Consider the following 144,179-nt stretch of genomic DNA (forward strand, 5'->3'; position numbering starts at 1 on the left):
AATGTATTGAATTTAGTATTATTATTATACTGCTGCCGTATTGTAAGCCTGCTAGGGAAAGTTTCCAACTATTTTCGTTCCAGCCGACTCTGACTGATTCCTTTCCTTGTCTTCTCCGACGCCAGCCGTTTCCGGCTAGCGTTGAAGACCGCTGTAACATACAAACGCCCCGTTCGTGCTGCTTAATAGCAGCTGTTTTAGACCCGCTGCAGCGGGCCCCCGGCACATGCTTGCTTCCCCGGCACAGCAGCGTTCCCCCAGGGCTCGGGGCAGCCAACGCAGCCTTTCCATTGTACGCAGAGCCACCCACAAAACACCAGCGGGAGCTCCCGCTCTCCCTGGTTCTTTCCTCAGGGCTCTGGCGTTCGCGTAAGCATTTCTGTTAAGGTATCATAACGTTTTTTTGCGATCGCGAGTGCCAGAGTTTTCCTAATGCAGTCACAATTTCAATTGAACAATTTTGAAAGAAAAAAAAAGCAAATAACAGAAAGAGTTTGATTCCCCACAGCCTGTCTGGGAGGATCATTTCACTGGACTAATTTACAGCTGGGCTGGTGAGAGAAGGTGTTCAATAAGCCCAGAGAAAAGAAAAAAAAAAACAACAAAAAAAAGTAAGAAGGTGCTTTTATATTAACAATGGCAGCACAGTACTCCCCTCAATCAGATCAGGCTTGGTCTGAGTGTGAGGAAGATACTGGTTACATTGATGAAGTGGCAATGGCAAAGAGTCTTCAGAAGGTGCTGGGATCTTCTTTTGAGACCAGCATAAAAAAGGCTGTAACAGATACGCTCCTGCCTATACAACAGCGTCTGGACACCATGGAAGAGCGCATGCGAGAGGCCTCTCCACCGGGTAGGAAAAAGACCCAGAAAAGGAAGCACCTTACAGGGGGATGTAGTCCTGCTTGCAAGAGTAGAAGCTCTCTGACCCTCCCGAGGCAGCCAGAACCTGCCACTGCTGCCGTAACGGATGCCTTCTCCAGGCTGAAAAGAGCCTTTTTGAGCAGGAAGGTAACCCCTTCCCATGATGGACCATCTTACCCCGAGGAGGACAACAGGGGCACTAGACCCTCAAGCCCGGAGGAAGAGAGACAGGGCATGGAAGACGACCAAAGCAGAGGCATGTATGACGCTGATAACTCTCACACCACATCAGATGAGGATATGCAAGTTGTGGGTTCAAAACCCTCAAGCTCGGGGATTGTGGCAGCCCCCATCCCCAAGAAGATAGCAGGGGAACAGTCTCCTTCAAAGGGGATGTTCGCACCCGAGGATCTAATACATCCCAGATCCACTGATTGGGAGCCATCGTCTAGGACAACTAGATACATCTTTTCCAGATTATAGAAGCCCCTCGATAAAGAGGTCAGAGCCAGACTCTGGGCTGAATGCACTCATCCATAAATTCCAGATAAGGTGGCTCTAACCCCGGAGTTAGACTCAAAAATTATTACGTTCTTGGGAAAGAATGTGAAGGACCCTAGAAAAGGCATTGACAATGCCTGGAAGTCTTGTCAGGACAAAGTCCTGGATGTCACTGGTCCTTTGGCTAAGATCTTGGACCTGGCGGAGGCAGCCATCGACACAAGTGACCCAATTGATCCAGTGATTCTCTCGGGTTGGACCCAGCGGGCCATCTGCCTATTAGGAAATGCCGATTGCACTATATCAACAGAGCATCGTAAAGGCATCCTGTTTAAAATCAACGCCAAGTTGGCTGAATTGGCCAACACAGAATTAGGTGCTCCTGCCCAGGGCTTGCTCTTTGGTGATCCTTTCATGAAGGAGATGGCAAAATGTGTCGGTACCTTTACCGCATTGGACTAAGCCCAGACCTCTGACAAGAGAGTCTTTGCTTAAAAAATGTTCTCCAGGTCGCTCTTCCGCCCATTATTCCTTCGATAGAAGACCTCAAAACTCCAGAGACCAGAGCAATACCTGGCAAGAGCACACTGATACCTTCTTCCCTTCAAGAGGACCTGGAGAAGAGCGGCTAAATTTCCAGCCCAGCAACAACCCTCAGGTCAGTGTACTTATAACAGCGGCAGCGCCCCAAGCTCCCATAGGGGGGAGGCTAGCTATCTTTGTGAAAGCTTGGGATACTTTATTAGGAGATGCCTGGGTCAGGGATGCAGCTCGTGGTCTGCGCCTGGAGTTTGTCACGCAACCCTTTCAAGCCTGCTGCCCCAGCCTCCTGTAGTGATGTCCAAGATAGATCTGACAGCATTAGACAACGAGATACACAGCTTATACCAAAAGCAAGCGATTCGTCCCTATTCAAGTCAAGGCGGTTTCTTCAGCCCCATATTTCTGGTATGCAGGAAGGAGAAAGTGTAACCAGTCATAAGTCTAATAGCTCTCAACGATTTCATCATCTACCACCATTTCAAAATGGAGGGGATCCACATGCTCAGGGACATCTTAAAACCAAACGATTGGCTCATGTGCCTAGACCTGAAAGATGCTTACCTCGCAGTGCCCATTCATCAAGCACACGTAAGTTATCTGATATTCTCATGGGGACAATGAGACTGGGAGTTCACGAGTCGACCATTCAGTGTCTCTTCAGCAGCATGGGCCTTTACCAAGCTCCTAAGGCCCGTAGTAGCTCATCTAAGAGAACAAGGCGCCCGGTTTCTAATTTATCTGGACGACATTATCTTCATGGCACAATCTCAGGAGCTAGTACAACGACAGACCAGGCTGGCCATAGACTTGCTGCACAGTCTCAGCGTTCTCATGAACTGGGAAAAGACGATTCTTTGTCCATCCAGGAATATGGAATTTCTGGGATTCGTGGTGGATACCCAAAATTCTCAACTCCGTCTCCCAGCGGCCAAAATACACTCCACCAAGCGGGAGATTCGCAGACTCCTGCAGAGGAGCCTTGTTTCGCTTCGGGAGCTGGCGAGGGTAATAGGTCTACTATCCTCCTCCATCCAAGCAATATTTCCCGGTCCCCTTCATTACCGAGAGTTACAGAGGCTGAAGGGTCAACACTTAAGGCGCAAGCTTTCTTACTCCCAAGGCCTGAAACTTTCTCCTCAGGCGAGGATAGAGCTCAACTAGTGGCTCACTCACATGGAAGCATGAAACGGCAGGGCCATCTTCGGATGCACCCCAGAAATCTTCATCGAGTCAGATGCCAGTCGCTCCGGGTGGGGAGCGAGATGTGGCTCGATAGCCATGGGAGGAACTTGGTCTCCGCAGGAATTGGAGATGCATATAAACTGCCTAGAACTCCTCGCAGGTTCCTTTGCAGTTCGCTCCTTTTCCAGAGACAGAGTGAGTTGCTGTATCTTGCTAAAGATGGACAATGTGTCTGCAGTAAGATACATCAATCATCTGGGTGGTACCAAATCAAGTCTGCTAGCAGAGTTAGCCAAAGACTTTTGGTATTTCTGTCTGGAACACCGGATCTCCGTCACAGCGGAATATCTTCCGGGTCTCAGGAACACGGTAGCAGACTAGCACTCTCGTCGTTAAACTGACTCCCACGACTGGATGCTCAACAGAAACATTTTTCTCTGCATCCAACAAATCTGGGGCCCCATCTCCAAGGATCTGGTTGCCACCTGCCTCAATACTCAACTTCCACTGTTTTACAGCTGGAGACCGGATCCAACGGCCTTGGCGACAGACGCATTCCTGCAGCTTTGGACAGAGGGAATTCTCTATGTATTTCCCCCTTCACCATGATAGCGAGGGCCCTGGCGAAGGCCAGTCGGGAGCGAACAGAACTGGTCCTCATAGCCCCGGTCTGGATTTCTCAGACCAGGTATCCAGTACTTCTGGAACTTTATATGGATTTTCCAATCCTTCTACCCTGCTTTCCAGAGTTTCTATTGGGTCCCCTAGGGCAACATCACATCCTTCTCCTTAGCGGGTCCCTGACCCCAGCAGCTTGGAGGATTTCAGTGAAAGGTTGAGAACTCCAGGCATGTCCCTGAAGGCGATCAGTCTCATCGAGGACAGCTGGGCCCCCGCTACCCTTAGAAGATACTCCAACTCCTAGAGTACCTGGTGCCAGGACCGAGGCTTTCACCCGGTTTCAGCACCTATAGAAGAGATCCTCAATTGTTTGGCCTCCCTAGTGGAAAGAGGCCTTGTCTACAGGACAGTCAACACTTACCGCTCGGCTATTTCAGCAGGCCATATACTCGTTCAAGGGGCACCAGCAGGAGAGCATCACCTGGTATGCAGATTACTTAAGGGTATTAGGCTTACAGTGCCGCCTCCGTCCCTTTATGACAAGCTTTGGGACGTCAATAACGTACTGAATCTATTTCTGTCATGGCCACCTAACGAGGAGTTATCTCGTACGGCTCTCTCCGGCAAGCTTACTACTTTGCTCTGTTTGGTCTCTTGCAGGAGTGTTTCGGACGTCAGAGCCCTAGACCTAGCGGGCAGGACTTTTTCTCCCAACGGTATTGTGTTTCATGTACGCAGAAGAACTAAATGTGATTCAAAAGTGATTTCTTACCCAGCTTTTAGGAAACAACCCAAGCTTTGTCTAGTCAAATGTTTCAAAACCTACAAAGAAGTAACAGCTCCCCTCAGAACCTCTCCTAATGGTCAGCTATTGATAGCTCTCTGCAAATCCCACAGAGCAGTTTCTGCCCCTACTTTAGCATGCTGGGTGTGTTGGACCCTAGCACAAGCAGGGATAGACACTCAACACTTTGGCGCCCACACCGTGAGAGGGGCAATGGCCTCCAAAGCCTTCCAAGTCGGTGTCTGTTTAGAAGACATCGTGAGGATGGCTGATTGGGCAGGTGAATCGATCTTTAAACAGTTCTACCTGAAACCAGTAGAGCAGCCTGCATCGGTTGTGTTAAGTAAGTTTTGAACTAGCATAATGTGAGCCTCTGGTCTTGACATAGAATAAAGCTCTTTCTACGTGTTTTAATAAAGAAAGAGAAGCATAATGCTCACCTCTGTGTCTTTAATAGAATTAAGACTTTCTAATAAGCTATTATGGAAAATCTTTATTGTGTTACTCAGGTGCCCATACCATGCCCCTTTAGGCAGTGACTGAATCTGTCACCATATCGCTCACAGAAGCACAGATAGCACAGTTAAAGATCCTTTTTTCGAGGATTTGCAGCTACCCAGCAATGTCTTTAGTGAGGCCCTACTTAGATTAAACAAAAAACAATTTCACACTGAGTTACATGGACATGTAGTGAAATAATATCTTAAATTCAGTATTATACGGCTGGTCCTACAGGTCAAAATCATTCTATGGCCCTCATTACAACCCTCATTTAGCGCCGGCTAAACCATGAGTCCGCCATGGTGGAATGGGGAAATACCGCCCCATTCCAAGGTTGGCGGGGTGGTATTTCCCCATTTCACCATGGCCCTTCCCCATTCCCATTTTCGCCCCATAGCCCTCTATGGGACTGTGGAAGGCGCTAAGTACGGTACCGCAAATTGCGGTACCGTAATTAGCACCGAGGTCCCTTTGCGGCACCCTACTTTAACGGCTGGTAAAACCAGCCGTTAAGGTCGGGTCCCTCAAAGGGACCTCGTAATCAGGCGTTAAGGGTTTAGCGGCGCCGACACCTTTTACGGCGCCGTTAAACCCTTAACGCCAGGGTCGTAATGACCCCCTATGTCTTTTCTTAGATGACCCTGAATATAAAATCTCATTCGGTCAAGTAGCTACCAAATGTAGCCGTGACTTGTTAGTACTGACTATCACATCGGCTCAGAGAGTAAGTTCTAAAATAACAGAGACCCTGGTGCAACAAGAAAGGATATTTTTTACCAGTACCATTATCACAGAAGCCAAACAAAAACTTGAACAGATGGATAAACAATTTATGGAATTTAAGGCAGCCCCAATTACGAAAAAAAAAAAAAAACTTAAGAAGGACATTTCCCTGTTTAAGAAGGAAGTAGTTTACCCATACCTATCAGACGATTTGAATTATCAATCAATGTGGAAATTGAACCCAGGGAACAATTCAGGCATTGGTAGGAAAAGATGGATGATATTTTCGGACACCTCCTCCAGTAACTCAGGTAATGAGGGAACAAGTAATCAAACAGGCAACAGTTTTCAATAGGGAGGGCAATCTTTTCAAGGAAGGGGCGGCAAACAACAAACACACAACATGCAGATGCAGAATGCTCCCATGCAGGATACCGAATTCTGAGATTTCCAAACACGCAATCGGGCCTACCGGTGGTAAATGAACTCCTACCAATTTTCAACTTATCCACACGTGTAGTTAATGAGGTGGAAATGTCCATACTACAACGTGCTCATTCGTTTGTTCCCACGCAAACTCCTAGTGCTTTACAACTCACTAGTAAAATAAAATTATTTCCTGCGTAAAATAAGACTCACGTTTTTCTTTGCCAACAAGGAGCTCTATCTGGAAGAAAACATTACAGGTCTAGGCACGCGGTCTTCATTCTCCCCAAATGCTTCAGACATTCCAGCTGAAGTGTTAACCTTTGAAAAATGTGGTATTGTTGGAGCATAAGAAAGAAGAAGAAGGACTACAGAGCCCGAAGACCCTTGGCATCTTCAACTCCAGATTCCAGTCTATCAGGTGAGGAGGAGGAGGGAAGTCAGGGACTTTGGGACGTTCACCCTCAAGGGGTTGACAGTTTGCAACGCCCAGATCAAAGGATGGCAACCGCTGAACAATTACAGGAGGTGGTAGCAGCGTCCAGAATCTCTCAGTAGAGGTTATGGAACCTCCCAGTGGAGGTACAAACTTCAAGGACAGAAAATAATGTGCTAAAACAGATGGTTACAGCAGGGGAACACAGACAAGTCGATTTGCCACCCATGGCACTCCCTTCTGGAAAATATGATGGTACTCCAAAGAGATTAAAGGAGTTTTTGGAGGCTTGCAGTATCCATTTCACATTTCGGCCAAATACCTTTACTACAGACCACTCTCGGGTGGGATTTATGATCTCAAACATGTCAGGAAATGCCTTAGCATGGGCAACTCCGCTAGTGACCGGAGTGGATCCGGTACTCCAGGACTACAAGGCTTTTGTCACAAAGCTGAAACAGAATTTCGAAAGGCCCAAGATCACTTTTTCAGCCTGTGAAGAGCTTTTGGATGTACGCCAAGGCCAGGCAGATGTTCTCATTTATATCTCTGCTTTCAAACGATTAGCCACAGAGACAGGGTGGCCGGAACAATCACAATTTGTTATATTTAGCTGAGGCCTCAGGGAAGACATAAAGGATGAGTTGGCTAGATCCCCTCGACCAGCATCTTTCTCTGAGCTATTGGCGACTGCCTTACAGATTGAACATAGGCTTCAAGAAAGAAGACAAGAGAGACGAGTTCGCAATCCTGTTCCACGGCTTTCCCTCCTTCTTCGTCACCTGCTTCGACAAGATCAGAAAAACCCATGCAAATTGGAACTACACGTCCATCCTTAACCCCCGAAGAACGAAAGAGACGGAGAGACTTGGATTTATGCGCCTACTGTGGCTCCGACCAGCATCAGATACGGAATTGCACAGAAATCCCCTCTTGGAGGTCGGGAAACGAGAACCCTCGGTCCTAGGAGGGACGGGAAGCTGAAAGGTTACATCCAGTCCCTATGTTTCATTGTTTGTTGGTCCAACTAATCAGTCGGATGATTCTTGACTCATGGTACTCAAGGTTCTACTTACCATTGATCAACGCAAGTTTGAGGCTTTGACCCTCTTGGATTGTGGCGCAGCAGGTAACTTTATCGACAGAATATGGGCTGACAAGGTAGGCCGATGCAGAATTGATCGCAAGGAAGATCAGAAAGTGGAAGGCGTGGATGGTAGTCCTCTCAATTCTGGACCCATCACGCAGACTACGGAATACCTGAAGCTGTCTATACAACAACATTCCTAAGAGCTCCAGGTTGATATCATCCGAGCAGCACACTTTCCACTTATACTGGGCATAACCTGGTTACACAAGCACAATCCTTGGATCGACTGGTCTACCAACAGTCTAAGTTTTGATTCAGGTTTCTGTAAAAAATCTTGTTTGCAAGTTTTGCTCTACATGGAGGCAAAGGCACACGTCATTCCACCGGTCAGTACCCTTGGGGTACATTCTCTTCCATCTGATGCCTCTGCCTTTGAGACTGTATTTGCAGAAAAGAACCCCCTGGAGCTACCCCCACACAGGCCAGAGGATTGCTCTATAGATCTCCTACCTAATGCCCTGGTTGCTTTTGGTTGGATGTTCTCTTTGTCCCAGGTAGAAAAGAAGGCTCTCTGCTCTTATTTGGATGAAAACCTACAAAATGGGCTTATCCGTCCATCTAAATCCCCAGCCGGGGCACCACTGTTTTTTTATCCCAAAAAGGGATTCCCTTGATCTCCACCCCTGTATTGATTATCGAAGGTTAAACTAAGTTACCATTCGGGATCGCTATCCACTGCCCCTTATCACAGACATCTTAGAGACAGTGCAGGGAGCTACAATCTTCACTAAACTGGATCTTCGCAGCGCTTACCATTTGTTAAGGATCCGTTCAGGTGATGAATGGAAGACCACATTTAGAACTCCTTTTGGCTTGTACGAATATCACATGATGCCATTTGGGCTAGTCGCTGTGTTTCAGCGGTTTATGGACCATGTGTTCTCAGATCTCATGTTTGTGTCAGTGATTGTGTATCTGGATGATATCCTGATATTCTCCAAAGACCAACAACAACATAAATCACATCTTACAGAAGTCCTAAATCGCCTAATGAAACACTGGCTCCTTGACAAAAGAGAGAAATGTCTGTTTGGGGTGAGCTCGGTACCATATTTAGGGTATGTTCTATCACCACAGGTCATCCAAATGGATAAAAGCAAGGCAGATGCAATTCTGAGCTGGCGCTCCCCCACATCCATCAAGGAGGTTCAGAAGTTCCTGGGTGTGGCTAATTTCTATAGAGGCTTCATCCCCTCATTTTCAGAGGTAGTATTGCTGATCACCAGCCTTTTGAAGAAGACCTCTTCTCCTTTTGTCTGGGATACCAGGGCTGATGAGAGTTTTATCCATCTCAAGGAACTGTTTTGCAGTGCTCCCATTTTGCGCCAACCAGACCAAGTAAATCTTTCGAGACTGGCGCCTCGGCGGCAGCTGTGGGAGCAGTGTTACTGCAAGAACAAGATCATGAGGAACACCCCATAGCATATCTGTCACGGACACTCACCCTAAGTCAACAGACTTATTGAGTAATTGAGCGGGAACTCCTTGCTATGAAGCTGGCGTGTGTACAATGGAAACACCTATTACAAGGAAGCAGTTACCCATTTACCATAAGAACAGATCATAAGAATCTGCAAGTACTTCAAACCATGGATTGTGTAAATTCGCACCAAGCTCGTGGGCTCACTTTTTTGCTCAGTACGATTTCCGGATAACTTTTATTCCTGGCAGTCAGAACACGCTGGTGGATGCCCTATCTTGCAAAGGAGTGTCAACGGGTTCCTGTCTCCAACCTCAAGAAAAACGTTTCCCCAGAAACGCGGTGTTTGTCCAAGTTAACGGTTGTACATTCCCACTGATTCTCTCCGTTGTCAAGTATTGACTTGGTGGGGGCGTGGCCAGCGGGCTTAACATGGAGACGTGATCTTGTTGAGCTCCCGGGCCGCCAGCGGAATCCTTCATAATCCTGAAGTAAAACTGCAAAGACGGAGACCAATAACTACATCAATTAAGAGCAGACACCTACCGCCGCAAATTGCCAAGCTCGGGAAGCATTCCAGGAGCTGACTCCCGAGAAATCCACTCAAGAAAGTACAGAGACCGCCGCCGGCGAAAACCCAACATGGCCGCTGAGAGCCATGAAGGATGAACGGCCGCAACAGATTAGCACCCACGAAGGCAAACGGAGCTGAGTTGCGGAAATACTGACGAGCCCAGCAGAGGCAGAGACACACCTTCCTCCGGTGGTGCCTTGCCTCGCCTTTGCTGGGGCAGCCGGTGTTCGCCAGAGGCGGGACCCCCTCTCGCAACCAGTAGCGGCTAACACGTATGAGGCGAGGCAAGGCACCGGTTCCCGACCATGTAACCGTGAGCCCGAGGTGTGAGCGAGCGGGTGGGCTCCGATTCCGCGCTCTACGACTAAGGGGGAACGGCAAAGCTTGGAGCGCTCCCACGGACCAGACTGCAACATCTCGGCCCCTCACCGGCACTCGCAGGCGCTCCGTATTACGCCGAGCGCCCGCTGGCATCCTCCACAAAGAAGCCGGTAAGGAGAGGGGGAGGTGGGGTGCAAGCGCCGGACACAGAACTGAAGGCACCACAGTGCATAGAAGGTGGGGAAAGACCCCCCATCCCCCTCCCCCATCTTGCCCGCTGACCTCGCTGGCCCAACATACAGGTAACACGAACTGTTTGCTGCACTGTGAAGGGAGAACAAAGGTGGATCATTTGAGACCACAGGCAGCAGACAGCCTGAACGATTTTCCAACTGCCAGGAAAGCAGGAGGTAAAGGGAATCCTCCACCCAATTCTAACAGCAGATCAAGACATTCTGAAGTAACATTCAGAACATAGACTGTAACAACCCCCACAACCATTAAAGTGAAGCTGGACTAGCCTGACAGACGGAAGGACCCATTCGGTGTGTAGCGCACTAAAACAAGACCTGCAGAAGACAACAAGGGGAGAATTGACATAACTAAACAAGAAGCCACGCAGGCAAGTGATACGGTCAGGATAATAATCTCCCCACAATATACAAGCTCCACAGAGCGAAGCACCCTCACACGGCGAGCCCCAACAATAAACTCTGCGCTAATCACAGCAACACCAAGCCAACAAACATCTGTTGCAATGGGCAAAGACAAGACACAAAAGGTGGCCAATCAAAGCACAATGGAACAATATACAACTACCACCCTGCCTCCGACAACAGAACCAAGCAGGTCTGAAGACTCACAAAATCCTGAAGAAAACTTCTCCCTAAGATATGTGAGGAAGGCCATCTCCAACTCGCGAACCTCTCTGGAAGTTAAAATGGATGGCATTTCCACAGAAGTCTCCCTGCTGCGCCACGCTCTTCAGAAACTCTCGTCCCGCACCAGAGAGGCTGAGACCCGGATATCTGTTGCAGAGGACGAACTGAGAAATATGGGCCGGCAAATGAACAGAGCACTAGAATGCATTAAGGTATTGGAGAACAGAGTAGAAGAGGGAGAGGGCAGGTCAAGGAGGAACAACATCTGTATTCTTGGCCTGCCTGAAAAGGCTGAAGGGGAGAGTATGGAACTGTTCCTAGAGCAATGGATCGCCGACCTATTTGCTCCCAAGACCCTGTCAAAACTCTTCTCAATAGAAAGAGCATACCGAGTCCCAGCTGGCAGGCCAATACCTGGAGGATAACCGCGAACTGTGGTAGTAAAGATCCTTAATTATAGAGATCGAGATGTGGTGTTGCACATGGCCAGGACAAAGGGTGAGATAACATAACGGCTCCAGGATAGGCTTCTTCCTGGACTTCACTAGGGAAGTGCAGAAAATGAGACAATCCTTTGACCCCCTTAAAAAGTGCCTACAGACAATGAACGTGAAATATGGCCTCCTGTTCCCAGCACAGCTAAAAATATACCACAACGGTACGACGCCACACTTCACTGATCCTAAAGAAGCATGGACCTGGGCAGAGACAAATCTGAAAGGAGACTGGAGCCCACGCAAACGACGAGAAGCGAGAGGAACCAGACTGCAGCTAAATGAACCACCAGAAGAACCACCTCACCAAGACTTGGAAGCTATACCACAAACACAAGATGAATAAATGCAAGGGCAGACGAATGATGAAAATGAACATGGCATAAGATTAAGCGAAAATCGCCTGACAACTATAGCAAATGGAAAATGAATGCTGGCGGCCCGCAACCCAGCACGGCACAACCCCCCACAACACAAAGTGCATACTATGGTATTCCTAATACCAAAGAGACTTTAGCACTTAGTATTAGTTCGATTAAACGTTTTGTTCAATGGGCGACAGATGCTCCAGTTGGGAATGGAGTATGGGGATGGGGAGTTGGGTGTTACACAGGTATTCAATTGGCACTTGGCGCAGCAGGACTACAGCCATCACAGTACACATGAAGATCACAAGGGATGACTATCCTCACATAGAACTAAATCCAAAGACCAATGGCCACAGCTGGAAATAATGTGAAGAAACTTGCCTTCATGACATGGAATGTGAATGGCCTGGGAAACAGTATAAAGCGAAGGCTAGTAATACAATACATAAATCGGCATGATCCAGATATAGTGCTGCTCACTGAAACTCATTTGGCAGGCACCAACTGCCAATTCTTCAAGAGAACCAAGTATAGGACGGCAATCCATGCAGGCTCCTCCATGGGTTCGAGAGGAGTACTAATTTCGATAAACAAAAGAACCCCGATCAACATAGCCAATGTAACCCAAGACCTTGGAGGCAGATTTGTTTTCATGCAAGGCACACTATGGAATCAAACCATAGCCATAATGGTGGTCTACTCGCCCCCGGCACTCATGACAGCCTTACTTGAAGAAATTACTCCGTTAATAACAAATAATCCGGCAGATACACTAGTGGTGGGCGGAGACTTCAATGAGGTGATGAACATTACAGACGATCGCACACATATAAGAGGGAGAAACCCGTCAATACCAACCAAACGTGCCACCTTTACGTCAGCATTAGGCCTGAAAGATGCATGGAGAGACTTTCACCCAGCGGAGAGACAATTCTCGTTTCATTCAGGCGCACACGAGTCAATGTCTAGATTAGACTATTTCTTCCTCCCCGGCGAAAACATACACAAGGTAATGGATGCAACTCTACATCCCCGCGGGATATCAGATCACTCCCCACTCATGATGCTGCTGGAGACAGAGACCCCAGCCACCGCCGAAGTGGCGATTGAACGCATACTATCTGGGATTCCGGAATTAACAGAGAAGATCTGGGAAGCAACTGCAACATATTTCGAACTTAATCAAGACTCAGTGTGTGACAAGGGGATAGTATGGGCAGCATACAAGGCGAGTCTAAGAGGCGAAATACTGAGCTGGACAACTGCACACAAAAAAGCACATAAGAAAGATGTTGACGATGCAGAAGCAGAGGTGAAACGCGCCGAGGTGAAATACACAAGCACGGGAGCAGAGGAAGACAACACATCCCTGCAAATGGCACAAAAGAAACTACACAACGTTGCGCTGACATGTGCGAAACAGGTACACATGTGCACCAGACTTTACGAGACAGGAGATAAGGCCAGCAGGATGCTGGCCTGGTTGGAAAGGAGAGAGGAGGAGCACCTTCAAGTGCGCCGCATAAGTACCACAAACACCGAATGGGCCTCAAATGACACAGACATTGCAGAGGCCTTCGCAACTTACTATGAAACACTATATGCCCCGCCTACGATGCCAACGAATCCCAGTATACTGGACTCGCTAACCATCCCAACGCTAAACGAAACACAGAGAATGCAACTCGAAGCCGAAATAACTGAAGAAGAACTGACGACAGCCATTTCGCAGCTCCAAAATGGGAAAACCCCAGGGCCCAATGGTTTCCCAGAGGAAGTATGGAAGAAAATTGGCACCGGAGAGGTGGCACCTCATATGCTAAGAATGTTCTTGTACGCAAAAGAAAAAGGAATCCTCCCGCCAGACTTAAGGAAGGCCAGTATAGTGGTAATACACAAGGAAGGCAAACCACCAGACACATGCAGCTCCTACTGACCGATCTCTCTCATAAACACAGAAGCCAAAATACTGGCAAAAATACTGGCCAACAGGCTACAGACAGTGATACCCTCCCTGGTCCATCCGGACCAATGTGGCTTCATGCCACAGAGATCCACGCGAATGAACATTCATAGACTCCAAGCTGCCATTGAAAAAGCACCATCCCTACAGGATCCACTGGCACTCCTCACTATTGACTTTGAGAAAGCCTTTGATTCAGTCCACTGGGAGGCCCTATGGCACATAATGGGTAAAATGGGATTTGTAGTCCACTTCACAAACTGGGTCAAACTCCTATACAATGCACCGACTGCAGAAATCAGAGTAAATGGCTGGTCCTCACGCAGTATAACGCTTGGGAAGGGAATCAGACAGGGATGCCACCTTTCTGCGATATTATTCGCACTGGCAATTGAACAACTAGCGATAATGCTGAGAGAGTCACGGGCTTGGAGGGGATTTCACTGGGCACAGAACTGGGAGGACAAAGTGTCCCTATATGCGGACGACCTTCTGATCTACCTAAGCGACCCAGCAGTTTCATGCCCCATTGTCACAAATATATTAAATACCTATGGGACCATTAGCGGGTTAAGAGTCCACTATACTCAATCCTTATTGTTCCCGATCAAGGGACTTGAAGTAGCGGCTCTAGACAACTGCCCATATAAAACTGTGCAAGAGCAGTTCAGATATCTTGGGATACAGATCACGACAGACCTAACGCAATATGTAGAGAAAAACCTGCATCCAATAAGAGATAGATTTGTTAATGATGTGAAGCACTGGATGATCCTCCCGCTCACCCTGCTAGGAAGGGCTGCCCTGTTCAAAATGTTGGCCCTACCCAGGTTCCTATACATCCTGCAGAATGCACCCTTGTATATACCAAAAATAGAATTCCGTAAATTAGATGAGACACTCAGGAAACTGTTGTGGAGTGGAGGGCATCCTCGAATCGCACTAGAACACTACAGTGCTCAGTATGGGAGGGAGGGATTAGTCTCCCACACCTACAAACATACTATTGGGCAGCCCAAATGTCAGTAGTAAATGACATCCTACATAACGACCCAACACTACCGCACAACAGAGCAGACACTCAAGCAGAGCAGGGGATCACCCCAATAGAAGGTCTTTATCAAAAGAAAACCCGCCCATTCCCACCTACAATAGCTGCACAGAGAACACGGATCTGGATAGATGTACACAGATACCTGGGTTGGGAAGGGAAGGTTACACTGAAACAACCCTGTGGCGTAACAAGCATCTTCCAGAACTTAGAGAGCTCCCCAAATGGGCGGCCTGGGAAGAAGCTGGGATAGGAAGGCTAGAAGACTTGATATGGAATGGAGAAATAAAGACTTTCCAAGCCCTAAGGGACGAATTTGAACTTCCCGCCACAGAACACTTTCACTACAGGCAAATGAGACATGCACTCGCCACAAGTGAGGTGGACTTCCCCAACGTGCCAGAGTGCACCCCGGTTGAGAGAAACATAGTGATGGAGCGAATTGACCACAAAATAACCTCTACAATGTACAATGCAATCAGCTCATTTGCTACAACAGAACTCACAGGGCTTAAAGAGAAATGGGAAAGAGACATGGGCGCAATCCAACCAGAGGAATGGACTACAGCCCTCATGTATCCCAGGGAAACCGCAATCTCAGCTAGAATCAGATTGATCCAACTGAAAATCCTGCATAGGATATATTATCCCAGAGAGGCCTTGCACCAATGGGGAAGAGCGACGGACCCCAACTGTCTACGATGTCACCAAACGAGAGGGACCTTCTTCCACATCCTCTGGGAATGCCCACAAATACAAGTATTTTGTCAAAAATGCTGCGAAAGGCTATCAACAGTGATTGGCTGGGAGATACCAATGGACACCAAACTGCTAATACTGGGGATATATGAAGATATTGCGTTCTCCCGATTCGAAAAGCTATGTTCGCAACACCCACAGGCCTTGCAAAGAGGAATATAGCTCAAATGTGGGGCTCGGCCTCACCCCCACAATGCAAGAAGTGGGTAACAGATGTAGACATGTGCGTACCAATGGAAAGGAGAGTGTATACAAGAAGGGGGTGCCCAGAGAAGGCAACCAAGCTATGGCAAAGATGGGAGGATAACTGAAGGCATGTAGCAAAGAACCGCAAGCCTGCTGGATTGCTGAAAATAACTAATCCAGGCGATCGAGATGAGCCTAAAGATCTGCGAAGCGCAACAATTTTCACAGCATGTGCGAAGAAGAGCCAAAGCCAAGAAGAAATGTATACCTGTATGTTTGAAAGTATTGATTAAGTGTTAATGTGTTTCTGTTTTGTCTTGTTGTTACCTATAAAATAATACAATATTATATCAAAAAAGTATTGACTTGGTGTCATGATTACAAGACTGCTGGACATCAGGGTCAATCAGGCACTTTTGACCTGATGCGAAGATCTTTCTACTGGCCCGGACTTTGATCTGATGTTAGGAAATATGTGCAGTCCTGTAAGGTATGCAACAGCAGTAAATACCGCACCACCAAGCCCTTGGGCTTGCTTGAACAAGGTTCACTACCACTACGTCCTTGGAGCCATATCTCCATGGACTTAATTGTAGACCTTCCGGAATCTCAAGCCTGTTAATGTGTCATGGTGACTATAGATACCCTGTCCAAGTTGGCACATTTTTCCCCTCTTCACGGGCTTCCGACAGCTGCTGAAATGGCAGAGGTTTTCATAAAAGATATATTCCATTTACATGGCCTCCCTGATAAGATCACCTCCGATAGAGGCAGCCAATACATCTCAAAATTCTGGTCAGCCATGTGTCGTAGCTTGGGCATTGAACGAGCTTTATCTTCTGGATTTCACCCCCAGACTAATGGGCAGACTGAACGACTAAATGGCACACTCGAACAGTATCTACACAGCTATATCAATCAAGAACAGGACAATTGGGTATCTCTTCTTCTGACATATTCGCTTATAACAATTCCCGACACTCGGCATCCAGTCTCACGCCATGCTTCTGTACATATGGGTTTCATCCCCGTTCCATTCTAACCACTGTCTCAGGTACCTCACATATGCCAGCAGTGGAAAATACATTGGCCAAGATTCAGGAGCCCCACAGAATGGCCAAACAATGCCTTTTGGAGAGTCAAATGGCTTACAAAGCTCATGCTGATCGCCACCATTTGGACATACAAGAGTGGAAGGTGGGCACCAGGATATGGCTCTCCACGAAGGTTTCTACCTTGTTGGACGCATCCATCCAAACTATCCCGTCGCTATATTGGTCCCTAGCCCATTGTGGCAAAGATGAACCCAGTGGCATTTCGTCTTGAATTGCCTCCTAGCCTGCAATGGGTACACCCGGTTTTTCATTCCCCTTTACTTCGGGAGGCCATACAGGGTTCAACTCCCAAACCTTTTCCACTACGGCCCCCACCAGAGTTGGAAGAGGAATATGAGGTGTCCCAAATATGTGACTCCCGCTATAAGCAGGGCCGTTTTGAATACCTGGTACATAGGAAGCGGTACTCCAGAGCCGAAGATTCATGGGAACCATCCTCACACATTAAGGCCCCTATTCTGCTTAGGAAGTTCCATAGGGCTCACCCCGGCAAACCGGGGGGTTCTCGGACTGGGGGGGCATACTGTCATGCGCCGCCTACCATGAACCATCTGGTCCCGAATACTGCGATCGCGCCGCCATTAGGGACTCCACCACGTTTTTTCGCATTGCGTGAGTGGCAGTCTTGTGTTGCGGCTGCAGTGACCAGGGAGGCTTATTAGCCATGCATTCCCTGGACACTGCGTTGCAACCTGGTTCGTTCAGCCTTGCGGCTGTTGCTGCTGCTTTCCCCTGTTGCCACAACTCTGTTTTTTCCTTTCCTTTCTTTTGCCCCCTTCCGCAGGGAACAATCATTTCCTCTTGTTCTTTCCGAGCGGTGCGCCTCCGTGTTCGCCGCTTACCTGTTTCTCGCTCCGCTCTGGCAGTTTCCTCTGTCTCCACTCAGCCTTCCATCGTGGGGTTCTGGTTCCTCCCTTCAGATCTGTGCTACTTCATTTTTTGCCATTCATTCTTTCTCCCTTTCTCTCGCTTCAGGCTTACCTTTGTCTGTGTTCACTCTCGATGCGGACCTATGCTGTGCTTCACTCCAATCACTTGTTGCTGTACTTGGTTACATTACTTGGGGTTATCACTTACCTTCGTCTCCGTGAAGCCTGCGAGCCCATTTTCCACTCTACATCTAAACGGCCGGATTCCTGAATCTGCTCTTCGGCTGTTGGGGTTTTTTCTGCCTGTTAGGCTTTTTCCTCATATTATCCCTCTCGGGAGAGAGGTCACAGGTTGTGCTGCTTAATAGCATTTCACTGTGGTTTCCTTCTGGGAGAGAGACGCTTGCTCTGAAAAAAAAGAAAGAAAGAAGGACTACAGAGCCCGAAGACCCTGGCATCTTCAACTCCAGATTCCAGTCTGTCAGGTGAGGAGGAGGAGGAGGGAAGTCAGGGACTTTCGGAAGTTCAGCCTCAAGGGGTTGACATTACGATAGGGGCAGACCTTTGGCCTGACATGCCTCTAACAACTGGATTGGTCAGGAGTTACTGTTACCGCCTTCCTGTCAACCGGTTGGACTTCAGCGACATGACATCAGTTTGAAGAGGTTTGCTTACAAAGCCCCTGCTCTCCCACAGTTATTTTTGCCAACAATCAGTTATAACATAAATTGCACATTTTTACAGTTGTGGCACTTTTGCAAATCACACAGGCAAATTACATATCTCATACAGAGCATGGCAGTCCAACTCCCCAGTTTGTACGGTGTCATTATTATTACTTATTATCACAAAGCATGTTTGCATACATTTTTTACGTTCCACCATGTGTACTTTTCCCATAATTTACATTTTGAAGGGATTGTGTCCTCCCACAAATTCCTCATCTTAGATATATGTGGCAGCTTGCTGCTTCTTTCTTCGGCAAAACTTTTTTCACCACAGGGCGCTGTGCTCGAGGTCGCGTAGAAGTAGTCGACGCCATCTGTCGTATGAAGGGATCGAGCCGTGTCTGTTGGTCTCAGTTCTGTTTTTCCAAGCTTCTGCTTCGTGTTTCCAAATGGCGCGTCAGTTCTTTCATTGAAAAATGTCTTCATCCTCAACTCTTACCACACCCAAGACGGGTTATAAAAAGTGTCTGAAGTGCGGAAGGAAGATGTCCATTACGGATCCTCACTGCAACTGCCTTTGGTGCCTCAGCCCTGATCATCGGGTCGACGAGTGCGGTTCGTGTCAGGCAATGTCGAATAAGGCTCTTAAGGAACGCCAAGGTAAGCTAGCGGTGGGAGTGGAGTCTTAAGTCTGCAAAAAGACAAAAAGACTCAGGAGAGTTAAGTAGAAAATCTTGTCACGAGTCGAGGCGGTCGAGGTCAAAGAGTCGCTCGAGGAAATCTTCCTCCTCTTCATCTAAAAAATCGAAGAAGCAACATCACAAAACTTCTTCCTCCTCACCTGACAGAAGGTACATTTCTTGTCCTTCTAAGCATGATTCCCTAAAAAAATGGGAGGCCTTTAAGGGTTCAATGCTAAAGATTTTTGAGAAGGCCGCCCGACCCCCTCAAAAAAGTCACGTGAAGAGCATGCCCCTGTCCACTCCAAGAGTGACAGAGAGAAATCTAAAACTGTACACACAAAATCCGACAAAAAGTTGAGGGCGTTCTCGGAGGATGATTCTCCAGCGCCTCATGAATCAAGACAAAAACCTTTGGTGCAAAAATCGAGGTTAATAGAGGACAAAATGGCCTTCTCGTCGTCGAAGTCAGGCATTGACTCGACACGTCCTTCGACGACTTCGTCGAAGCCAAAGATGGTGTTGATACCTTCGACCAGTGTCAAAGCCTTTCGACGATGTCAAAGCCTTCCTCGATGACCTCGAAGGATCCCTTCGAGCAGATGGAAGCCAGCATCTATTCCATCGACGCCTTTGACACCTTTGTCAGGGAAATCTTTAATACCGATACCCAAAACGACGATGATGGCTAAACTTAGGTCAATGCCGCCACCTTTACCAGAAAAAATCTTTCATCCTCAGTGTTAGGGAGAATTCTCTCTTTAGGCTGAATTTCCTAACCTAGTGAATCCCCCAGCAACTTTGCTGGATTTCTGGAGTTTGTTTTTTTTCTCCTGCCAAGAGTGAGACTCTTTTTTTCCCACTCTTGGACACGATTTATGGTGTTCCTTTGACAGTTTATGTGTTTTATGGGCTATGGGGTCCTTTACTCCATAGGGTCTCATGTGTTTTTACTATGTGTGTTATACAGCACCCTCCGTGCAGTGACACAGGGGTGTCATAGTGACACCCCACCATAGACTCCATACCCTGGGACTGACTACTGTCTCCAAGGGCATGTAAAGTCACCATTGGCTTTACTAGTCCCAAATTATTCACAGAAACCGGTACAAACCATGATATTGTGGACGTACTGGTCGGGGCAATTCGATTGCCCCGTGGTCTGTTAGTCGAGGGGGCACGTCTCCATACCTCCTGATCAAGTTTTGGCTGGTGGCAGTGGATACTACTTTTTATATTCGACCGCGAATATATCCCTATGGGATTTTCCCATTGTTCGAGGCTACCAACTTTAATTATTTAATTCTCATAGCCTTGAACATACCGCCGGTTTATTTATTTAATATTAATTCGCCGGTTGGTATTTTTTGCCAGGACTCGATTCTAAAATGGCGTTTGTGTTCTCTTCTGTGACTCCAACCCAAGTCGAGCCCTTTGTTCCACTTTTTGGCGGGCTTCTCCACAGAAGCCTCCAAAAGTGGTGCCACTCTGTCTGGGTACCCCAGGGGGTATGGGAGGGGGTTTAGGCACCCTGGACTGAGTTACCTTGGTAACTCAATTCGCACTCTCATGTGATTGGCCCAAGTGGTGAGCCGGGGGGTGAATGGGGGTCTGCTGCATAAAATCAGGGCTTTGGGGACTGGAACTTCAGAAGTGCCACAGGACCTGAGAATCCGGGAAGGGAGAAGCTGAGCCGACCTGCCACGACGACACCACCGATGGAGCCCTGCGGAACCGACTCACCACTTCCCGACGACAGAGAAGATCTTGCGGCTGGAGAGGCTTCTTCCCCTGACTGGTGGGCACAACCAGTTTACCTTCTTTTCCTCGCATCCCAGGACGTCTTGTGGTCGAATTGCCCATGCCAAGCACCCCGGCAACCGGATAGCCACTTACCACTGAATCGCGAATAAAAGGACCGCTCCTTTTACCTTAGAACTCCGCGGTTGGTTTCTTCCCTGGCAGTGCAACGGACTTCTGTCTTCCTCCCCGACGAGATCCTCTCTTCCACCGGACGAAGCACCGACTTGCATCCGCTGCCAGGAACAACTGCCCCCGCTGGAGTATTCTCACCACTTTAAGGTACCGTGTCCGCCAGGCCTCCCTTTCTACAGATTGCTACAAGGTAATAATAATCCCTTAACCTTCTTGACTGGGCTGGCCGCCTTGACCTTCTAACTGGTCCCTTTCTTTTGGTCCAGCTCTTTCTGAACCTTTGCATGACTCTTGTGCACTTCAACCGTGTGACCTTGGACACATTTCGTTCTGATCCTCATAAAGTGGATCCGGCCTTCTGAACTCTAACTTCACGGTTTTACTTGCCTTCCTCTCTTGTTGTGTTCTTGTGAAAGTGTTGGGATCTGTTTCAAATTATTCTCTGCTTTTCTCTCCCTTTTAAAACAAATTATTAGAGTGCCATCTGCGTTAAGCGCTCACCGCTGTCTGAAAATAAGTGGGACTTTACTTAAGTCTTGTATAATATTCTTCTAAGGGAGTGTATATCTTTAAGTGACCGTGTTTTTAACTGCTTAACATTAGTGCCTGTGTGTTTTTTTAGATGTGGTTTTAAATAAATAATTATATCTCTTTTACACCAAGCTCTGGTCAGTGTTTACTTGTTCTACTGTGTTCTTTTGACCTATTGTGAATACTCTGTATACTGCCTAACTCTTCTTGAGGGAAGTCTGACTGCTCAGCCACAGCTACCAAGTGAATCTGTGTAGTACAGACTGCTACCAAGTGGGTTTACTGCCAAACACCTGTAGTCTTAAATCTTTTGCAGTGGTCCCAGAGGGAACTGCACAGGTTTCTGCCTAACACTGGTGTACAGCGGTGGGATTTGTATACACTTTAGAGTGCTTTTTGAACACTCTAGGACAACTAACCACAGAGCTTAGCACTAAAAAGCTGATTTTCTAACTATGTCTGCTATGGAGAGTTATACCCTAGAATCATTGTCTGCCAAAACTACTGATTGCTTAAAAGTATTGTGTAGACATAAGAATCTCTCTGAGAAGGGCAAGAAAATGGAATTTATAGAAAGATTGTTAGAAAACCAAAGTCTGGGTGGTACAGAGGAATCTACCCCCTCAGCAAATGTAGAAAACAGTGATGGTATTGATCTGAATCAAAGTCTTGATAATGAGTCAGAAGAGGAAAGTGAACCTAATGAAGTTAGCCACTCTGAGCCTCTGTCTGCCTTACCTACTGTACCTATACCAGGTCCCACATGTAACCCTGCTTATTTTGAACTTGAAAAAATAAATGAAGCTTGAATTAGAGTACAAACGTTTTATTACTCAATCTGAAAAAAACCAAGAGCTAGAGTTCAGAAGAATGAATGCCCAGGCTGAGCAGAAGCAAGCTGAGTTAAGACTCAGAGAAATAGAACTTAATCATGAACTAGAAATGAAGAAGTTGTCTGTGGAAAATGCTTCTCTCTCCTCTGGTTCCTCTAGGAGTTCCAGTCCCAAAAGACCCCAGATGCCTAAGGAATTAGTGGGTATGTATGAACCTAAGTTGGATGTGTTGGATTGGTTAAAAATGTTTGAGTATAATCATGGGCTCCAGGACTTCACAGGGAATGAGTTACTTCCCTGGTTGTTCTCTAGGCTTCCCCCTGTTGCAACTGATGTGGTAATGGAATTGGGGGAGGTGGATAAGAAGGATTATGAATGTGTGAAACTAGCTTTGATAGCTAGATTTGGGAAGACCCCTTCCCAGTACCATAAGAGGTATAGGACCCTCAAAAAGCATGATGGTACCCCTTGGGCTACCTGGGTGAGTGAAAGTTTGAAAAACTTAGAGGGATGGATTAAGGGTTACAGAGTTAACACTTATGAAGGAATGAAGAATCTTGTAATGTTGGAGTCAATTTATGATGCCTGCTCTCCTGAGCTCAGACAGCACTTGGCTGATTCAAAGGAATTAGATTCCAGGAAGTTAGCTAAGGCTGCTGACTTGTGGGTTGCCAACAGGGCCACTCACAAGGATTCTGGGGCTACTCAGAAAAAGGATGAGGGAAAACAGCCAAAAAAGGACTCCAAAGAGAATTCTAATAATTCCAATTCCAAAGAGGGCCCCAAACAAAACCAAAAGGGTAAGCCACAAGGGAAACCAAATCAGACTAGTGTACCTCCTGGTGCCAAACCAGAAGGTGGTCAGAACAAGCCACCATTCCAGAAAGCATTTGGTAAATGCTTTGTTTGTGGCTCTACTGACCAGGTGAAAGGAGATCCCAGATGTAAGGGTAAACCTTCAGGGGTCCAGCTTGTCTCCTTAGCCTTCGCTCCAGAGGATGAAGTACAATTGGCAAGTGGAAACTTTCTATTACTGGCTGATGAACCCATTGGAGTCTCAGCCAGTGTTTCTTTAGTGTCTCTGGGTTTGTGGGAACAACAGAACTTAGATGTCTATAATTCTATCCCAGATAATACTAAAGAGTATTATAAGGACAGTATCCAGGTGAATGGTCAGGAGACTCCTGCCATTAGGGACACTGGGGCCAGCATAACTGTGGTGGTCAAATAGTTTTTTCAGGCTGAGGATGTTGCTAAGGCACCCAAACGCCTCACCAAGTTAGCTGGAGGGCCTGTGCAGATGCTTCCCCAATTACCAGTTCTCAGCCAGTGTAATGACATGACTGTGAAGATACCTCTCAGCATACAAAGTGAGGTGCCAGGAAGGGTTCTGCTGGGAAATGACTTAAAAACTCTTGGAGTAGTGTCACATACACCCAGACCTCCTAGTAAAAGGTTACAGGAGCTCACCAGACCTGCAAGGGAGAGAACCATGAGAGGTGCTCCCAAGGGGATGATGAAGAAAGAGATCACTCCTACTCCACTGGAGATGTCAGCTGCTCTCTCTAAGAAACTAGAAGGAAAAGGGAAACCTAAAACATCTAAAAAGAACCTCACAGCCAGCACTCCAGTGAAGCCAACAAGGACTTCCCCTAGGTTGTCCAAAGTTACACCAGTAACTCCCCCTCCAGCTGAGGCTGAGAGGGAGGTACAACCCTGTGTGGTTGAACTAGACTCTGAAGAAGAGCTAGTGGAAGGCCAGGAACTCAATGGAGATCTGGATCCTGTTGACCATCCTGAGCTGCAGTCTTTACTGGCAGAAGGTGGACCCAACAGGGCAGACTTCAGTAAGGGACAGAGAGAATGTCCAAATCTGGAAGGTCTTCGCCACCAGGCAGATAATCAGGCTGAAGGGCAAGAGCCTGGGAAATATAGGTTACACTGGGAAGATGGCCTCTTCTACAGTGAACCAACAGAGTCTGCACCTGGGGACAACAAACAACTTGTAGTACCCCAAAAGAACAGACCACAGTTCTTGCAGTTAGACCATGAGATTCCTTTGGCTGGTCACTTGAGTTTCAAGAAGACTAAGGAAAGGTTCTCACTCTACCTTTATTGGCCAAAGATGGGGGCTGAAGTAGATAAGTACCGCAGGAGCTACCACACCTGCCAGACTTCTGGTAAGGTTGGCTCCAAGAATGTGGCACCTTTAGTGCCTCTCCCTGTAGTGGGAGTCCCATTTGAGAGAGTAGGGATTGACATTGTTGGTTCCCCTTGATCCTCCAACTTCCTAAGGCAACAGGTTTATACTTGTTGTAGTAGACCATGCTACTAGGTACCCTGAGGCAATTCCTATGAGGACTGTTACAGCTCCGGCTGTGGCTAAGGCTCTCCTTGGTATTTTTACCAGGGTTTGGGTTTCCTAAGGAAGTAATCTCTGACAGGGGGTCGAATTTTATGTCCCACTACATGAAAGCCATGTGGAAAACCTGCAGAGTTACTTACAAGTTCTCAACCGCATACCACCCTCAGACAAATGGACTGGTTGAAAGGTTCAACAGAACCACGAAGAGCATGATAGGTGCTTTAGAGGAACCCCTTAAAAGAAAGTGGGACCTTCTACTGCCATGCCTTCTCTTTTCTTATAGAGAAGTGCCTCAGGAGGGAGTAGGTTATTCTCCCTTTGAAATTCTTTATGGTCATCCGGTCAGAGGTCCATTGGCCCTGATCAAGGAAGGGTTGGAGAGTGCTCCTTCCCCCAAGCCAGTCAGAGTGACTGACTATGTGATAGGTCTCCGAAGGAGAATGTCACAAATGATGGCAGAAGCAAATGATAACTTGAAAGCTGGACAAGCATTGGTCAAGCACTGGCATGACCAAAAGGCTAACATGGTCGAGTTTACTCAGGACCAGCTAGTTCTCGTTATGATTCCAACAAGGCAGAGGGCCTTGCAAGACAAATGGATGGGACCCTTCAAAGTTGTGGGTAAACTTGGAGAGGTCAACTATCTGGTGGACTTGGGCAATCCCAAGGAGGCTCCAACAGTCTTCCACACCAACAGACTAAAAGCGTATGTCTCCAGACCTGATGTAGGAGCCTTGCATCTAGCATTATCAGAGGAAGAAGAAGAGAGTGAAGCTCTTCCTGATCTCCTCAGAGGCTTACCTTTAGACGAAAAAATTGAAGGAGTAAATCTCTCTTCAAATCTGACACCTGAGCAACAGGAAGTGTGCAAATCTATGTTGAATCAGTTTGCCTCCCTGTTCTCACTTTCACCATGTGGGATGTTTTACCCATGCAACCAAGCCCTACCACAGAAACTGTGCATTACTGGCATTGAGAACATCATGATGGCCAGAACTCCCCAGAAAATGCACAGGGAAAACATGAAGAATAGCCTGCCACCCATTTTTGCCTATGTTGTGAGCACAGGAGGGCACTGCCTAAAACCACCATTGGGCTACACACACAGTAGCCTGAAACCATTGGGAATGGCAAGGCTGATTGCCAAAAGCAACCCAGAGCTGTTGGGATTTCATTTTCTTGATGTCAAAAAGTTGCTAAAAAAATGGGTGCAGTCCCAGCTTTGTCCACAAACCGGTGCTAACGGTCTAAACTCTGACAGGAGAACTGCTACTTCAGAAGCTAATCAGCCTCCTGAGACAGCTGGAAACTTCAAAGCCTTTTTGGTTAATTAAGAATTTAAACACCTGCTGTTCCCTGAAGACAGGCTGATTCAATTAACATTGCAAGAGGCTGGGAAACCTTCTCACCTCAGAGACCCACACAACAGCCCAGGAAATCACAGGTTTCTGTTAATCAAATGCAGAGTGGCCCCCCTGGTCTGTTGACCTCAGCCTGCCGGACACAACCATTAGACTCTTTCCCTTGAATGGGGTATGTTGATTTTCAGTGTGGACTGTAAACAGAGCCCTGCCTGGGAGAGGAGAGACATGTGGTACACCCAAGTTTCTGGGGGTGGACTCAGACACTTTTGTGGAATCATATTGCAGCAAATATATGTTTAAGTTAAATGCTTCTAAAATATTGTATTAAGCTCACAAAAATTTGCAATTTGGAGAACCTTAATCTAAGAAATGTACCCACAATTCAAGACTTGATTCAACTTTGTACCATGTTCTGAGGCAAAACCCCGCTATTTATTGATACTACAGACACTATGTTTATGCTGGAGACCTAGTAAATTAAGGGAATATGGGTAGAAAGATGGTGTATATGTGCGCCATTTTTGGTAAACGTCCGATATTGGTAAATCAACTAAAAATTTAAAAAAGTTGCCATTTGTGAATGCAAGCCCCCAGGAAGATCAGAGTTGGGCCAGAATGTACCTTAAGTAATCAGTAATATGTACATGTAATGTCAAACAACTGTGTATCTGGGAAATATGTGTAGTTATGAAAAATGATTTATAAGGTAAAAGCAAAGGGGCGTTTCTTCAATAGATTGTAAATGGCTGACATCACTCTGACACACTATCCTTTCTCAAATCAGGGACCAAAGAATCCTTTGGCCTATAAAATCTTGAGAGGGTTGGGCATGCAGAATTAGCCGACCCACCCACTTTCTAAACACATAAAAAGAGCCACTGGAAGCCAGATAGGACTTTTCTTTTTCACTTTCTGCGGAGCATTTTGACAGACAACTTCACATCCAGACTTCAGACTTCACATCCAGAGATCCAGACTTCAGACTTCACATCCAGAGATCCAGACTTCAAATCCATCAATCTCCAGAGACCAGAAATTAACTCCAGAATTTGTAGCAGAGAGGCCTGAATCCGCAAGCTGAATCCTTTTTCAGCAGGCCTCCAAATCATTTGCAAACTATTCAACAGCCGGGCGAGCTTTTGCCAAGAACTTTTTGCCAGAACCAGAGACACAGAAGGCAGAATTATCCGGAGAGACCAGACCCAGACTAGACCGCAGTGCAATGCCGCTAGCAGAGCTGACCCAGATCGCTGTGAGCAGAACCAGGCAGAGACCATCCGTGGCGAGGGAACCGCAGTCCAATCCTGACCCGATCCATGGCGAAGTCGCATTCCTGTCCAAAACATAGTGTGAGTACCGCCAGAACTGTGCAAAACCCAATCTCTTAAATTAAAATAATCTAATTCGAACTATTTTAACCTATTGAGAACTGCATCCTAGAAATCTTGAGTTCCTTCTGTGATCTTTAAACCGTTTGTGCGAGGAGCGAGTTTTAACTGTCACCTTAAAGCTAAGATTCTAAGCTTTCCAACAAGCCTGAAACCGACTTGCTACTCCTTATAGTGCCTCCGTAATCGCGCCCGACGCACTCGGAAAATTTGCTGCGATTTGACATTTTGCTTCATTTTAGCCACGTGTAAAAATATTTGTCTTTTCTTGCATCCCTGAAATCCGTTTCCAACCTAATCATCCATCATTAATCATTGTAGCGCGGACCTGAACTCATTCCAAGTATCTATCACCTACCCTGAACCTCATATAGGGAATTAAAAGCAATTTTAGCACATTTCTCACTTCATTGTCATCACATTCAAAGCATTTTGGGCCTGTGTTTAAAACTTCTACCTGTTTTCCTCTAAGCTTGCTAGGGGAGAACTGAATTATATTTGATTGCATTCCTGAGAACTGTGTGGTTTCCTTCCATCTCTTTACCTTGCATAGAGGGGAGGGGGGTGAACTGTCAAAGAAAAGTGATTACATTGTCTTTTGTTGAAGTCATATCAAGTTTATTTTCTGTACTGCATTTTCATTCATCATTGCATTGTCCTTGAAGCCATAAAAGCATTCTCAGCTACTTTATGCTCTCTATATCACTTCTAAGCCATTAAAAAGAGTGTACCACTATAACATTATCCATTTTTGATCAACATCATATTCTCAAGTGTGATATCAAATATTAATTTATTATAAAAGTGTGATATATATATATTGTTTAATTTTCAAATAAACCTTTTAATTTGCAAACCTACTTCTTGGCTCAGCGGGGTCAGGGGGATTCTGAGAGAGGGGTGTTATATAAGGGTTGTCATCCAGAGTAAACGAACTGGACATAAAAATATATCAATAAGGGTTTACCTCAGCATCCCAGACTAGGCATTGACATAGCTGTAGTGTTGAATTGAGTTTGATCAGAAGCGCCAGAAAGCTGGTGCCTTTCAAAGGCGAAGGGAAGACCTGGCGGCACAGATGCAGACTCTTAGTCAGGAAAGGGACACCTTAGGCCAGGAAGTCTGCCATTTAAAAAGAAAAACTGAAGAAAATCACTTGGCCCTCCTGGGGCTGGGTGACCTCCAAAAAGAGCATCAGAACTTGTTAGAGCACACCAGGAGGGTGGAAGAGGCTCTGGCAAGAAAGGAACAGGCCAGTAGGGATGGGACTCAGGAGGTAACCCTCCTGCAGCAAAGACTGGCCCAGTACTCCAGGACCAATCAGGAGGCACAGAGAGAGAATGAGACTCTCTGCCAGCACAATGATAGGCTCCAGCAACAGGTAGCCATGCAGGAGAGACTGATAGAGTCTAGTAAGGCCTTAACTGGGGAATTGAAAGCGCAGGCTCTTGCATTGCAACAGGGAGCAGGGGCTGATAGAGATGAGGTTCGCTGGGAAAGGGAAACGCCTGAGCATAACCTCAGGAGCCCTAGTACCAGAGGCCTTCATCTCTCCCAGTCCCTGGACTCTGCCATCCCCATGTCCCCTGGTGCACATTAGCACAGGGCCACAGGGATGGGAGATTACTATCCAGCCAAAAGTATGGGGCTCATAGGCCAGTACCACACAGGAATGGATGGGCGGGCATCCGGGTATGGGCACCTAAGTACAGTGCAATTTAGTGGGGAACCCCAGGAGAGTAGGCCCACTAAGGGCATCCTGAAAACCTCTGCCCAGTTAGGTCAGTGTGGGGGGTGGGGTACCCATCAAACCCTGGTAGCAAGGAGGGATCTGAAGACTCCTCTGAGCATCACAGGACACAGGAGACCAGGTCCCCACATTCTGCCAGCTATTCCCAGGCTCGCAGAATCTGGGAAAACATGGAAGATCAGACAGGCACCTCTGGGAGCAGTGCTTCTGAATTAGAGGATGAATGCACCAGGGTTACCCGAACCAAAAAGGCCAATAGGTGAAAAGGGCCTTGCTTAAGGACCCAGTAAAACAAATTAAGGCAATCAGGAGTGTCATCACGCCTTATCATAAGAACGCCAAGTATTCTGTTTGGGAACACTTGGAGCTCTATGAGCAAATGATGGAGACTTTCCATTTGAAGGACAACAGTAGCTGCATCCAGTACGTCAAATGGACATTCTCCCCTGAATACTCCAGTTTCTTTGCGGGGCTGGAGGACCAAAACCATTCAAGATGGTCCACATATAGGGCGGCCATCTTGAAACATTTTTCTGTACATAGAAATCCCCAAGAGGCTCGCAAGGCAGCCTACTATTTGCAATGTGGGGAGGATCAGGCCCCACAAGAATTCGTGCAAGAATTGAAGCGTGCCTTTGCTTAGACCACCAGAAGGGTGCGCACGGACAGCAGAGAATTCATCAACACATTTTTCCATGTACATAATGACCCAGCTCATGAGAGATTTTCACGAGAAAAGATCTTTAGACTGGGTCATTGAGCAAGCCACCCGGATCTATGAGGTGCAGAAGCCCATAGAAAATAAAAGTAATGCGCAGAAAAACCCCAAAACCAACAGCACCCCTGCTGCTTCCAAGGTGGCGAGGTAAAGGTTGCCCCCGTTTTAGATTTGGAGATGGGGGGGCCTAAAAACCTGCCTGCACAGAATAATTCACAGCCCAGGAGGCCCTCGGGCCAGTCACAGACAGGGAGTCAAGGAAGTAGTCCCACAAATGGGCTCCCTCGCTCCCCTGATTATTTAAGTCCCCGCTGCAAGGGAAACCGACCCATCCTGGGTTATGTGTGGACTCCTCCAGCCCAAGGGGGGGATCCAGCCAAGCGCCTAACCCGGGGAACTTCCCTCCTAACTCCCCCCAGGAGGGCAGAAATTCACCAAACCCCGGGCCAAACTTTTTCCCCAGGTATCCGGAAGGTTTCCAGCCCCAAACTCATCCATCCTTCTTTCCCCAATTCCCTGAGCCCAGACAACCTAATCCGGGAGAGGGGAGGCCAAGGGTGGAGGGGTACCCAAATCTTCCCAACCCGGGGTATTACCAGAGAAGGGATAGCTACCCTTAAAGGGATCAGCCCAAGGGAGAAAATAGAGCCTGAGCGGGTTTGACAACTTGAGCGCCAGGTCCAAAACATGGCACGGGATCTGGGTCACATGCTGAGGGCGCAACAGAACCCTCAGATGGGCATGCCGAAACAGAACGCCCCAAACTCTGGACCTGGTGCTCCAGAACAATGACGGGGGCAGCACCCCGACAACCCACCGGTTCCCCGGGAGGAGGCACAAGGGGAAGGAGGTGTAAAGCCTTGGAGGAAGCTTCCTTCCCCACTTGTAAACAGCCCCTGGAAACCCAGGAACCGGAAACAAAATCTCCTACCCCTGAAAGTCTGCCACCCAAGGAGCAGAGAGGGGGTAGGAGAAACAAAGGACCCAAACAGACCCACTTTGTGGAGGAGGTACAGGTCTCCCAATTTGAGGGAGAGGGATCCTCAGAGGATGCTGGGAAAAGGATCTTCTCCTTCAGAGATGGGGGAACTCCTCCCAGGGAAAAATGGGTCCCAAGAGATTCCAATCCACACTGGGTAGATGTGGGGATTGAGCTGTCGCCGCCCATCATCCTATCCCAGAACCAACAAAACCAAACTTACCTGGTTCAAACCCATCCGGGTGACTGCCTCCAAAGAGCGGGGGCGGCCCAGAACCATAACCAGGGGAACCTAAAACGGAATCAATAGACTGGATAGATGTGGGGATTGAGCTGCCGCCGCCCATCATTCTATCCCAGAACCAACAAAACCAAACTTCCCTGGTTCAAACCCATCCGGGTGACTGCCTCCAAAGAGCGGGGGGCGGCCCAGAACCAGAACCAGGGGAACCTAAAACCGAATCAATAGACTGGGTAGATGTGGGGATTGAGCTGTCGCCGCCCATCATCCTATCCCAGAACCAACAATACCAAAATCCCATGGGTCAAACCCATCCTGATGACTGCCTCCAAAAAGGGGGGGCGGCCCAAAACCCAAAACCATTTCCAGTTGCCAACTTTTTTTTTCAGATTCCCCAGGCTCTTCACAGAATTCTGCCCAAATCTCTTCTCTCTCAATGTCCAAAACCAGACAGTTAGCCCACCAGTTGTCCAAAAATGTGCATTATCTGTGCCCCCTTGAGGAGAAGGAGGGAAGATACTATGCCCCGGTACAAGTACAGGGGCAGGGTACAATGTTGGCGCTGGTGGACACTGGATCTCTAGCTACCCTTCTGTCCAGAAGGGCCTTTGATGAACTGAATTCAGGTAGGGGGGAGAAGTACCAAATTCCCCTCACCTCTCTTCCTGGACAACTGCAGAACTTTGACGGGAAGGAAATTCCCGTCGCGGGGACTGCAGACTTGGACATTAAAATTGGGCGACACAAGGTGAAACACCCGGTCATAGTAGTGACTCCAGAGGGCACCCCTTGTTTACTAGGGAATGACCTCCTGAGAAGGTTGTCACCCCTAATAGATTGTGTAAACAAGGTCCTCTGGACCGAGACTAGCCGACCAATAAAATGAAAGCAGAGTGTCAACCATGTTAGTTTAAACGGCACGTGCCACATGGTTGAACAAAAATCTGACCAAGTAGAATTTTACTTCCAGGACAACTAAATTCCAAATGTGACAGTAATAGCAGTAGGACAACAGACTGGTGATGGGGGGTCCTCTCTATTTCTGAAAATCAACCTTCCTTCCAGTTTAAGGTGGTATTCCACACTGGAAGGAAATACTCTGAAATTCTTTACAAATTCACAATCAGACATTGCCACTCCAACAGTCCAGAAAAATGTGAAATCAGCTCTGTTCAGTTAAATGATGGGAAGGACTCAGTTCTCGGCCGAGTGTGTGTGAACAACGGTCAGAGCTTCATCAGCGAAGCCATGTTCCGCCAACTCCCAAAAGATCCAGCCAATCCCACATTCAAACTGATAGACAAATGGGAAATGGAAACACCCAATTCGAAACATCTCCTGCCTGTATGCTCAAAATCTCCATTGACAACAAGAGCATAGTCCATAATTGTTGGGTCGTGCGAGACGTCACTGCCGCCTTTTACTTAGGCAGTGACATTCTCAATCGCTTTGCCATTAGTTTGGACCTAATAAACTTCAAAGCTTGGTCCCGATTAGCGGATAATCCCATGGGCTTTGATGATCCAGAAAAAGCATTTAGGCCAGCTCAATTGCTACCTTATGCAGTCGAAATTCGGATTAAAGAGGAAGTCACCATCCCAGAAAGGACCCGACAATTCTCCCTGGAAGTGAAAGTTAAAAGAGGACAAAAATTGAAAAACCCTGATGCTTATATTCATCTAAATGCTTCTCTCCAACAGCAAGGGTTAGGGGTAAACCCAACACCATTAGTCAACATAGAACATGACACCAATCCAATAGAGGTGGATAACAGCGACTTACAGAGTATTACTCTAGCCGCAGGCACCATTATTGGAATGGCGGTTGATGACCGACATTTCTCCATTGATTTAGGAAATGAACTGTTAGGACCAATCCCCAAGGACTGTTTTGACAGTGACAGTGATGACAATACAACACCAGACAGGATCATTACCCGGCATGGGGGGGAACTTCCTGGTAAACACTTCTTGCCCTTATGGTAAGGAAGATGTGACTTGTGACTTCAGAGGGGATGAGGTGATTTTCCAGGTCCATGAGGGCTGCCTCTGCCACTTGAAGCCTCCGGTCCAAATCAGCACTCTGACCAGGGACTTCTCCACCCAGCTGGAGGATGCCGCTGATATAGCCAAACCAGAAGTCTTTCCAGGCTTCAGGCAGATGGTGGAAGAGAGAGTCAACCTAGCTGATGCCTGTGTGACTCTGGAACAGACGCAAAAGTTGAAACAGGTTTTCTTGGATTTCCAAGATCTCTTTGCGGTAGACTCATATGACTGTGGTTGCACCGACATCCACACAACAACAATTCCCACAGACCCTGGCATGACTCCAGTGTTTGTGAAGCAATATCGCTTGCCTCTCGCGTCCATGGAGTCCCTTACTGAAATAATTAAGAACCTTACGTCCCGGGGAATAACCCGTCCAGTCCACAGCACTTTCAATAATCCGGTGCTGGGAATATTGAAGCCAAACGGCCAGTGGAGACTCTCCGCCGACCTTAGGGAGCTCAACAAATGGGTCCATACTTCCCGATGGCCTCTGCCCTACATTGACCAAGGGCTGGCCCAGATCCAGGGGTCACAGGTATTCAATGCAATAGACCTGACCAATGGATACTGGACCGTGCCTGTCAGTAGGGAGGACCAATACAAACTGGCTTTTACCTTTGGGGGCCAGCAGTACACATGGACCCCCCTTCGGATACCTCAACTCCGGCAATGAATTCAACATTTTCCTACATAAGGCCATGCCCGACCTGGGTTTGAGGAGTAACCTGGCTTATGTAGATGATGTCCTCATCAAAAGTTCATCTGTGGAAGAACACATAGCGGAGATCCGTTATGTTCTGACACAGTTGAGGGCCGCCGGAGCAAAACTTTCCTTTCAGAAAGCACAGTGGTGTAGAACCCGTGTTAATTTCTTGGGGCATGAGATTACTCCTCAGGGTCTCTGTCCCCAAGAAAAGAAAGTGGAAGCACTCCAGAAACTGAAGGATCCCACAACTCTGCGGGAACTAAGGAGCCTCCTTGGACTGACTAATTACAGCAGAAAGTTCATTGAGGGCTACGCAGAGATCACCAGACCCCTGATTCATCTTTTGAAGGGGGGGGGGTCAAGTGGGAATGGGGTCCAGAACAATCCGAGGCAGTAAGACAACTCAAACGAAGCCTCTCACAAGCGCCTTGCCTAGCTTACCCTGTCAGAAACAAGGAGTCCTTCTTTTTGGAGATGGGTTCTCTAATACGTGCTTGGCGGCAGTATTATACCAAAAGCATGACAAGGTCAATAAAGTAATCTCCTATGCGAGTAAACTTTATCCTCTGTGGAGGAAAAATTCAACAATTGTGAGAAGGCACTCCTGGCAACGGTGTGGGCATTGAAGAATTAACGCCCGTTTATCCAGGGGGAACACATCATAGTGGAGACTCCACACCAGCCTCTGCAATATCTCCAAAGTGACAGAATCCAGGCCGGAAATGTGATTAATTCCCGAATTACTTCCTGGATTATCTCAATACAAGGCTTTCCTGTGGAGGTCAGATATGGACAAAACAAGAAGAGTCCCCTTGCGCAAGGTCTGGCTGACTTGCATGATTGTGCCAGAGAAAACTGTCTCGAGGACGAAAGTCTAAAAATCAAGGACAACATGTAGGCATACCTTAATTCCCCACACAAAGTCTTTGAAGAAGACAAGTGTGAGGGAATGCCCACTGTCTATGTGGATGGATGCTCTTACCATGTTGACAACAACGGGGAAAAAGAACTTGTGGCCGGCATAGGGAACTCATGGGTGAATGAGTCCCCAGAACCCTCCGCTGGATACAAAATTGGTCCCCGAAGTAGTCAGGTGGCAGAATTGATGGCTGTGCATCAAGCCATCCTCACTGCTGTCCAACATCAACTCCACGAACTCGTCATAATCACAGATTCAGATTATGTACGGAACGGGTTCGTGGAGCACCTGGTTAACTGGAAAACCAGAGGCATGCTATGTGCTAATAACAAACCTTTGAAACATGGGAAGTTAATTCAAAACATTGATGATCTGGTCACCTCGAATGGGATGACCATCTACTGGAAGAAGATCAAGGGTCATTCCAAAGTAGAGGGACCAGACAAAACTGGAAATGACTTAGCTGATCAGCTGGCCAAAACCGGGGCCATCCAAGGGGATCTAATAGAAATAGAGTCCCTGTTGGGGAAATCCAGGTCACTGCTATCACTAGGTCCCAGACAAATGCTCACAATGATCTTTCAACTGCACAATGGAGTAAGGAGACCCCTGATGCTGATTTGATTACAGCTCAGAAGGGGGATCCAATAATTGGTAAATTTTACCAACACATTGAGGACCCTGAGAACTTTCCCCTGACGGATACCGATTACATTGGGAAGGAGGAACTTAGAGTGTTGATGAAATGTCCAACGATGTTCCGAATCCCAGACGGTTTGTTGGTAAGGAAATCCCAAGCTGGCCATGATGAGTGGGTGGTCCCTACCTCATTCCGAAGCCTGATGTTAAGTCACGCCCATGATGCGGCCACCGCGGTCATAGGGGGTTTCACACAACACTGGAAATCTTAAGAGAGGTTGCATACTGGCCACACATGGGGCATGACCTCGACCAATACTTGAAGGGGTGTCTTGTGTGTGCACAATTTCAGCCAACATCCCTCACACACCGGGCGCCTCTCCAAAAGAGGGGGGTGACACTACCATGGTCAGATTTGCAAATCGACTTCGTAGGCCCTGTGATTCGCTCGTCTAGAGGAAACAAGTACATGTTGACCGTCACATGCTTGTTTACCAAGTGGGTGGAATGTCTCCCAACCCCAATCTGCAAGGCAGAAACAGAAGCTGCCCTGATGATTAACCACATCTTTTCCCGTTTTGGTCTACCTCAAAGGATTAAGTCAGACAGAGGTAGCCACTTCACCAGTGAAGTAATGACAAAGATGTGGGAGATACTGGGGGTTAAAAGGAAGCTACACATTGCTTACAGGCTAGCTTCTTCTGGAGCAGTGTAGAGATACAACCAAACCATTGTGAGCATCTTAAAAAAGTTTGTGGCAGATTCTGGGCCAAGTTGGGATATCCGATTACCTCTGGTCCTAATGGCCATCAGATCTACCCCGTCATCTGCAACTAAAATGTCACCATTTGAGCTGATGACTGGACGCAAGATGGTGCTTCCCCAGCATTTGCTCTACAGGACCCAAGAGCAGACATTGATAAATGCCTCCACAACACAAGTATGTGGAGAATTTAAGGAAACACCTTCAACATGCTTTTGCCTATGCTCTGCGGATCTAGAAAGATCAGCTGATAGGATGAAGACCCATTACGATTTGAAAACTTCCAGGAAAGTATATAATGTGGGAGACCAGGTCTATCTATACAATTTGCAAAGGAACCAGGCCAAACAGTGAAAATGTTTGCCTACATGGAAGGGACCGTTTGAAATTATAGACAAGATCTCCCCAGTAGCTTATAAAATCCACATCCCCAAAGGTAGTCTGGCGGAAGGGGAAGACAAGTGGGTCCATATAAATCAGCTAAAGTGTTGCCATCCCAGGCACACTCTGCAGCAACTGGAGGAGTCCTCTGCAATACCAGAGGGGACCGCTCCACATTAATTCAGTTCCAACCCTAAAATATCCCACATATAGTCTCTAAAATATTATGATTCTTGTATACAACTGTCTTTGAATTATATCTTGTTTTTCAAAATAAGAATGCTATGTCTCTTGATTTATAAAATGTACATGCCGCCCCGCTATATCAATAGTGGGGGAGAAATGTCTAAGAATAGGTATTGCCGCTTTTGCTTTATCCTCCTAGGAGAGATGAAACCATGGAGACTGACCAAGGAGAACGATCCGGGGACAGGGAGCAGAGATCCGAGGGGCCCGGGGCACCGCTCAATATTCCCATCAGGACCGGCAAGGAGAACCGATCGATCCACCTGATAGAGGAAAAGATACAGAACTGTGCCATCTACCGGAAGAAGATGAGGCGAACATCCCAGATCTTGCGAGTTCCATCAGTGAAAGATCAGAATGGCCATCGCAAGAGGGGGGGCGTTTTACCCATGCAAACGAGCCCTACCACAAAAACTGTGCATTACTGGCATTGAAAACATCATGATGGCCAGAACTCCCCAGAAAATGCACAGGGAAAACATGAAGAATAGGCTGCCACCCATTTTTGCCTATGTTGTGAGCACACGAGGGCACTGCCTAAAACCACCATTGGGCTACACACACAGTAGCCTGAAACCATTGGGAATGGCAAGGCTGATTGCCAAAAGCAACCCAGAGCTGTTGGGAATTCATTTTCTTGATGTCAAAAAGTTGCTAAAAAAATGGGTGCAGCACCAACTTTGTCCACAAACCGGCGCTAGCGATCTAAACTCTGACAGGAGAACTGCTACTTCAGAAACTAATCAGCCTCCTGAGACAGCTGGAAACTTCAAAGCCTTTTTGGTTAATTAAGAATTTTAACACCTGCTGTTCCCTGAAGACAGGCTGATTCAATTAACATTGCAAGAGGCCGGGAAACCTTCTCACCTCAGAGACCCACACAACAGCCCAGGAAATCACAGGTTTCTGTTAATCAAATGCAGAGTGGCCCCACTGATCTGTTGACCTCAGCCTGCCGGACACAACACAATAGACTCTTTCCCTTGAATGGGGTATGTTGATTTTCAGTGTGGACTGTAAACAGAGCCCTGCCTGGGAGAGGAGAGACATGTGGTACTCCCAAGTTTCTGGGGATGAACTCAGACACTTTTGTGGAATCATATTGCAGCAAATATATGTTTAAGTTAAATGCTTCTAAAATATTGTATTAAGCTCACAAAAATGTGCAATTTGGAGAACCTTCATCTAAGAAATGTACCCACAATTCAAGACTTGATTCAACTTTGTACCATGTTCTGAGGCAAAACCCAGCTATTTATTGATACTACAGACACTATGTTTATGCTGGAGACCTAGTAAATTAAGGGAATATGGGTAGAAAGGCGGTGTACTTGTGTGCCATTTTTTGCAAACGTCCGATATTGGTAAATCAACTAAAAATGAAAATAAGTTGCCATTTGTGAATGCAAGCCCCCAGGAAGATCAGAGTTGGGCCAGAATGTACCTTAAGTAATCAGTAATATGTACATGTAATGTCAAACAACTGGGTATCTGGGAAATATGTGTAGTTATGAAAAATGATTTATAAGGTAAAAGCAAAGGGGTGTTTCTTCAATAGATCGTAAATGGCTGACATCACTCTGACACACTATCCTTTCTCAAATCAGGGACCAAAGAATCCTTTGACCTATCAAATCTTGAGAGGGTTGGGCATGCATAATTAGCCGACCCACCCACTTTCTAAACACATAAAAAGAGCCACTGGAAGCCAGATAGGACTTTTCTTCTTCACTTTCTGCAGAGCATTTTGACAGACAACTTCACATCCAGACTTCAGACTTCACATCCAGAGATCCAGACTTCAGACTTCACATCCAGAGATCCAGACTTCAAATCCATCAATCTCCAGAGACCAGAAATGAACTCCAGAATTTGTAGCAGAGAGGCCTGAATCCACAAGCTGAATCCTTTTTCAGCAGGCTTCCAAATCATTTGCAAACTATTCAACAGCCGGGCGAGCTGTTTGAAGAACTTTTTGCCAGAACCAGAGACCCAGAAGGCAGAATTATCCGGAGAGACCAGACCCAGACCAGACCGCTGTGCAGTGCCTCTAGCAGAGCTGACCCAGATCGCTGTGAGCAGAACCAGGCAGAGACCGTCCGTGGCGAGGGAACCGCAGTCCAATCCTGACCCGATCTGTGGCAAAGTCGCATTCCTGTCCAAAACATAGTGTGAGTACCGCCAGAACTGTGCAAAACCCAATCTCTTAAGTTCAAATAATCTAATTCAAACTATTTTAACCTATTGAGAACTGCATCCTAGAAATCTTGTGTTCCTTCATTGATCTTTAAAGCTGAAAACTGTCATCTGTCATTCTGAAACTGTGATTTAATTTCTGAAAAACTACCTTCACAAAATCGTCCGTATCTCCGGAACCGTTTGTGCTAGGAGCGAGTTTTAACTGTCATCTTAAAGCTAAGATTCTAAGCTTTCCGACAAGCCTGAAACCGACTTGCTTACAGAGCTACCGTAATCGCGCCCGACACACTCGGAAAATTTGCTGCGATTTGACATTTTGCTTCATTTTAGCCACGTGTAAAAATATTTGTCTTTTCTTGCATCCCTGAAATCCATTTCCAATCTAATCATCCCTCATTAATCATTGTAGTGCGGACCTGAACTCATTCCAAGTATCTATCACCTACCCTGAACCTCCTATAGGGAATTAAAAGCAATTTTAGCACATTTCTCACTTCACTGTCATCACATTCAAAGCATTTTGGGCCTGTGTTTAAAACTTATACATGTTTTCCTCTAAGCTTGCTAGGGGGGAACTGAATTATATTTGATTGCATTCATGAGAACTGTGTGCTTTCCTTCCATCTCTTTACCTTGCATAGGGGGGGGTGAATTGTCAAAGAAAAGTGATTACATTGTCTTTTGTTGAAGTCATATCAAGTTTATTTTCTGTACTGCATTTTCATTCATCATTGCATTTTCATTGAAGCCATAAAAGCATTCTCAGCTACTTTATCCTCTCTATATCACTTCTAAGCCATTAAAAAGAGTGTACCACTATAACATTATCCATTGTTGATCAACATCATATTCTCAAGTGTGATATCAAATATTAATTTATTATAAAAGTGTGATATATATATATTGTTTAATTTTCAAATCAACCTTTTAATTTGCAAAACCTACTTCTTGGCTCAGAGGGGTCAGGGGGATTCTGAGAGAGGGGTGTTATATAAGGGTTGTCATCCAGAGTAAACAAACTGGACATAAAAATATATCAATAAGGGTTTCCCTCAGCATCCCAGACTAGGCATCGACTTAGCTGTAGTGTTGAATTGAATCAGCTTACAACCAGGCTTGACCCCATGGGGACAGCATGACATACTCAATGGTGACTGTCTGCCAGTCAAAAGCAGAGGATATCGAATGTCAGAGAATGTAAGAACCCACATCAAAGGTGAGGTCAACAAGATGCTTGATCTCGGGGTAATAGAGCCCTCTACTAGTCCATGGTCTAGCCCAGTTGTGTTAGTACCAAAGGCAGGATCTAAAGAACTTAGATTCTGTGTGGATTACAGAGCTCTTAATGCAGTCACTAAGACTGATGCCCACCCTTTGCCAAGGACAGATGAGTTGGTGGATAGACTTGGTGCAGCCAAGTTCCTCAGCACATTTGACTTGCCGTCAGGCTATTGGCAAATAGCCCTGACAGACCATGCCAAGGAGAAAACTGCATTTTCTACCCCAGTTGGCTTATACCAGTTTAAGGTTATGCCTTTTGGATTGAAAAATGCACCTGCTACATTTCAAAGGATGATAAACCAGGTTCTGAATGGGATGGAGGACTTCTGCATGGCATACTTGCATGACATAGCAGTGTTCAGCAATTTGTGGGAAGAACATGTGGTCCACCTGAGATATGTCTTGCAGGCTCTTAGAAAGTCCAATCTGACCATAAAGGCGAGTAAATGCCAGATTGGACAGAGTAAAGTGGTCTACCTTGGACATGAGGTAGGAGGTGGAGAAATAAGGCCTTTGCCCAGTAAGATTGAAGCTGTGCAAAATTGGACAACACCTACTACTCAGACTCAGGTGAGAGCCTTCTTAGGCCTCACTGGGTATTACAGGAATTTCATTGAGAACTATGGGTCCATAGCTTCTCCACTGAATGTCATCCCCTCTCCTAAATTCCCTAAAAAGGTTAGGTGGAACAAGGAATGCAATCAGGCCTTTGAAACCCTGAAAAAGGCTCTTTGCCAAGCCCCAGTACTCAGAGCTCCTGACTACCACCAAACTTTCATTGTGCAAACAGATGCTTCAAATGTAGGAATAGGTGCAGTCCACAGTCAACTGGATGGGAAAGGTAGGGAGCACCTCATTTGCTTCATCAGTAGAAAACTGAAGGATCCTGAAACAAGGTGGGCAACCATTGAACAAGAGTGTTTTGCTATTGTGTGGGCTCTGAAGAAGTTTAGGCCATACTTGTATGGTTCTACTTTTGTCATTCAGACTGGCAACCAACCCTTGAGATGGTTAATACAAATGAAAGGGGAAAACCCAAAACTATTGAGATGGTCAATCTGCCTGCAAGGGTTTGATTTCACCATTGAGCACAGGTCAGGGTGTCACCACCAAAATGCTGATGGTCTCTCTAGGATGTATGTCATCGACTAGAGGTATGAGATTCATCCAGGAGTGGATTAAATCCTCCTGTCCCTTAGTCTGGGGGGGGGGGAGGGTGGCGAGTGTTAGGGAGAATTCTCTCTTTAGGCTGAATTTCCTAACCTAGTGAGTCCCACGGCAACTTTGCTGGATTTCTGGAGTTTGTTTTTTACTGCTGCCAAGAGTGAGACTCTTTTTTTTCCCACTCTTGGACACGATGTATGGTGTTCCTTTGACTGTTTATGTGTTTTATGGGCTATGGGGTCCTTTACTCCATAGGGTCTCATGTGTTTTTACTATGTGTGTTACACAGCACCCTCCGTGCAGTGACACAGGAGTGTCATAGTGACACCCCACCATAGACTCCATACCCTGGGACTGACTACTCTCTCCCAGGGCATGTAAAGTCACCATTGGCTTTACTAGTCCCAAATTATTAACAAAAACCGGTACAAACCATCATATTGTGGATGTACTGGTCGGGGCAATTCGATTGCCCCGGGGTCTGTTAGTCGAGGGGGCACGTCTCCCTCCCCCTGATGGAGTTTTGGCTGGTGGCAGTGGGTACTACTTTTTATATTCGACCGCGAATATATCCCTATGGGATTTTCCCATTGTTCGAGGCTACCAACTTTAATTATTTAATTCTCATAGCCTCAAACATACCACCGATTTATTTATTTAATATTAATTCGCCGGTTGGTATTTTTTTGCCAGGACTCGATTCTAAAATGGCGTTTGTGTTCTCTTCTGTGACTCCAACCCAAGTCGAGCTCTTTGTTCCATTTTTCGGTGGGCTTCTCCACAGAAGCCTCCAAAAATGGTGCCACTCTGTCTGGGTACCACAGGGGGTGTGGGAAGGGGTTTAGGCACCCTGGACTGAGTTACCTTGGTAACTCAAGTCGCACTCTCATGTGATTGGCCCAAGTGGTGAGCCGGCCGGCTCACCACGTAGCATGTTTGATTGACAGCTAGGCTGAGTGAATGGGGGTGTGCTGCATAAAAGCAGGGCTTTGGGGACTGGAACTTCAGAAGTCGCCACAGGACCTGAGAATCTGACGAGGGAGAAGCTGAGCCGACCTACCACAACAACACCACCGTTGGAGCCCTGCGGAACCGACTCACCACTTCCCGACGACAGAGAAGATCTCCCGGCTGGAGAGGCCTCTCCCCCTGACTGGTGGACACAACCAGTTTACCTTCTTTTCCTCGCATCCCAGGACGTCTTGTGGTCGAATTGCCCATGCCAAGCAACCCGGCAACCGGATAGCCACTTACCACTGAACCGCGAATAAAAGGACCGCTCCTTTTACCTGAGAACTCCGCGGCTGGTTTCTTCCCTGGCAGTGCAACGGACTTCTGTCTTCCTCCCCGACGAGATCCTCTCTTCCACCGGACGAAGCACCGACTTGCATCCGCTGCCAGGAACAACTGCCCCCGCTGGAGTATTCTCACCACTTTAAGGTACCGTGTCCGCCAGGGCTCCCTTTATAAAGATTGCTACAAGGTAATAATAATCCCTTAACCTTCTGGACTGGGCTGGCCACCTTGACCTTCTAACTGGTCCCTTTATTTTGGTCGAACTCTTTCTGAACCTTTGCAAGACTCTTGTGCACTTCAACCGTGTGACCTTGGACACATTTAATTCTGATCCTCTTAAAGTGGATCCGGCCTTCTGAACTCTAACTTCACGGTTTTACTTGCCTTCCTCTCTTGTTGTGTTCTTGTGAAAGTGTTGGGATGTTTCAAATTATACTCTGCTTTTCTCTCCCTTTTAAAACAAATTATTAGAGTGCCATCTGCATTAAGCGCTCACCGCTGTCTGAAAATAAGTGGGGCTTTACTTAAGACTTGTCTAATATTCTTCTAAGGGAGTGTATATCTTTTAGTGACCGTGTTTTTAACTGCTTAACATTAGTGCCTGCATGTTTTTCTAGATGTGGTTTTAAATAAATAATTATATCTCTTTTACACCAAGCTCTGGTCAGTGTGTACTTGTTCTACTGTGTTCTTTTGACCTATTGTGAATACTCTGTATACTGCCTAACTCTTCTTGAGGGAAGTCTGACTGCTCAGCCACAGCTACCAAGTGAATCTGTGTGGTACATACTGCTACCAAGTGGGTTTACTGCCAAACACCTGTAGTCTTAAATCTTTTGCAGTGGTCCCAGAGGGAACTGCACAGGTTTCTGCCTAACACTCAGCACAGGCAGGATTTTTTTTAATCCATGTCTTCTCTTTTTGAAGAACAATCCTCTGATGAAGAAATTACATCAACTGGTGTTACATTTGGGACAAGGGAAGTTCCTGAAAAATTAATAGACCCAAATACCAAAATGGCCGACCTTCATGACTGCCTACAATCGCCCAGTGGTCTAGATACCTCACTTGAGGTAGAATTTGAAAGACCAGACCCTACTGACCACGCAGAATCTGGGTATAGGAACTTCATGGGGTGGAAGACAGTGTCCCCGAGTTACGACCAGGATGACATGACAGATATTATTGATGAAGGACCTCAGAAGGATCCGATCCTTCCTTTCCACAAAGCTCTACAAAAGAGAGTTATGGCAAATTGGGAAATCCCAGAATCTTTACCAGCTGTAAATAAAAAATGTGTAGGAAAGCACAGACCTTCAGATCCAGAGTATCTGTCTAAGCATCCTTCACCGGAGAACTTGTGATCTAAGCTGCGACGGCAAATAAGCAATTAGCTTATCCCTCCATCCCCCCTGACAGGGACGATAAAAAGATTGATGCTTGGGCGAGGAAAGTGTTCACTTCGGGCAGTATGGCCCTTAAATCTATTAATGTGACTTGTACATTAGCTAGATTAACATACACCCTGTGCGATTGCTTGAATGCAGCGGCTGATCACATCCCAGAGGGTGAGCAACGGGATGGTTTCCTGGCGATAGTAAGAGATGGAAAGGAGACTATGGGGGAGTGCCTCAAGTCAGGACTGGACACTGCTGATAGTGTGAGCAAGTCCATGGCGGCTAGCACGGTTTTACGCAGATTTTCTTGGCTGAGACAACCTGTATTTGCATCTGATGTACAGTTCAGGTTACTCAATATGCCTTTTGACGGCTTGAGGCTGTTCGGCAGCAAAGCGGACGAGAGAAGCTGCAGACCTCAAAAGTGGCAGCAAAATCACTCAGTGCCGCTATAATGCAGCCTCAACAACACTCTTATGCAGGCTCATCTTCCTGGAAGAGTCGCCCCTTTCGCTTCTATTCCTCCTTTGGAAAGGGGGGGGCAGGCCAGTCAGAGAGGCCAACAGAGAAAACCCTTCCGTGGTGGGAAAGTAAGAGGTGCTAGATCAGCCACAGCAGCGGCTTTTACCTCTTCAGCCACTGCTGCAGCCGCTGCAAAGCCACCTTGAGGTCTTAACAAAACCCTGGTGGGTGGCAGAATCACTTGGTATCTTGACAAATGGTGGGGCATTACATCAGATGCCTGGGAACTAGAGATAGTAGCCCATGGTTACTGCCTTCCTTTTCATCAGAGACCTCAAGATCATCCACCGGGAGACAATTCTGTAAAAATTCCAGACCCGCTGCTTGTGCAGGAGATTTTAACCCTGCTAGAGAAAGGTGCAATAGAACATGTACCTGTAGCAGAGAGGAACAAGGGTTGGTACTCCCCTTATTTTCTCATCCCCAAAAAAGACGGAGGGTTGAGACCCATCTTGGATTTAAGAAACTTGAACAAGTTCCTCAGGAAGGACAAGTTCAAGATGGTGACCCTTTCTCAAATCCTTCAGGCTCTTCAGCTTCAGGACTGGCTGGTTTCATTGGACCTTCAAGATGCTTACTTTCATGTGCCAATTCATCTCAAGCACAGAAAGTACCTGAGGTTTGCAATTGGCGAATCTCATTATCAGTTCCGAGTTCTACCATTTGGGCTGACCTCCGCCCCAAGGGTTTTCACCAAACTGATGGCAGCGAGTATCAGAAAAAGGGGGATTCAATTCTACCCTTATTTGGACAATTGGCTAATCAGGGCGAGTTCACCCGAACAAGCCCGGGAACATCTGGCCTTGACCTGCCACTCCCTCAATTACAAGAAGTCACAAATGATTCCAAGCCAAATACTCCAATTCAGCAGAGCAGTCCTGGATACTACCTCAGGGAAAGCCTCACCTCCCGAGGAAAGAGCTCCCAGGTCACATTCTGCAGATGGTAATGAAATTTCAAAATGCCCAACATCTACCGGCTATCAACTTTCTAAGGTTGCTAGGCCTCATGGCATCCTGCATTTTTCTGGTGCCAGAGGCTCGACTGAGGATGAGATCCCTTCAATAGGCCCTCAGGACTCAATGGTCCCAGTTTTCGGGGGAGATGTCAGATCTTCTGCAAGTCTCAGCCAAGGTAGCTCAAATCTTCTATGGTGGGCTTGCAAGGAGAATATACTCAAGGGGGAACAGTTTTGGCAAACATGGCCGGAGATAACGGTAGTGACAGATGCCTCACTCACGGGGTGGGGAGCCCACACCAATGATTTGACAAACAGTGGTCATTGGTCTCCATCGGAGTCCAAACTACACATCAACCTTTTGGAGATGAGGGCAATCAGACTAGTGCTGAAGGCTTTTCTGCCCTCTGTATGGTGAAAGAATGTTCTGATAATGATGGACAACACAGTGGCTATGTACTACCTGAACAAAAGAGGAGGCGTGGGATCACTCCCGCTGTGCATGGAGGCAATGCAGCTCTGGTTTTGGGCAATGCAAGAAGGAATCTCTCTATCGACAGTTCACCTAGCCGGAGAGAAAAACACGGCGGCAGATGCTCTGAGCAGGCAGAGCACAGTCTCCCACGAATGGGAACTAGCTCAGGAAGTCCTTCAAGAGATCTTCGCCCTTTGGGAACCCCTCAAGTGGATCTGTTCATAACGGTACCAACCGAAAGTGCGAACTGTACTGCTCAAGCGAATTTCCCCCGAGAGGAGCTGTAGGGGACGCATTTGTGGTGGACTAGATATTTCCACTCCTATATGCGTTCCCTTCAGTCCCCGTGATTCCTCAAGTAATCAGGAGGTTGAGAAAGTTCAGGAAAACCATGCTCATAATTGCCTCGGAATGGGCCAGGAGAGCGTGGTACCAGGACCTTCTGGACATGTCCATCTGCCCTCCAATACGTCTTCCACAAAGAGAGGATCACCTCTCGCAGAGGGATCACCTCTCGCAGAGGGAAGGTCAAGTTCTCCATCCAGAGGTCAAAGCTCTCAGCCTTCACACTTGGCTTCTGAGAGGCTGAGGTATAAGGATTGGACAACGTTATGGAAAGAAGGCCAGCAACACAATCCTTGTACCGGTGTCATTGAAAGAAATTCAGTAACTGGTGCAGGGATAAGAATGTGGATCCTTGTCAATGTAGCACTCCCATGGTGCTTTCCTTTCTTTTACATTTGGCCAACTCTGGGCTCCAAGTTGGTACTATTAAAGGATATTTAGCAGCGTTATCTATCTTCAAGCAATCCTCAGAAGAAGTTTCGTATTTTAAAATGCCTTTAGTTGTCCAATTTCTTAAAGGGTTAACAAATGTGTTCCCTCCTACACCTTTTCAAGTTGCCATTTGGGACCTACATTTAGTTTTAAAATTTCTTATGTGTGCCCATTTTGAGCCTTTATATTCTTGCCTTTTAAGGCTCCTAACTTTTAAAACTGTTTTACTAGTGGCTTTAACTTCAGCCCGCGGGGTGAGTGAGTTGCAGGTGCTTTCTTGTAAGCCTCCTCACACTATTTTCAACAAGGATAAGGTTATTTTGAAGGTTAAACCTTTTTTCTTACCTAAAATAGTTTCAGATTTCCACCTGCCACAATAAATTACTTTACCTTCCTTTTACCCTCCTCCACACGCTAGTAAAGAGGAGGAAAGGTTCCACAGGCTGAACCCTAAAAGGGCTCTCAGTTTCTATATCTCTAGATTTGAAAGATTTAGACAAACTGATCAGTTATTTGTCAGTTACATTGGACACAAATTGGGCCTTGGTGTGTCCAAACAAACCTTATCCAGATGGATAATCCTAGCAATATCTGAATGTTATAGGTTGGCTGGGAAAGAGCCTCCAGATGGATTAAGGGCTCATTCAACCAGGGGCATAGCAACTTCCACGGCTCTTCAGAGGGGAGTTCCGGTGCAGGACATTTGTGTGGCGGCCTCGTGCACAGCGCCCTCTGGCGAAAAGATTTTTTCTGGAGAAAGAAGCAGCAAGCTGGCAGATCTAAGATGAGGAATACGTGGGAGGAACATCCAATCGAAAGAACATTACAGTTGGTAATTAACTTGTTCTTTCCTGCCGTTTGCGTTCCCTACATACTAGGGACAACTACTATGTCTTGTTTTAATGACACCAAAATTACATTTAAACTGTCAAACCTTTGCATTCCTGCGTGGTCCGGTTGTAGAAATAAAAGTCTTAAAGTTTATTTAATAAAATACTCTTTTGTGCCAGGTGGGCTGGATTTTGTCTTCCAAATATGGTAATTCCTTTCCAGGCCACAGCCAAAGCTCAGTTCAGCCCAGTGTTGATATGAAGTTTGCCTTTGAAGCTCTCCAGTTGGAGTGGAGGAGAGGTGCTGCTCAAGAGTCACACTTATGTGTCCCAGAAATCCATTGTGGCAGGCTGCAGCGCTGCCACAGAGTCTGATGGGGGCGCAAGGTCTTCCCCTTGACCCATCCATAGTTTCCAGATGCTGGTCCCTTTGGGGGAAATCAGGTCCTGTTCCCAGGAAGCAAATGTCCTTTGAAGTCAGGGCCTGGAAAAACTTGTCCTGCTGGTTGCACAGTAAATGCATGTATTTATTTATTTATTTTCTAAACCAGAAGCAAGTCTATTTGAATAAAACATCCTATATTTGTTTTCAAACAAAACCACAATCACATTCTATGCAAAGACAGGGTCTTGATTCAACCTTTCACTTTTAAACAGATATTTTTCTTGTTTGTACAAGCACCATTTCACACGTGGTCAATTTTCCTTGGCTGTCACTTGACAATGCGGCCTTTTCACCATCATTTTCTGACTCTTTCCAAAGCCCCAGTCATGTTTCTAATGCACAGGCATCTGTCCAGATAAAGATCCCTTGAAACTGACATGAGCTAGGAGAGGGAGAGGGCTTTTTTTTAATAAAGAATTTAGCCATGATATTTTGTTACAAAGTAAAGCGTTTTTATGTAGGGCTTGGAATGAAGTCCTTTGTGATTTCGCAGATCTTGCCTGACACAGCCTGTCATTCAGTGAGAAATGCCCCCTTTTTTGCTGAAGCACCACTTGAATATTGGTGGACATAACTGGGTCTCACTGGATCAGAACTGTGTACTGTTGAATAGATGAAAAAGAGCATCAGCGCGCAGTCATTTTAAAAGCCAAAATAATTTCTTTTTCAGTGAAGTTTTGGGCTGGCAGCCTAGCAGCGCTGCCTTTTAATTATTTTCTTTTTGGTGCACATGAACTTTTTCTCTGGTGCCACTGAAGAAAATACTGGCAGCAATTCTCGGGGTATTTGGTGTTTCATCTCGCCCATGTGTGGCTGGTCAGACAGCACAGCCATTATCTTGGTGACTGCAAAATGCAGTTTTTAAGGCAAGGCAATACTGCTCAACAGCGCCAGCTCAGCCATTCTGCTGGTGACTGCTGATATGTGATTTGGTGATGTAGGGAGTTCTGCTGGGTGGTAGATGCATCCCACAGACCACATAACGCCAGGTGATACACATCACCTTTGGAGCACACTGCGATGTCCCTGTGCCCACACAGTTTGCCCATCAGGGGTCAGCTCCTATACCATACACACTGAGTCCCCACAGGCTCCCACCTTTGTGTAATTGTTTCACAATCTTCCATTATTTTTGGCGTCTTACCGCCCAGTATTCCTGCGGTGTGGAGCACTTCAGACCTTTGTGCAGCAATACGACTTGCTTTACATAGGTAAGCATTCTAGTGGCGATGAGGGGAAGGTATTTCCGGTGCCCACAGATTTTGCAGTGCACATGACCGCCGCATATCTACTCAAGTAGAATGTCACGTATCACATGATCACTGCACGTCTGCTTAAGTAGGATGGCGGTGAGTCACTGCATTAGGATTCATGTCGTGTTGCTGCCATACGCTCACCGAGCTTTTACAAGACAATTGACAGGTAAATGCACTGAGATATGCCCCACATTAGATTGCCCCATTCTTTTTCTTAAGATATATGCAGGGTCACAAGTTCCAAGTTCCAAAGCTGTCCATCAGGCGCAGGTACTCTAACCGTGTAGGTGGCCCAAAATCTACAGCACCCGCAGTAGATCTTGCGTCTCACAGAATGTTGATATATGGTGATAATGCAATGTGAATTTTTTCTCCACACCTTTTAACTCATTTTTGTAGCGACCCCTCAAAATGATGTATCGTAGCTGCGACCCCGCTAACCCACCAACCCCCATTTTCAAGGTCAGTTGTGGACAGGACCGTGCAAGTGTTTCAATGCCTGTTAACTATGGCTTTTAGATATTGATAGCTTCCATTGTTTCAATAAATTGGGGCAAAATCTCCTCTTTTTTGTTTTATCGAGGAGCCTGTAAAACAATACCTTGCCTAACTTTCTCTACAGTCTTGCTTTCCAAAGGACTGGATTTTACAAACCAGATCGTTATTAAGTTATAGTTACTGTACCACACGTGTCCCCCCAATAGCAGTGAGACACAGCACAACACACCCACCTGACATTTCTATGCCCTGTTGCCATGACTACTGCATTCATCCAATCATCTTTTTAGGACAAGTAACGAGGCCCTGTACACAGCACGCATGCGTGTAACTCGTGAACGAAGCAGAGGCCGCCAGACTGACGATGAGCAGATAACTTGTAAGTAAGCTGCCTCTCTCCTTTTTTACTCTTTTACTCTCAAATACTAAACAGCTCTCACATTATAGAGCACAGATCACAGGTCTCATAGGTGCTATTATACGATCAGCCCAGCCCGTTCTGACAAAACACGAAAGCAGTTGCTTAGCAACACGGGTGCTCAGTGAAGACGCTGGCATCACGTTAGTTATCAGCCATTTAGAGGCGCAGCTTCTTCTTTTTAAGATGCCGCCTGCTTGTAGTTACAACAGCATGATTGTAGAACATGACACACTTTTGCTAGCATATAAAAATACAGTGGTATTCACTATGTTACCCTACGTAGCAGCTAGCGAGACACAGGTTTTCATTTTTTGTTGAGACTTACCAAAGGACGTGTTTAACGTCGCCACTAAGAATCATGTAGCAACCACGAAGATTCAAATCATTGTACTGGTGTACAGAAGACACCCATATAAGAAATATTAGCCCAATACATCAGAAGCCAAAGTGCATGTATGAGCAACACTCCCTTTTAGTGTATACTAAACAAAACGTACACAGATACTCCATTTTATTGAATGTCATAATGTTTTATTATTTGTAGCACAAACACATCTAGGGGGTCCTTCCTTTAATTCTGAATAAGAAGATAACCCCCTCCTTAACAAAGTCCAGTCCTGAGGAAAGCATAAGAGATACATCAACAGCTGTTCACTCTCATCTTATGCTGGAAACACCAACAGTGTCGACTTGCAATATGTTTTGAAAAATAACAACACATAAACCTAAAAATGCAAGGTGATTTCAAGTACCTGTGGGTTCTCACGGCATTACCCCTGTATTACATTGTAGTAAGTGATCCGATTACCATATTGGTTCTAATCACCATGGGCCCTCATTACGACCCTGGCGGAAAGTGACTGACCGGACCGCAACAGCGTAAATAGCGTTTCCGCCATTGCACGAAGGAGCAAAGTGCGGCTAATTACGACCCATCGGGCACGAGCATTACGCCATGGCGGAATTCGAAAGGCTGCGATGGCGGAAATGACCCCAAAACGGCCCTTACCGCCGCCGTACGCTGCACCAGGTGCAATACCGCCACCCATCTTAGCGGTCACCGTAATGAGCGGTCACCGTAATGAGCGGGCACCGCAAATTACGGGCACCGTAAATATACGGAAACGGAAGTAAAAGCATGTGGCCGGAACGGGAAACAGCACGCCGCACAACTATAAAATCCGAATCCCAACACAACCATTAAAAATCCGACCCTGACACACATCCCAACCCGTTAGCAACCCCAGTTAAAAAAATAAATATGGGAAAGGTAGCCAAGAAAGCGTGTGATCGCAAGCGGCAGGTCCACTTCTCCCGAGAGGAACTGACCGTGCTCACCGAGACCCTCCAGGAAAATGCCGCCGTCGTCTTCTCCAGTCAAATGACCAGGACGGCCCTTGCCAACAAGAAGGCCATATGGGCCCTGGTGGCACAGCGCGTAAGTGCGGTGGGGACAACACCCCGCACGCCACAGCAATGTCGCAAGCGGTGGGACGACCTGCGGATCCGCGTACGCAGCATACTTTCTGCGAACAGGAACATCGCCACAGCTACCGGGGGGGGATCAGAGTCGCCCATCAAGTTGACCCCCTGGGAGGATATCTGCGCCTCCACCATAGGAATGGAGAGCATAGAGGGAGTCGGAGGGATGGAGAAAGGAGTGCCGACATCCGGAGAATCAGGTAGGTTGGCCAAGAGAAACAATGCGAAATCCACAAAGCACGAACATGTGCAGTACCATGTGACCCCATAGTGCAATACATACTTTGCCCTGACAGCGCCCTCTAAAAGTCAGAATGAATAAACAAATTAATCAAGATGCCATAAACAACCCCTACATGTGCAGCATGCACCCCCTAACTGCAGGCAGCCAAATGAATGCATCCTCAATCCACACGAAAATGAGACCACCTCCAAGGCCCAGTCCCAAATCACCCTCATGTACCACCCCAATGCATTTGATACGTTGCCATTCCAAATCCCACAGACCCATAACTAACGCTCGCCCCTCTTTACTCCACCACAGGGTCCGATACCAACGACGAGCTGCAGGACACCCCTACCAGCACGCCTGCAAAGAGGGCCAGGACCAACGTCCCAAGAGCCTCCACCTCAGGTGCAAGGATCAAGACACGGCAGCAGCAGGAATCAAGTGGCAGCACACTGGAGGGGACTGCAACAGGCACCCCAGCAGCCAGCAAGTCCACAACCCCAGCACCACAGGTCCCCCCAAAGAACGTATCTGATGGCACTGCCTCTGGTGGTAGCAGCACCATAGGTGACACAGCTGTCATGCCAGCATGCTCCGACACGGAAAACAGTGCTGGCGACGTAGGTACCATCCATGACCTTTCCCAATCCCCCTGCATGTTACATCCCCTACACCATGACGAAACCACGCAGGGGCACCCTGAAGACGACGACTGGCCAACCCCCACAAGTCCTGTGCCAAGGCAACATGTGTTGAGCAGCCCCCCTGTCACACCACCGCAAATGTCCATGGCCCAGCAGAGGCAACAGTCCCTCGACCTGCTGATCGAGCAACAGCAGGAAGTGTCCACGCTACTCAAGGACCATGCAAATGAATGCGGGGGTTCCAGGGCAGCCATGGAAACATCCACCGAGACACTCAGGGCACAAATAGAGAAAAGTAGTGAGAGCCTCAGGGGAGAAATGGAGAGAAGCACCGAGAGCCTGAGAGCACAAATGGAGAAAAGCACCGAGAGCCTGAGAGCACAAATGGAGAAAAGCACCGAGAGCCTGAGGGGGGAACTGCATGCGACGTCCAAAGACGTTTGTGCTGAACTTGCTGCTGTGCGCCGTGTGCTCTCGGAGCTCTCACAAACCCTCAGAGACATGCATGGACGCGAGCAGGCAGAGACATCATCCGTGGCAAGTTCCGTCCAGGGCAGCCCCCAACGCAGATCTGGCAGGAACCTGCGCTCCACGGGCAGGGGTGCCCCTGATACCCGTAGAGGGGGCTTGCAATAGCGTCTACCCACGGACAGCATGCATATTTGGACACTGGTGTTCGGGGGGGAGGTAGTAGGGTGGAGGGGGTGTGTTGGGCTTCACTGGGTGGCGGGTCCATGGGTGTATAAATCCAATCACATTAACAATACAGTACTTCATTATCATCCAATGACATGTGTGGACATTGATATTTGCGTACGAGGCCTTCATAGGCGTACAGTCCACAATGTGCCTGTACTACACACACACAGTGCCACAGGTCCCCTTTCCATGTAATAGGCACCATGCGTGGTTGCTAGAAGCATGCATCTATGATGCTCTGTCGGATTGCACGTGCATCCTGTGCCTCATGGACTCCTTGAGGTGCCTCCACATCCCCACCCTCATCATCATCATCTTCAGGTGCATGCAGTACAGCGTCAGGGGGCATGGGCACATTCCTACGTATGCACATGTTGTGCAGCATGACACATGCCATGACCATCTTAGAAACCTTCTCATGGCTGTACATGAGTGCCCCGCCAGACCTGCTGAGGCAGCGGAAACGAGCCTTCAGTAGGCCGAATGCCTGTTCAATGACCACACGGGTACGTGAGTGGGCATGGTTGTAGTCCTCCTCATGCTGGTTCTGTGGGTTCCGGATTGGTGTAAGGAGCCATCTCTTCAGTGGATACCCGGCATCACCTGTATGAGACGAATAAAGGGTGTCAGTGGAATGATAGTGCTAAGTAGCCCCCCCCCCTTCCTGCAAGGTCATTGACGCATCAAATGGGCCACGATGTCATGCATGGAATGAGACTCACCGAGTAGCCAGGATCTGTGCCCTGCGTGTCGCTCCATGTAGCGTGGTATTCTTGTGTTCCTCAGGACCATAGAATCATGGGTAGATCCTGGAAATCTGGCACAACAATGCGTAAAGATCTTGTTGGAGTCACACACCATTTGCACATTGATTGAATGAAATTGTTTCCGGTTGCGGTACTGGACCTCCATGGCATGTGGGACAACCAATTCAACATGGGTGCAGTCGATGGCACCAATGCAACCCGGGATGCCGCCAAGTGCATGGAATCCCACTTTTGCGTTGGTAATCTCCAGGTACGTGCGTGGTAGTGTGATGTGGTCGTCGGCGTGCTTCAGGAGGGCATCGTGCACTTGGAAGAGTGTCCGTGAGAACAGTGGCTGTGAAATGCCATGCAACTGTCCGACTGTGTGCTGGTAGGTGCCTGTGGCCAGGAAGTGGAGTACAGACACCACCTTCAGTAGGGGTGGGATGGCGGTTGGGCTATCTATCATGCTCACGAGGTCAGCATGTGTCATGTCCACAATGGCGATTATGGTGTCCCGGTCCAAACGGTAGAGGGTGTGGATCTGCTCAGCAGTGAGGTTGAACGGATCAGCTCGGAGGCGTGGGATTGCGGGCCGCCTGCGTGGTGGTAGTGGCAGTGCTTGTGGGCCTTGCTGACCCTGCCTTGCCCTCCTCCTCCTCCTTCTCCTCCGTCTCCCCTGTGCGCCCGGTTGTTGTACCTGTTGTTGTTCGTCGTCTTCTTGTAGTTGTAGCACTTGCAGTGCTATCTGGTCCCCCAGGCCCAACATCGCTAGTCCTGCCGGTAGCATTTTGGAGTGGGAGTGGTTGTGGGAGGGGTTTGGGTCTGCTATATATGTGCTGTCGGCCTGTATGGCCTCCACCTGTGCTGATTGAATGAATCTGTGGCAGATGCAATCCCTTCTGGCCGAGCACGTCCCGCACGTAAGGCTGCATTTGGCCGCATGGCATCTTGGGATTGGAATCATGTATCAAATCCCGATGGCAGTGTGATGTACTTTGACTGATTTTCATGCTATGCTCCCATTGTTACACATGCTATAATTGCAGCCGCTTACATACCTGTGAAGAGTCAGTGGTATGTAGGGCTCGATCGATGGCCGACCCTCATGCAGCACAGTAACGTACTTCACCGACGGGCGTGGCGTCCCATTTGTGATTGTAGCCAGTTAGCATTATGACACACAGCCGCACTACATTGATGTAATTGTGAATGCAAGCGTTCACAGAAGCCTTTTCGACGTAATGTTGCAAGTGAGGAATTCGAAGGCCAGCTTTTTTGGTTTCGAAGTAGCGGTGAGGAGACGCCCACAGGTCTGCCTGGAAATGTAACGTTCTATTGTTGAATGTCCTTGGGACAGGGCCCATGACGAGCAAGCAATGAATGACATGAATTGAATGGGATGCGCAATAGCGTAGTGGACGATAAGGCAGGACGTTCCCAAATCCATCTTGCTTCACAACACTACAGATCCGGCCAGGAGCACAGTGGTTTTTGCAGACTGCATTACGCACAGACGCGATGGAAGTTTCAAATATTATGTGAGTGAATATTCATGCGTTTTCATTGCGGGATGAGGGAATGATGAATGGATGCATGGACAGATGATTCCATTTAGGGTCTGCCATGTACATGGGTTTTTTGAATCAATCCCCTTCCCCTGCGCTATGTGATGCAAGGCTGCCATAGTGGGACTTACGTCTATCTGCCCTTGTCGGATCCTCCCTGTCTCGACGCGCCTTCATACACTTGTGTCTAGGCACGTTACTAATCCCATGTCATGGGTTCTATCTTGACGGACGCATGCACAGTAACCGACGTTGCCAATGGTGTATTTAGCTCGATTGATTTCGTTATGAATCGATACTGATTTAGGGGTGTGTATATTCCTTTGGAGTGGGCTAGCATGCATATGGGTGTGGATTTGGTGTGTTGAATGAAGATTGTAATGCATCATGAGTCCCGTAATGGAATCGGTTAATTTGTGTTTCATTTGGGTGACAGGTATCTCCTGCCCTATTGCAGATGCCATCTGTACGCCACTCCTCCAGATGGGTTTTACTCTCGACACCTGCAGCTTCGGGTGAATCAGTGGAGCACCATTACGATCTTATGGGACGATCGCCAATGGGCCACATGCCCTTACGCTGTACTGGTGGCTAGGTGCAACATTTCGGCCTTTCAGCTGGACTAGTGCCTGCCTCATGGGACGGACCTGCGGTTCTTGCCGCTTCCATGTTGCCTTTTGGAACGTTGATGTAGGCCCTGTGTGCCATGATGGTACAGGGCGTCACACAAGTGGAAGCTGGTCAATTATTGCAGATGCAGCCCTCGGTGATGATGGATGTTTTGGTGTTATTTTGCAAATTGCTGTGAGGCCTTTGTCATTTGGATGTGCATTTAAATTTAATTCCGATTTTTGGCGTGTTGCGTTATTCTTTGCAGGTGATGTGGCGATTTTCGATTTGTGGCGGTATGTATTGCGAGATGATCTGCATTGTGTTCCGCCTTCTGAGTTGAGTTGTGTGGTACTGTACTGGCCGCGTTTGCCTACGTAGCACAGTATGGTCACGGATAGGGGCTGCCATTGTGACTGTTTACATGATGTGCTGTTCAGGGGCGGGGGATTGGCTTTTGGCCGACTGGTGCCTGTCAGCCAGGTCGATTGGTGGAATGATGGGATGTTCAGAATGTGGCTGGTCACAGGTGCCTGTGTTTCCGTGCGTTTGTTGGAGGGGGACTGGGGTCATGTCCATTGGAATAGCTTCTGTATTCATGCCATCTGTGCCCTGCAGCTCCCATCGGCCCCTCTTGGGATGAGCCTGGCTGCTCAGTCACTCTGCCAACTTGTGTGGTACATGCTTCTGCTGATGGTTGGTTTGTTTACTGGCAAGAGTACAGGGCTGGTGCAATCCCCCTCAGGATGCTGTTTTGGATGTTGCCTTGCGCTGGTGGCATGCGATGGGGGACTACTGTTGTTTTGTGTCATGTGTTCTTGATTTTCATTTTGATGTATTGTACCTTCACATGCCTGTGCTGCATCAGTACGGCTATGGTGACATGCCGTACATGGATGCCCACTCACGGGGCGCTTTGGGCCCCTGCATGCATTTCTACGTTGGCATGCATGGGTGATTTGTAGATTTCACTGGTTGCATAGTGTGAGTACATTGCGCCTGCCAGGAGTTGTGCAATGTGGCCAGGGAGTGGAGTACAGGCACTCAGTGGGCCATTTACGGTTGGTTCACGATGCCGTATTTCTCGCCATGGCGGAATGGTACTTTCCGACGTGCTTGATGGCGTTCAGTACATGTCCGCTAGGGTCAGAATTCGCGTACCGTTGCGCCATGGCGGTGATTCCGGTTTTGCAAGGCGCGCGTGCGCGTACTTGGTGCAGTTAGCGTTGCCGTTCACTGCGGTGTCGCTAATGGCATCGTACTTTACGGTGACGGGTCATAATCGCAACGAGCGGTGTTCGATGGCGGTATTGCATTTCCGCCATCATTTTTCCATTTCCGCCAGGGTCGTAATGAGGCCCCATATGTTTCTTCCAACTGGTCCACAGGTCATCAGTTTAGATGCAACATTGCTGCCCCATCATTTTCCGCCGCGTATGAAGCAAGCACCCAGCAGATTAGGTAGTGTTATGTTCTCCTTCCCAAAGCACTGATTGGTGTCAGTCTCTTCACCCAGCACGGGTTGGTTTCGGCCTCTACTCCCCCGGTGTGAGCACTCCACTGCTGAGGGCACGGTTTTCTCCTCCCACCTGGCACCTGAGTTCTCAAGGCATCGCATAGTTCTAATGTGGCAATAAAACAGTGTGGTCCAGAGGCCTATGTGAACAGCCAGCGCTAATGCTCAATTTTAAGAATGTGAAAAAGGCAGCGTTCAACTTGAGATTTTGAGGGTGCCAGGACCAAGAACCCTCAGTAAGAGATAAGTTAAGTGTAATCAGTGAACTGCGCCAATTAACAATAATACAATAACAGTTGAGTTATATTTTTAATTCCATTCCACAGCCTGACATGTGTTTCAAGCAAAGCTCTTTTTCAAAGGCTGTACATAGTTGCAAATATACAATCAATAGCATGTTCATTATTGTATATACATCATATCAATTGGGCAAACACCAAGGGTTACGAAGGGAAATTGGCCAAAAATAAAATACAATAATGAACATAGGCCTCTGGACCACACTGTTTTATTGCTAACTTTCTGGTCTTGAACCCAGCAGCTTTTGCACTGTACTTCTTTCTATCTAATGGCTGAAGCAGCAGAATATATCCTCACTAGAGATGCGGATATTAAAGCATTATTTGCACCTCGTGGTTCTACTTTGAACCCGTTTAAGCGGTTACCTAACATTACTGAGGATCTCAGATCAAAATTCATTAAGCTTGAGAGGTTGAGTATTAGAGAAATCAATAAATTTTGGGAGATGACCACGCTTAAGCATTATATTCAAGAACGCAAAATACCAAGAGGCCTTCGTATACTTATTTTGCCGGACTTTGAAGATCCTCAGGATAATGATCTGGCAGTGGAATGGGAAACCAACCTGACCAATAGCTCTAATAAAATGCTATTATTACTTATTGAACATGCAGAAAGAGCACATTCTCGTATTGTTAAACAGATTGATGAACTTAAACAAGAAATTCAATTGTTTGATGCACCTGCTGCAACTATTGAAAAAAAATTCAAAACAATGTACAATATATTGAGAAGGCATCAGGATGAGGTCAAAATGAGAAAATGTAGAAAATTCTCTAGAGACGATAGGGATTATCGAGATAACCGGGTCTTGACTTATCAACCCAAGTTTGATGAAGTGTCTAGATCGCGTAATAGTAGTCATGCCTCATCCCCTGTTAGTTCTGATGTAGAAAGTGATTCAGACCGACCTGGGAACAAAAATGCCTCAGGGAATGCACCCCTTGATGATGAGGTGCCGGATGAAGAGGATGTTGACTCTGTTGAATTGCCTGAACAACTTATTTCGGCTCCGGCACCTTTTTTGGAACAGATGAGAAGATTCAAAAAGGGCAACAGACAAGAGGCTATCAGAAAACAGGTCAGGTTCCGCTTACCATCCGCTGCGAATATCGCAACGCTCGGTCCCAAACAAGGGGCGGCCAACATAGGCGGCGCCAACGCCGCTCCATTAGGCCAACGGCTAACCAGAGCCTCTTATCAGAAATCGATGCAGAATCAAACCGATCAGAATCAGTTCAGATAAATTTAATTCATAATTTAAGTCAATATCAGCTCTCTCCAGAAGAACACTCACTTTTAAACAAAGGGTTATCATTTGCTCCATCCTGTATCAATGACTGTGTGCTGGTACAGATCGATCTATTTAAATTTATCAGAAAGCTTAAGCTAAAGAAGTTTTTTGCCACACAAGTCAAACAATACTCCCCTATGACACCTGTCGCCGAACTATCAGAACTTTCATTGCAAACAATGATGAGCACACACATACTTATGTCTATTGATGAGTCAATGTCTGACATTGAGTCTAATCTTCTTGATACTATGAAAGAATTAGATATTCAGCATCGTAATTTGACAATTAAAGAATTTGCAAACAAATCTAAATTTACTCCTATTCTTTCAGATGATAATGTCATAGATACTTTTCATCGGGTTGTGACTAATGATATCCACACATTGGTTGATCGTTGTTCTTCTCGTTCTCATCATACATATTCTAATCTATCAGTAGCACAGCGTTCCGCCCTTCATAAATTAGCATCTAATGACTCGCTGGTGATTAAGGAGGCGGATAAAGGTGGAAACGTTGTAATTATGGATAAAGTAGACTATATCTCTATGGCACTCGACCATTTGAATTCTCCAGGTTGCTATGCCATTTTGAAAAACAATCCTATCGCACATATACGTAATAAAGTTCACTCTTTAATCGACAAATGGTATAAACTAGGCATTATTACAGATGTGGAAAAATGTTTTTTGTTCTCTGATCAACCTACAATGCCAACTGCCTATTTTCTGCCTAAGATTCACAAGTCGTTTGATAAGAGACCTGAAGGTAGACCCATTATCAGTGGCCAGGGTGGAATTTTGGAACCTATATCAGTTTATGTTAATGAATGTATTGCACCACTGGTCCACTCCACACCCACATACATACGAGATGCTATGCATAGTCTTGATATTCTTGCACAATTGCCTTGTACTTCTGAAGTATTATTGGTCACACTTGATGTTAAATAATTATATACTTCTATTGATCACCATAAAGCAATTGCCAGCATTACCTATATTTTCCGACACAAATCAGCATCATACCATCTTCATATTGAAATGATCAAAGAATTTCTTCTTTGTGCTTTGCAAAATAATGTTTTTCTTTTCAATGATACTTATTACCAACAATTGATTGGGATTTCAATGGGAGCTAGCTTTGCTCCTTGTGTGGCGAATATATTTATGCACCAATTTGAAGAACAATATGTGTTTCAGAACAAAGTTTTTTCACACCTGATATATCTTTGGAAAAGATACATTGATGATGTTTTTATGATTTGGACTGGCAATGTGGCGGAACTAAGTGAGTTTGTAAATTTTCTAAATGCTAATAATTGGGGTTTGCAATTTGTACATCATTATTGTAATGATTCTGTGGATTTTCTTGACTTGAATATCTCGATGTCCCCTACGGGTTTTATCACTAAAACTTTTCGCAAACCTACCTCGGTTAATGCAGTTTTACACTCATCTAGTTCTCACAAACGTTCTGTTATCAACAATATTCTGAAAGGTGAATACATTAGAGCTAAACGGAATTGTTCCCTTAATGCTGATTTTGATGCGGAAAAACTGTTTATACATGACCAATTTGTACAACGTGGGTACCAACCAAATATTCTCGCTAAGGTTGAACGTGAAGTGTCTAGTATGAAGAGGGCTGATTTACTTAAACCCAAAACTAGAACAAATTCAGCTAACACGCGTTTTAATAAAATCAGATTGATTACTCGATAAAACAGTGATAGTAATGAGATGTATGCTATACTAAAACGTCATTGGCACTTACTCCACCTTGACAAGGATCTTACCAATTTATTGGAACCAAACCCATCAATAGTATTTAGTAGAGCTCCTACTCTTAAAAATCTTTTATGTCCGTCCTTTATGGCACCAGCACTCACTGCCAAAACATGGTTAGATCAAGGGCGCTTGAATGGGTTTCACAAATGTGGGAGTTGCAACATGTGTTCACATACATTCGAATCCGAGGCTCTTGATTTTGGCACAACAGGCAAGCATGTAATCAACTCATTTATTAATTGTAACACTAAGTTTGTAGTGTACTGCATTATATGTGTTTGTGGCTCATTCTATGTTGGGAGCACCATCAGGCCACTCAAAATTCGGATTCGTGAGCATTTGGCCTCTTTGAACAAACAGGATGCTAAATATCCATTGGCATTACATTGGCAGACTCTACACCAGTTGGATGACTTCAAGGACTTAAAATTTATTGGGTTGGCTCAAGTACGTCCTTCAAAAAGAGGTGGCAATATGGAACTTAGACTCAGACAATTAGAAGCAAGACTTATTTGTAAACATAGATTGGTTAATTGTGGACTTAATTCCGATCATGAATTTCATGTTTTCTTGTGATTAAGTTCTTATTTAAGTTTGGTTACTTGTGCCATTGACATTTAGGCAGCTACACTTGACTACCGTGCTCTTTATGCTATTTATTTTTATTTTATTTTCTGATCGAAAAGGGAGCTAATCTGATTGTGAGTATGCCCCGTGATGAATTAATGGGTGTGTGCGGTTGATCACACAACCTATGATGACATATCTTTTTAGACCGCTAAGATTTATTCTTCTTATCACCACAATAATATATGTAATTGCGCCAGATGATTCGGATCATTTTTTCAATTAAATTGTAGTCTCAAGTGGTAATTCAGGCTTAGCAGCACCAATGGGTGTGTGTGTTGAGCACATAACCTGGACTCACTACTTCCAGTGCGTTAATTTTAATTTTATTTCGTATCAACACCTAAATTATGCATGTAAAAGCACTAACATAACCGTTTCAATCTTATAATCAATTGGTGGTTCCCAGTGTTTAATTATGGCTCAGGAGCATGTCACTTGACTGCAGCCGGTCCTCTCCCTCACCCAATATGGCCGCCGCTGGATGCTCTGTCATGTTGATGTCTACGCGATCTAGTTTTCTTCCTTAACTACACGAGCAGCACCACGCGCGCGCGCTCTCCCTTGGATACTGTTGTTGCCGGAAGGCTGGTAAGCGGTCTGCTTGTTCTTTTGATACGGTCCCTGTGTTTCAATCAGGCGCTTTCACCTAATTCCGAGCTTGTTTCCCCTTTTTCTCTCTTGTTAACTGTTCAATCATCTACTGACAATGGATACGTGGTTCATCCTGAATTGGTTGATTATTGCATTCTTACGGGCAACAATTCCCTTTCGTACGTGGATTACTGCAGAATTCCTCTAATTGTTATTGCAATTGCAAGTAATATCAAGGTAATTACTTTTCATATTAAATGTCGTGGAATTTTGGTTGGCTATGGACGTAACAGCTATGGCAATCGATAATCTTTGTGAATTTTTGTTGTACAGATTCTTCTTGGACAAGGTTCATCAGTAAATATATTTAGCCAGTTTTGACCAATTTAGTTGATTCGGTATATTAATTCATCTATAGTTGTTTGATCACCGCACGCACTTATTTTCTTACCATGTTGTTTTGTCATCCCTTTTATTGGTTTTGGAACCGGATGGATCCTTTTATCAAACGGTAATTGACTGTATGAATTTGAAAAATGTTTCACTATCATTTAATGTCATTTGTTGTCATGTAATACACATTTATTTTTGGCCAATTTCCCTTCGTAACCCCTTGGTGTTTGCCCAATTGATATGATGTATATACAATAATGAACATGCTATTGATTGTATATTTGCAACTATGTACAGCCTTTGAAAAAGAGCTTTGCTCGAAACACGTGTCAGGCTGTGGAATGGAATTAAAAATATAACTCAACTGTTATTGTATTATTGTTAATTGGCGCAGTTCACTGATTACACTTAACATAGTTCTAATGTGGTTGTCCTGGCACGTGAGGATTGTTAATTGGGAGTCACACTTGTCCATGTGCATGAACAGTTAGTTGTCTAAACCGGCCCTTTGCATGTCCACATGTTGTGTATCACACATGATTTTTATATATATGTATACATTTTTGTAGAGTGTAATTAGACATGGTGAAACTACACCTATACGTCCAAACCGGTAGGTCTTGAAATAGCTTTGGTGATGTGATTATGTTCTATGCAACTACTATCAAGATTCACTCCAAAAAAGACAACATACATATAACTTTTTGAACATTGTGTATTAATTGACGTTGTCAGTAAATGTAACCTTTGAGATGCGTGAAAGTATGATTGGAGAAATATGGTTGTTGAATGAGTGAGTGAGGACTGTTTTGTGGAAATGATTGATGTCATTCGAACTTTTATAGATGTGTTTTAGCCTGCAATTTAATTGCTATCCTTGTCCTTGATTTATTCATGATTGATTTTCATTAATCATTTTTGTATCATCCTAAATTAATATTTTTGATACAGATTCATAAAAGTATGTCCCCTGGATCTCCTTTCAGCTCATATTGATGTGGTAATTCCCTGCTCAGAAGAGTGAGGACCTTCTGCTCTTCAGCACAATAATTCATGTAGCATTCACCTTATACATTGATCATGTTAGTGTTCTTCATTTCTGTGGATGCAATGTTAAGGTTCTTCATGTATACATTCATATATTACCTATTGTACATGTTCTTCATGTGGAGTGCATGACTGCTTCATCGAATACATGTTCTTGTTACTTTTACATGGTCAGCTTGAGTGCTTTTGACATCTACTGCTCATACTGTCTCAACGTCCTTCATTACCTGCATGGAATAAGGGTGATACTGTTGTCTCAGTGAGTAATGTCTCTCAGCTTTGCAGTATTGGTATGGGGGAGGGGCACACGCTAAGAATTGCATATTCATCTGTGTCCCAACACCTCCTGCGAAATTTAGATGTAGAGGGCATGTGAGATGCATTTGTGCACACTCGTCTATGGGTTGTTCTATTGTATATGATGATTGCACCATCTCCAGTTAGCAGCTGAGAATGACACGTGTGGTCATGGCAATTTAGTGCATTTGACTATCCACATCAACATTGGGTCCTGTCAGTCCACTGAATGAGGTGGAATACATGGTATGTGATCATGACATTTGCTTGTGTTGGAAGCAGGAGCATTGCTGACTGAATCATGTACGGGTTGCCTACTTTCATGTTGGACTGTCAGTGGTGCATGTTGGTAGATGTGGTTGGATGGGGGATGTGCCTTTAGTGCTATGGACACATGTGTTCTGGTGCCCTTTCCATGGTCCTGCCTGCAGGATACACTTGGGTCACTGCTTTGAACCAGAAGGCCCTTAAAGACGAGGTAACACTCTGCGGGGTGGATGCATAAATTATTCAAACATCAATAATAAAACTGACTCAGGAAGTTGGCAAAACACTTGGGGCCTCATCATGAGATAGGTGGTAACGCCAGTGGTATTACCGCTGGTGCAATTAGCCCTACCGCCAACCCCCCGGCACTATTAGTGACGGATCACAGGTTTGGCGGAACGGTTAGTGCCCATTCCCCATTGAGCCCATTCGGGAATTCCTCATTCCCCATTGGGCCCGATGGGGAAAATGTGCGCTATTACCGCCGACGGTAATAGCGCCAAAAATCGCCAATTTTGATGCAGATTTCCCCCAGCTCGGAGCTGGGGGGAAATCCGCCAAGGCCATGATAATAGCGCTACTGCCGCATTTAAGGGTTACCGCCAGACTCGTGATGAGGCCCTTGGTCTGTTTTAATAACAATTATCTAAAACATGGAGTACAACGGACATCTTTGGATGTCTGACAGTAAGATCTCAACATATTTCATAAAAAACACTAATATACTAATTACTCGTCATTATTGACATCATACTCCGTAGCAAACTAAGAAAACTTATGTGGGACTGTGATTGGGTAACAGGTAACATCTAGATATACTTTCTATGGCTGTTGGTGTTGTGATTGGATCTCTACTGTCAGGTGGACAACTCTGCCCACCCCTAGTGCAAGTCATTGTGCATGTCATCAAATACACAACATCTCATTGCATCTCTAAACTATAGGGCTCTTTGATACATGGCACTTTATAATTGGTTGGCACTTGTACCCTTCTGGAAGATTCCACTCGTTAGCAGCATGCAAGCTGGTACCCCATGTGCTGGTGGGTCGGACTTCACCATGCCTCCCCACCCAATTGGGCCATCATCCATCATCACTCAAGCTGTCTGCCATGAAAATAGTCTTTGAACTCGGCCTTGCAAAGTAACACTGCTCCTGGGAATAAAAGGGAGCGGGAGCATGACTTTATCTTCTGGTCTCGGTGTAGCTTGCTCAAGGTCTATTTTCATCTGACCATGTGACTGCAGACCACGTTATGAGCTCCTTTGCTGTAGTTAATAAGACTTAATGAATTAAACTTGACACTCATTGTTCTTCTGCCACACCTTAACAGGAGCTCAGCTCTGGCCTTCTCGTTCATTGTAACTTTCCCTTTCTCGGCTGCCCCATCCTTGACACTGTGACAGGCAGGCCTTCTCGATTCTACTTCCATGTCCAGCCAAGCTGATTCTGTTGCGCCACACCTTTCAGCTTGCTAAAATATGATGTGGAACTTCCAGATTCCTATACATATATATACCTTGGCGGCATCACCTGCACTATTCACTACATATGGCCAGCCTTATGATTGCTTTGTCTACTTGCTTTACTGCATCTCTACAATTATAAAATGGTTTTCAGTTTCTTCCATGATCTTCACACGTGCGATCTTCATTCCGCATATAAATGTTTACTTGATTCTTACTTCATCATTAGATTCTATGTATTCTATTCATCTTCTTTCTTGTCATCTCTTCTGAGGTGTATCACTTTCTTTCACTTTCTTCATGTGACGTCACCAGTCTCTTCTTTCACCCATCTTCAACCAGTCTCTTCTTTCATCCGTCTTCACATGCTCTTCAGGGATTTTTCCCAAGAGCCAGCGTTTCGTGGATACATAAAGAACGATTTTCCTAATGGATACCTTGCTTCTAAGGCCTCTTGTGCTATAGGCATTATTACAGGTGTCGCATTTGTCGCCATTTCAGGTTCCCAACAGATAGGCAATTTAAGGGTGGGACTTCCGGTGGAGGCTTTTGGCTCCTCCTCTACAGTCCCCAATATGGTTGATTCATCGACCACCCCTTCACCAGTCTCTGCATCTAGTCATTCTCTCTTGAAGAAGTACTTTTTCAGAGTCCAGATCTGCATCACACCTTTCTAAGCTCCTGCTGACTTTACATGTTTGTCAACACTCCAGGTCATGTGGCTGCACTGTCCACTCAGACTGCAGTAGATCCATCTTCCCACATACTTCTTGTGGTCTCTTGGATATATAAACTTTGTTCCTTCAGGTACATGGATGGTAGCTTTCATACAGTCTTTGATTTCTTCATAAGTCAGCACCTTAGGTTCAAATCCAGATTCAACATCAATCATGATCTCAATCACACAGAATCCAAACATTATCATCAGCAGTAATGCTCCAAGGAACTTGAAGATATTTTCCACTCATTGTGGTACCCGTGAGAAGATTGATGCAAACCAACTGTCATCTGCAATATCTTCCATCTTGGTATGCAAAGTTGTCAGCAGCTTATTGGCCTCTGTCAAGGTCCCATTCTCTTCGCCGTGAGCAGGTATGAATGTGCAACACAATTCCCTGATTTTGGCACAAACACCCCCATCCAGGGCTGTAATCATGTCCATGACATATCTATTCTGGAGTGTCATCAATCTTATGGCTCTCAGCTCTTCTTTGATAGCATTGAATCCCTTGATAGCAGTGTTGATTATCTGCAGGAGCACCCATCTGGTTATATGTAACCACTTGGCATTCATCATCACCTGGATCCTCGGCATGAAGATTGTTGTGACTATTGCTGAAGTCTGGCTGAACAATTGGTGTTTATATGGAATGGCATCGAAAGCTTCTATTGATTTAGCTGAGAAATAGTTCTCTTTCTTCATTCTTTTGAGAAACTCAGGTGATCTCTTCTTGCTTAGGTGAGCATCAGCCTTTGGAAATTCTCCAATGTTCAAGTCACTTTTCGGAATCACTAATGCTAGAACGTCAATAATCACTATGGAACAGAGTCCTCCCCAGTCTCTGGGTTGCTTCATATAAGCTCTGGATCCACAAGCCCAGTAGTGGTCGATTATCACTAATGTCCCATCCTTCGTTCCTGGTACATCAAAGATTTGTCCACAATGATGGTTTTCTCCAACTTTTCTTGTGCCATTGTTTCTGAAGCATAGCTCTGCGCTTGCCAGAGGCACTATCTGTACTGGGCCTCCTTTATCTTCAACCCATGTCAGCAGTTTGGCAAGCTTCAGCCAGAGAGGTTTAAATCCCTTCTCCACATGATCAATACCTGGTTTGTGATATCATCTTACTGCTACTGCTCTGCATGCGACTATGCTTTCTTCCCAGCCGTCTGGTGAAAGTACTGTTCCCCAAATTTGCATCTGGCCTCTCCCCTTGCATCTCCGTATTTCTTCATCAGTCCTTCCTTGGCAATTGAGCTTTCTGTTTATCTCTCATCGGATCCCTGCTCTTTTCATTCCAGGCTGTTTGTATCTTATCACATGATCTCTGGTGTGTGGTCTTGCACTTGTTTTCAAATCTTGAACATAATCATCTTTTTCTGGTGCTGACCATTCTGTCACCCATACCAAGGGTGTTGTTCGACCTTGAAATTGACCTCTCGTATGGCAGAGTGCAAGGTGTGTCAGGCAATGAGCTGTCTGGACATCTATTTCTATAGCAATTAATATCTTAGAATTCCCCAATGCATAGGGTAGGAGAGCACAAATATAGCAGCTCTCCTCAGAGGTTCTCTTTCCTACTTCTTTCATGTGCTGATACCACATGTTGTTCCCTAAGTGTGCTGTACTGTCTAGATTATTATTTAACGCATAATCATCTTCTCTCACACTTCTCTTGGGTCTCTTTCTTGCCAGAAGAATACATGCAAAATGTTCTTGGGGTACATCAGTGTACATTCATCCTACGGGGGGAATCATAGGAACACTTGTCAGTGAAATAGGTGACCTTACATGTGTTGCTGGTGTAGGAATAATCACATATGGTCTTGGTTTCCTTGAAATGTCTAACTCTGCATGGCTCATTGGTGTGGGAAGAATCAGGGAGACTGCTGCTTTCTTTCGACCAGCAAGATAAGCAGCATGCATGAGCACAAACAGGAAAACAATAAAAGATGCTGTGCAGACAAATATTAGGCGCCAATACATTAGACACCTCCACGGTATCACTTTCAGGATTCCAAATTATGCCTGTGTACTACTTTTTAAGGAACGAAAAAAACCTTTTTAATCAGGCAACCTTGTTAAATGCTCAGGTAGCTGCAAGATTTGCTCGTTTATTACATCAAGTAGCTGACTAATTGCAGGACAATTTATAGTGTTTCGTTGAAATACATAAGTGTTAGTGTTACGCCAAATGAGATAAGGATGAACTCGAATTATATACATAAAGACCATAATAAGTAGCCTGTGAGCTTCGACGTCAGATAGGAACATTTGGGTGTCCAAAGAGAAATGCAGTAAGGAATGAGTCAGGATACTGCTCCCTCTTCCAATTCTTAACCAAATGTGTTGTTGTCAGATCTATGGTCTAACAAGTCTGACTCTTCTTGTTCGTCACTGAATATAACTTCCCCCTCCTCCTCACCTGTGTCTTCAGAAGATGATTAGTGCAAGCGTCTTGGTCTCCTTCGTTCCTTTTGCCTTTTTTTGTAGAGATACGATCTCCCCCAGATAGAAGCCACTCTGCTGCCTTGAAATGACAAAGGAGGCAGAGGAACCCTCCCCGAGAGCGCCCATCAGAGGAAAAAGCCAAAGCTGAAAAACCCTCTGTGGATTCCTGATCAAGTCCGTTAGAAAAGCGGATGTTGGTTTGTGGTAATCCAAGGTATAAAGAAGGAGTCCAAGAAATGTGGAACAACTCACTCGGTCTAAGGATTGCGGAAAATCCCACTCGATCCGAGGAAACAGGATCTGGCGCCCAATGGATGGTAAGTTTAAGTAGAGGGGATGTGGAATTGCCCGTTCCTGATGGCAAGGGTGCAGCAATGGAGGAGCAGAGCAGCAGAGAGAGAGGTACACGGCAAAGAGGGTAAGAGAGAAAGAGGAGCAGTGTAGGACGCTGAGGGGAAGCACCGGGGCAGACCCAGAAGAGCAAGGGAGCCGCGGCACGGGGAAGAAAGAAGCAAAGAGGAGAGTCAGAAGGTAAGACAGAGGAAAAAGAGGAAGAAAGCAGTAGGCAGATACTTGATTGACTCCAAGAGTCTAAGGAGAAAACTAGCGTGTAAACCCAAAAGCACCAAAGCGGAAAGGGTTGCAACGTGAAGACGCTAAGGGTGGAAGCGTTGTTAAAGGAGCATTAGACACAGAAGACGGACAAGGAACAAAACATAAAGACTAGACTGTAACTCAAGTATGCAATGGGAGACAGACAAAGAAGGACCACAAAGTGGATAAACCCGCAAACCAGGAAGAGGACAGGATAGAGAACATAGAAAAGGGACAAAAAGAAAATAAACCCATTAATCAAGAAGAAAGCAGTACAGAGGAGGGAAGCCAACCTGGAGGTGATCCTAATGACGGCGGAAACGCCATGTACTCCACAGCCTCCAAGCAGGAAGGTGCATGACAGTATGCCTCCTCCTCAGGGGCGGTCCACCCGGTTTACCCGGATGACTCCGGTGAAAGCGTTGAACCAGAATGGGGGCATGGAGATGTGATATGGGTTCCCAGGAGTCCTCAGAACGAGAATACCCTTTCCAATCGACTAAGTATTCCAATTGTCCTCTTCTGTATCGGGGGTCTATGATCTTGGCTACCTCATATTCCTTGGGTGTTTCATCCGCCATAGTATGGGTTCTGAGTCTGGGACGACCATAAGGATCAGCATGATACACCTTGAGTAGGGAGGAGTGAAACACAGGATGTATGCGATTCATTTGTTTGGGCAATTGAAGGTGGTACGCCACAGGGTTGATGCGTTCCAGCACTGTGAAGGGACATAAATATCTAGGTGATAGCTTAGTGGGTCGTAACCATCGTGGAATATACTTGGTAGAAAGCCAAACTTTGGTACCTTTAGTCCACATCAGTGACGGCTGATGATGATGGTTGCTCTGTGTGCAGTACCTGAGTTGGCTGTCTTGCAAACCTTCTCTGGCAGTCTTGTGTGCTTCAGAGATGTTAGAAAGGATGCCATCTACTGAAGGTACGAGGGAAGCATGACTGTTCTTTGACAGTAAAAAACAAGGATGGTAACCGTAGGAACAAAAAAAAAAGGACTGAGCTTGGTAGCGCTGTATTTGGAGTTGTTATAAGAGAACTCAGCCAGGGGAAGCAAAGCTACCCAGTTATCTTGTTGTTGGTTAACATAATAATGGATATATTGCTCTAGAGAAGAGTTCAGACGTTATGTCTGTCAGTTGGTCTGAGGGTGAAAACCCGAAGACATGGCTTGTTCAATTCCTACCTTGTCACAGAATGCTCCCCAGAAACGTGAGGTGTATTGGCTGCCCAGGTCAGAGTTAATCTTCTCAGGTATCCCATGAAGGCGAAAAATGTCCTTAGCGAAGACAGAGGCCATCTCGGCTGCAGAGGGAACTCCTGGGAGGGGAGAAAAGTGTGCCATTTTGGTGGAGGTATCCACAGTAACCACTATACAAATTCAAGTACATCCCTCAGAACGTGGTAGTTCCACTATGAAATCAGTGCTGAGGACACTCCAGGGTCTTGTTGGCAGTTTATCTTGCTGTAATAAACCCACTGGGCGTTGGGTGTTATATTTGGCCTGATTACACACTGGGCAAGATCTAACGTATTGAGTAACGTCTGTCCATTGATTCGGCTACCAGAATTGTCTTTTGAGCAATTCCAGGGTGTTTTGCACCCCTCCATGACCGGCCAGTCGGTCATCATGACACCATTTTAGAGCCCGCCGTCTTGTGGCAGCATCAGGCAGGAACAAACAATGGTTTATGAACAGCAGCCCGTTTCGTCTGTAGACGATGTCTCTAGTATTGGTCTTGTAGGTATTGTTTGACATAACAGTGGCGTCTTTAACCTCTTGAAGGAAGGTGGACAATTGACTCACAATCCTGTTTCATGGAAAAAGCAGTTCTGGTGAATGTTCGGAGGACATCCCAGGAATGGGAATCCGGGAAAGGGCGTCTGCCAGTATGTTCTTGGAACCCGGGTATGTATGTAACAGTGAAATCGTATTGAGCAAAAAAATGTGCCCACCTAGCCTGACGTGAATTTATGCATTCCATCTTTTGGATGACCATCAGATTTTTATGGATGGTCCGCAGAATTAAAGGATGTGTAGCTCCTTCTAGGAGATGACGCCATTCTTCACAGACGGCTTTTATGGCCAGCAACTCCTTTCCCATGACCTAGTAGTTGGCCTGACTGGGTGCAAGTGTTTTCGATACATAGGCTATAGGGTGTTTTGTCCCATCAAATTCTTGGAGATGGGCTGCTCCTATAGCGGCGGCCGAAGCATCGGCCTCCGCGATAAAAGGTTGTGTCTGATCAGGTTGACGTAACACCGGGGCTGAAAAGAACAGCTGTTTCAAACGTAGGAAGCCCTTGTCTGTGCGGCTTTCTGCAGTAATGATGTCATAGGAAGCACAGTATCAGAAAAACCACTGATGAACTTGCAGCAGAAGTTGGCTAGGCCTAAGAACCTCTGGACTTCCTTTACTGAGGTGGGAGAAGGCCATTCAAGGATGGCTTTGACCTTCCGTGGATCCATTTCAATACCGGCTTTGGTCAGGATGAATCCCAAATAGGGAACAGTGGATGTGTGAAACACGCATTTCTCTGGATTAACCAGCAGGTGGTGGTCCTTCAGTCGTTGTAGCACTTGGCGGAGAGGTTGTTGATCTGTTTTGTGTGAGGATGAGTAGGCCAGGATATCATCGAGATAGATGATGGTACAATTATACAGGAGATGCGAGAATATACAGTCCATGAACCTTTGAAAGTTGGATGGAGCATTGACCAGCCCAAAGGGCATAACTCTGTATTCAAAGTGTCCGTATGGGGTGCGGAAGGCAGTCTTCCATGCATCCCCCGCACGGACACATAACAAGTGATATGCCCTCCTCAGGTCCAATTTAGTGAATACCACTGCTTCTTGTACCGCCTCAAGTATATCCTTTATGAGCGTCATAGGATACCTATCCTGGATGGTCATTTCGTTCAGCCCTCGGTAGTCGATACACGTTCTGAGTTCCTGGGTGTCCCTTTTTGGGACAAAAAACAGTGAGGCCGCAGCAGGAGAACGTGAGCGTTGAATCAGACCGTTGAATAGATTGGAGTCTAGATATTTCCTAAGCACTTCTTTTTCCTTCAATGAGAGCGAAATCATGTGACCAAAAGGAACAAGGGCATCCGGTAGTAAATCAATGGCACAATCCTCTGGACGATGTGGTGGTAGGTCTTGAGGATCCTTGTCCAAAAACACTTTGCTGAACTCAAACAATTCGGTCGGAACATTATGAATCCCCAATGTGGTCCGAGGAATGGAAAAATCTGTTAGGGCCTTTACAGTAGAATAATGGACCTTTGAGAGGCATGACTTACGGCAATGTTCGGAGGTGAAGGCCATCTGATTATTTGTCCAGTCTATGGATGGATTGTGCTTTCTTAACCAGGACACCCCAAGGATGACTGGAAAATGGGATGTCCTGATTAAGTCAAACTGGATTACTTCAGTGTGCTGTAGCACTGTCAGGGTAAGTGCTACTGTGGTGTGGGTTATAGGTCCAGAACTCAAGGGTCTACCGTCAACCCCCTCAACCTTCTGGTCCTTGTCCTTTTCCATGAGGACTATTCCGCTCCTATTGGCCCACACAGTATCCATAAAACACCCTGCTGCTCCGCAGTCAACCAGGACCAAAACGTCTATCGGTTGTGGTTCCTTGTGTAGCTGTACAGCAACTACCATTAACCGATTATCATCAGTTGACAATGAGGAGGAGACCAACATTGTTGTGTATGGACTGGAAGGATGGCCTCGGAAACTTGTCCCTGTTAGTTCCGAGGTCTGTCGTTTCCGGGACGGCGAGGAGGGACTTCTGGATAGTCTCTAAGTAGGTGTTTCTCCGATCCACAATACATACAGAGACTGTTCTCTTTGTGTCTTTTACGTTCTTCAGATGTCAAAGGTCCTCGGGTGGTCCCGATTTGCATAGGTTCGTCTTTGGGTGGCCGAGGTGAAGGAGGGATGGGAAGAGCAGAGTCTGGATGGAACAATGTGGTTCAACCCTTTCTCCTTTCGGAAAGCCTCTCAGAGAGACGGAAATCAATCTGCAATGTCGATAATAGCAATTCGGCTAACGTGGAGGGCCTTGGACAATGGGCCAATTCGCCCTTCAGTTCTTCTCTAAGACCCCGTCTAAAGCTGGTGTATTGTGCGGTTTCGGGCCAACCAGTTTCGGCAGCCACTTGTTTGAACTGAGAGATGTAACACAAGTCTGTGGTAACCCTGATGTATGTCAAGTAGTTCCTCACTAGCTACTTGAGCTGACTTCTGCCTTTCAAAGGTTTCCTTGAATTGCGCAGTGAAGGCTGCATAATCCTGAAGAAGGGGACTAGTTCCGGTAACCAAAGGGGTAGCCCAAGCTAGCGCATTCCCGGTCAGGTTGGAAACCAAAAACCCTATGCGAGCTTGATCGGATGCATATGTTTGAAGCCGAAAGGTGAAATGGATGATACAGGCCTCCATGAATTCTTTGAACTTCCTAGGAGAACCATCAAATTTGCCCGAAGCCAGGGCCATTGGAGTAAGTTTGGTGCGCTGTTGCTCCCTGTTGGTCATCATCTGACGAAGTGTGGCGTTTTCTGTTTTAAGGGTTTGTGCTTCCTGAGTGAGACCCTGGACAGCATTAACCAACTCTTGTAGCTGTTCAGCAGTGGCCATTGTAATAATCAGGCGTTGCAATCTGTCAGGTCTATGGTCTAACAAGTCTGACTCTTCTTGTTCGTCACTGAATATAACGTCCCCCCTCCTCCTCACCTGTGTCTTCAGAAGATGACTAGCGCAAGCGTCTTGGTCTCCTTCGTTCCTTTTGCCATTTTTTGTAGAGACACGGCCTCCCCCGGATAGAAGCCACTCTGCTGCCTTGAAATAACAAGGGAGGCAGAGGACCCTTTCCCGAGAGCGCCTATCAGAGGAAAAAGCCAAAGCTGAAAAAGCCTCTGTGGATTCCTGATCAAGTCCTTTAGAAAAGCGATGTTGGTTTGTGGTAATCCAAGGTATAAAGAAGGAGTCCAAGAAATGTGGAACAACTCACTTGGTCCGAGGATTACGGAAAATCCCACTCGATACGAGGAAACAGGATCTGGTGCCCAATGGATGGTAAGTTTAAGCAGAGGGGATGTGGAAATGTCCGTTCCCGATGGCCAGGGTGAGGCAATGGAGGAGCAGGGAAGCCGAGAGAGGTACACGGCAAAGAGGGTAAGAGAGAAAGAGGAGCAGCCTAGGACGCTGAGGGGAAGCACGGGGCCAGACCCGGAAGAACGAGGGAGCAGCGGCGCAGGGAAGAAAGAAGCAAACAGGAGGGTCAGAAGGTAAGTCAGACAGAGGAAAAAGCGGAAGAAAGCAGTAGGCAGATACTTGATTGACTCCAAGAGTCTAAGGAGAAAACTAGCGTGTAAACCCGAAAGCACTGAAGCGGAAAGGGTTGCAACACGAAGACGCTAAGGTTGGAAGCATTGTTAAAGGAACATTAGACATAGAAGACGGACAAGGAACAAAACATAAAGACTAGACCGTAACTTAAGTATGCAATGGGAGACAGACAAAGAAGAAGGACCACAAAGTGGATAAACTCGCAAACCAGGAAGAGGATAGGATAGAGAACATAGAAAAGGGACAAAAAGAAAATAAGCCTGTTAATCAAGAAGAAAGCAGTACAGAGGAGGGAAGCCAACCTGGAGGTAATCCTAATGATGGCGGAAACACCATGTACTCCACAGCCTCCAAGCAGGAAGGTGCATGACAGTTGTTTAGGCATAATCATGATATATCAACAACTTTCTAAAGTTCATTTTCAAAAGGATCCCTGTGGCTCAAGTAACGAGTTTGCATGCCTGCTATCTATAAGGAATGTCCCATGGGTGCCACAGTCCAAATGCACATTTGGATTCATTCAACCAGCAGTTTCGGGATTCTTCTTCTTTGTCTTCGATCGAGTTTGCACGTGCTGAACTACTTCGTGTTGACTTGCTTCTGAATTAACGGGTGGGGGTGTTCTGGTCACATCAGCATACAGTTTGACGTTCAGGTGAATCCATGCATGTCATTCTTTACTGCTGAGGGAGTATATATAATGTCCACTAAAGCGGGGATCATGCCACTTCCTAGTGAAGTTGTGTATCAACATGGCGTCTCTGTCAATGAGTTTATGTACTGACAGAAGTTCTTCAGGTCTGGTTGCTGAATGGTCTTCTTCTGTGTCTTGAGACCGACACCCCTTGCGCTTGAATTGATCTGAAATGACAGATACTAGCGGTCATACATGTCAAATACACAAGTAACTAATTTCCTAACATTTCTGCTGTCTTCTGGGCATCACTTCTAATCCTCGATGGAGGAGTCAGAGGCATTCTCATTTGCCTCCCTATTACTAGTTCATGGGGTGTGAGGTGGTGGACCGACCCGGGCTGATTCCTTAATGCATATAATGCTAAGGGCAGGCAATAGAGCCATCCTTTCTTCAGTGACAATTTCAATTTAGCAATTCTCTCTTTGAGAAGAAATTAAATGAAAATTAAATGATATTTTATTTATATTGCGCTCGTACACCGGTGTTTCAGAGCGCGACCAGGCAAAAGGGAGGGGATCAAGGGAGAACAAAAAAAACAGTAATCTTACTAGGTGCAGTGAAATAAAGAAATGAAAAAAGGGAAAAGGTGAAATGTGCATGGAGGAAAAGGGGGAAAGTGCAAAGACTCAAGACAATTGAGTCTCTCACATATTCCGTTTGCTTGCAGATGATAAGCAGAAGAAAATGTGTGTTTTATGTTCAATAACAAGCTAATCTGTTTGACTAATTAATTTACAAAATGTGGGCCATTGTCGGATCTCATGTGAAATCAACTGGCATATGTACAACACTTCTTCTTGACACTACTGTAACTTTTCTTTGTCCACTTTATATCCTTTATCTGCTAGGATAATCATTAATTGAATCGAGTCTTGCATGCACTCATCTTCTGTCATGCTACAAACCAAAATATCATCTACGTACTGCAGCACAATACTTTTCAAATTAACATTGCCCAGGTCCATTTGAAGGACCCTATTAAAGACTGATGGAGACTCACAGTACCCTTGACGTAAACAAGTCTGATGAAAAGTAATTGATGTCATATCTTGGTAGTCCTGATGCAACAGGATTGAGAAAAAGCATTTTTTAAGTCAATCAGCATGAGATATCATGCCTCAACTGGGATACTGCATAATATTGTCGCAGGATTTGGAACTAGCGGAAACTCTGCCTCTACAATCTGGTTAACTGACCTGATGTCCTGAATTAAACGCCATGACCCCCGCTTTGATTTTTTCACAGGATACACAGCGGTATTGCACGGTGACTCTGATGTCACTAAGATACCTTGTACCATTAGTGCAGAAATAGTTTTAAAAATACCCTCATCTACCTCTCGAGACATGGGATACTGTCTGGCTTGAGGTAAAATTGCTCCTGGTTTCGGTTTAATCTTGACTTCTCCTACCCCCTTCAATAGGCCTACGTCATAGTGAACTGTAGTCCATAGCGAGGTCGGCACTTTATCTAAGTCCTCGTCAAAAATTCCTGGGCGCTGTCGCACTATCATCATTCGCCGTGAGACATCTCTTTTCTCAATTTTGATCCAATAAGGGATGTTGATTTCAAATATTACTTCATCGTCTGCTGGATCATCTTTAAACATATCCTCATCTGTGACGTCAGTCAGTCTATACCCTTTCCCAATAGCAATCACTGTTCTCCATGGCCTGCCTTCATCAAATCCTCGGAGCATGGCCAATTCCCCTCGTGCTATTGGCTGCAACTAGCTCTAGAGGAATCGTTTGTTCCCCCTCTTCATCCATAGGTATCTGTGGACTGAATAAAAACTCATCAGGTATACTCATAGTCTTTCCCACTAAGCCAGGTAACCATGTTAACAGAATGCGTACCCCATAATGGAAGACTTCAGGTTGCATTTGCACTCCCTGAAGGGCCATGTGCTCTGTAAATGCCATAATAAATTCACCCGCATTTAAATAGTGTATCCCTAGAGTAGAACACACTATGCCATCATCATTGAAAGAAATCGTCATATTAAGCTTCGTCATTAAATCACGGCCCAGAATATTACCTGGTGTCTGCCGTGAATATAATAATGGAACAGACATTTCATATTCTCCCATTGAGACTCGTAATTCATCAGTAAAAGGAACTCTACTTGTAGCTCCAGAGAAGCTTTGAACATTCATGGTATTTCCCGATAACAGAACGTTTCCTTCTCGTATACATGAGCGAGTTTCACCTGTGTCTACTAATAAAGAAAACGATTTGCCTCCTATCGTCACATCAACCCTTGGTTCCGGTTGGGGGTCTGGGGCCACTAATAGTACTGAACACATCAAGTTGCCCTGTGAGCTGTCCCATTGAGGATATATGCTCATATATGCTCATCCCTGTACCTGTGAAAGGACTTCCTCCCACCACAGAAACACCTCCTATTCCTATTCTAGAAGTCAATAAATGACCTGTGTTTGCGTTCTCTTGTATCTGCATGGGTGTATGCTGCGACTGTCCTTGCAGTGGATTTAATGGTGCTTGTTGTGGCTGTTGTGCTTGCTGCATGTGTGGCGCTTGTGCTTGATATACTGTTTGATCTTGTGCAAACACATTCCTAGCATGTGGGCTATATGCAGGAGGGTAAACTGTCCCCCCTCCTGAAAATTGGCCATTCTGTACATACCCTTGGCTTCCACATATGCGCACAACATGTCCTATCATACCACATGTCCAACCTAAAAGAGGTGTCTTCTAACTTGCCCTCGTTGCATATTCTGATTATCATTCTGCATATTCGAAAGCCCACTCTGATTATTCTGAAAATGACCTCTCTCTCTGGAACCCATTCCTCGGCCTCTCGGCATGAAACCATTTCCTCCTTGGTCCATTTGGCGTATCTATGATGTACCCATTGCTTGTTGCTGTATTCCGAGCCCTTCTCCACTTGTCAATACTGCACCTTCTGTGGTGTATTTTGACAATTTCTTCCTCAAACTTTCTAGCCTCTTCCTTCTTGATTTTCTCCTGCAGTAGTCGACAGTGGTGCATTATGGTGAACTGTATCTCTGGCCAAGGCCTTGCTTCCCTTCCCACTAATTTCTTGAGCTGTCTATGCACTTGCTCCGGTAGTCCCTGACATAAAATGTGGTAAATTACTGCCACTGATTTCCCCCACAGCTTTCGAGTTTCCAAAGTACACTGTTCCTGAATATTTTAAATGTGAGCAAGCGGATCTTCGCCTTCTTGCATCTTACTTGCCGTAACTGCACCCATATCTAACGTGTCAGAATACTGTACCCCAAGAGATCTCCACACATCTGCTCTACAATTATTAAATGGCGCTCCATCATGAGCTGTATTCTGTGCCGTGATATTTGAGTAGCCTGCTCAGGTCCAAATGTCATCAGCTCTTTCTCCAAGAATAGCTGCTAGGAGACCTTTAATGTCCCCTATGGCTAGGGCGATTCCTCCTGTTATTTTCTCTAGTTCATAAATCCATTTTCCCCGCACTCGCCATTAAACTAGGAAGTTTACATCTTAAATTGTCCTTATCCATCTGTGGCTAAGAGATATAACGTGGCATAGCTCCTCCCTTCTCCAATAACAGGAATTGTGTGCACCCACATTTGCAATCGGCTCCCATTGGTTGCCTATCTAAAGCAGGGAGAATAGTTCTTCATTGCCTTCTACCTGGCAATGACCTTAAAGGATAGTTCCGGGACTTTTTTTTTATTGTCCCTACGGTTCGGCCATGCGTTTTTAAGCATAAATCGGTAGATCGTAGAAAACTTTCCTATGGACCTTAACCGACTTTTCGTCCATTAACGCACTCGAAATCAGCCGCCATTTTGTGATAATCCTATCATTTCCCCCCATCGCCCTGGCTCACCTGCGTTTGCGGCACTAAATCAAATCCCCCGCCCCTGAAACAGACATCAGCAGACGCGTACCGCCCATTTCCCAACGCCAAAGCACGTTTCGTGTCAACAATCGATGCGCCTCAGCTAATGATGTGTCACCATGGAAATGGCAGGACGCCTCTTTCCTCAATAAGTATAAACACACCGTTTCACAACACACAGCAGCAGATTTTCGATTCCATTCCTCTCTGTTTTACTTTGAGTATTCTGTGACTCGTTTCAGTGCTCTGGTCAGCTACCTTCGCCGCTTCTAGGCCTTGTGAACACCTGTACCATCTCGGTAAATTATTTTACTTTCTTTACCACACAATGGCTACAATAATGCCGTATATGTACGAGCCCGAGTACACCGAGGAGGAACTACTGGAAAGGCAAGCACGCAAAAACGATGGGGATTCGGACGGCAGTTGGGAGGACCAGTCAACGGATGAAGAGCCTGGACCATGTCGCATGGACGGCGTCTCCACCTGGTGCACGTGCAATCGGTGCGAGCTAATGCCAACTGAGGAGGAGAACTGCTGCAGCCGTGAAAATTCCGGGTGCTTGGCCCACATTTTGGAAGGCGAGCCAAGTCCGCAATGCATCACCGAGCTGCCAGAGTTCAGGGAAGCCTGCCTCTCACGGACCGTGTTGAGGATGATGATGGTGCTTATGCACGAACTTCGCGGCACTGTTCGTCTGCGTAATCCCAGTAACGAGTAAGTATACTCTGGTTGTGATGTCAATGATGCCACTACTATTTCATGGTCGTCTCCCACATATAAAATTACATCTACATATCATTCGAACGCATGTAAATTGGTTCCATATTGTGCATTTTCTAGATAGAATTTCTTTCAAAGCAGAATGACATTTTTTACCTGAATCGACATTGATAAGAAAGTTTTGTCATTTTAATACAGTTTGCTTCTTTCTTTTTCACAGGTGGTACAGGCTGGTGGCCTATCGTTGCTTCACTTGGTGGCTTCACTGGAGGCTCGGACACCGCGTTCGGAGAGTAATACCTGCCTGTGCGGTACTTGCCATTAGACAACATTTCCCCAGCGACAGTGGACAATACCGCGGATTTTCCCTGGATGTGCTGCAACCGGAACTTTACAATGTGTAATGTTTATTATTTATGTTCAATAAAACCCAACATATATTTTAACAATGGTTGTCTTCCTGTGTCTTGTCTGCACGACCACCGCCCCAATCCACCCCCCGCCCTATCAAAGGCAGTTCGCACCGGGGTACTTGAACTGGCAAACGGATCTGTCAGGGAGCGATAAAGGCCAAGAGGTGCCAAAGACCATGTACACTTCAAAGGGGTCTATAGAGCATGGGTTGTTGTTCCCATGTCTTCCTCCAGACCCCGTGTCTCCTGCCAAGCATCCTCCCTCACGCTGGCCGCCCACCTTCAATCCACATAAGTGTGTCTCCATTCACGAGTCTTCCTGTGTCTTGTCTGCACGACCACCGCCCCAATCCACCCCCCGCCCTATCAAAGGCAGTTCGCACCGGGGTACTTGAACTGGCAAACGGATCTGTCAGGGAGCGATAAAGGCCAAGAGGTGCCAAAGACCATGTACACTTCAAAGGGGTCTATAGAGCATGGGTTGTTGTTCCCATGTCTACCTCCAGACCCCGTGTCTCCTGCCAAGCATCCCCCCTCACGCTGGACGCCCCCCTGCAAACCGCATAATGCCACGACATATACACGTCATTCATTCACAAACACACCCCTGTTTCGAATTCTTTATAACCCACTTCATATTTCTAATGAGAACTTCTTTGCGCTTTGCTAGTCAACCCGTGAAGGTGCTGGTTATCTGCTCCTCGTTTCTGTGAACTTCCGTGACCACTTCGAGCAAACTCGTCAGTTTGCAACCTGTGAACTGCTCCCTGTTCTACGACAAGAAACTACTCTGATCCCTGCATCTAACTGTTTGTTCGTCAAGGTAAGGCCATGTAGTTCCAAGAACCAAAACGAACCTTGCATTGGACCTTTTATGTGTCATTTAATTTTTTAACACATTGGTATTCATTGAGAATTGTTGATCTTTACTTTCCAGAACTTTCCACAATGCCTGCCTGTTCCGTTGGCGGTTGCCCTTCGAAGACCCATAATAAATCTGAAGGTACTATAATGCATGTTTTCCCTAAGACAATAGATCAGATAAGAGAATGGGTCCGATATTGCGGATATCCACCGTCTGAGCTTGAAAGTAGAGTCCTAGAAGTCTTTGCGGACAAGAGGGGTGATCGATACCCTATCTGCAGCAGGCACTTTAGCTCAGACATGTACTCCACATCATTGCTAATAACGAAGAACACAACGCGAGCGAAGCGAAAATTGCTCTCAACCGCTATTCCGACTCTATTCGTCCACATCCCTCCACTGGTGAGTCAAGTTTACGGATTTAGCTCTCGGCCTAGCGGTAGTGTGTAGCATTAGCTAACAATAATTTACCCATTTATGTATCCACTCAATATGAAGGCGGAAGATTCTCCATCCGTGTCGTTATTGCAGTCATCAGCCACTTCAAGCGTCTATCGGGTAATCTTACTTAGCTATTCTGCCACTGACTTGTTTTAGGCATGTAAATCAATAGTTTTAATTTATCGTGTAATTATTTTACCTAATGGTACAGCCTAGTACTCGTCCTCTAGTCTTTGTTTTCAGTTATAATTATTGTTATCCAAAATAAAGCAAGTACTGTCTTTCAGGGAGATGCTGAGGAGTCCAACGCATTGACGACAACCGTTGATGTCACTCAGATGCTCGAGGTACGTTTCCGGACAGTTCCATCGATGGAGATCATCAGATCTTGCATTCTTGTAGCGTGATTGTTACACACAATGTTTCTTTCGTTTTTAGCCATTGATATGTCCTTCTGTCGTCGCCCTCCTATGTGTCTTCTTTTTTCAATATTGTGTTCATTACTAATGAAAGTCCTATGTTTCAGGGAGTCGATGGAGCATTAGTCCAAGAAGAAGGGGGAGCATGCAGTTACGGGTCGGCGCAACAGCTTGCAGAAGTGTGCAGCGCAGTTACAGCGTCCCTTGATGTTCTTATGCATTTCGAGGTATGGATACTGACAGTTCGATCGAGCGAGATCATATGACGTGATTACATCCGCTATACTTCCTTCTTTATTAACAAAAGTACTATGTTTCAGGGAGATGACGGAGCTTCTTCTACAAGAACATCACCCCTAGTAGTTGATGCAGATCTCTGGGTGGTGACACTTCCAACGATCGAGCAAATCGAATCATATTTAGATATCCATTATTTATTTTAGACAACCAATCATTTGTGCAGGTCTATTTAGATGAGCCGTTGACGCCTGCACAAAGTTTATGTTCTTTTTAACAAAATAGAAAACCATACTAATGCAATTACTGTGTTTCAGGGAGTTGCTGAAGCGTCATCTTCAATAATATCATCAATGGAAGTCTATGCGGAGCCCGAGGTATGGATCTTGACAGTTCCATCTAACTAGATCAACAATGCGTGAATAATTGTCGTTTGAATGTTCTACACAATGCATTCATTCGCGTTTTGCTATTGAGATGTACGTGGGTATTGGTCCCCAAGTACATTTTGTGTTTTCAATATTATTATACATAGTAATGAAAGTTCTATGTTTCAGGGAGTTGATGGAGCGTCAGTGCGTGATGGATGTGCTTATCATGAAAATATAGTCGTTGCAGCGCAAGAGGAAGTGGAGACATGCACACACGAGTCGCAGCAACAGCATCCAGATGTTGAAGTTCGAGGCAAGAAAGTTTCAAAGAAAAGAAAGCAAAAGAAGGTTAGTGTCCTGGTCACTATATTATGTTGTTTTTCACTATTAATAGTTCAATACTGTAAGTTGTGTTTAAACTGAACATCCCTTTTCCAATCTGTCCTCTAGTTGCGAGTGGGTGTACGAACTAGATCTACACAGACAGTGAAGCGAACGAGAGATGTTGCTTGTCAAACCTTTTGGCAGGGACTTGAGACTGGAGATGCATCGTGCCAATGGGAAGAATATGAAGTGATTGACAACGGAGCTATACCACCACCAGCCATTGATAGTGAATGTCCTCCTGGTAGTTCGGATGCAGTCGGAGATCAATTCACAGAATCCACACTCGCAAAAAATAAGAACGCGAGAAAGTTGAAGAAATTGTTTTATTCTCCCATCGCCGGAGAAGGAACAGATGTTGCAATTGAAGAGAATGAAATGGACGACAATGAAACACCATCAATATCACTGAACATAGCGGAAGACGATATCAGAGATTGTACCTTTAATGTGAGTGACATGTCCTCAACGTTACAGGCCGAACCAGCTGGGATGCAGAGTGACAGTATAAGGAAAGAGGCCAAATTCATTGTATTCGATAGTTGTTTGATTGATATTATTGTTATGATGAAATGTGGGCATTCGGCTGGTGGGGAAGTATGTGGGGAGCCATTGATTAATGTGACTCGTGCCATTCGAGGCACTAACCTTAAAATACATGCCACCTGTACACAATATCATCCGTTCTCATGGTCTGCACAACCCATGCTGGGGTAACTGCCAGCAGGCAATCTACTTTGTGCAGCGGCCGCACTTTTTAGTGGTTCAAGTTTTAAAAAGTTAGAGTATTTCTTTCAGTTTGTGGGAATCCATTTCATTGCGAAAACTCAGTTCTACAAATACCAAACCGATTATCTATTTCCAGCCATTAGCGAAGCTTGGAGAATGGAAAAAATGTCTATTGAAAGTACATTCGCGGGCAAACGGTTCAGGCTAGCCGGTGATGGACAGTGCGACAGCCAAGGATTTTCAGCCAAGTACTGCACCTACCACTTTCAGGACATGGAAAGTAGGAAAATTGTGAGTTCAGTGGTGGTGCAGGTGTCACAAAGTACATCCTCAGTGGCCATGGAGAAAGTTGGCTTTGTAGCATCATTGCAAGAACTACAATCGCAGGGAATGGTGATCGACCTGATAGCCACGGACAGACACGTTTCAATTGCCAAGACAATGAGAGAAGAGTACAAAAATATAAATCACCAATTTGACGTATGGCATCTTGCAAAAACAATCAATAAAAAAATGTCGGCTGCAGGTAAAAAAAAAGATATGCAAGGTATTTCACAGTGGTCCAAGTCAATCAGCAACCATCTTTGGTGGAGCTCAAAAACATGTGAAGGGTCGTTGGAAATTCTACTGGAAAAATGGCGGTCAGTAATGCTACACTGTAGCAACGTTCACCGCTGGACCACAAACCAACATTTCCACAATTGTGAACATGGCCATTTGTCCACAGAGGAGGCACGGAAGAAGAAGTGGTTGATTCCTTCATCACCCACTCACAAAGCCATTGAAAAGATTGTATTTGATAAAACTATAACAAGAGATTTGAGGGGACTCACGGAATTCTGCCACACAGGAGATTTGGAGGTGTTCCACAATATGTGCCTAAAGTACAGGCCAAAACGATTGCATTTTGGCATGGAGGGCATGATAAATCGGACTCTTCTAGCGGTCTTGGCACATAACCATAATGTTGGCCGTCAACAAAGTAGGACGACCGGAACTTTAGGGACGCTTCGCTACAATAAGGCCTTCACTAAAAGAAGTAAACCATGGGTGATCAAACCAGTGTTTGAGGATATGCAATATGAGTTTATTGAGAGACTTATTGTTGATGTCCTAGATAGGCACATACATGGAGTTGTGAACGAACCTGTGCAGGGGACAACTGCATTGCCACCCAACATTGCCTCTGTTCCATGTCCACCTAAAGCAGAGCTCATTGAGAAAGACACATCACGGTTTAAATGATTGTAATTTGATTGTCTGTTCTCTCCAGTCTCCTCATGTCGCAGGCCCATCGAATATGTTTAGCTATGTATTGTGTAAATAAAAGTGATTGCTCAGTGTACATGCAATGTGTCTTTCCACCCTTGCCCCTCCCTTCACCGTGCAGTAGTGCGAACCACCCGGGTGTCACCTGTGACTTAGCTCTCGAGTCTCCTCATGTCGCAGGCCCATTGAATATGTGTAGCTATGTATTGTGTAAATAAAAGTGATTGCTCAATGTACATGCAATGTGTCTATCCAACCTTGTTCATTTGCGCATTAAATTAAACCAAACAGTAATATAAATCATTTTTCAAAAAATATAGAATGTCTCCGTATTTATGGTTCTCTGGGGCTCCAAAGCACGCAGACAAAATGCAAAGATGGAGTGTAAATTTCAAGTCCTGTGAGATGGCCTTACACTGAATGTGTGCTCGTTCAAAGTGAAGGTCAGCTGCTTTGATTTTTTGCTCGGGTGCCGGAATGGCCCACGACTCAGTATAAGGTTCTATTGTTATTTGACCTTGACAGGCCGGGACCATCCCGAAAGACTTCTTTTTGGGGGTGTGGTGCAATAACGTAAGAAACGATAATGAATAAAATTTCAGAAACGAAAGCCATTTAATGTTCGTTCATTCGAAGAAATAACGTCGGCATAGAAGGAGTGGTATTTCGGGGCTGCCCTACGCACAGACACAATGGAAAATGCAAATATAATGTAAGTAACTCTTTAGATGAGTTTATACCGCAATTTAATTACTATACAGTAGCTTTAATGACGGGTTAAGTTGTACTTGTTCGTTCTATGTGGCATATTGTTTTGTACCGCGCACTATCTTGAGGAGAACCATCTCCTTTTACGGAAGCACCTCAAAACCTTCCTCTTTTCTTCTGCTTTCTCTCTCCCTCTCCCCTGCTACAACTGGTCCACTGTCTGCGACCTCGGTCCTGGGCCCTCCCACTCTCCACCTGCACTGCCTCCCTGTCAACCCCTGCACTGGGGAACTGTCTCAGTATCCTACAGCCCCCCCTTCCCAGCACTTGTTCTGCACTTACCTTGCACTCGCCACCAGCTAGCCCTGCAAATGCCATATTATATCATATCAGTGACGAAGTGGTCCACTGGCGATCAGGCGGGTCTGAAAAAGGCGGAGGAGAGGGGGTGGGTTACTGGAAATGACGTATAATACCCAGTTGCACTGTCCTAGCTATGAAATAATTTCCCGACCTAATATATAAAATGAATAATTTTAATAAAGATCTGATGGTGAGACTAATTTCATTTTTTATGTTTTTAAAACAGGTACATCCTTCATTATTGACTGTGTCACGAGTACCAGACATCGGCGGATGGCTTTTACAGCCGCCAGTTGCTTCTCCGCGTGAACAACGTTACCACCCTGACCATTTTATGGGACGATCGCCAGGTACAAGTATGCCCTTACGCGGTACTAATGGCTAGATGCAACATACATACCGTTGTGGTGGCCTAGTGCCTCGTTGTTGGAACAGCGATGCGATTATCAGTGTGACCGAAGAGCTTATTTTATCGTAAACCAACACCCTGTGTACCGCACACGAACATCGCTTGCCTCAAGACGAACTATTTTGGATCGAGAGCAAAGAAAAATGCAAATCGCTGAATATTCTCTAAACATTTGATGTCCAATAAATGTACTTTACCAAATGTACTGTATTGCTGTTTGATTTTAAAGTACAGTTTCATATTCCGAATTGTGGCGCGCTGTGTTGTGAGCTGATCTGTGTTGGTTTCCGGGTTCTGTGTGGAGTCGCGTAGAAGACGCCTGGGCGCGTTTGCCTACGCAGCACAGAAACGTCACGGAGAGAGGCGGGGAATATGAATGTTTTGATAAAGTCTGTTACAGGGGCGGGGGATTTGATTTAGTGCCGCAAACGCAGGTGAGCCAGGGCGATGGGGGGAAATGATAGGATTATCACAAAATGGCGGCTGATTTCGAGTGCGTTAATGGACGAAAAGTCGGGTAAGGTCCATAGGAAAGTTTTCTATGATCTACCGATTTATGCTTAAAAACGCATGGCCGAACCGTAGGGACAATGAAAAAAAAGTCCCGGAACTATCCTTTAACTTGCTCACATATGGTGATGATTCTCCTTTCTCACTATGTGATTGTCCTTTAGGGTGCTTGGGATATGGTATGGGATTTGACGTCCTATCCTTAGGTTGTTCCAGATCAGACCATCTTACTTCCTTGTCTGACAACATGCATCCTTCAGGACCGCATGCGCTTTCTCCCTCCTCCCCGCGGAAGGTGTCTCTCTCTTCGTCTGACATATCTAATCCCCAACAAGTATGGCTCTCTTTCATCTCCATTCAAAGTCAGCCTGCCCAAAGGCATGGCTCTGTGCTCGAGACTAAACATGCTTCCTTCTTTGCCTCCCAACTGGGCAACTGTAGATCAATCTTCTTTTCCCTTGCTTCCCGATTCATCTTTTGCCCTCATCACCTGATAAGCTTTATTGATCCCATCTCCAATGCTTCCATCTCAAAATTCTCATCTAGAAGTCTGGGCGTTGCTCCTTGTGACGGGAGAAACTCCTCTATGTCGCGCCATTGGAACCAATAGGTGGTCATGGTTTCAATAACCCCTTTCGAATAAGTTCAATGTTGCATTCCCTCTGTCTCCTTTTTCGCTCAATTTCTTTGCTAATTCCATTCTTTTCTTTGCTTCCCATCGAACCCTTACCTCTTCTTGTCTATTTTCTTCACGTCATTCATATGCCCTACTCACCTCCTCTTCTTCTTGTCTTTGCATTCTTTTATCTCGTCATTTCTAAGCATCTTCCTCTTCTCTCTTCTTTTTAAACCTGTCTTGTTCTTCGAGTGCTCTCTGCCTGTTGTCATACTTTCTTTGCTCCTCTGCCCTTTCTTGCTTTCTTTGTTGTTCCTCCTGATACATTTGTTCTCGTCTTTGTCTATCCTTTCTCTTATTCTCATCTTCCTTTAGTCTCCGTTCTCATTCCCTGTCTTTTTTATCTTGCTTATCTTGGTCTTCCCTTTGCCTAACCTCCTCAAGGCTTTTCCCATCAAGCTTTAATATCTGTCCACCCATCCATTTGTTCTGCACCAGCGTAATCCCGTCAGCTTTGTCCTTATCTCCTTTCCATCTTTTATTCTCTCGTTCTATGTCTAAAGACACATTTGGTTGTTCATTTTTCTCTTCCTTGCCCTGCAAGACCTTAAAAATCTTTTACTTTCTTTTAGTCTCTTCTTGGCTATCATCTCTACCATAAGCGGGCATTTCATATATCGGGTTACCATACCATGTCGCAGCTTGCAGTTCCTTTAACGGATATAGTCCTGCATCTTCTGCACTATCGCCATTTACTTCCGGCGGAGTAAGGGGAGCACAAGGCTCAGCACCTTCCTCCCTGCTCTCATCCATTCTTCAGGGGGTGATCTTCTCGCTCCTCCTGGTACATTTTTCCAAACCTCTAAAATAGCTAACCCTTTCTCCAATTTCTTTCCCGTATATGCTGCATACAAGTATGTGGCCATGGCATGAACATCTTATCTTATCTGCTGTGCCTTTTACCCATTCTGCATTGAAATGTTTGATCTTGGGCATATGTTTCAGTAGTGTTTTGAACCTGTGCTTCAGTTGTGTAACTTCTCCCACTATGACAAGTTTCAATTGACTGTCTATACTTACCAGTGATTTTACACAGAATATTATTCAGAAAAACAACAAATATGAGCGCGCACCAACAATCGTTGCTCAAAGCCTCTACTTCTCAATTATCTCAATCTACCCTATGGTCGGCACCGACAATAACTTAGGCTACATAATGACCTTTTTCTCTTTGCAACACAACCTATCTTTGTCGTTATTTGACACTTTTATACTACATAAAATACAAAAACAAACAACTATCAACTCTCTACAGACACACCATGGTATGTAATTTTTTTCTCTTAGACTCTAAACTACTCCCTTAGGAGTGTGAATTGTCTCCTCTCACAGATCTATCTGTGGGCAACTTAGTTTACCCACTTGGGATTTGAGACAACTTCTTCTAGAATTCTTTGAATTAGGACTCTGGGCTTCTTATGGAATGCTCCTCGTCCAAAACACTTATTCCCCTCGACGCTCCCCGTCTCATATCAGCCAATCTCCCATTACTTATTTATGTGTTACCACAAACCCTGTTCCCACAGTTTGCCAGTTTCCTCAATCTACTCACCATTCGGCTTTTGGCTCCGGACTCTCAGGATCGCCTCCTCCTCCAATTGGCCACCATCACCTTCGGTCCGCTCAGAGCCTGTGGAAACCAGGAAGGATTTCGTCAAAGGGGGGCCCCTCCCACCAGTATCTTCTTTGCTTGCAAGTTGTCCTTGCTGACCGTTCCCCACAGGAAACCTTTCGTTCCTCGGGTTGGATGGCAGAGGGTGTCCGATGTTCTGACTACCCAAAGACCTATTTATCGATGGGCCTTTTTTAAACCATCCCATTTCTGCTACCAAGTGAACCCAAAGGTCCTTTAAGATGAGGTAACACTCTACAGGGTGGATGGGGATGCAGACATTATTCAAACATCAATAATAAAACTGACTTAGGAAGTTGGCAAAAGACTTGGTCTGTTTTAATAACAATTATCTAAAACATGGAGTACAACAGACATCATCGGATGTCTGACAGTAAGATCTCAACATATTTCACAAAAAACACACTTCTATCCTGAAAACACATCATTATTGATGCATTCTACATGGTAAACTAAGAAAACTTATGTGGGACTGTGATTGGATAACGTATAACATCTAGATATACTTTCTATGGGGGTTGGTGTTGTGATTGGGTCTCCACTGTCAGGTGGACAACTCTGCCCACCCCTAGTGAAAGTCATTGTGCGTGTCATCAAATACACAACGTCTCATTAGATCTCTAAACTATAGGGCTCTTTGATATGTGGCCCTTTATAATGGGTTGGCACGCTTGTACGGTTCTGGAATATCGCACTCGTTAGAAGCATGCAAGCTGGTACCACAGGTGCTCTTGGGTAGGACTTGACCATGCCTCCTCCCCGCCCAATTAGCCCATCATCACTCAACTGTCTGCCATGAGAATAGTCTTTGAACTCGGCCTTGCAAAGTATCACTACTCCTGGGTATAAAAGGGAGTGAGAGCATGACTTTATCTTCTGGTCTTGGTGTAGCTTGCCCAAAGTCTATTTTTATCTGACCATGTGACTGCAGACCACGATCTGAGCTCCTTCATTGTAGTTAATACAATTTAATGAATAAAACTTGGCACTCATAGTCCTTCCGCCGCCCCTTAACAGGAGCTCAGCTCTCGCCTTCTCATTCATTGTATCTTTCCGTTTCTTGGCTGCCCCATCCTTGACACTGAGCAAGCAGGCCATCTCGATTCTCCTTCCATCTCCAGCTAGGCTTGTTCTGCTTCGCCACACTTTTCAGCTTGTTAAAATACAATGTGGAACTTCCAGATTCCTATACATATATATACACATCTTGACGTCACCGCCTACACTGTGCACTACCTATAGCCAGCCTTATGATTGCTTCGTCTAATTGCATTACTCCATCTGTACAATAAAATGGTTTTCATTTTCTTCTGTACTCTTCACACGTGCGATCTTCATCCTGCATATGAAAGTTTACTTGATTCTTACTTTTTTTCCTTAGATTCTATATAGTCGATTCATCTTCATTCTTCTCATCTCTTCTGAGGTGTGTCACTGTCTTCATGTGACATCACCAGTCTCTTCTTTCATCCGTCTTCACATGCTGTTCAGGGATTTTTCCCAAGAGGCTGCCAGCTTTTCGTGGATACATTAAGAACCATTTTCTTAAAGGATACCATTCTTCTAGGGCTGCTCGTGTTATAGGCATTATTGCAGGCATCGCCGTTGTCGCTATTTCCGGTTCCCAGCAGATAGGCAATTTAGGGGCGGGACTTCCAGTGGAGGCTTTTGGCTTCTCCTCTACACCTTCATTGTGGTTGTGATGTGTAATGATTTTTTGTCATGTGTCTGTGGCCAGACATAAATGTGCTATGTTCACATGTGCATGTCTCATGATTCTGACTTGTCATTTTGCGTTCATTTGTGAGACTGGATTATTTCTTATTTCTGTGCATGGTCCTTTGTGTGTGTGTGTGTGTGTGTGTGTGTGTGAGGCAGTTGTTTGTTGACTAATGCTGACATCATTCTACTGATACAATTGGGGAGAGTACACATGCATTGGCAATTATGAATGATTCCTATGTTCCTTGCAGTGGCTGTAGAAGAGGGTATGACCTGTGCTGTGGAGCTGCACCTCATGAGCAAGGCATCTAGAAGCAGGTGCAGACCCCGGGCATGCCCAGTTATATCCATGTCCTCTAAGGGTGATGTGCCTGGGGGAGCATCGCATTCAGATGTCAATGTTTCTGAGGAGGAATCACAGAATCCCATAGTCATGGTGGGCAACTCAGCAGCAGAGGGACAGGGTGGTGGTGGGGACATTAACACACACGGGCCATAAAGCATGGATACCGCATTGGAGGGGTCTGGGTTTCTGTAGAAGAAAAAGTAGGAGGAGACCATTGCAGGCTTGCTCACAGTGTTAGGTGGGGTTACTGAGGGGGGGTGTGCAGGCTGCACCCCTGGCCCTGGGACAGGAGCTGTGCTGTCCACCGTGGAGGGGTCAGTACAACCACCTGCCCTAGGGCCATCTGCTGCAGCACTACCCAACTTCACTGATGCCTCCACCCAGGCAGAGTCTGCACTTCCAGCTGATGTGGTATCCGGGATGCAGTTCTGACACTGCTGATTGGTGACTTGAAGTGTGCAATCAAACTATGAGCTGCTTGTAGAGCTTCAAGGGCAGATGGGTCACCTCTAGTCCCAACACACTGCTTCCTGGTGGTTTCCCTGGATAGGCCACTGCAATGGCCCTCTCCTCCTCCCCATTATCTGTGCCCCAGTCAACCTCCACTGAGGCCTCCAGGCCAGCTACGACCATGGCCTCCTGTCCCCCTTTCCTGCCATTGGCACCCTGGATGTGGCTGTGTCCCTGGTGGAGGTGGAAATCTATACCATGCTAGATGAGCTGGTCACTGAGCCTGCACTGGAACCTACAGGGGAACAGGTTGTAGAGGAACACAGGCCCTTGATGTATTGCAGGTGCTCTACTCCCCCAACGAGGGAGTACCTGCAAGACAGATACATTGCCAGGTAGCAGGAGATGTTGTCACTTAGGAGGCAAATCCCGTATGGCAATGCGAGCAGGAGACACCAAGGAGGTGCACGCATGGTGCAAGACAGAAGCACAACGGCACCTGAAGACACTGGTATTTTCATACATGCTATTTGTAAGGCAGCAGGATAAAGAGAGGCAGTGGGCACATGAGACAACAATTTCCAGGGCAAGGCTGAGGTTGAGGAGAGGTTGGCATGGATGCGGGCTGCCATCCTGGAGGATTCTTGCAGAGCAGCGGAGGAGATTGAGTCTAGGATGAGGGAAGCCCTGTAAGCACTCCAGGAAACAACAGAGGCCTGCCTGCAAGAGGCAGATGCAAATGGGGAATCAGCCTTGGCTGAGGCATTGTCCGAGATTGGCATGGACTAACCCACTGACTCTTGTATATAGTTCACTAGTTTTAGGTTTCCTTTTGCTTTATCAATTTATTCAAGGACCATTATTCTGTTTCCATCATTGTACATAGTTTTGCATTAATACATTTATATTTTAATGTTTATCACCACCGTTTGCCATCTCTTTGTGCCTGGTGCAGCATGTGTGGGCTTGCTGGGGTATTCATGCCTTTGTGCTTCTTTGTCCATGTGCATGTTGTACACAATCTCCAAATGAGTATGTCATATGACTGTCATTTGTATTTAGGTCACACTCTGTGGGTCATATTAGTACTGCCTATTTGCTTGGGACATGTGTGCATGCTTCATGTTAGTGTGATGTTTAGTTTGATGCCTTCATGGCCAATGTACATATGTGGACAATGGTAGATGTGGAGAGATTACATGTTTGGAGTTGCATGTGTTGCACATCTTTGTCATTCTTTTGCTGTACAGGCACGTTGGCCATTAATGAACATGGTGTGGTTGGGTGTGTCAAATATGTATTCTGTGGTTGGCATGGCACTTCCTTTGTACATGTGCTCATGGGTGTTGAATATTGGGGGTTGTTTTAGGTAGGCATGGTGGCATTACTTGGATTGACTCACCCAAATGGCCATGTGGACATGTATTTCATAAGTAGGCAAGGGAGGGGTAGCAAGGGATGGTTGCCTGATGTCATTCCTTATGCAGGGGCGTTGCATGTTTGCTGTCAATTTATCAGTGTTGGTTGATTATGCTTTGTATTGTTGGTCTAATGGTGGCGATGTGGGGCGATATTTTGAGATGGGAGGTATATTTCATGATGAAGTTTAGTGTCTCTTACTATGGATGGGTACTCATTTGTTTAGGTGTCTGGCTATATGTTCCACAGAGCAGGTATATTTGAGGTATCTGTTGACAGCTCTTTCCCCTCTGCCCATTCACTTTTCAAGATTTCAGTTTCTTGGACGTTGTGCACCTTATGCTACCACAGCTGTTTCGGAGGGCTTTTGGCACTTGCTTGTCCATGTGGATGTGCTCATGCTTCAAAAACAGGTATTGATTGTTGGCATTGGTAATGGTGAGAAGGGATATGGTCACACTGTGATTCACTGGGCTACAGACCTCACATCTGGACTATGTCACCTGAACATCAAGGGACCAAAGTGTAGCTGTAGTACCAACATGGCTGGCTGTTACGGTGCAGTTGAGTATGATCCAAGGGGAAGCCATGGAAGAGGTGACTTTCCTGGATTCCCCAGGACTGCTTCCAAGTGATCATGTTGGAAGAGGATCTCTGTCAGCTGTAATTCATGGGAGACACAGGCCAGTGGGGCTGAGGTAGGTATGTGCTCTACAGTGTACTGGACCATGGGTGTTCAAGGTGCATAGCTGGCAAGTGTTGTTGTTACAACGATTGTAAGGCTAACACCACCATCATAAAGAACAAGGCCTGCAAGCGTTTTTGTCGCCTTGTAAGGACAGTGAAAGGGTGTTGGTATCCACTACTGTTGGGTATGTGACTGTACCATTTCCCAACAAATCATGAGTGTGTGCCAGCATACTGTTTTCTCTGCTCAGCAGGCAACATGATTTGTACATCTGTGGCAGCCTGAGATTGTTGTGTCCCTACATGCAGAGTTAGTGGGGGGGACATCCAGTGAGCTGTTGTCAGGCAACTATTGCAGGCACATTACATTGGAATGTATGTGGTCTACTTAGGTGGACTGGTGAGTCATCATGGACCTCTGCAAGCAAGATGGTCAGTCAGACAGTTGACATTTCATCCAACTGGTGTCAGTACTGAGCACTCAAAGAGTAAGGGCCTCATTACAACTGAGGTGGGAAGGGGTTAACAGCGCTGGTAAAGGTGCCGGCGGCGTTAACCCCATACGGCATCATCACGAGGTTCACTCGTGGGACCCGCTCTGGATGTCTGGTCAGACCAGACGTCCTTTGCGGGTCCGGTGAGGGGACTAGTATGCTAACAACGGGACCCTCATTAACAGGCCCGTTGTTAGCATGCTCCCCATTCTCATTGAGCCCTAGGGGGGCTCAAATGGGAATGGGGATTGTCCGGGTTCCCTGAATGGGGAAATACCAGGCCCTCCAAAGTCGGAATGGCTCGGTATTTCCCGATTCAGGGACCACAGACCCGGACCCGAGTTTGAAGGCAGCCATGCCCTTATTAAGGGCATGGCTGGCTCCAAACTTGTAATGAGGCCCTAAGAGTGAGAATGAGGGTGATCTATTTGGGATGCATTATTGTGATGTGGCACCTTGTTGGGGCAAGTACTGTTTGGCAGAGGAGTGGGTATAGAGTGATGTGGATTTGGGGGCTCAGATTGTTGGGGGTACTGGGATGAGGGCGGTCTTGTAGATGCTGCCTTAGCAGATTAGTGAGGGTACTGGGATGAGAGAAGACTTGTGGTTGCTGTCTTAATGTAGGGGTTCTGGGACACAGATTAGTGGGGGTGCTGGGACAAGGGGGAACTTGTGAGTGCTGCCTTGGTGTAGGGAGTTGGGGCACTGATTAATTGGGTACAGGGATGAGGGTGGGCTTGTGGATGCTGCCTTAATGTAGGGTTTTGGGGGGCAGATAAGTGGGGGTACTGGGACAAGGGTGGACTTTTGGGTACTACCTTAATCTAGGGGGCTGGGTCACAGATTAGTTGGTGAAAAGGGTCAAGGACTTGTCAGTTGCAGGAGAGGAGTGGAAGAAATGGTGATTGCTGGCAAGTAATCCTTGATTACTTATTGCCCATGGTTCTGGCGCAAAATGTGTTGCACAGCGAAATATTCTGTTTGTCATGGGGGTGTGTTGTGGACGTGCTGGGCGCAACTAATTTTTCACTGCGCTGCAAGTTTCTTGGCACTTTTCATTCCATGAACCCACGCACAGTGCAGCACTTTTTTTCTGTGCAATGTTGTTGCTCATGCTAGCTACACAGCCTTAGCGCTTTCTTTGTTTCTTAGGTCCATTTCCTCAGTTAATGATGCAAGTGGGCTATCTAGTTATTGATTTATCAAACTTAGCCTCAACCATCAAACTACGCATTCTAGTTTCTCAGACTTAATGTTATATAACACTTTAATGTCCAAATACAAAAATGAGAATTGGCACTAGTAGCAACAATAATGCCAATCAACATGGACTAAGGTTAAGGTCATGCAGAGCGGTAACCAGTAGCTTATTTCTAGCTGCACCATAATTGAGCCAAAAAGACAAAGTATAAATTAGATTTCCTCCACAAAATATGCCCCCCCATAGGGCTGTATCTGAGTTAAGCTCCATACAATTGAAATGCAACCTGGGATAGCCAGCTAGTTCTTAATTAAAGTTGAGTAATGCCGATAAGGAAGTGGGCTAACAGCACTGCTAACAATCACATGGAATCTCTTCCATAACCTATTCAACTCTGTATCTTCCCTTTGTACCAAGTGACTAGCAAAGCACCCTTCGTAGATTAAAAGGCTGTGTTATTAAGAATGGCCAAATACTCAGGTACTTGAGCTCAAATGGTAATGTTGGCTAGCAACTTTTTTTACATGACAAATCTGTGGAATATACTGAGTACACTTGTCATTAAAATATTCTAAAATAAAAAAAAGTATTGGGGTTAGAAATTGTCTTTAATTGAATAAAATACACAGATGACACGTGAAATATATCCTCAAATATTTTAAACACAATTTCTAGTGGAAAGACTAATTCAGAGCAGTTTGCGGGAGTCTGAAAAGTCGTTTTTTAATTTCTTAGCAATTTTGTTTGCATAACACCTCATGCTAGTTGTTTAAAATGCTTAAATGTTAAATTGATAAAACACATATTTAATTGAATAATTTTTAATAGCACATTTTAAAATACAACAATAATTTGCCAAACCACTAAAACTGAATTTGCATTGTTATACAACATTGATAAAATTAGTAAAGGTTCAAAACATAGCAACATTTTAAAACAAATTTGGCTTTAAGACGTCTAAAATTATTTACTAACCGTTATGGTCTGAAATAGTATCATGGCTATTATTCATGAAATATGCTTGCCTCTCATCTGTCTCCTCCAAAAAGCACCACTCTTTAATCGAGTCCAGATTATGTACAAAACATCCAAAACAACACATTTGTAAATCATGTAAATTATTGCACTCAATATGCAAGTGCCAGAGAGATTCAATACAGTGACAGTCCTTTCAGATATGACATACATGAAGGTGATGTGGGACCTTATTCCAAACCCTCGACACCTTGTTATTTGGTAATACATTTAGTCAAAATCTAATAAGGATTCACGCATATCCTTTTTTTGGGAAATTTAAAAAAAACTCATTTGAATCTCTTTATAACTAGGAAAGACCATTCTGTATTCTAGCAGAGTCTGTTTATTGCCAAGTTCATAATTCCTTGACCAAACACAGAGCCATTGTGGTGATCCAAGCTTTCTTAAATAACACAATATTAGCATATTCTAAATCATCAAACTCATTAGATTTCCTAAAACCTTGATATTCAATAAAACAGCATGTGCTCTTACGTTTTGAATTATAGGCATATATTTAGAGGACTGAAATATTAGTATTATTTTTCTCATATTTAATTTGTGCATGAAACATCAACCTCTGTTTCATCTCACAGGCAAACAGGCAACTTAAAGCAAGCTCCATCCTAAACATATATAACAGAGTACAAGCTGGTATGCTCCACACAAATCTCAACATGTAACCTTCTTTCGTATTTAACCAGTGCCAATTTAGAACTATATCAATTTCTAAACCATATGTCACTGCTGTGTTTTCTGTTTATGTATGCATACATACTCTGCATTGTCCACAAGGCATTCTGGGGCCTGGGTCCAAAATACCTTCAGCTATCCCTCCGCAAATACCTCCCCTCTCGAGCTCTTCACTCCTCTAACTCCCTCAGGGTCAGTCGTTTTTCAAAGAAATGAGCTGGGGGTAGATCTCGGTCTTCGGCTGGGGCATCCCTCTGGAACAGCCTCCCTGGCACTCTAAAACTTGAGGAGAACCATCTCGGGTTCCGGAAGCACCACAAGACCTACCTCTTTGCTTCTGCCTTCTCTCCCCCTCTCCCCTGCTGATCTGTTCTCTCTTGGCACTGTGTACCTGGCCACCCTCTGCCCTCCGGGCACAGATACCTGCTCACCCTGCCACCCTTCCACACTGCCTCCGGGTCACCCCTTGTACTGGGTCTGTATCTGTACCCATTTAGCCCCTCCCCCTTTTTTTTCCTGCACTTATCAGACCTACCCTGTCTGCTGCCTTAAAACCAGCACTTGCCACTTGCTGGCTGCACTACCACTGTTTGTTGCCTTTATTATTTATTTATTTATCTGTTTCTCCTTTGCTTCACACTTTCCATTCCCCCCCGTCCATGCACTTTTCCCCTCTCCCTTGCACTTGCGCTTTCTCAATGTCACTGGGTCTAGTAAGATCGCTGGTTCTCCCCTGTTCCCCTCCCTTTCCGCGCTCTGAAACACTTGTGTACTAGCGTGATCGAAATAAAATATCAATATCAATACACCTCAAAAACAAAGGTGACCACGAAAACTCTATAATCTATCAATTTTTTTAATCCTCACTGAAGATGGGCAAAGTGTATTCTTTGAGCGAAAATAGGGATCATTGTCTGAGATTCTACTACACATTGAAAAATCCAAGAGGACAAATTCATGTACATTGCTGACTTTAGGCATCAGTGTTCCCACCTCACCTCTTTCCCAATTAGAATGGCAAACTTGCGCCTAATGTCTTTTTATGCAGATGATTTGATCGTTTTTGACCAGCCACCAATAAGGTTACACAGAAAATGCACAGCTTTTCACAGATATGCAGAAGTTAAGAACTTTGCAATCAATTTAAGAAATCTAAGATCTTTATATTCTCAAAGAATACAAAATTGAAAAATCTGTCAATGAGACAATAGAAATAGTAGAAGACTTGTCTTGTTTGGGTTTTGCACTCAATAGCACGTAATCCAAGAAACATTTTAAAATAAGATACAGGTGAACAGCAACCACTTTATTGAGCAAACTAAAGCGGATTTCATATAATCTTTACACATTTTCCCTTCTTCCACTTTTAAAATACTATAATTTGAAAACAGTCCCAATTCTCTTGAATGGAAAGACATTTTTAAATGAGGATTTGTGATCCTTCTTGAAGATCTCTGAAGGCATAACGTGGATGAAAAGTTTTAAATTTGCAGATGACGGTACCCTGCAGTCTTATTAGATGTGAGCTTGGACTAATTTCGATTGAAGCGATTCAGACTTGAAAAAGACTTCAACTGTATTCAAAAATATGTGATGCAGTTAATAAGTCTATATATGACATCCTAAGAACTATTTGGACAAAGTCTTGTCAGAATTAAATACATTCTGTGAAACAAATTAACAAACTTTACTAGACTTAAATAGGATGCAGTTAGTCTCTCAACTAATCCAATGCCAAGGCATGATTTAGTTTTTAAAAATTGTATTAGCAGGTTTTGCTATTAAACATTTTCTTGGTTAGCAACCAAACATATTTGATTAGCAATTTTGTACCAATATTTTGAATGTTGCCAGAAGTTATTTGTATCCAAGACATAAAATGAGCAAAAATACAGCAGTTTTGTGTACTGCTGAAATAAAACATTAGCAAGATGAGTGTCTGTAAAATGTAATGTTTAGCTGCATGAATGGACATGATAAAAAGGCTCTGAAAGTGTTTTCAGTGCAAGGCTATATGCATTTGGGTCCAGTCGGTGTTGCACAGGGAAGTGTTGGGTATATTGTATGATCCACATGCTTGACCCATCATTTGCCCTTCAAGGAGAAGTTCAGATGTTTCATAAATCAAAAAGTTCATAATGTTAAAGGAAAGTCATAGCCGGAGACTAAGTAGGGTGTTGCAGAAGGCAGGGCCATTGTCAACTTCAGGCGAACAAGATGGCCCTTGCCTGTCATTGTTATGATTTTCAATATAGCATTAAATAGTACTTTTGGGGCAAGACAGGGCTGCTAATAACCTCAACCCCAATCCAGGTAGGCCAAAACACATAATTCCACCCATGTACACCAATGAAAGTTATATTTATCAATATTAGTACTCAGAGCAACTATATGTGGTACTGGAACTTTGAGGCTTTAGCACTTTTTTCTATTTTTTTTTAAATTTAATTTTATTACAAATCAAAGTACCAACAATAAGAATATAGGTGAGAGAAAATAACCAGAATAGTCATTAGTAACCTGCATCCTGAACAAAATGTGCACCCAATTCATAAAGAATAAACAGTGACAAGACCCAATCTACAAGCTACAAGCAACCGTTAGCAACCTGCTTGTCCCATGTTTTCCATTATTTCTAAAGACAACCCCAGATCTACATACCCGCTCCTCCATTAGCATGAAGTGATCCCGTTACTCCATTGGCATGGAGTTACCCATATCTGTTTCCCATTTGGATAGTGTGGGGTGTTTGTGTGTGCTCCTCATAACATTGCAACATTGCACTTTGCCTGGGTTCATGCAACAGACAGAAGTTGTGGTAACAAGTGTGATCAGAATACCTCCAAATACCAAACAGAGACATTCAGAACAATGGCCAGTTCCTGCCTCAATATCATTGACAAATGATTAAAAACAGCACACCAGAAGTTTTGCATTAAAGGGCATTGCCAAATAACATGGCAAAAAGTGCCTCTGAAGGCTTGCTGCGTAAGTAGTCCGGCGGCATGGCTCAACCATATTTTAAGAGGAAATTGCATGCATAGTAAACCCTATGACATTTTTCAACTGGGGACATCAAGGCTTCCTGCCAATCTTCTAGTTCCAGTGCACCCACATCTTCCCATTTCTGCTTAGGTTTTAAGAAGGTATGAGGCTGGAAGTTGAGAATAACATGATAGAGTGACAAGATTGCCATCTTAGGGATCAGCTCATTGTTGATGTTGGCCTCTTTCTGGGACTGTGTGGGGAGATCATACCCACCCCAGAATTGCAAGACCATAGCATGTTTGAACTGAGTATTCAAGAAATAAATCATATGTTGATAGTGAAAACCGTTGTTGGAGCGCTTCCAAGAACATTACGCCTTTCTCAAAAATCATAGTTCAGCAAACAAATATGCTTGAGTGGCCATCATCTAGCAAAGCTCATCTTACGAATTTTGGGGAGATCTTTATTGCTCCATAGGGGGACTCAAAGTTACCACTACTGGCCATTCTAGAACCCCAACGGCAGGTCTGGGCTTTGGCACTTTTAAGAGTGGAGGAGATTATTACTGGTGCACTCTTTGTCCATTAGCTCTTTGAACTTGCAGTGAACAGGGAAAGGTGGGTGGAGAGACCCCTGAGGGTAAGAGAGGAATGCAGGGTAAGCTGTGCTTTCATTGAACCGGGTAATTTAAATAGCAAGTTGTGCTACACAATTGTCATTTTAATTAGCAAACCTTCAGAAGTGCATAGCAAATTGCTATGAAATTTCAAAAAAGATAACACGCGCTCCTCTCCAGAAAGAACATGGCATGATAACCTGTCCTTAGATGAGAGTTTGCAACACACATTTTTTTGCTCACTGTACCTTTAACAGATGGGAAATATCCATTTGCATATCAGTCTTTGTCCCGCCCACATGGGCAGTCCAGCACCGAAATGCTATGGCAATTCCTCTCTGAACAAGAGTACCAAAAGCAACCCCATACACATGTTTCAGCCTTGTTGGGCCTCATCAGTGAGGTGTAGCTTTGTCTCTCTGAGCACAGTGAGCAGGGAGTCCACGTCTGGTTGCCCCCAGGTAACTCAGGGTGACAAACCCCAAGTTCCTTTCAAATATTTCAAAAAATGTAGCAGGCGCTCCTCTCCAGAAAGAACATGGCATGATAACCTGTTCTGAGATGAGAGTTTGCAGCACACGCTTTGCTATGAAACACTGCTTATTTTATGCCTTGCAATGCACACGGTTGATTCCCTAATTAACTAACTTATCTTTGTTTAAAGAGCTTTTGTTAACAGAACAAATGATAAAGATGGATTTAAACCATCTCATCAGGTTTCCTTCCCGCAGATTTTGTTATTGATATGTGCTTTACGATCAATCTAGCTCCAACTCACGAAGTTATGATGAAGTTATGATGCCACACTTCCAAATCCCTAAAGCACTGCGTTTATGAAGACTTTGCAGAAACATGAATTGACTGGAGACTCTTAAACATTCATCTATAGAATGTACAACTCAGGACTTATGTGTAGTGCATTTTGCAAAATATATAACCATCTATTCAGATCTGTTCATCAATGAATTGTGGGTTTGTTTAATGGCAGGCTGACATTAAGACTTCATTTTAAACCTATGTAGATAGTTTTTAAGAATTATTGGATAGTATTGATATTCTTAGCCTTTCATGGGTACGTACAACATTTTATAAAATGTTTATTGTAAAGTTGTTCTCACTTTTTACTTTGTAATGTATTTTCTGATTAGTCGTATATAGATGTAATTGGTTTAATGCGCTTGATTGAAATTTGCATGTAATTGCTCGTGAAAGGTTTTTGAATAAACCAATAACAAAATCCAAAAACGTCTTTAAAAAAAAATCTTGTACTGAATCAATCGCTGTTCCACCTACAGCCCAAATGCACATTCTTTTTCTACACCTATTTTAGCCAATGTCCATAATCTTAGTCTTTTCCAGATTTAATTATAGGAAACATTCAACAGAATACTTGTTTGCAAAACGTAAGCCTTGTTATAAAACCATCTGTTTTTTATGTAAGATATTAACATTGTTGGCATAAGCCAGCCAGATGAGCGAAACTGACCCCAATTACGGAGGGTAATTATCAACCTAGTTGAATGCTCTTTCTAAGTCACATAAATATACAAGCTTCTTCCTGTCGTAATAAGAGCTGAAAAGTCACCCTACACATTTAAATACAATGGCCCTCATTACGACCCTGGCGGATTTTTTCCGCCATCGACGGACTTTCCGGCCATGGCGTAAAGTCCGTTTACGCCATGGCGGATGGTGGACTTACCGCCCCATTCCGAGGTCGGCGGGGCGGTAAGTCCCCATTGACCCATTTACCCTTCCCCATTCCCATTTCGGCCCCATAGGGTATAATGGGAGTGGGGAAGGAGTTAATTACGCCACCGTAAATTACGGTGGCGTAATTAACACCAAGGTCCCATAGCGCCATGGATTTTTACGCCCGCAAAAAGCGGGCGGAAAAATGACCATGGCGCTATGGGAACTCGTAGTTGGCGGTAAGGGGTCGGCGCAGCTAACGCTGGCGCAAACCCCTTACCGCCAGGGTCCTAATGAGGCCCAATGTATACAATTGTAGTAGCATTTAAATCTTCAGTTGACCTTGTGGAATATTTCTTTTCTCCTATTTCCACTACAAACGATTTCATTCAACCATACCAAAAGCAGATTTATATCTAGAAAGGCCACATATCAAGTTGTTTTATTAACACATATTGTATGCTTAAAAAAGTTTAAACTAAAACCACACATCTGTGAGACTAGCCCGCATCTGCTTAAAATTCAAGATCTGGTGTACATTTGTCCACTTTTGAAGCCTAGATAAAAGTAATGATGAAAATACTTTCCTAGGAAATCCAAAAGAGCTATTGGATGGTAGCTTATTGGCTAATCAACCGAGCTTAAATAATGGTATAATAATAGATATAGACTATGATGAAGGGATAATCGATTTTCTAGTAAAATTCTGAAATAAAAAAGGCATAATACCCGCTCATGCCTCAGGAAGCTCTTTGAATCTTTTTAAATGGCAAATCCATATAATATACTGAGAGCATTTTTCAATATTTAATTTTATAAAAATGGTTGTGGTTAGAAACTGTTGAACAAAATTCACAGGTGTCACATGAGTCTGAAAGGTCTGTTGCAGGAGTTTTGCAATCTTTTAAATCATACACTGTTAAAGCAACAGAACAACCATTAGCATTACAGATTTTCTTTGAACCTCTGATTGTGCTTTGATAAGGGACTGTTCATGGTAGCTTCTGTGTGCTTTTGGTGCCTAACACAGGAAAGCAAGAATATATCTGCATGCTATCGCTTATTTTAAATCATGAAACCGTTTTTAAATGCATTTTATTGAAGTACTTTAACTACTTTTCTGCAACACATTACAGGCTGCATATTAGCGTTTTACCCTTTGGCCTTGTTCCTCTCTTTGATCATGAAACGTCTTGATGACTTCCAATATCCTTGTAAGGTTTTTTAGAGAGTATTCATCTTATTAAGAGTGTAACTATACATCGGTAGCTCAGAAAGTAAGAACAATCAGAGTAGTACTGGTTAACAATGTTAGCAGTGGGTTTTTGGGTGGTTATCTCCGCATTTGCAGAGTTTGGGTTACATTTAGTCAATTGGGAAGGGTTAGAGTATTGTACCCTTTGGACCACACAGGGCCCAGCTAGGTTTAGTTCACACCCTTAATTGAAACCTGTAAGGAAGAAATAAATAACTCACACACCAGTTGGTGTTGTAAAAAAACTGCATTGTATGTGGAGGTGCTCTACCCACTGTATTATTTAGCTTGTCCCCTGCAGTAGACTGTAGCGGGAACCCTTTTTATAGGGGATGCCAGATATGTTGGTAGCAACAGTCAATAGACTACAGCCCCCCTTCATTCGGGACTCGGATGGGATAAACCATACATTACTGGCTGTGGATGGTTGAGAAAATATGAGGAAGAGAGAAAGTACAACGCCTATGGGGCCTGCCACCTCAGCCAGGCCACTGAGGCTGCTGGGTTCAAACATTGTGGGCGGTTGCAGACCTTTGCCAGGAAGGTCCCAAATGCAGGAAAAAGAGCATGCAGATTCTTTACATAGGGATGGCCAGGCATCTACTGAAAATCCCAGGTCTCATGAGCAGGGTAGCCCTGGGAGGAAGCAGCAAGATTCTGATGGAGAGGATGGGCACCACGTACCACACAGGCAAGTCCTAGCCATGATACTACGCGGGTCAAGATCTCTAACTGTTCCCAGTTGTATAAAAAAACATAGGCTATGACCCAATTCCATGTATTGAAACCTACCCATAATATGGGTACAATATCAAGTGAGAACGATTTTTTCAAACTGCCTTTACCTTCCGAAATCTGTTCGATCATTTGGTTCATTAAGTGTTGTATCTGAGAAGAAAAAGATCTAATTGGGGATCATTACGAGGTTGGAAGTAAGTACCGGTCATTACCGGCATGGAGCAAATACCATGTCCGTGCTGGTAATAGACCGCTAAAAGCGGCCTATTACGACTTGGCGGGCACGAGCTTTGCGCCATGCCGGTAACGACCTTACTGCCATGCCGGTAAAGGGCGAAAAATCGCCCTTACCAGCATTGCGCGAATCGTAGATAGCTCCACCGCCATTCTAGCCATCTGTATTAGCAGTCACCGCTATTAGCGGTGACCGCTAATAAGCGGAACCGGAACTAGCGTCATCGCACATGAACGGGAAAGAGCAAGGTGGCCATCTTTAAAAACACAATCCATTGCCATCCTCTGTAACCAGGATCACAATCCCGACCACACCTCTTCCTCACCTGTACTATAACCTGCTGCATATAAGAATGTCAAAATCTCTCAAAAAAAGCGCAGATCGCCTGCGCAAATAGCGCTTCTCACAGGAGGAGCTAAACATGCTTGCGGAGACGCTGCAGGAACATGCAGAGGTGGTTTTCTCTACCAACATGTCCCGACCCGCATTGCTGCGCAAGAAGGCCATATGGGCGGAGGTGGCGCAGAAAGTGAGTGCTGTTGGCACCCCCCCGTGCACATCAAAAGACGTCCAGAAGTGCTGGGACGGCCGGCGCTTATGCAACATCCTCACGGTCAACCGGAAACAGGGGATGGCTACCAGTGGTGTTGCGGACTCCGCCATCAAGTTGCAACCGTGGGAGGAGATCTGTGTGAGCACAAGAGGGATGGAGGCCATAGAAGGAGTGGGGGACATGGAGCGAGGAGCCCCGTCTTCGGGAGATGCAGGCAGGTGTCACAAAATAAACACTTTAAAGTAATAAACAATGATGTCCCCCTGAACTGACAGTGCAATGATGGAAGGCAGGGTCCACCAGACACATTTTTGCAAGACTGCCTACAGGCAGTGCACAGCACCAACTCGTCCACATGCATGATGCACCCCATATATGTCTCTTCCCAGACACATCCCTTCATTACCCACCCAAAAACCAAGCAACCCGTATGTCACTACCCCATTGGCAATCTCCTGCCATTCCATAGAGAAACAGCAAACCCAATGCATGCCTGATGCACGTTGACCCATCACTAATGTCCACCCTCTCTTGCTTCCCAACAGGCACACATTCAGACACTGATGAGCAGGACACTAGGGAGGATGCCACAACCCCCCACAAGAAGGCCAGGGGCATGGAGGGACCAAACTGCGCCTCTACATCAAGGGGATGGTTGTAACACTGCATCATTTTCATGGTAGGGCAGCCTACGTCTTGCATTTTGGGGTCAGGTGTCAGGTCCAGTCTGGCCTGCTTTGGGGTATGAGCATGGTCCATTCTCTCAGGCACTCTCAGCCAGGTGAAGTATGCTTCTCCCCCCCCAATCTCAGCCAGGTGAAGTATGCTTCTCCCCCCCCATCTCAGCCAGGTGAAGTATGCTTCCCTCCCCCTCCCCATCTCAGCGAGGTGAAGTATGCATCTCTCCCCCCAATCACCTACCCACATCGCATTTCCATGAGCCTAACATGCAACTCACCGAGAAGCCAGGATCTCTGCTCTGCATGTCGCTCCATGTAGCGTGGTATTGTGGAGTTCCGCATGACCATTGAATTATGGGTTGATCCGGGGAATCGGCACAATAATGTGTGATGATCTTGTTTGAGTCACATACCATTTGTACGTTGATGGAGTGGTATAACTTACGGTTGCGGTACACTACCTCCATAGCATGTGGGACCACCTATTCCACATGGGTGCAGTCGATGGCGCCAATACAACCAGGGATGCCGGCCAGTGAATGGAAACCAACTTTGGTGTTGGAGATCTCCTGGGCTGTCCGTGGTAGGTAAATGTGGTCGCCTGTGTGCTTCAGGAGGGCATCAAGCACTTGGTTCAGCGTATGTGAGAATGGTTGTGATATGCCATACATGTTCCCCACTGTGTGCTGGTAGGTGCCTGTGGCCAGGAAGTGGAGCACAGGCACTACCTTCAGTAGGGATGGGATGGCGGTGCGTATTTCAATCAGGCTGACAATGTCGTCATGTATCATGTCCACAATGGTGGTGGTGGTGTCCCGGTCCAGACGGTACAGGGTGTGGATCTGCTCAGGGGTTAGGTTGAATGGACTGGCTCTGATGCGATGGATTGGGGGCTGCCTGCGTGGTACCACTTGCTGCACTGGTGGGGCATACTGGGCCTGCCTCACCCTCCTTCTCCTCCTGCGTCTCCTCTGTACTGCCTGTTGTTGTTGTTGTTCAGCAGTTCCAGTGAAACATGTCCTCCAGCCCGAGCATTGCTAGTAGTATTGGAATCATTTTGGTGTGTGACTGGGTGTGGGAAGGGGTGGGGTTTGCTCCTTTTGTGCTGGCACAGTCTATATTGCCTCCACCTGTGCTGACTGTGTGCACCTGTGGCAGTTGGGAACACGGCACATGGCCGTTTACGGGTTGTACGCGATGCCGGTATTTGCTCCATGCCGGTAAGGTACTTTTCGGGCTTCAGTAGGCCGTTAATTGCATGTCCGCCTGATTTGTGATGTTCTCCTGTTTACGCCATGCGGGTATTGCCAGCATAAATGGTCGCGTGCCCGCGCCCCTGCCGCTATTAGCTGAACTGTTAATTACGGTGCTGCTAATAGCGGGTTGACGTGTCATAATCGTGCGGAGCAGTAAGCGATGCCGGTAATTCATTACCGGCATCGTTTTCCCATTACCTCCAACCTCGTAATGACCCCCATTGTGTTTACAATGAAAAATATGAGTAAATAAATAAAAGTGCAGTGATATTCAATTAATAATCTTTAAAATATGCTAGAACAGCATATGTTATGCCGGGTAAACCTGGTAAGGTTAGAAAACTGTTACATTTATAGAGAGTGTATTAATGCGCTTCTCAGATTATGGGGCATAAAGCCATCCAAGCTTATGTTATTTGTTTGCTTGAGAAAAAAGCATTGTCCCATGATTTCAGTTTGAGTACTTACTTCAAGCCCACTAACAGACACAGGAGGTTAATGCCATCTATGTCAACGGAATGGGCCACAAGAACACGCATGTGGTGAAGCTGTGGCATGGGCTTGGGGAAGTGACATTGGCTGGATCGAGTCATTCCTCAGCAACAGATCCATATGTGTCTTCTCCACTTTTGCTGCCGCCGACCCCATCCCCATCACATGCAGAGTCCCACAGGGCTCTTGCATCTCCCCTACACTGTACAACGTGTTCATGAAGCCCTTGTTTGATGATCTAGATGGCCTGGGTATCACCTACAATAACTATGCCGATGATACACAGATCCTCATCCCGTTGACGGGAGATTACAACCACGATTTGGCCTTGGTGAACAGGGTGTACCTCATCATCCAGGCATGGATGGCTTCGCACAGGCTTCGCACAGTCAGTACCAAAGTTCTATATTCTGCCCAAAATTCACAAAACCTTAGTAAATCCCCCAGGCAGACCAATAGTCTCAGGGGCAGGCTCCCTTTTGGAACCTCTATCCAAATATGCTGACCGGGACTTGAGCCCCTATGTTAAACTAATGACATCATATATACAGGACACCACTGAAGTCATTAGATTAGTAGAAGGTTTTAAGATTGAAGCACTCGATTCGCTAGTAAGTTTAGATGTGGTTTCCCTCTACACCAAAATTCCTCAAATCAAAACTCTAAATATGATTGAAGAGAAACTGTTAATATCTAGACACACTGGTAAAGTTCATAATTCCTTTATTTTGTGTTGTACCGAAATGGCTCTGTGTGAAAACTATTTCGTTTTCAATGGTAAATTCTACAAACAGACACACGGGACAGCAATGGGGTCGGCAGTGGCCCCAACTTTAGCTAACCTGTACGTCGAAATGATTGAGACTAATGTGATATTAAACCATATGAACCCCTACCTACAATATATCAAACTATGGAAGAGGTATATCAATGATATCCTCATGGTGTGGTCCGGAGATGATGTTACTTATGACCTATTTATTGCATGGCTGAATGTACAAAATCCATTCCTTAATTTTACTAATACTAGAAGTAACGATAAAATCAACTTTCTAGATTTGACCATCTATATAAACAAAACTGAAGCAGTATTGGAAGTAAAACCTTATCATAAGGAAACTGACAAAAACTCCTTACTGTTATTCTCTAGCTTCCACCCTAAACATACCAGACAAAATCTACCGTTTGGTCAATTCCTGAGATTGAAGAGGAATAGCAGTAATAAGGAAGGTTTTGTACATGAAGCGAATCAACTACAAGATAACCTAATTAAAAGAGGCTATCCTAAGAAAGTTGTAAAGACCTCCAGAAAAAGAGCCATTAATAACAACAGAGAGTCACTGATGGAGTACAGACAAAAAAATGCCCCGGATGACGGCCTTGTCTTTGTGAGTACATTTAACCCATTGTCGAATGAAATTTCTAAAATTATCAAAAGTAACTGGCACATTCTAGAAGAAGGTGATTATCCACTTCCACAACCTAAGTGTGCACTTAAGAGGAGTAAAAACCTTAAGGAACTTACAACAAGAAATGACATCTTTATTAAGGCGCATCAAACCACACTCACTGAACAATGGGGTCTACCTAACCCAACTGGACACAGTCCGTGCGGCACATGCAGTTGCTGTGCACAAACTAAAAGGACCAAACTGATAGATTTAGGTCTACCTAAATTATGGGAACAGAGGTCCTTCAGCAACTGTAATACCAGTGTGGTTTTATATGCAATCTGGTGCCCCTGCGATAGATTGTATATTGGTAAAACGGAAAGAAAAATAAAGGTTAGAATCGGCGAACATAAAAGTTGAATACTTTAGAACCAACACATTAAATGCACCCCTAGTAGGACATTTTAATAGTGTTGGTCATAAACCAGAAGATTTAAGATGGACTGTTATAATGAGAATTGGTGACTCAGATAACGTAAAGAACTGTAAACACAAACTCAGTGTACAAGAACAAAAAATGATTTTCCTCACTAAGAGCCATGTGTCAAGTCTAAATGAAAATATTGATTGGAGTGTGTTCTTGACCCATTAATGAGCAATAATACCTTGACATAACTTCTAGGCTCCTGAGGTATTATATGGAACACTTTGCACCACAATACGACACATTGTTGTTTCCTATTTTCTTCACCGAGTCATTGTAGGTCCCCCCAGTCAGCCGCCACATCTATATCCGCTCTTACTTTTACGATTGAGATGAGTATACCTGTTACCTTTTATCCAGATATGAACTTGGTTACGTAGGTGCATAATATACAATATAAAAATATATATATAATTTTGTACCCCTTGCCGAGTTTATTTACTGTCACTTTTTCTCTGTGACTCAAACTCTATGCCTTTCCACCTCGACTGACAGTTTACACACCACTCCATCATGGAAGACGCATCTCTACTGAAGACGCGCTTCCCGCAGTCTATATTTACAAACGTGACTTGTGACACGTGACTCCTGACGCTACGCTCACACAGATGTACTGTGTTTCTTTTGCTCTATTTCTATTTCTAGCACTCCTCCCGTAAGCGTCGTACAGATCCTTGTGAGCGGTCTGGCACGATTCTCCCTTACTTGCCGCGTCCCTCCTGAGCCTGCCGATTCGGTAATTCAGTCATATTTTTTCAAAGTTTACTTCCGCTTCTGATATTACGCCGCTTCGGTACTGTGCCCTCGGTACTTAGCAGACACATTTATTACCCTGTCGTGATATCTGCCTCTGTACCACCGTAATTAAGCACGTTCCTGTTCTGGTCACTGCCAGTTATTGTTGACCTTATTTTACCAACGACCCGCTATCCTTAACTAGCAGCTAGTTCCACTGTACTGACTTATGCTAAACAACGACATCAGTCACTAATATTACATCTACCCACTATCATTGTTTGTTTGTTATGGTTACTCGTGACGCTTTACCACCCGCGTTACTGCAACCTCCATTACTACGATGACCCTAATTGTGATCTATCAGTATTTCAAGACGTGTCTAGTTGTGCTCCTTCGTTTCCACTCACCCATGTACTCTGTACCCTACTTTATTTGAACTAGTATATTTGTATTTAGATTTATACATAGATATGCTTTTACCTTTTACAGGTGTTCCCAACTACAACACTTCGCATTAAGTTGCTGTTACAGACAACGCTGCACAGTGACGCAGTGAGTTGCTTTATTTTATCTGCCTATAGTGATTGTACCATACCATTTGCTCCACAGGCACTCATATTGCCCACTAACCTTTCGCTTGTAGAGATGTCAGACTCTCAATATGCCCCTTTCTTTATATCCACAGGGAACATAGTGACTGCCTTGTAGCATTTCTGCCCAGCCACCTCCGGACGCATTTCCTACTTAGTAATACGGTAAGCGCCCATAATATACCACAACGTATAAATACTGTGGTATACTAGACAGGTGACCGTCATTAATTAGGTCCCTTTCTTGTGTTTTTTCGTACAGGTCTGGTCTAGACGCCTTAACTCTACTTAACAGAGAAGAGAATTGTGATCAATTGATTTTGCAACTGGTTCATTGGGGAAATACACCTTCCTCGTCTACCCGCTCTCTAAACATCTGATATTCAGTTATTCATTACTGAATTGCCTTGGAACCACGTATTTACTAACTACCCCCTTTGGGGTTTTTACGCTTTGGAAACACTATAACCCTCAAGTAGTTCCCATAATAACACTATCTTTTAGAGGAACGAAACATGTAGGGTTCATCTTGACATTAATACTAAATGTTGTGATTGAGATTAATTTTCTCAAAGGTTGTTTATTAGCTCAGTACAAAACAAAAAGTACCAACCATAGAGTAATCAGAATTGTTAAGTACTCTACATCTTAGGTTTCTGCTTGTCCTTTTGAATTGTGGTTTCCAATATGATTATGCGACCACATTTTTAAATTGACAACAGTGTTGTACCAAAGTATTTGTATCTTGAGTGTGTTGTTAAATAGGTATTGTCCTGTGTATTTCTGCACTTTATGCTATTTGCACCTTACACCTTATACAGGTAGACCCCTGGGAGGCTTTCTACCAGCTTAAGGTTGCACTTACACATTGTCACTTTATGAGATTTTAAATGTTTCTTATGATGTTCTATTTTTATTGTGCTCTATGAAATTGTATTAAATCGATTATAGTTTTTTTGATTAATGTCAGTTTGATCTGGTTGAATTCTCCATACACACACATACTTGATGTCAAGAGAGTTGATATGTGACCTATTCCCGATAAGTCTAGTGATTTGTCCAACCGTACCTGACCATAAGAGGCAGGGAGTTTGTATCTTTCGTGATAGATTTACTCCCTCCTCCTTGAGATTTATAGTCCCTCAAGTGTTGTATTATTCGCACAGTCTATGCCTGAATGATGACAAGACTGAACTTATCATCCTTGGTTCCACTACAAACATAACCAAACTGGACCACATCTACGCCAACTTCATTATAGACGGGAACCCGATCAAGGTAGCCAAAGAAGTAAAAACCTTAGGAATATACATTGACTCCTCCCTCTCCTTCCACAAACAGGTTAGCTCCATGGCATCCTCCACGGCCTACACATGTAAGCTTATAAGAGCAGCCAAACCCTTCCTCTCCACGCAGAGTTGCATAACGCTTGCCAGAGCCCTGGTATTATCAAAACTGGACTACTGTAATGCCCTCTACGTAGGAGCCAGCAAGCAAGTCACCAACAAAATTCAGACACTACAAAAAAACGCTCTCAGAGCAGCGCTCAGCATCTCTAGGAGAGAACACATCTCCAACATTAGGAGAACACATAACTCAACACCTCAGACAAAATCCTGCTTAAGGTAGCCTCACTTACACACAAGTGCCTTAACAACGCTGCCCCACGCTACCTAGTCGAGAGAATGAGCAAATACACCCCCAACAGACCTACCAGATCCTCTAACGAAAACCTGCTTATAGTTCCCAAATTCAAACGCACCAAAATGGGTGGCAACTGCTTCCAGGTTAAAGCTGCCCAACACTGGAACGGCCTACCACCCTCCCTCAGGACTCCCCAAACCTACACACACTTTAGACGAAACTACATCCAGTGGATAAAGAACAAGGACCACTAATAATACTATACACCTTTGAAACAATGCTCAACTATAAATTTGGAAACTACATGCTTTACTTGCTTGCCTGTATATTTGTAAACTATTTGCCTTATTGTAAACTTGTAAATTTTTGTAAATTTTTGCCTCCATTATCATATTGTAATACTGTAATGCATAGTAACCTGTAACCAAGTTTCGAATATCCTTGTTGATCCTGCGTCCTCATACCCTCGGGTCTGGTGCGCAATACAAATGAAATACAAATGAAATACAAAATACAAATACATCTTCTCCCATACAAGATCCCTCAGTTTGGAGGTTTCCAAATACATATATCACCTTTGCAAGTCAGAAAACAGATGTAAGGATGCAGTGCTTATTTGGATAAGTGTATTGGAAGCACGCATCAGGTGTTTTATTAGCTACAACATGATCAACCCTTGATGCTTGCTATCTACGCAGTTATGCAGTGATGTCAGGGCTGTTGGATAGGTAGCCCAGCATATGGTCTCAGAGATGCCATGCCACTGTTCTGGTCTATGTAAGGATTAGTAATCTGTACATGTTTCTTAATATTAATGGAGATCCCCCGAGAATAGCACAATATCATCTGGGTATTGTGTTACTGCTTGAGCTTGAACACCTAGGCACTCAGAGCGGCAGCACATCTCCCGTTATTCATGCCTTTGCAGGTTGTCGAACATGTTTTTCCTCTTTCTGCAAGATTGGGCAGGGATGTTATTAATTTAGTGTTGCATCCCTGGCCTGGTGAAAAGGATGTCACCAGCAGGGATGGACAGAAACAGACTTGGGCTACATTAGAGGCACTGCTGGGAAGGACGGGCCCTTAGAGGCCCAGGTAGGTGACATCATAGTTGACAACCATATGCTGTTTTAGAACATTATATCCTTGGGCAAGAGGTTGTTACCATAGTGGGAATTAATGTGACCTCTGGCCCACACAGGGCACATCCAAGTTGGGGTTCATCCTTTATTGACATTTGTAAGGAAGAAATAAATAAAATACATACATCAGTGGATGCAGATTGCTTACACAAAGTACCTCCAGGGCATAGTGTATCAATGGAGAGGTCCTGCCCAGGAGGAATGATGGCAGAGTAGGGACACTGGGTGAGGGGTAGGCAAGTCCGGCTGCATTTGTCGACTTTGGTGATTGTGAGGGGTGACAGAGGTATGCTCCTGGGGAAGTGTCTGCCTCTTAATTAGAGAGCCCTCATGGAGATGCAGGGGCATGGTACAATGGTAATTATGATCCAGTAGTTACATAAGTGGTCCTATTTGTGCGCACTGGTTGCTTATTATATAATGGCAGTGGCTGACTGCTGCATCCTTACAGTACTATGATAATGCATAATGTTAGATGACTGTTAACACCACAGAGTGTTTATTAATGCACTTCTCAATCTATGGGACATGAAGCCTCCTCTGTATCACTGGTTTCAGCTAGAGTGCTTAATTCAAATCCACCACTGGACTTGAACATGGGAGGTTAATCGGCTCGGACACTACATATCAACGGGGTGGCCAGAAGGGCACGCATTAGGTTGAAGATGAAGCATGGGTTTGGAGAAGGGGTATTGCTAGGGATATTTTCTAGGAACTCTTTTCAATAAAGCACATGTTGCATGCACCTATCTGGTGCTTTATGAAGAAAGGTAAGGATGATCACAATGACTTTGTTCCACCCACCATGCTCACTCTGAGTGCAGATAAAAGGTGTGGTCAGGTGGGTGGTTTAGTTAGCCCAGTGTGTGACTCTCAGGGATCCCATGCCACTTTTCTGGTGTAATTGAAGATTAGTATGCCTAATAGATTGATTCATGTTAAGTGGGATCCCCTAAGTGGGGAAGATATGTCACCTGCGTGTTGTGTGGTCATTGTTTAACCTTCAACAGCTAAGAACTCAGGACTGTTGCCCATCTCCTGACATTCATTCCTTTGCAGGTTGCCTTAAATGTGTGTTCCCTTCAGATGGACTGAGAGAGGTGGTCAGTCAAGTAGTGGTCCTTCCTGGCCTGTTGATAGGTGCATCATCAACAGGTCAGGGCAAATATAGAGTTAGGTTACAACATGCCCATTATAACCTCTTTCAATACATATATGAACCCATCTGCCTTCTGCCTTGAAGATTTTGACACTGTTGAGCTGTTGCAATATGAGGGTTTATGGGGAGACAAGGTGGGATGCAAACATGATATGAGCGTGCAGGATCTTGTGAGATAGATGGAACTTTAAAAGTAGAAAAAGTACAGGGAAATTGGGGCCAGATACACTTTTTAATTACACAAATAAGAGATGTAACATTCAAATGCATAAAAAAATGCAGTCACATGGCCCAGATTTAACTATTACGTTAACAAGCAAATACAAGGTTTCAAAGGGCCCGATATAGCATTTCATGAACACCAGAAATTACATGCCATTTGTGGTCAGATGCAACATGTGACTGCACAGTAAGTACAGGGCTTTATGGAGCAGATGTAACTCTTCAATGGACAAGGATGTGCATGACCTCAGGGGCCAAATGTAGCGTTTGACTGCACAAGAAATACTGATGTAACTTCTAAATTTACACACAAATAAAAACAGCCTCATGGGTCAGATGTAATTTTCAATGTTAAATGTTAATGTTAAAGGATATTTATACAGCGCACTATGACCACCGTAGTAGTCCCCTGACGCTCTGGCGGATCTGAAATAAAAGGGTGGTAGGTTAGGGCGCGTTAGTAGGACAAAGTTTGGCGAAAGAGCAAGGGGGCTGTGATGTGCTGTTGGGAGCTTCAATTCGGTTAACACCGTTCGCTGAGGTTTTTGGTGTGGTATCCAGTTGGAGTCTGTCATGTGCTGTTGTGTAAGGCTTTGTGTGGTGTGTTTGTTGTTGCAGTGTAATCAAGTGCGTGCGGGTTGCTGCGGTTTACGAGGTTTGATTGTGTTTAGTTAGGGTTTGAGAAGTGTATGAGGAGGGGGGCGGTTTTAGTAGGTTGGTTATTAGCATTGTTTTCAGGAGAAACGCACACTCATTTGTGTGTATTTCGAGATTTAGACACATTTTTTCCTTACAGTGATCTAGTTTTAGCATGACTAGGCTGTCTCTCATCTCTCTGTCCATATGTTGCGCTAGTTAATCTCTACAACTTTATCTTTGTTGTTACTCAGGCCAGCCCCTACCTCCCAGTCTGCAAACTGATCCCTGTGGATCTATCCAGTTGTGACCTGTGCCCATACCCATAGCTCTGTCTGTGTGCGACACGGTATAGTTCAGTCTTTACCAGCATGTCTGGATTGACGCAAGTGAATCACCTTATCTATGTCTCAGATGATTTTGACGTGTGTGTTGGGTTAGTCATTTAGGAAGTCAGTACATCTCCAGGAATACTGCTGGGGTTTTGTGTATGTCATTCTAGTGCATTGCATCTTCTACTTACTAGCTTTGGTTTGGGTGTCTTAGTGTGGCGCTAGTGGTCTAATTTTGGCCGGAGGGTTCGCTTATATGAAGTGGTTGGTTTGAGGATGGTTGTCTTGTGAGCGAGAGGTAGTAGTTGGATAATGTGGATGCACAATTGTGTTGTCATGGGGTTTACATGGTTCATGTTGTCATGCCTTTCAGGGGGATGCGTGGTAGAGGGTAATGTTGATAGTTGTGCCTGTTTTTTGCCAGACTTGTTAGCTATTGTTCTGTCCTGATTAGATTGTTGCTCGTGGTCGGTTTCCGCCTTGCATTGTCTCTTAAGTTCTTGCGGGTGGTCCCCTGCTCTGTCGGTTCTAGGTGTTTTCTGTATCGTCATGGGTTCTATCAACTGGTTCTCTTTGCATTTTCCATTTTATTGTTTCAGTTTTCTCCATCTGATTCCAAGGTCTTGAAGAGCCCGGTTTTTAGTAGTTTTATGAATTTTAGGTGGTCTTTGGTGTTTCTTATTTCTTTCAGGAGGTTGTTCCAGGTTTTTGCCACCAGGTGGGACAAAAAGGAGCCCCCAAGTTTTTTTTTCCTGGTGTATGGCTTTGGTTCCAGGAGGATTTCATTGCTTGATCTAAGGAGTCTCGTCCGCTTGTAGATGGTTATTTTCTTTTGTAGGAATTCTGCTCCCTGGCCGCTGATTGCCTTGTTTGTTATACACATTGATTTGAAAGTGATCCGTTGTTTGATTGGAAACCAATGTAGCATTTTTAGTGCTTGTGTGATGTGGTCTCTTCTAGCTAGTTTGAGGAGGAGTCTGGCCACCGCGTTTTGGATGCATTGTAGATTCTTCAGCAGGTGTTCCGGCATTCCAAGGTAGAGGTGGTTGGCTTAGTCGATTCTTGACATGATGAGGGCGATGATTGTCAGTGTTTTGTGAGTGAAGGACAGGAATAGTAGGATTTATTTTGCTGAGTGAAGGAGGAAGAAGCATTTCTTAATTATTGCGCTTACTTGTGGTACTAATGTTAGTGCGTGATTAGGACTCCCAGGTTTTTTACTACGTTTGATGGTGTGGGTGCGGTTCCCAACTCTGTCGGCCATGGTATGCAGGTGTTATTCTCTTTGTTTTTGGATATAATCATGATTTCTGTCTTTCCTGGGTTGATTTTTAGGCTGTTGGTGTTCATCCAGTTGTATATTTCTTTGAGACAGTCTCCTTGAGTGTTCTTCTTGTGCATCTTCGATTTTGCAGATGATTTGAGTGTTGTCTGCATAGTTGTAGCATGTAAGATTGTATTCTTTGAAGATCTTGATTAGCAGAGTTTGGTAGATGTTGAAGTACAGTGGTGATAGTGAGGGTGCTTGTGGTACGCCACAGTCGTTAACTCATGGAGCAGATTTGAAGGGCTTTATCCAGATGGTCTCTGTTCTGTTTGCTAGGAATTATTTTATTCAGAGTAGATCTAAGTCCGTTATACCTTTATCTTCGAATCTCTTGATGAGGGTGTCATGGCTTACTGTGTTGAATGCTGCCGAGAGGTCGAGCAGAATCAGGGCCGAGGTAGTGTTGGAGTTGTTGGTTGACTTTAGGTCATCCCAGATGGGTAGGAATGCCGATTCTGTTCCTCTCACGGGTCTGAAGCCAACTTCTGTGCTTGGTCCAGCAACTGGTGTTTTTCTATATGCTCTTGGGTTAGTTTGTATGCATAGGTTTCTAGGAGTTTTGCTGGGTAGGGATGTTTGAAATAGGTCTGTAGTTGGAGAGGTCTTCCATGTCGCCACTTGTGTTCTTAAGGGGTGTTTTAACCCCTTAAGTGCCAAGGACGAGATATCTCATCCTTGGAAGTCTCTCCAGGGTGCCAAGGACGAGATAGCTTGTCCTTTTTGGCAGTCTGTTTTGAGCGATTCGACATTGATACGTATTGAGGTCCCCACCCCATGGGATCGGGACCAGAGGGAACGCCAGCCAGAAGGGAAGCCAGGTGTGTGTAAAATTCAGGATCATCAGTGTTGGGACCATACACATTGAGAAGAACGACCTCTTTGTTCTGCACTTTACTATAAAGCAGGAGGTAACGCACCAGCGGGTCTATGTGAGACAGGATGTGTTGAAACTTAATGCTTCTATTAATCATAATCATGACACCCCTGTTCTGAGTGGAGTAACTCGTGTGATATCTCTGGGGTCCCCAGTTCTTGGCAAACTTGATGCACCCTTCAGATCTAATGTGTGTCTCTTGTATAAAAAAATCTTGACCCTGTGACGTTCTACATATAACTGCAGGTTTTGCAGCTTTTTGTAGTTTCCGAGCCCTCTCACATTCCAGTACATGCAAACTATGTCATGATCAGCCATCAGGAAAACCAAGAGTCATGGGAAGAAGTAGGTATTGGGTCAAACGTCTATGGATAAGATGCGTACACCGTAATAGGAGCCTACACTCCCTTCCCACCCTGTATGTCAAGCATTTTCCATTATAACTCTGCCCCACCCCTTCCCACCCACAACCATCTCCCATTTAGAGGAGTGAAAGCCCAACTTCCAACAACCAAAACCAAGAACAAACCCAAGAACAGTGGCTTCATCGGCAGGGGGCTTGTGTGCCGGTGGGACGGCATAGCGTTCTTGCTGGGGATATAATGCGGATTAGCATGGTACCAATGTGACTAATTATTAAGACTGGGGGTATGAGGTGAGCATAGGGATCAAGCCCTGAATGAACAATATACTTGTGCAATTTAGCAATGAGAACAAATAACACTACACCAAAGAGAGGGTAGGGGCACCCCGGATCAAGGTGCACACTACATAGTGCAAATTTAAATGTCCCCTATGTCACGCAAGTAGGTGTGATCATCCGGGGAAGTGTTTGTCTATGAATTTAGATGCTTCCTCTAGGATAGTGAAGAAGAACACCTGGTTTGAGTGTTCGATCCATAGCTTAGCTGGGTAGAGCATGGCGTATTTAACTCCCAGATCGCATAGTCTCTTTTTGGCTGCCATGAAGGTTTTCCGGTCCTGTTGGACAGAGATCAAGAAATACGGGTATAGGTGGATTCCGGCTGAACCCAGTTTGAGTTCCCTCTTGGCTCTGGAAGCCCTAAGCAGTGCATCCCGGTTGCGGCAATTCAGAACTCTTGCAATGATGGGGCGCGGGGGTGCACCAGGGTTTGGGTTTCGCTGTAGGCACAATGAGCCCGCTCTATGGCTAACTGTGGAGACAGCTTAGGGGAATCCAGTAATTGACGCAAGATGCGTTCGAGGTAGCCCTCCATGGGGCGTTTGATTCTGTCCTCGGGAATGCCGATAATGCAGAGGTTATTGCGTCTCGAGCGAGACCCTCATTCTTCTTAGCAACCTCCGCGACCTGCCTGGACAAGGTGGCAACCTCAGTGCGGAGGGAGGTTATATTGTCCTCTGCAGTGCTGACCCTGGACTCAATCTCCGTTACTCAGCCATCAGTTTTTTCCATGTGGGCCTTAATGGATGATATGGTCTCATTCATGTCATTGAGCTTGAACTCTTCGCACATGTATTCAAACACCTTCTGGGATTCTGCGGGGTCCGGAGGTGTGGATGTGGTAGGCTCGGCCTGTAGATCAGGTTCAGATGCTTTGACTGGGGCCTTCGCAAACATACTGACGGAACGCTGTTTCTTGCCCCGCCCCCCTCGTCATGATACCATCTGGATCTGTAGCAAGTGAGCACTCCGTGCCAGGTCACCCCAGGCATATCCACAGGGTGTATGTCATCTACAGGCAAGGGCACCCAGTCAGTCACTTGGGTGGGGGCTTCCAAATGGCGACCGCATGGCTCAAAGACTATTGCTTAGTGATAGGTTGAGCGGTGGGTCCGGTCCTGGGACAGTTGTGCGGGGTGAAGAGGCCTATGATGGTTAAGGTGGGAATCCTGCTAGAGTAGGTTGCGGGTAACCGGTGAGGGGCCTGATGCAAGGGCCTCGTAGGAGCAGTGGATGCTGCGACAGCTGGCCACGCAGGCGCGTACCGGGAGATGCAAGATTAGAGGCGGCTTCTACAGATGGCGGGGTAATAACAGCTCAGCATGTGTATCCACACTGGTCATTAAAATGGTGACAGTGCGTACCATGTATTTGTGGACACAGCTGGGTGCGCGGTGTGTTGAGATGTAGTGGGGAGATGGTATTATGGCTGCCCGGGTAGCCTGAGAAAGCAGGTGGTAAAGTTTCAAGTATGCAGAAGGGGCCCCAGTCCGTCCGCTCAGGCCAGGGCCACAGCAAGCCTAAGGGGGCGCAGAGTTGAAGTCACAAAGCCAGGAGCTCAGGGTAGTTCATATAAATGTGCCTCCAAACACCAAGCTGGGGCTGATCAATGAGGTGCAGCGTCGGAAACGATTGAAATAGCAATATTGTTAAGGCCAGTTCAGCGCTCCAATAGTCGAGTGCACTGTGCCCTCCCACTTATCAGGTAAGGAGCGGGGACCTCGACCACCCCAACACCCAGATCAGGCACCGGGTGTGGAAGCGTGTGCCACCTGACGTCGACAATGCGAAAAAGAATTTAGTGCGCAATTGGGAGAGGAGTAAGAGCCAGCCGTAGCCACGCCGGGTCACAGGAGCAGACAGTCACGGGGGGTCCCAGCCAGACCAAGCGATGGCACTCAAGCAGGGTGTAATTCAGTGTTGTTGACGGGCGTTGCGCACGCCGATGCTGGGACTCACCGCGTGTTCTGAAGAGTTACGTCCTTTGCGCCCAGGCAGGCCAGGGACACCGCACACCTACAGGGGGCCGGGTCCTCCAATGTGCAGAGTGCACAGCCTGCGGGGGGAGGCCCGGCCCCCCGGCGCAGATGGAAGGGAGAAAGCGACCTCAGGCCGTGTTCATCCGGCACGGACACTATGGGCTCCACCCCAGGATAAGGCACACAGGTCCTCCAAATAGCCGCAGCCACGGGGGGGGCCTCCAAGCCGAGAGAGTAGAACATTAGGGGGGCTGGATGACAGGGTGGATGCCGAGCAGCCGTCCCCAAGCTGCACCAGCGGCCGGAGGGCCACTGACGCCTGCTCCTCAACCGCAGCAGGCCCCACAACCATGGAAACTCCTGTCAAGCTAGGCTGACCCCGCCAGACGCTGCAGGAGGATCAGGACTCTGCCGCCCCCCAGGCAACCAAAATATGCAGTTATCTCTGAGCCTGGCAGGAGTTCGTGGACAACACTCGGACAGCAGTGGGGTGGGGTCCGCTGGATGCGGCCCCTGTCTTTTTAACCAGGCATCAGCTGTATAAAGGCATCTATCAAGAACAAATGTCGTCGCCCAGCACAGAGCTCTTCTCTAGGCGGCCATGATCCATCACGCAACAGCGCCCCCCTCATGGGAACTTCCATTGATATCATGAATGGTACAAGGCTTCTAAAAGACACAAGAGAGATGCACTGAAATGTAAGCTCCCAAAATAAAGTGGGAGCAAAATGGCACTCCAGAAATTCAAAAGGGAGGGAAAGACAATGTTAGGCAGAAATTGAACCACCCAACAGGTAAGTACGGCCAAAGTCACTAGGCCAAAAGTCTTTTGCCCAAGATCACACGGTTCAGGGTAGTTTGCGGTAAAGTTCGTGCCACGGATTCCGTACGAGGTTGGTTGGCAGAAAAATTAGTTCAAAGAGAAGGACAAGCCCTCGGATTGGAGAAAGATTTCACACACTATCCCCGCGGCTGAACGAAATGAACAACTGGATTTACAGAGGTACCTTAAAACGGAGAGAAAGCTGTAGCTGAGGCGGATGTTCCTGGCAGTTCCTGCAGGCTCACGGTTCCTGAAGCGACTGTCGGACTGACACGAAGTAGGAAGACCGGAGGGTCCTGCACCACCCAGGGAATAAACCAGCAACAGAGCAAAGCAACTAATAAAAGGTTCGCTCCTTAAAACCCAAGCAGGGTCCGACCTTCCTGGCTATCCGCCCCACTGTAGCTCTGTACAGCGATTTAGACCAGAGGAGGGGTCCTGGCTTGAAGTTTGGGCGAACTGGTTGGTCCCACCAGCTCAAGGGAAGAAGATTCCTGTAGAATGTTCTCTGTCGTTGGGAGTTCTAGAATTCGGACCTGCAGCAGGGCTTCAAAGGGCAGTTCAGTCGTGGTCGGGGTCCTCTTCCATCAGCTCCTAGTCGGTTCTTTCGTTCCAGTGGCGACTCTGCCTTTCCAGTCCCAGAGACCTGCTTTGTATGCAGTTTTCCCCCATTAACAGAGCCTTGCTGTCAATCACACAGCAGGGTGGCTGTCCTGGCAAGGACAGTCACCCAGCCAATCAAACAGGATGCGACTTGGGTTACCAAGGGAACCCATGGCAGGGGTCCTAAGACCCCTCCCTCACATCCTGACTAACCAGACTTTCAGGCGCCTTAAGGAGGGCTTCTGTGCAGAAGCCCACGAAAAGACGGCGAACAAAGGGACCAAACCTGGTTTGGCACGCAGAGTAAAACACGAGAAAGACTTTTACACAAAGAAATGGTGGAAAAACCCAGCTGAAGTAAAATATATTTGGTCAAGCGGGTTTATGTTCCAGGCTACTAAAATAGCCTAAAACAATACCATGGTTATTCAAGATAACCGTGGTAGAAAAAATAAGGTAGTTACCACTGCCACCAGCCAAGTCTAGATGAAAAGGGAGCGAAACAGTGCTCCAAGAGAAACAGACAAAAAGGGATAAGAATTAACCCTTTCCAATACTCCATGTAAGATGGGTTGAACTGGGTCTGTGATTTAAGTATACTACATAAAGTCAATGGCAACTTTACATGTTTCTGGGAGACAGTAGTCAGTCCCAGAAAAATGGAGTCAGTGGGAAGTCTAAAAGACAACCCTGTGTCACTGCACTGAGGGTGCTGTGTAACACACAAAAAAATGATGCTCATGGAGTAGGTGAGGATCCAGAGCCCAAGATCACACACATGGTAAAAACACACACAGCAAAACACATGTAAGAGTGGGAAAAAGGCTCACACTCTTACCAGGTGAAAAAGAATAAACCCTAGAAATCCAGCAAAGTTGCTGAGGGACTCAGTAGGTAAGGGAAAATAGCCATTTATGAGAATTCTCCCTAACATTCTCCCCCCCGACTAAGGGACAGGAGGATGTAATCCCCTCCTGGATGAATCTCTACCTCTAGTCGGTTAAACACAATCTAGGGAGACCATCAGCATTTTGGTGGTGACTTCCTGCTCTGTGCTCAATGGTGAAATCAAACCCTTGCAGGCAGATTGAACATCTTAGAGGTTTTGGGTTCTCCCCTTTCATTTGCATTAACCATCTCAAGGGTTGGTGATCTGTCTGAATCACAAAGGTAGATCCATAAAAGTATGGTCTAAACCTCTTCAGAGCCCACACAATGGCAAAACATTCACGCTCTATGGTTGCCCACCCTGTTTCTGGTTCCTTCAGTTTCCTACTGATTAAGCAAATGGGGTGCTCCCTACCTTTCTCATCCAGTTGACTAAGGACTGCACCTTTACCTATATTGGAGGAATCTGTCTGCAAATGAAGGGTTGGTGATAATCAGGAGCTCTTAGGACTGGAGCTTGACAAAGGGCTTTCTCCAGGTTTTCAAAGGCATGAGTGCACTCCTCATTTCATCTAACCTTTTTAGGGAATTTTGGAGAGGAGATCACATTCAATGGAGAGGCTATGGTCCCATAGTTCTCTATGAAATTCCTGTAGCACCCAGTGAGACCTAGGAAACCTCTTTCTTGGGTTTGAGTAGTAGGGGTGGCCCGGTTTTGCACAGCTTGTACTGTGCTGGGCAGTGGCCTTATTTCACCTCCTCCTACCTCATGACCAAGGCAGACCAAATTACTCTGACCAATATGACATTTACTTGCTTTTATGGTCAGATGGGCCTGCTCAAGAGCCTGCAAAACATAGCCCAGGTGAGCAATACGTTCTTTCCATGTAGGGCTGAATATTGCAATGTCATCCAAGTGTGCCATGCAGACGTCCTCCATCCCATTGAGAACTTGATTAACCATCCTTCGAAATGTAGCAGGTGCATTCTTTAGTCCAAAATGCACAACCTTAACCTGGTAGAGGCCTGCTGGGGTGGAGAACACAGTTTTCTGCTTGGTATGGTCTGTCAGTGCTATTTGCCAATAGCCGAGGTTAGATCAAATGTACTGAGGTACTTGGCTGAACCAAGTCTATCCACCAGTTCATCTGTCCTTGGTAAAGGATGGGCATCAGTCTTAGTGACTGCATTTAGAGCTTTATAGTCCACACATAATCTCAACTCCTTGGATCCTGCCTTTGGTACTAGAAAAACTGGACTAGGCCATTGACTTGTAGATGGCTCTATAACCCCAAGATCAAGCATCTTGTTGACCTCTCCTTTGATGTGGGATCTCCCATGTTCTGACATTCTGTAATCTCTGCTTTTCACAGGTAAACAGTCACCAGTGAGAATATCATGCTGGCCCCAATGGGTCAAGCCTGGTGATAGTGAAAACAGGGAGGCAAACTGATTCAACAGAACTTTGCACTCCTCTTTTTGTTTAGAAGTCAGCTGAGAAGAGAGATTAACTCCTTCTATTTTTTCATCTAAAGGTTGTCCTCTGAGGAGGTCAGGTAGAGGTTCACTCTCCTCTTCCTCTTGAGCTGAAGCTAGAAGCAAAGCTCCTACTTCTGGTCTTGAGACATAAGACTTTAAATGGTTGGTGTGAAAGAGTCTGCGAGCCTCCTTAGGTCTGCCTAATAGTTCACCTCTCCAAGTTTGCCCACAACCTTGAAGGGTCCTATCCATTTGTCCTGCAAGGCCCTCTGCCTTGTTGGCACCATAACTAATACAAGCTGGTCTTGAGCAAACTCAACCATTCTGGCCTTCTAGTCGTGACAATGTTTGATCAGAGCCTGACCTGCTTTCAAGTTATCACTTGCTTCTGCCATCATGTGTGATATTCTCCTCCAGAAACCTATCACATAGTCAGTCACTCTGACTGGCTTGGGGGAAGGAGCACTCTCCAACTCCTCCTTGATCAGGGCCAATGGACCACTGACTGGATGGCCACAGAGAAGTTCAAAGGGACTGTAACCAACTCCCTCCTGAGGGACTTCCCTATATGCAAAGAGAAGGCATGGCAGTAGAAGGTCCCAATTTCTCTTAAGGGGTTCTTCTAAAGCACCTATCAAGCTCTTCATAGTACGATTATACCTCTCTACCAGTCCATTTGTTTGTGGATGGTAGGCTGTAGAGAACTTGTAAGTGACACCACAGTTTTTCCACATGGCTTGCATGTAGTGGGACATATGATTGGATCCCCTGTTGGATATCACTTCCTTAGGAAACCCTACTCTGGTAAAAATACCAAGTAGAGCCTTAGCAACAGCCTGAGCTGTAACAGTTCTAAAAGGTATAGCTTCTGGGTATCTTGTAGCATGGTCTACTACAACCAGGATAAACCTGTTCCCTGAATTTGTGGGGGCGGTTCAAGGGGACCAACAATGTCAAGGCCCACCCTCTCAAAAGGAACTCCCACCAGTGGGTGAGGCACCAGGGGTGCCAAATTCTTGGCTCCACTCTTGCTAGACGTTTGGCAAGTATGGCAGCTCCTACAGAATTTGTCAACTTCTGCACCCTTCTTAGGCTAGTAGAAGTGGAGAGAGAGCCTTTCCTTGGTCTTCTTGAAGCTCAAGTGACCAGCCAAAGGTATCTCGTGGGCTAAGTGTAGGAACTGGAGTCTGTTGGCAAGGGGCACTACAATTGTTTTGCAGTCCCCAGGGATAGACTTGGTTGGTTCACTGTAGAAGAGGCCATCTTCCCAGCTTAACCTGTGCTTTCCAACTTCTTGCCCATCAAGTTGGTTAGCAGCCTATTCTCGAAGACCTTCAAGAGTAGGACACTCTCTCTGTCCTTTGATGAAGTCTGCCCTGTTGGGTCCACCTTCTGCAGGTAAAGACTGCAGCTCAGGATGGTCAACAGGGTCAAGATCTCCAACTAAGACAGTGCCTTCTTCCATATCTGATTCTTCAGAAACTGGCTCCACCACACAAGGTTGCACCTCACACTCTGCCTCAGCAGGTGGAGGAGTCACAGGTGTGACTTTGGACAATCTTGGGGATGGCCTTGTTGGTAGCACAGGGGTGCTGTCTGACTTTTTCCTGGAGGTATTGGGATTCCCCCTTGCCTCATTCTTCTTAGAAATAGCAGTGAGCAGCTCCTGTGGAGTGGGAGTGATAGTTTCCTCTATCAACTCCTCTGGAGAGCCTCACAAGGTTCTCTCCTTTGCAGGCCTAGTGAGCTCCTGTCTCCTCTTACTGGGAGGCCTTGGGGTGCTTGACACAACTCCAAGACTTTTAAGGTCATTACCCAACAGGACTCTCCCAGGTACTTCACTCTGCACACTAACAGGTATTTTGACAGTCATATCATTCCACTGGATGAGATCTGGTAACTGGGGAAGCATTTGCACAGAGCCTCCAGCTAACTTGGAGAGGTGTTAGGGTGCATTAGCAACATCCTCGTCCTTGAAAAATGATTCATCCACCACAGTTATGCTGGCTCCAGTGTCTCTGATGGCATGGGTCTCCTGTCCATTCACAATAACACTATCTTTGTAATACTCTTTAGTATTATCTGGGATGGAATTATAGACATCTACATTCTGTTGTTCCCACAAGCCCAGGGACACTAAAGAAACACTATATGAGACTCTCATGGGTACATCAGCTAGTAGGTGAAGGTTTCCACTGGCCATAGGTACTTCTTCCTCTGGGAAGAAGGCTAAGGAGACAGTGTTTACCCCTGAAGGTTTACCTTTGCATCTGGGATCCCCTTTCACATGGTCAGTTGACCCACAAACATAACATTTCCCAAATGTCTTGATGAATGGGGGTTTGTTCTGACCTCCATCTGGTTTGGGTCCAGATGGTGCACTAGCCTGATTTGGTTTCCCTTGTGGTTTACCCTTATGTTGTTTTCTGTGGCCCTCTTTTGGATTGGAGGTATTAGAATGATCTTTGTTATCTTTCTTTGGCTGTTTTCCCTCATCCTTTTTCTGAGTAGCCCCAGAATCCTTGTGTGTAGCCCTGTTGGCAACCCACACGTCATCAGCCTTAGCTAGTTTCTTTGGATCTATCTGCTTAGAGTCAGACAAGTGCTGTCTGAGCTCAGGAGAGCAGAAATCACAAATAGACTCCAACATAACAAGATTTTTCATTCCTTCATAAGTGTTTACTCTGTAACCCTTAATCCAACCATCTAAGTATTTTCAAACACTCACATACCCCGGTAGCCTAAGGGGTACCATCATGCTTTTTGAGGGTCCTAAACCTCTTAAGGTACTGGGAAGGAGTCTTCCCAAATCTAGCAATTAAAGCTAGCTTCACACACTCATAATCCATCCTGTCCACCACCCCAAACTCAATTACAACATCAGATGCAACAGGGGGGTAGCCTAGAGAAGAGACAGGGAAGCAAGTCATTCCCTGTGATAACTTGAATCCCATGGTTATATTCAAACATTGCCAACCAATCCAAAATGTCAAGCTTAACCTCATATATACCCACAATTTCTTCTGGCATACGGGGTCTCTTATGACTGGAAGACCTAGAAGACTCTGGGAGAGAAACATTTTCAAGAGATAGTCTTTTCATTTCTAGTTCATCATTCAACTCCATTTCTCTGAGCTTAATTTCTTGGTGTTTTTGTTCAGTTTGACCATTTAAACGTTTGAATTCCAGTTCAAGCCTCATATTCTATAGAGCAATGAATTCAGGACCTGTGGGGGTCCCAGTGGACAAGGGTTGAGGTTGCTGAGCAGGCAAGGGAGCAGAGAAACCTAAATTAGGAGACACATCTGCCTCTTCCAACTCATCATTAACGGACATATTATCATCCTCAATACTTTCCACATTTGCTAGAAAGTCAGGTATTTCAGACCCACTCGCCAGACTTTGGTTCTTTAACAACTTTTCAATCAATTCAGTCTTTTTGCCTTTGGGAGAGAGTTTCCTTTCTTTACATAGATTTCTTAGATAATCTGCAGTGTAACTCAGGATGAAAGGGGCCCCTAGGGGTCCCTTACGTCCATGGAAACAAGGCAAGTCACCACACACGATAGATACGCCAGACACGAGGTTGTATTCCCAAAGCTAGGGTTTATTGCAAAACAAATAGTCTCAATTGGCCAACTCGGTCTCACGCCCCGCGACGTGTATCTCTAGACCTCGAGGGATGCAAGAGAGTGAATTACGTACATCAGTTACATATATACAAAATGCATATCATACAATCAGCTATGACATGTTTAACATCGCCCTTTATTGGGTTTCTTTGAACTCAGTGTGATGATGGACACTTTCGACAATTATGACACCTTCAAATATCTATTCTAGTAACAATATGCAATTTGCAAGTGCGGAGGCATCTTTCAGTTGTTGAACAGAACACAGTGGGTCTATTCTTGGAAGCGTGTTACATACGGGGGAAGAGTCACATTCCAGACCCTGCTATCTATGAGGTGCTATTCGTGTCCTGGGAGCCAACACGATTTACAGGGCTCAGTAAAGGGGGGCCGTAAGAAGAGCATAATTCAAGCCTTTAGCTGCTTTATTCTAACGTATTCTACCATATAACGAGACTGGCTGGCAGCTGCGAAATGATTAAATGCCCTGCAGCTCTGCTTCAAGGCTATATTCGGGAGGGAGCCGGGCATTCCTTCTTGGCGCTGCCTACGTTGTGTTTCAACAAACTCTTGTTATCCTCACGGCCCTGCGGCCTTGTCCTTTCACGCGCAGACAACAATGTTTTACAGTCGAGCAGTGTAAGCAGAAAATGTGCTGCGAAGCAATAAAAACAGAAAGCAATGAGCAATGGTTAGAAAACAAAATGGCGATCCTTGTTACATCAAAATGGTCGTTCATTGGCAAACTCAGAAACCTATATGTTTGTCATATCGTGCATGAGACGGTTGGCCCACGGCCACCAAAATACGTTTGCCGTCAAATATGAGAGGTATCAATTTTTCTAGACTGACAAACCCTCCTTTGGCCGTATGCCAAACGTATCATCTATTCATTGTATCCTCCTCTAATGACGATAAGTCTGAAGTACTTATGTCTGAATTTTGCATGCTATTGTAAGCATCATCATCTTCATTAATTTCTATAGCCATCAATTCTTTTACTGTTTTCATCTCATTTGTGTCTTGGTCAGCCCGACCATAAGTTTGTTTTCTTCTTGTCATCATATGCATACATCCCTTAGTACATCCCTCAGTTATCTCAGTGCAAACTATCGTTAGGCAGTGTATGCAACAACAGCACGTTATGAATATTCCAAACACCACTACTAATATCAAAATCAACTTCCATCCCCAAGAACGCAGTATTCCCCAAAACCAGGCCTCTATTCCCCAGCCTCCTTCTCCAGTAGGGAGTTCGGAGCTTAGGACATGCATTTTCTTTATCACTTCAAAGATTGTAGGGGAATAGTCATCTACAAATACAAAACACGCTGATCCCACTATTTTGCAAATTCCCCCACGATCAACCAGGATCACATCAAGAGCCATTCTATTTTGCAGCGTCATTAATCTGATTCCTTTTTCTTCCAACGTCATGTTAAATAATATATCTGTTGTTGTGTTTATGGTATTTTTTAGTATTCTGGACAGCTGCCTTATGTTATAGGAGTTCACTATTTGGGACAATAATGAAATTAATGTTTTTGCTACATCAGTCGCAATCAGAACGCCTTCGCTACTCCTTTTGGCTCTAGATCTGGATAGTCTGGCCATGTCTGCTGTTTCTAAGAGGAACACTCCTGGGAACAGTAGACCTAGGTAACATGTACCTCCCCAGTTTCTGGGCAACCAAGGATATGCTTTCTCTCCACATATAAAGTAAACTGGATCTCCCACATATACTGATTCTATTTCCCATTTTAATACCACTGTATTCATGAATCCAGTAAATGTTCCGACTGAATAGGAGCCTTTCTTTTTTAGACAAAAAGGGACAGTTCTTGGGTTATAATTCACTGTGTAAGAAGGGGGAACTGCATCTTTGTTCTCGTCTGTTCTTACATGAAACATCATCACAGATGTTTTAACTGGTGGGGACAATCTATCTTGTCTATTTTGTTGTGTTATCTTTCGCGTACTTTTCCTCGTAGGCTCTGGGGTCATCACTTGTGCTTTATGGAATATGGAACAACCCACAGGGCTCATAATTATTTCCTCAAACTCATTCATGTTTGTTCCGTCTATTTGACCCGTACTACTCTTATTCCATTTCCCATAGAACATTGCACTTAAAGATGCACTACATGCAGAACTTAATGGTAACTCCCCCTTCCCCCCCACCCACAGCCTGTCCTCCACAACCAGCTCTAACTCAGCGGGCTCCTGCAGCACACTCGGCCATACCGCACACCAGGGCTGGTATGTTTACATACGGGGCTAGCAACCCCGCCTCCCTTTCCATTGGCTGCTTAGCCCGCGCTCCGAGCATCAGACGCCGGACGCTTGCTCCACCCTCTTGACGAGGACCGGGGTTACCGTGACAACCCCCTCGTATCCAACAAGCCGGCGCTAATCTATCACAGCTGCCGGTTCCGAACAGGACCTTCGGTCAGCCATTTCAACCCAGCATGACGAGGCACTCTGTCCTATGGCTTCAACTCAGTGAACCGTGTTAGCATAACGTGGCGTCGTTTCCACAGGGATTTTGCACAGACGAATCCAACCTCTGCTGTTTTCTACTTTCGTACACTGGTAAGTTTTCCAGTTTATTCTGGGTTTCAGCAACAACCCCCTGCCCGGTTCTTTACATGTTTCTTTTCATATGGTTTCTCCACATAGTTGTTACTGTGTTTCCGCCTAGGTCCAGCACAAGCGCTCATACAGTGTTTTTGCCTTTCCAGGATAGGTGTGCTTGCTCATTATAGCACCCTTGGTGACTACTGACTCCATCTTTATTTACTGAAGACGGACGTGTTTTCCTTTCCACCTAACTCTTCGGACAAGTTCTACCCGGAGCATTTCACTACTAAGGTACCTTTTACGTGTGTCTCTGCCCCCCCGGGCCTGTTACTGTTAAATACCAATAACATAAATCCTTTTTAAACCTTAATATTAGCACTATGCTATGCTCATATCCACATATGGGCTTGCATGCACCCGTATACTTATACCATGCTTTTATAAACCTGCATGCGGTCTCCCCGTTTTATACTCCTCTATAGGATCCCTCACCATTCACTCTATGACCCTGTCTGGGCACCTCGCACTCCTTTTACTTATTGTAGTGCTTGTTCTTTAGTTATATTCATGATTCGGAGCGCTACCTTTCAGATAAAATAATCAGGAGCAATACCACAACATGCTCCGATGGCATCCGACAAACTCCTTCACTGACTTTTCGCTCTTTCTATGAATTATACTCTCACTAAGGCTGTATTCTCTCCACAGCATTTTCATAAGCGTGACCCAGGTGCGCTCTGCCTTTTTCTTTCTACTTGGCTGCATTGTTACGCAGCGTACGAAGTTCAATAGGTTTGGAAAAGTAGCCTTCTACGGACTGCACTCCGTTCTTTAATCTATACTGGGTGAGTGGTCCGCATATTTATGACAGCATACACTTGAATTATGATATCCCTCTGAAGTTGTCTGTATAGCAGCCTGTCTATATGACTTAAGTATTCCCTTTTTTCTGCCCCCTCTAGGGTGATACTATCAACTCACCTCCATCCTGCCCTGAGGAAGGCTCTGACTACTGATGCCAGTTTGGCATGCCGAAATGTGATTTATATATATGTTGTTCCCTTTAGGAACGAACTTTTGATTCTTTCCTACACGTTGGAAGATTAAATATACAAACTCAGCTAAAATAATATTCTTTTTACATACCAACCAGGGTCATTTTTTATACACCCTGGTAGGCCTTATGTTGCAGGAACTATGGGTAGCCTGTAATAATTGTTTTATCTTGATGTGATTAATATGTTATCCCTTCTTTTGCACTTGATATATTTGTGATGAATGTTCTGTTTTTCTTTATTTTTTCAATTGCTCTATTCTACTTATTTTTTGTTTTAGAAATTGTGTAAAATCTCCAAATAACTATCCTTTCAACAATACATTTATGGTTAGCACTCCTCAGACTGCTCCCTTGGTGTATCCCTAGTGATTTGCCTCACAAACACTAGCCTTTAAATTACTATGGAGATTTAATTTGAATGTCGGACAGAATCTAGGACTGTCTCGAGTGTGAGTACCCCTTTGTCGGTTTTTGTAAATTCTACATACTTTGCCCCCACTCACACTTGCACACAGGGGCTCCCCTATTGTATGTTACATGAACTTAATGGTAATGGCTGTACATACCAACCTATTCCTTTCCCAGCATGCTGCGGTAAATGGGCACATACCCAGCAATTTGTTTTCTTTAGAATTGCATGTGTCATATTCATAATTAATTACAACGTATTGTTGCCAAACCCTTCCCTGTGTCTTTCTTCCACTGGGGACAGGGTATAAGTAATCACCTGAACCGGGCTTTCAGTAGTGGATATATTAACTATTGGTAAAAACATTCCCAATAGGTTATCGATTCCACATACCATAATACTAGGGCTGTCGTTACTGGTTCTACCACACTCATAAAGCACATAATTATTGTCAGTGCCAGCATACATTTCTTTTTACCATGCGTTTTTCTTAAGCTTACAGTCTTTACAATTAACTAATTCTCAGCAGCGTTGCAGGAGGAGGCTGAAACCGGTCCCGACATGTTTCTCATTGTCCTCCTTCTTCCTTATTAGAGTTTGTCGTGGATATCTCTCTTCGTTGCACTTTCTCTGATGTCAATAAGTTCAATGGAATTGTCACAGTTCAGTTCTCCCAGTCCTTTATAGCCTGGATTTGCTTATTTGTTTGTAGGCAAGATCACTGTCCTTTCTCATACTGCTCAGAGGACTTTTGATCAGTTATCTATTGCCTTAGTACCATGTGCGCCCAGCTTGACCGCTCTGGTTCCAGACACATGTACTTTTTATGATTGCACCGAGGCGCCGCGAGTCTTGAATTGTCCGACTTGCACAACTCTCACGCTTCTCTCCTCTACGCCTCTAGTTCCTTCTCCGTCCATGAGCAGAACCAGAGGTTGACATAAACACCAAAGAACTGTGGATCATTTTGTCTTTCGAGGCTGCAAATTATATCCCCTCACTCCTGGTATTGTGTGATCCGTGAATAGTGCTGGTGCACTTCCAGATTCAGGCTCAAAGTCAGCCTGTGGCGCTACTGTAGGTGCAGGTGTGCGCCGCGCCAGTGATGCAGATTCGGTCTTTGGCCTGCTGGCAAGTGCTGGTGGGCGCCAAAGGGGTACACGTTTAGTTTCTGCCGGTATTTGCAAGGCAGATTTCGTGTCGGCCAACAGTGATGTAGATTCTGCAGGGCAACGTTGGGGCACTCTTTGCCCTTCCCCCTTTTTGTCAATCGTCTCAGGCTTTGTTTCGTGTTTCACCTCTCGCTTGGGCAGATTTGGTGGCGGCTTACTGGCAACAGTATCTTTCCTTTCTAGGACCGCTGTCTCTTCCCAGTCGTCTGGGTCAGGCAAGTTTTTCAGTGAAGTTGGAATCTTTTTTGCATGGGTGGCATGGATCCACGACTTCCGTCCATCCACCCGTATCGCCGTCTGCGTTGCCAAGAGTACTTGATAGGGGCCGCGCCACCTGGGTGCTAACAATGACTTTCTTTCACAATTTTTAAGCAGCACCCAGCCTCCTGGCTCCAGCGTGTTCCCCGAACCGGTGTATCTCACTGGTAAAGCCTCTGCACCTGCTGATGAATCAACGTAATTTCTGCATTAAAAGGCCACAATAAGTACTAAGCACAGAAAGTTCTACCTCTCTGTTTTGGCTGAGGTGCGCACCAAACATTTGCCGGCCTCCCCATTACGATTTCATACGGGGAGAGCCAGTTTCAGCCTATACAGACGTACGCATGCATAATAGCGCTATTGGTAATGCATCCACCCAACTCAACTTGCTTCCTGCACATATCTTGCTTATTTTTGACTTGACAATCCCGTTGTGCCTCTCCACAAGACCGGCCAAACTCGGATGCCTTGAACTATGGAATCTCTTATCAATCTGAAGACCCGCACATATCTGTAACACCACTGCGCCCACAAAATGTGGGCCATTATCTGACCATAGGACACGGGGCAAGCCAAAAAGGGAAAAATATTCCTTAAGCATTACTTTTGCCGTGCTCATTGCTGTGCAGTCTTTTAAGGGATATGCCTCCACCCACTTGCTGAATGCACAGATCACCACTAAGACATATTTCAAATTTTGGCATCCCTCCATCTCTATGAAATCAAAATGGATTACCTCAAAAGGCATAGAGGCCGGGCCAAAACTGCCTATTGGAGTCACTGTTCCCTTTGCTAAATTGTGTTGTAAACACGTGATACAGTTCTGTACCAACCTCTCTGCATTCCTCTTTATGTTTACATTCTGCCATGCTGTAGATAGGTGCTGTATTATCTTTTTTGCACAGATGTGAGTAGGGCTGTGAGCCATTGTGACCATTGCAGTCACATACGAATTTGGCAACATCCAGTTTCTAGTTCCCTTGTCCACCCAACAACCCTCCATATCTAACTCAGCAGAGCCCTCTGCCCACCCTTGTATTTCATCGGCCGTAGCTTCGGCCTGCATTTCTTTGACAGTGGCAACTCCATTTTCTATCATACAGGGTACTCCCTCAGTCTGAATCGTCATCATTTTGGTATTTAAATCAGTGGCAGTTTGTTTTGCAATTCTGTCTGCAAACGCGTTTCCCTCTCCTACTTTGCATGTTACCTTTTTGTGTGCCTCGCATTTCACTATTGCTAGGCGCTTTGGAAACGTGAGTGCAGACAGCAATCGTACAATCAAAGGGCCATGTTGAATTCTGGCACCATGTGATGTCAAAAACCCTCTCTCAACCCAGAGTCGACCAAAGTTATGAACCACCCCAAAAGCATACTGACTATCAGTATATATATTCACATTCAAATTTTCAGAAATCTCGTAGGCTCTGGTCAATGCTATCATCTCTGCGGCTTGTGCCGAGTTGTAGGGGATTATTTTGCTTTCTACAACGCTCTCTAGGGTAGTTTGTTTGTTTGTTTGTTTATTATTTGTAATGCGCCGGAATACCCTAGGGTAACAGGGCGCAACAGATACGGGAATATGCGAAGCTTAGTGGCAGACAATAAAATATATACAAGACATAAACACAATAATAATGAAAGTAAGCAGGAATATATACATATATACAGTTAACAGTTCTGTGTCCAGTATGTCCAAGTGACAAGATGGGGAGGCGGAGCCTGGCTCAGTATGTTTAGACCATGGCTGTCTTCAGCCAAGACATCATCTTGGAACGGAAGTTTTGGTAGGGTAAGTCATTCTGAGGGTGGGTGGTAGGGAGTTCCACAGTTTAGCCGCTTTCACTGGGAAGCTGTTACCTCCTATGGTAGAGCGTTTGTAGTTAGGGACGGAGAGGGAGTCTCTATATGCTGTCCTTGTTGGTCTCAAGGATGTCAGTCTGTGAAATCTGTTGATCAGGTAGATGGGGGCCGCGTTATTGAGGGACTTGTGGGTGAGTGAGGCAGTTTTTAGGGAGATTTTGTCTATGATAGGGGTCCAGTTGTTCTGCTGGCTGTGTGCTGTGATGTGGTCTCTTCTTGAGATGCCCATGGCCGCTCTGAGTGCATTGTTCTGGAGGGTTTGTAACTTGCTAGTAGTGGCTTTGGAGGACCCAAGATAAAGGGCGTTACAGTAGTCTAAACGGGATAGTATGAGGGCTCTGGCCAGGGTCAGGCAACTGGTGTTGGATAGAAAAGGTTTGGCTGTACGGATCAATTTGCACGTGTAAGCCGTGGAGGAGGCTAGTGAGTTCACCTGTCTGTTAAAGGTGAAATTGGAGTCCAGGTAGAAGCCCAATGTTTTGACTTCGTGTCCCACTCTGATCGTATTGCCATCAATTATGAAGGATGAGTAAGCTGGGCTTAATTTCTTTAGGCTGGCAGTGGTACCCAAGGTGATGAGTTCAGTTTTATCATCATTCAGGCATAGACCGTGAGTGGCCTTCCATGCCTGGATGATGATGTAAACCCTATTCACCAAGGCCAAATCCTTTCCATAATCTCCAGAAAGCGGAAGGAGGATCTGGGTATCATCTGCATAGTTAGTGTAGGTGATACCGAGATGATCCAGATCATCGAAAATGGGCTTGGTAAATATGTTATACAGTGTGAGGGAGACACAGGAGCCATGGGGTACGCCACAGGTGATGGGTATGGGGTCTGCAGCATCTGTGGGCGAAACAATCCTCATGGTTCTGCCATCGAGGAAAGATCTAATCCATGTAATGGCCGCGGGGGAGAAGTGGGTGGCCGTGTGTAGGTGAGTGCAGAGGACCGAGTGGTCGACCAGGTCAAATGCTGCAGAGAGGTCGAGGAGTAGTGCTGCTTGGCCATTGTCCTAAAGCAGATCGATCTGTATTTTAAGGTCAATGAGAGCTGTCTCAGTCCCATGTTGGGGTCGGAAGCCTGATTGTCTGGCTCCTAACAGGTGGTGTTCTTCCAAGTGCTTCTGTATTTGAACATAGGCGACCTTGTCCAGGATTTTCAAGAGGAATGGTACTGTTGTTATGGGTCTGTAATTAGTGGGGGTAGCTGGGTCAACAGTAGGTTTTTTTAGTAGAGGTAATACCCAGGATTATTTTAGGTTGGTTGGGATGGACCCAGTGGAGAAGGAGGCATTGATAAGCTTTGTGATAAATGGGGAGAGGTCGCGGGCAGCGTCTTTTATGAGCTGTGGTGGACATAGGTCTCCCTGGCAGTTAGAGGGCTTAAATGACAAGATGATTTTTTCGACTTCGAGTATGGTCACTTTGGTAAAATTGAATCGTGTATATTCACTTGTAGTCTGCTTCACGGGTGGCTTGGACAAGGCAGGGTTGTTCAAGGATGCTTTTTTACAAGATATTTTATTTTGTAACGTAGCGATTTTGTTGGCTAAGGCATTTTGGATATCGGTACACGAATTCTTATCTTTAATGCAGATGTCCGGTGGTGCTATGGGGGTTTCTACTTCTTTTAGAATAGAGAACAGTTCCTTCATGTTTGAACTGGCTTGGGAGATACGGGAGTCAAAGGAGGTACGTTTTGCTAGGATGATTTCTTTTTGTACAGGACTGCTAGTTTGGTGAATTTGATTTTATTGGCTACTGATGGGTCTCTTTTCCAGATGGTTTCAAAATTTCTTTTTTGCTGTCTTAAGTTTTTGAGGAATGGTGTATACCAATTGTTCAGGTGTGTTTTGGGCTTGCTTGGCCTGAGTTTGAGAGGGGCGATTAGGTCCAGGGAAGTGGACATCATTTTATTGTATTCCTCAACCAGGGTCTCAGGATCCAAGTTGTCAGGGAGTGAGTTGAGTGTGGGGAGTAGGTTGGGGATAAGTCTCTCCACCGTGATACTCTTTTTGTTTCTCGTGAGTGTGGGTGGGGCCCTACTGGGCTGCATAGGAGGAGGTCTAGTGGTGGACAGCAAGACCGATACCAGGTGGTGGTCAGTCCAGGCTAGTGGTGAGATGTCAGTAATGTTAGCTAGGCAGTTGTAGTCAGCCACCCAGTCAAGTATTCTGCCCTTGTCATGGGTGGGTTTAAGGCTTCTTTGAGTAAATCCTAATTCGGTGAGGGTGTTAAGCGTGGTATGGCAGCTTGGTCTTCGGGGTCGTTGAAACCCATGTTGAAGTCTCCAAGGGTGAGTACCTGTGTGGCGTTTTTTAGGTTAGTGGATAGGATAGTGTTAAGATCCTCATCGAATGTGCCGAATGGGCCTGGAGGGCGATAGATCACATTGATGTTAAGGATTTGGGTATTGGTAATGGGAACTTTGGCTGAGAGTAGTTCGCAAGAATGGACACTGATGGTGGTAGCTGCTCTTATTGGAAGGCTACATTTATGAATTATGGCAACACCGCCTCCTCTAGAGTTAGGTCGGTCTTATCTCAGGATGGTGTAGTTATCAGGGACAGCTAACATAAGCATGGGGCCTACTGCCGGATGGAGCCAGGTCTCTGTGATAGCAAGGAGGTCCAGGTCTTCATTGATAATTAGGTCTGCAATTTCAGTTGCGTGAGCTACTAATGATCTAGCGTTGATTAGAGCTCCCTTGATTTGGGGGCTCACTATATGTGTAGTGGTAGTAGAGGCCAACAATTTCTGTGTGGTTTTAGTACTTCTCTGGTTGGTGGGATGCGGTGGATATTTAGTAAGGTGGTTCAAAGTTTAGGTTTGTGGTTGTTAGGGCTGGTGGGAGTGGAGCTGAGTCTCTTAGTGGTGGGCATGGAACGGGCGAGTGGCTCGTAGATTTTGGCTAATCTAGCTCTGAGTTTTGTGTTCCTGTCTATAGTGGGGCAAGGGATGCTAGTCGGTAGCGCTGGAGGTGCCTCAATTATCATTAGCGGTGAGCAGGCAAGGCAATTACTGAGCAGGGGAGGCATGCTAGTTAGTTACCAGGATGCAAAATTCATATGCAGACAGGGTTCACCTAGATACAGGGTTCACACTAGGGCTAAAAATGCATGTGCAGACAGGGTTCTCCTAGATACAGAATTCACACTAGGGCTAAAATGCATGTGCAGACAGGGTTCACCTAGATACAGAATTCACACTAGGGCTAAAATGCATGTGCAGACAGGGTTAACCTAGATAGAGAATTCTCACTAGGGCTAAAAATGCATGTGCAGACAGGGTTCACCTAGATACAGAATTCACACTAGGGCTAAAATGCATGTGCAGACAGGGTTCACCTAGATAGAGAATTCACACTAGGGCTAAAAATGCATGTGCAGACAGGGTTCACCTAGATAGAGAATTCACACAAGGGCTAAGAAAGCATAAGCAGTCAGGAGGTGCAACGAATAACAGTGTAGTCTCTGCGCGGCTATAGAGCACAGCAAGGTAGAGATTAGGTGACCATAAAGTGAAGCACAATACAATGTGGTCTTTGCATGACCAAGTGGCATAGCGGGTTGCTAAGTAAACAAGGATAACCAGATTGCAGTGTGGACTTGGAACGACCAAGTGCAGCAACCACTAATTGCACAGTAAGGGTCGCCTAGATTCGAAAGTTGCAAAAGAGGCATGAAAAGGCAGAGAGGGGCATTTCTAGCAGGTACAGTTGGGCGGTGGGCAGAGTCGGCTGCGGCGCGTAAATTGCAGAGGACTAGGGGTGATGGCAGTGTAGCTTGTAATTAGCGATGGCCGGAGTGCAAGCGAGCGACCGTGGGGCAGAGCAGGGTTGCACTGTGGTTTGCTCATGGCGTGCACGCACCTTAGTAGGAGGTAGGGCCACTAGGCGATCATAGTGCCACAAATCGTTACAATAGCGCTATAACGGTCACTTAGAATCGAAAAATCAGAGTAAGATGGAAGCGATTGGCAGTGAAAGTTCACCTAGATTAGAGTTATGCAGCATGTTGAAATAGCTAGCAAATTAAGCAGGTTAAATATGGATCGTGTTGGGTAAACAAGTGGATATGCTACAGCCGGTGGTGATTAGCAGCCGTAACAGTTGCGGGACGACAAGGTTAGGTGATAATACAATTCAGATGATGCGCATGGAGGAGACCATGCGGCAGACCGAGTTAATATTGCAGGCATTCATGGTGCGAGCAGAGCGAGTGTTAGTTCCGTGTGGGTGGGGGAAGGTCTAAGCTTCTTACCGCTTGTCTGAAGAGTTGCCAGGAAGCACGGTGGGGTGTCGGCGCACGGGCAGCGTTCCTGGTAGTGATAGCGTACGCGGCAGTTATCGTGCCAGTTATCGTGCCAGTTATCGTGCCATCAGGTAATTTAAAACAAGAGCCGTCACAAAATAACTCTCCATCTGGCTCTTTCTGTGGGGTATCACTTAAATCAACTCTCCCCTTGGTTTCTTCCTCAGTGGCCATTAAGCAATCATGGGGGGGGTGATTCATTCTCACCAATTTCTTTCATGGGTAGTGGCATACATTCTGCAGGATTCAAAGCGCTACACCTCACAATTTGGATATGGGGCGCGAACAAGATAATCTCATATCTTGTCAATCTAGCAGAGGTGAGGTGTTGCGTCTGTGTTCTATTTAATAAAACGTCTATGGCATGTGGCACCATCAGAATTAAAGTGTGCCCCAATACCATCCCTTCCTTTTGTTTCACTGACGCCGCAGCCGCCGCGACAGATCGCAAACATTGTGGTAGTGCACGCGCTATAGGGTTCCAGCGCAGAAGAAAAATAGCCGCATGGCCTATTTCTTCCACCTTGTTCCTGTGTCAAAACCGCCAATGCACATCCTTCACTTTCACAAACAAACAGTCTAAAAACTTCTCATAATTTGGTGTGCCCAAAACTGGAGCAGAACATAATGCAGTTTTCAATTGATCAAATGTTCTCTGACATTCCTCATCCCACTGTAGAGGCATAACGTCATCCTTTCTAGTAAAATTCACCATCGGTTTCACAATTAACGCAAAATTACCGATCCATTGTCGGCAATATGAAGCCATGCCTATTATGGCTCTGACTCCTTTCTGTGTCTTTGGAATAGGCATACAAGAAATACTTTCTATGCGTTCTGGCGTTAGCCTTCTCCCTTCTTTCGCAAGTAGGTAGCCCAAATAAGCCACCTCCTTTCGATTATATTGAAATTTCTTCAAACTAGCTTTATGGCCATGTGCCGCTAGGTGTGACAGTAGTAATACAGTGCTTTCTTTACAAATCTCCTCTGTGTCAGCAGCTAATAATAGATCGTCTATGTATTGCAAGAGTATGCAACCCAGTGGTAAGTCTAGCATGTCTAGCTGCTCTTTCAATGCTCTACTGTAAATACTCAGACTTTCCGTGTAACCTTGCGGAATCCGCGTGAATGTAAATGATCGTCCTCCTAATGTGAACGCGAACAAATATCTGCTGTCCTTGTCCACCGGAATGCTAAAGAACGCATTTTTTAAATCAACTACACTAAAGTATTCTGCTGAAACAGGTACCATTGTCAATATTGTAGTGACATCTGGCACTAAAGGAAATTGTGGATTTACTACTTTGTTTAGCGCGCGCAAGTCAATTATGAAACAGTATGGTACTTCATTGCCTCCTTTTTTATAAACTGGAAGAATCGGGCTGTTGCATGTACTGCCTGTAATTTCTTCAATTACCCCTAATTTCACCAAATCTGTAACAATACTCTTCAATCCTTTCTCACCTTCAGCCGAAATTCTGTATTGGGGAATTTGCGGTAGTGTAACACCCTCTTTCAAAATGATCTTTGCTGGCTCTATTTTCAAGCATCCTACATCATTGTCATGCATTGCCCATATACAGGTTGGCACTTTACTTAGTTCTCCTGGTAAAGTTTCAGACATGAATTCTGACACAGGGGCATCTTGTGGCCAAATTGTTAGGAACACCCTGTCTGCCGTGCAATGTATAACGGAACCTAATTTTTTCAACAAATTTAATCCCAACAGGTTCTCCCCACAATTTTTTGTTAAAAGGAAAGGACAATGTTCAGTGAATGGTCCTATAGTAACTGGGACTGGTTGGGACACTGGGTTTATGACTGGTGTACCTGTGAACCCTTCGGAAACACTCTTTTGCCCTGACAATGTTATATCCAGAACCAAGTGATGGTCTATTCAACACTTTTGCGCTCCTGTATCTCCAAGAAAGCGCTGCTCCTCATTCCCGACTCTCATTTCTATGTAGGGTCCTCTCTGATTCACGGGAATAGACACTGGTTCCGACCCCTGTCCTAGGCTGACCTATTGGGGAAACAACATATCGTCCGATGTGTAATCATTACTATTACTGTAATACGTGTTTGGCTGTGTATCGAAAACGTTCCCACTCTTCCCTCTATTTCCCCAACTCTGGTTTTCATACTGTTGGTTTTGCTGTCCCTAACTCTGGTTAGGGGCACTTTGGTTTTGGGCTTGGGTTTGGTTACCTCCATTATTGTGGTGCTGCTGCATACTATTCCTATTTGGTCCATTCGCTCCTTGGTGCCCTCTATGCTGTCTCCTCTGACCAGACCCATTTCTATTCTGCAGATGTGGACATTGCGCTCGCCAGTGTCCTTCCTCCTTACAATACGCACACTGATTTGGTCCCACTGCACCCCCATACATATTAGAATTACTCCTTCCTTGTGCATTCCCTCTCCCTCTATTATGTCCTACTACTTGCTGCAATAGTACCCGTGTTTTCAGATCTACCCTATCCTTCTCCTCTTTTTCTTTCTCCGCAGTTACTCTGTTCTCATAATATTGGGCCATGTGTAATACTTCGCCCAGCGGTTTTGCTTGCCATGCACTCTCTGATGTCATCATTAGGTTCTGGATTGGAAGTTTTAACCCCCTCATATATTTGTCAACAAATAACCTCTTTCCCGCTTCTGAGCTCACATCCTACCCACTGAAGTCTGTAAATACTTCTTCAAGCCTGTTAAAATAATCTGTAGCTCACTCATCCTTGCCTTGTACACATGCAGTCAATTTGTCCCATTGAATTCTTTTCTCTAGGACAATTTCTTTTAATTTCTGTACTATGCATGCTGGTAATGCTACCAGGTTCGGTCCCGGTGTTCCTCCAACCGCTTTATTCCTGTCTTCAATTATCAAGTCCGCCCATGTGGCGCCAAAGGCCGTTATGTCATCCACCTTTCTTATTTGCTTCCATATGTCTGTTGGCGGGATCACTGGGAATATTAGGTCAATGTCACCCATGGTAAGCACGGATGATTGTAGGCAGGACTCTACTTCCTTGTAAAACCCTGCAGGATTCTTTCTTATATTAGGAATCGTCTGCTTTATGTTGTTCACCTCCTGTCTGGAAAAGGGGACATGCACATATTGGGCAGTATAATGGGCTGGTGTTACCTGAGCCGCTACGTTGCCTGCTGCGGGAACCTCTACTTTGGGCACAAAGGTAGGTGGGACCTCTTTCATAGGAAATGCCCCACTTACTGTCCCTCCCCCTTTTCTCATGTGTAACAATATTCCCAGATCAAGTGTTAGGGCTGTTTCTCCTGTCCCTCACTCTTGTGCTCTCTTATATACTGCCATTATTTCGGGTGGGCTGGCCTTATCGTTTTTTATATATTTGTCTAGTAAATGTTCAGTCATCGACTGCAGTGCTTTTCTTTTCATGGGCATGGAATATTCATCAAATATCTCATGGATCTCCATTGTGGGGATACTGGGACCCGACATCCATCTAAACGCTTCTCGTATACATACTTTTAACTTGTCGCCCCTCTGCACT

The 144,179-nt window shown here is 45.5% G+C and overlaps 1 long non-coding RNA gene across 1 annotated transcript; it reads left to right on the plus strand.

Annotated features, from left to right (window-relative positions):
- The first annotated feature begins 50,291 nt into the window (after positions 1–50,291).
- On the plus strand, positions 50,292–112,470 carry LOC138504795 (uncharacterized). The gene is made up of 4 exons (XR_011279976.1): positions 50,292–50,363; positions 111,455–111,517; positions 111,651–111,720; positions 111,818–112,470. It is a non-coding gene; the product is annotated as an uncharacterized lncRNA (long non-coding RNA).
- Positions 112,471–144,179: the final 31,709 nt, after the last annotated feature.

The sequence above is a fragment of the Ambystoma mexicanum genome, chromosome 11, assembly GCF_040938575.1.
Source record: "Ambystoma mexicanum isolate Mex_15411 chromosome 11, UKY_AmexF1_1, whole genome shotgun sequence".
NCBI classification, from domain to species: domain Eukaryota; kingdom Metazoa; phylum Chordata; class Amphibia; order Caudata; family Ambystomatidae; genus Ambystoma; species Ambystoma mexicanum.